Source organism: Syzygium oleosum, unplaced genomic scaffold (genome assembly GCF_021117445.2).
Source record: "Syzygium oleosum isolate NSW1041296 unplaced genomic scaffold, Sole_v2.1 Sole_v2.01, whole genome shotgun sequence".
NCBI classification, from domain to species: Eukaryota; Viridiplantae; Streptophyta; class Magnoliopsida; order Myrtales; family Myrtaceae; genus Syzygium; species Syzygium oleosum.
Window position 1 is genome coordinate 12,816,028 of NW_026607485.1, and position 144,179 is coordinate 12,960,206.

The following is a 144,179-nucleotide window of genomic DNA, read 5'->3' on the forward strand; positions in this document are numbered from 1 at the left end:
ACGTTATGGTTATTCTGATATTGCCTATGCATTGACTGTAGGTGGTGAGGTAGAGGTAGATGAGCCTTCATCCTACTCTGAAGCAATGGCTAGTACTGAGTCGTCGCAGTGGCTAGAGGCTATGAGTGAAGAGATAGAATCGCTCTATTAGAATCAGACATGAGAGCTGGTCAAAGTACCCAAAAGCCAGAAGATTGTCAAGTGCAAATGGGTCTGCAAGCGGAAGGAAGGCATTCCCGGTGTTGAGGTAGCAAGATACAAGGCGAGACTTGTTGCGAAGGGGTATACTCAGCGAGAAGGCATCGACTACAACGAGGTGTTCTCTCCTATTGTAAGACATGCTTTGATTCGTGTATTACTTGCCTTAGTTGCTACATAAGATCTCGAGCTGGAGTAGCTAGATGTGAAAATAACGTTTCTTCATGGTGAGTTGGAAAAACGAATTTACATGAGGCAGCCAGAGGGATTTGCTATTCCAAGTAAGGAAGACCATGTTTGCTTATTAAAGAAATCTTTGTATGGGCTAAAACAATCTCCTAGACAGCGGTACAAGCGTTTTGATACTTTCATGGCTAGTCAAGACTATTCGAAAGTCAATTTGATAGTTGTGTTTATTTTAGAAGACCAGAGAATGGGTCTTTGATTTGCCTATTTTTATATATTGATAACATGTTAATCGCAACTAAACATATGTCTGATATTGATGTGCTAAAGCGGCAGTTGAGTGCTGAGTTTGAGATGAAAGATTTAGGTGCTGCTAAGAAAATATTGGGTATGAAGATTTTGCATGCCAGGACTGCAGGAACGTTGCGTTTATCTCAAAAGAAATATATTGAGAAGATTGTGGCACGCTTTAACATGCAGTCAGCAAAATCTGTAAGTACTCCTTTAGCCGCACACTTTAAACTTTATGACAAGTTATCACCACAGACTAAGTAGGGGGAGGAGCATATGTCCTGTGTTCCTTATTCTAGTGCAGTGGGTACTATCATGTATGCCATGGTATGCACTAGGCCTGACATTTCACAAGCTGTAAGTGTTGTCCGCCGATACATGACGCACCCAGGTAAGGCACATTGGGAAGCTAAGAAATGGATCCTCGGATATTTAAAGGGACATCAGACGTTGATATTGTGTACCTAAGGGACGGCAATGGCAGTGAGATCATAGGGTATGTGGATTCCGATCATGCTGATAACTTGGATTACCGCAGATCATTAGAGGGGTATGTATTTATACTAGCAGGTGGTGCAGTAAGTTGGAAAGCATCCTTACAGGACAATGTTGCCTTATCTTCAACAGAGGTAGAGTACATGGCACTAGTCATGGCCACGGTTCAGGAACCGCCGGTGTTGCTTTTAGTGGCCATGTATGAACCGGAATCGGAACCGGAACCACAAGGGGCGGTTCCGGTTCATAATTTAAAAATTAATAAAATAAATTATAAAATAAAAATTGCAGACCTGGTCGCTGTTCCTCCGTCGGTCGTCGCTCGAGCTTTGCGGCCTTGGCCACAGTGGCGGAGGCGGGGTTCAAGGCGGCGAGGAGATGAAGCGGGAGACTAGGGCGGCGGCGAGGGGGAGAAGGAGGGGGCCGGGAGGGGGACGGGGATGGGGACGGGGTCGTGGGGAGGGGAGGAGGAGGGGGAATCGGCGTCGGCAGCTGCGGCCATGGGCGGCGGCGGCGGTCAGATCTGGGGAGACGGGGGGAGGGCGGAGGAGAAAAGGGAAGGAGGCGCAGGGTAGCGAGGGGGGAGGAGGAGGGGGCATTGGCGTCGGCGGTTGCGGCCATGGGCGGGGGCGACGGCGGCGGGGGTCAGATCTGGGAAGACCGGGGGGGGGGGGGGCGGGCGGAGGAGAAAAGGGGAAGACCGGAGGCGCAGGGGAGAGGGAGGGGGGAAGGAGGGATTTGGAGGAGGAGGACTGGAGGTGGGGCCTGGGGGTGGGAACGTGGGGGTGGGGCTGCTGTGCTGTGCAGCAGAAGGTTTTTTTTTTTTTTTTTGGAACCGGGCCCGGAACCGGCGGTTCCGGGCCAGTTCCAAAATTATTGGAACCTAAACCGGGCCCGTAGGCCACGGGCCAGTTCCGGGCCAAAACCGGCCTGTGGCCATGACTACATGGCACTAACCTTTGTAGCGAAAGAAGTGATATGGCTAAGAGGTTTGCTCTCGGACCTTGGACTGGAGCAGAAAAGTGTCACTATACATTGTGACAATCAAGGTGCGATATATCTGGCTTATAATCCGATATATCACGAGCGAATGAAGTATATTGACATCATGTACCATTTTATTTGAGATATCATAGCGAAGGGCAAGATTGTTGTGAATAAAATAGCAACAGCTGAGAACCCGGCAGACATGATGACGAAACCCGTTCCTTTGGCGAAGCTCGAGCTCTGTTTGAGCTCGATACGTGTCTGCAGAGAGTAAGCGCCCGTCGGGGCGTCGGGAGAGCCTGCATGGATAATAAGCACTATAATTTGGCTACAAACATTAAGTCAAGGTAGAGAATTGTCAAATTATATCTCGAGTTTAAGCCAATACACAATACCCGATTAGCATGTGCATCATTTATCAGTACACTGAAATGAGGAAGCACGTCCGCGGAGCATTTAATGAGAAACGGCGCATGTTCTGACGAAAGAATTATCCCCGCTCTTTCCATGGCCAACGTGCAGCATTTAATGAAGGACTCACAAGCTATTTTCTTCTTTGACCATATATGAAAGCTCCTTCAAAGTAGTCGCAAGAAGAATAGGCCAAAGTAATAAATTGTGGGCTTCATTTGTCTTCATTCGTAACTCTGTAATTCTCCGAATTATTAATGAATTATTTACTGATTCTCTCCGTGAAAGTAAATTTCGACATTCGGACAGAACTACGTAAATTTCTTGTGTTCTTTTATTGTTTCTCGTTTTATTTCTCTATTATTTTTACGGCTCTCGATTTAATTACAAAGCTTATGATCCGCTTCCGCCGCGTCATCCGATTATACAACAACATATGAAATTATTGCTCAATGATATATTCCGCCGCGTCACCCGACATATTGAAAAGCCTCGCCACCGAAATGGCGAAACCTGGAGGCTCCTTCGCTTCTCAGAAGATCCAGTTGCTCTGCAGTGCCAAGGACGAGCTCCAAAGCCTTGAGGGCACCGTCCAGACCATCCAAGCTGTGCTTTTGGATGCTGAGAAACAGCAATGGCACAACAACGAGCTCAAGCTCCGGCTCAAGAGGCTCAACGACGTGCTGTGCGAGTTACAGGACTTGCTCGACGATGTCGCAACTGAAGATCTGAGGTGGAAGGTCACTTCCGGCAACAAGATGTCAAAAGCCGTATGCGTTTTCTTCTCTAAATCAAATCAGCTTGCATACCGTTTTAAAGTGGCTAATAAGATTCAAGAACTTAGGAAGAAACTGGATCAGATTAAAAATGATCAGGAGTTAAACTTAGAGCGGCATCTGAGCGAGGAAACTCTTTCTATCGTGAGGAGGACAACTCACTCTTTTGCGTGCGAGGAAGAAATCATTGGTAGAGAAGAGGATAAGAAGGAGATCATCGCACATTTGCTTCATTCCTCCTCCAGAGAGAGTGTGTCGGTTGTTTCCATCGTCAGTATAGGAGGACTGGGAAAAACCACGCTTGCTGATCTGGTACACAACGATGAAAACGTGAAAGAATGTTTCAAGCTTAAGATGCGGGTGTGTCATGGGGATCCTAAAATCTTTGATGTGGATTTGATCATCAAAGAAATACTGAAATCTGCCAAATATCAATGTCAAGAGGATCCTGAGATGAATAGAAATCTGGAAGGCATTGAGAATATATCTAAGGACCAGTTGCGGAGGCTCCTTCGTAAGGTATTAGACAGGAAGAAATACTTGCTTGTTTTGGATGACCTGTGGAATGATGATCGCCAGAGATGGTTGGAACTCCGACCTTTGCTAATGGGCGGTTCAAGGGGAAGCAAGATACTCATAACCACGCGCAATCAGTCGGTTGTGCAAGCTACGGATGCGAATTCAGTTATCCATGATCTACATGGCTTATATGAAGATAAGTCATGGGAATTATTCAAGAAATTGGCTTTTGGAGATGGGGAAGAATCATTAGACTCGAAATTGGAGGAGATAGGTCGAGATATAGTTAAAAAATGCGCTGGTGTTCCCCTTGCCATCAAAACAATGGGTAGCCTTCTATACGCCAAAAATGAAAAAGAGTGGCTCAAATTCAAAGAGCATGAACTTTCAAAAATAGATAAGTCGGAACACGAAATTATGGAAGTCCTCAAGCTTAGTTACGATCATCTTCCGTTGCATTTAAAACATGGTTTTGCATATTGCGCGTTGTTTCCAAAAGATTATGTTTTTGATAAACAGACAATGATACAACTCTGGATGGCACAAGGCTTCATTGAGTCATTGGAGGGGAACGAGGACCTAGAAGAGACTGGGGATAGTTATGTCTCGGATCTACTGGATAGGTCCTTCCTCGAATTTGAAACGGTCGATGATTACACTGGTGAGGTGAAAATGTTCAAGATGCATGATCCCATTCACGATCTTGCCTTGAGAGTTGCAGGAGATGAGTGCAAGATGGTTAATCTCAATGAAGGTGGCATCTGTGAAGGAATTCGACATGCATCATTTGTTTCACAATCATCCTCACCACAAGATGTGACCTCTATTCTTGAACCGAACAATCTACGAACATTTCTAGCTTTGAAAGAGAGCAAAACATTTGTACAGAATGGGATTCTCTCCAAGTTTAGGCATTGTCGAGTGTTGGTCTTGGGCTATGCGCATTTTGGTATCCCTACTTCCTTGGGAAGTCGGTCAAAGCACTTAAGATTTCTTGATATTTCTGAAAACCAATCTATGGAGAGTATGCCAAATTCAATCATAGATTTGGTGAACTTACATACCCTTAAACTCTCCAATTGCAAGAATCTGAAAACACTTCCGAGAGATTTGAAGAAATTGGTCAACCTGAGACACCTCTTAATTAATGGATGTGACTCACTAAGCCACCTACCATCCCTAAGTGAATTCCCTTCCCTAAGGACGTTGAATCTCATGGGCTTGGATGCGTTGGAGTTCCTTCAAGAAATAAGTTACCCAGAGCATTCGAATACTAGGCGGCCCCTTCTTCCCATCTCTGGAGAGACTATCCCTCCTCGACTGTCCCAACCTAAAAGGATGGTGGGGAAGACGGCAAATGGTGGGAGCAGATCAGGATCGTGCACGGTACAATCCACAATCATCCTTCCCAAAACTTTTGTCTGCAGCAATATTGGGTTGTCCACACCTAAATTCAGTGCCACTGTTCCCCTTGATAGAATACTTGAACATTGCCAGCGCGGAGTTGTTGGAACAAGTGATGGCCGTTCTAGATTGTCCATCAAAAGCACCAGTGGAATCCACCTTCATCCCTCTCTCTAAATTAAAGGGTCTACATTTTGCTGGTGGTGATTTGGAGCACTCAATGCTCGAGACTTTACTTCCGGTGAATACAGTATGTATCTATAGCATCGAAACAAAAAAAATGAATTATCCAATGGCATTGATTGCACGATAATAAAGTATGCGCCCAATTTTTGCTTTCACACCCACTATATGTTTAAAGAATTTCATAACCGTGGAGTTTCTCACCTTAAACTGCATCCTTCATCATTTTTCTGACACCCTTCGCACCAATAGCCAGATCCAATAGCTTCTGTCACTTTCTTTTTACATGTTTTGCATGCACGATACCACATCGTTTGATCAGGCTTAATGAAACTCATAGGCTCTGACGCTGAAGAATACAGGCTGTGACAGATGAAGATGTAAGTGGTAAACATGTAGCATTTAGTTGACTCGAAGCTAACCCACCCTGTTTCTCTGGTTTTAACTTGATCGATTTGTTTGGCACAGCCTGCATTCTTCAGCGTCAGAGCCTATGTGAGTTTCATTAAGCCTGATCAAGCGATGTGGTATCGTGCATGCAAAACATGTAAAAAGAAAGTGACAGAAGCTATTGGATCTGGCTATTGGTGCGAAGGGTGTCAGAAAAATGATGAAGGATGCAGTTTAAGGTGAGAAACTCCACGGTTATGAAATTCTTTAAACATATAGTGGGTGTGAAAGCAAAAATTGGGCGCATACTGTATTCTCGTGCAATCAATGCCATTGGATAATTCATTTTTTTTGTTTCGATGCTATAGATACATAATGTAGACCCAGTGGCGATCTCTCGTGAAACTCCGCGTTTTTAGATTCAGACAACTTCCGAAACTAGTGACATTACCGGAGGGGATTCAACATGTCACTACTTTGCAATTTCTTCGGATTGAATGCTGTGAGAATCTAATGAGTTTGCCCGGGTGGATTGGTAATTTCTCTTCGCTCGAATTGCTTGAAATTATTGGCTGCAAGAGTTTAAGGAGTTTTCCTGAAGGGATTGTCTACGTCACCAACTACTGGGAGAAAGTTAGAGTCATCGGAAATGTCCAGCTAATGGTAAGTCTAGACACCATCCTCTCAATTTCAAGTAGTTTTGTGCAAAATTAAAATATTAAAGCCCGTCACCACCAGGCGGAAGCATTTGGGGTCATGTGAAAGTAGCGGATTTTCTGCCATAGAATTGGACCCTCTACCCCCCTCCCGATCTTTGGAGTCTACTTTGTGTTGATGCTTTGCTGGTGTACTCGCAAGCTACGACTTGAGATATGAATGAATATCGTTATTCTGAAAAAAAAAAAAAAAGTAGTGGATTTTTTATTTGAATTGCGCGTGCTCACAGAGAAGAAGAGAACTAAAATAAGGATCTTGCGCCTTGGAAGAAAAGAAACTCCTACGACGTTAGTTACTTGTATCTTTCTGTTTTGGTTTTGGAACTTTTATTTGCAGGAGAACATATTTTAAAGCAACCGTATATTCCTCCTCACAAATTTCACTTTTGGTAGTTTTGCACCTTTTCGGAGTTGGCTTTGTAAAATATATTGTCTTGCGCACGTTTTCTGAACTTAAGAAAAAATACTCGTTAGTTTGGAGTAAAACGAATTATACGTGTATAAAACACATATTGTATTCCTTACAAAAAAAACACATATTGTATTGTATTTAGGTAAATATAATTAATTTTTTACTCATTTTATATGTTTTTGTTAGCCAAATAAATATGCGACATGTCAATTATAATATGTAATTGCGGACGTTGCAATTATAATTACATCTTCTCGTATTCATATAAACAATTTTAATATTGTTTTAGTATTACATTAGATAGCACGAGGTAAAAATAAAATCAATTGTCATACGCGATATTTTTATAAAAAAATTACAAACAAGATAGGTATGTTTTTATATGCAAGTTTTACTGACTGGTTTGTAATGCAATTAATGTTAGACTCGTATAACATTATTTTCAGGCTTAATTTCAATAGTACCGATAAAAAAATTTATGTTTTATACCCGTCCGTATAGCGCAATGTTTAACTTCTGCCCCTTGAAAATGGCAGCGGTGGCTCGTCTTCTGTCATGTAATTGAGCTGCGGAAGAGCGTTGGCTGAGGAGGCTGAAGAGTGTCGTACGAAGTAGAGGACTTGCTCGATGATATCCCTGTAACTTTTTTGTGTTTCGATATATTTTGGTGCATTCGTATATTCCTTATCTTAAATTTCATCTTTTATTGTTTTTGCTCATTTTTTGGAGTTGGTTTTGTACAATATATTGTGATCGCAGTTCATTGTGCCTTTATTCAATCAGTCCCGTGAAAATTTATTCATGCCTCCAGTGAAATTTCCATTTGAGAGCTGGGCAAAGAACCACGACCGGTGACAACACGGCAATGAATCACGACTCGTGCAGAGCTTTAAAGTGGGCAATAAGATTGTCATGACCCTCTCAAGTGAATCCCGAGAGAGTTTAACGGATTGCTAGGCGAGCGCATATAACCCTCTTGCGAGGTAGCGCTTACGCTTCACATGGACTCTCTTAAGCACTATTGACCACAACTTGATCTCTCATTCATGATTCATCAAATTTGAATTAGAGACGCCACTGAATCTAAGCTAGCTAGGAGCCGAGTACGGCGTGGAGCCCGTGGAGCCTACATTACTTTTGCGAACAAGAGATTTCGGGTGCGACGATTTGGTTACGCTAGTTTTGCCTAATGCCCGTTACGGTACCTTTTCTCTTAAAATAAAACATTATTGCATGCAATCTTTTCGGATTTTTATTCCTAAGCACGGAAATCTATATGGCCATGAATACGCAGGCAAGCAATAAAATGAAACAATTAGTAATAAAGATAAATAAAGGTATGAAAAGAAAACAACCCGAGCCGTATCAAGCAAAGTTGATACAAGACCTTGTGAACATGCCCTGGGACAGGACCACCGCGAGTTGTGCATGAATATGCCCAAGATCTAGTAAGTAATAATGAGTGATGCATTTATTTTCCAACAAAATCTCATGAATAAAACAGGATCGGTTCGGCTCTCGGAGTTTGCGGAATGGCTCGACTTACACCTCTCGTATCAAATTTTTTTTTTTGGATTTTTCTACTCGTGATTTTGAGTAAATGGGTATGCCCTAGTCAAAATTCGTGTATGCTGAATGTTCACAAAAATGGTAATAAGCATATAAGAAAATCAATTAATAAAAAGACAGCCCGAGCCGTACCGTGCAATATAAAGATAAGGAAATCAACCCGAGCTGTCTTGGACAATAAGTAAACATAGCCTCGTCGTTATGCTCCAGGACAGGACGCGTGATCAAAAAATAGAAAGTCTATGCTTGTTCCCTAAGTAGTCAAATGTATAAAAAGGACATAATTATCACATGCTATACAAGAACAACGTCCAAAATAAATAAATTTCCTAAAACGTGTCACTAAACATGGAAATAAAATTTTTAACCAAGTAATTTAACTTACACTACATGAAATGTAATCCTAAGTCTAGTATGTGATATATATTTTTGATAACTCATGCAAAATATTTTCCTAAGGCGATCTGTGCGGAAGAGGAAAGTAAATCTAATCTAAACGATGCACCCTAAATACAAATGCAATCCTAGAGATATTTCTACGTGAATTTTATTGAATAAATCTAAAGTTACTAACACGAGAGGTGTTTATCTTTTTACTTTCCATTCCAATGACATTCAAATTACGGAAGTAAAAATGCAAATAGGACAGTCAAATAATAATGCAATCCAAACAACTTAAATATGTAGGAGAACACTTGTTCACGAAAAAATCTTAGTCCCCTATAATGTCAATTATTATGATGCAAAAGCAATGTGAAATCCTATTCGAATAAAACACTATATGCAAATATGCCTTTTTCTAAGTGTTAGATATTCAAGATGCAACTTCCTAAGTGAAAAATACCTAATAAATCTAACCATGGAATTTTATTCAACAGCCCCCTAACTATGCAAATCTAAAATGTAAACATAGCATGTTAATCTAACATAGAAAAGTAGTTGTTGACATCTAAATTCCGGCTACCATATTTCATGTTGCATAAGAAAATTAGGAACCGATCCTAACCCTAAACAAAAATACCACTAACATAATTTGCTCATAAATTGCATTTAAGTCGGTCCGGTTATAAAAATGATGCATGGGGTTCAAGGATAGAGACCCTGGTCTTTATTGACTGAGCTCACATGAGCTAAGTCCCAATGAAATTGGCTAACCCATTTATCTCTCTTGCTTGGTCAAATTTCACATGTGCAAGGCACATGTGATTCCAAAATTAAGAGAATAACTTAAGGAGCAAGGATTCACAAAATATATATCAAGGGAGAAATTATCGGTCAAAGAAAGGGAACAACTTAACAAGGGAAAAGAGACATTATGGGCTGAATAAAGGAATATCTCCGTAGTAGTAGGATGTATGGCAAGGTGAAACCATATATTTGGACATGCAAGGCATATCTCCTAATTCTTTAAAAAACGGCAATAGGAATGTATACACTTGGAAGGAAGAGATTTGCCTATTGAAAGAAAAAGGAAGAGTTTAGGACAAAATTACCCTTGTTCTAGTCGCCAAAAAATGTTCGCCGGCGAATATTTGGCTGGCCGGCGAGTTGTTTGAGACTGATTTGGCTACTTCAAGCCCATATTTGAAGCAAAATTCACTTTAGGCATTTTTTTGACATCGCTTCAACCGTTTATTTGGAATTTTCCCAAAAATATATAACACAAATTAGAAAGACAATAAGAGTGAGTTTTTAGGTTGAATTTTCTACCATGGTAACCGAGTTAGGTGTCATACCTTTCGTGCGTGTGTCCACCCTCATTAATCAAATTACCCACGCCACCCCTACTTCGGCTTGCACGTGAGAGAATGTGTTGAAATATCATTCGTCGCTTAACAACGGGTCTTATGGGCTCTTTATATACATACCTATAAGCTTAAATTTCTAGAGTCGGACTTCTTAACAAAGAGAAATGAAAAGGAACAAATGAAGCAACCTGGAGTTTGTAGGACGTCTCCTCTTCAATCTCACACCCAAAACCAAAGCATCTCTTAAAGCAGAAGTTGTAGATCTTCTTTGCTTCCTCTTCACTGGAGCCATTTACAAACAAAGCAGCGTGGACAATCAACAAAATCTTCCAAATAAAAAACCACATAGGGAAAACCCTTGAACATTCATTTGGATACTATTAGCACAACGACAAGTACCCAAAGAAAAAACGTTTCATATCGTTCACATAAAAAAGTCAAAGCAAGCATCCACCGTACAGAGATTAGAACAACATTTCATTATGTTGAAGTAAAAGATTTATCCCAACATTAATCCCGTTGCTGATTTTATCGGCCATTTTTAAGAGCCAACAGTCCTGTAATCTTACTTTTTTTCCCTCCTTTTTTGGCCAGAATCCTGTAATCTAGTGTGCAAAGTTGAATAAATATACAACTTGACGTGGTCCACTGTTACCGCCACGAATAATTGGGCCGAGCGTCGGCACAGCATCATCCTCGTCATGTGGCTCGGCGTCTTCACTCTCAACTTACCACCATGCCCAGATGTTGTTCGATGCAACTCCCCAGCCGTAGCCGCATCCACCGCGTCAGATCTCGCATCTCCATATCTAGCTTTTCGTCTCCAAACTCATCCGAGTTATCACAGTGGGGCGGGATGGGAGCTTGAGGTGGCGAGGCGCGGCGGACGAGGACAGAGGCACACACACGAGCGGCGGCGGGGAGAGAATTGTGCTCAACTGCGAGTTTCCTGTAATTCCAAGTGGTGTAGTACTCGGGATTGATCTCCAGGAGCTTCGCGCTCGTGTCAAGAGCCTCCTACATGTATCTGAGAGCAACATTGCATCACTAAAACACCTGATCAAAAGAAGTCGTTCAGTTTATACGACGATTTTGATCTTTTCACAGAGAGAGAGAGAGAGAGAGAGAGAGAGAGAGAGAGAGAGAGAGAGAGAGAGAGAGAGAGAGAGAGAGCGCATTTGGTTGTGGTGATTAGGGAGAAACCGGGATTGAAGAGCTGTTTGCTTCTGGGCTTTGGCGGCTGATGCAGCTGCATCTTCTGGCTTCGGAGCCGTCTGAGGCAGGCCATGCATTTTTTCCGGTGGAGAGAGAGAGAGAGAGACGAAATGTGAACTTGGAACCAAGAGAGGCTTAAGGATTAAGGAAGCCGTGGAGCTTGAATCTGAGTTTTCTGATCAGACAAAACTGAGAGAGAAACGGGGGACCCATGATTTTGGTAGTTCTGTCATTCTAATCATCAAAGGTGGGGATGATGGCAATAGAGGGGTGGATTCAGTGCTTCAAAATTATTCAATTTAATATGTACTTTGGGCTTTTCACAAAGGAACAAGTTATTCACGCTATTCTTTTCTCTATTGCAAGTTATGCTATTTCATCTGGTGGAGTAACTGAACATGAAGTAACATCGAGATGCCGTTGGTCTTGCTATATATTCGTGCCTGAAGTTGATCAAGAGGCACCGCCAAACCATTGTCTCCAAACAAAAACATCAGCTCTGCAACCTCCTCTCAAACACTCCTCAACCCCAGCTTTTGCCTTTGGAAATGGTGGAAGCAGTTCTCTTCAGCCTTGCCACTGACATACTGAAAAGCCTAGCTGCCGAAATGGCGAAACCTGGAGGCTTGTGACATCCTCAATCCGACCCCTGTTTGAGACGTGGGAAATGGTTTAAAGTACTGAAGCATTGATAGCAGGGATAGACCGTGAGTCGAACAAGCTTAAATGTGGATCGATTTCGGATCAACCACGAGTCGCCCTTAATCCCTGAAAGTCTCCCATTTGTACAAGCAACGTCAGAGGCTCTTCCAAGTGAATTTAACCATAGAACTCGGTCTAGTTACGAGTATCGGTTTATAGATAATTAAGAGACAACCTTTTTTGACGACTTAATTAAGCATTATTGGACCGTTAATCTTCAGACAAGTGAACACGAGCCAAGCATTGGAAGCCCAACGAAGGCCCACGCCCAAAACAAGTCTAGTGGACTTGTTCGGCCTTGTTAAGCGCCCGTCAAGAGAGAAAAGCCCATCTTGCCCACATTTGACCATTTGGTGATTTTTGGAAGATTGTACATTAATGTGCCATGTGCATTAATAGTGTTTAATGAATAGTAACCTACAGTTTAGCCTTTAATGCACCTTCTAGAAGCTTTGATTGGGAAGAGACCAAAGTTGGTCTTGCTTTGAGGACGAAAACAACCTAGCTAGCTTCTTGTTTGGTTCTCTTGGTTAGTTCCCAACTAAATGCATGTGCCTATATTGGTAGCCATGCAAGCCTAGTGTGAGACTTGATGGAGAAGAATTCAAGATGGCCTCTTGGCCTTGTATTTGCTTGGATGGGAGCAAATTAAGGAAGACTTAGGCTAGGGTAGATAGTAGAGTTCATAAATGCAATTGCATTATTGCTCTCTCTCAAACTCAAGGAAGCCTTCCCTTTTTCTCTATGATTTCTCTAATTTCTCTCATTCTCTCTCTCTCACTCACCCTCCCTCTCGGTTGCTCGCCGTCCATGCCATCGCCACTCGCCGTTCGTCCGCCGTTTGTTGTCGTCCGTAGATCTCACCCCGGTTTTGTGAGTAGATCCCCTAACCCTTGGATAGGGCGTTATGTTGCGTAATTTGGATGTAGGGTAAGTTCCGGTTCTGTGATTTTCATGATTGATCTCGCTTGTTTAGGAAGAGGAAGCTCGTGTATGAATTTTGTATGGTTTACTCATGATTTGCTTGGGTTTCGAAGTTCGAGAATTAGTATATCCTTGTAGCATGTATGACTAGTTATAAGAAAAGTCTAATATGGCCACATGATTGTCAGATTTGGAGAGACTGTTGTTATTTGATTATGTTTTACCATGTGCATGTCTATTTTTGCAAGATATCGTTATGGTTGAGTTATGTGTCTGTAGAATGTTGCTTGGAACCAATTGATGAGTGATTTTAGTAATTGTCTTGCAAATATTAATTTATAATGAAGTGTTGTTGGTTATATGTGATTGTGGATGCTTGAAATCATACTCCGAGTTGTTCGGCATTTCTCTATCGACTCGGTTCCGGTAAGTCATAATATACACTTATTGCACGCCTTTGAGGCTCTTGCATGTGCTTGAAGCAGAGATAAGAACCAGTATGAGTGATTGTTTGTGCGTATGATCACATAAGAGAACCCATCACCGATGGATTTTGGATGCCGTTCGCGGATGAATTTCAGAACGAAGCCCTTGATTGGATCTCGTTGTCGAGTGAGTTCGAGACGTTGCTGTGCTCGACTGGGCGGGACGATGCCTAGTTACACCGAAAGACCACTGACGAGGGTTTGGTCTTGGTCGATTGCGATCGGACCGCTTGCGATCATAATAACTGGAACACACGTGAGATGTTGTGAATGCGATTGTGCACGACTTATGTGACATGAATTGGACTTTTGGTTATTATGTGCATTGTAGGTGCTCGAGGTCCTCTTTCATGTTTATAGATAAGGCAAAGCAAGGGCTTTGCTATTGATCTGCCATCGACATTTTGATCTCCAAGTTTTTCGTGTTTTCGATGCGAGGCATCCTCTGATACGAGGATTAGGCGATTTACTTATTAAGTTTTACTCATTTATTATTGTTCACTTCTTTTCAAGCTTGTAGGTATGTATAGCTGTATCGTCCGTTTTGGGTACTCCGTAACCAAGGAAGTGGACGTTACTGAAGTCGTGGTAGCGGGGAGTGATATTACCTATCATAAGTACACCACCACAATATGGGTCGATGAGGGCCTAGGGCACTTGGTTTCTTCTCGTTTTGTGGCCTGGTTCGTATGGTTCAATAGGGATCTCTTCGGTCCTTTTCGTGGGTTCGACGGACCCCCGGGTGACATTGGCGGAGCCCTAATGGATCCCATGGTGGGGAACCCTCTCAATGGCGTCGTGAGCGACCTGGACTATGATCCCGAGCCTGAACTATAGAGAATCGGCCTCCCGTGGGGAACCACTTTTTAGAAGTCGCCCTCATAGATAGAGGAGTTAGGACTAATCTTGACCCTTTGTGGGCTTGTAATTAGCTAACTTCCGATTGTTAATGATGCTTATATATGAAATGTGTTTTGTCTACGTGTTTTTCTTACTATCCATTTGTTGTCGTTGATTGGGTGATGTTCAAGTATGCTTCTGCATGTGCTTAATCGAAAGATAAAAGAAACGGGTCGGCGACGCCTTTTGGGACGTCGCATTTCAATGACCTCGCGGATGTCGCGCGCCCGAGGCTCGGGGAGATAGGGTACGGGGTGTGACAAGGCTCATTCGCTTCTCAGAAGATCCAGTTGCTCTGCGGTACCAAGGACGAGCTCCAAAGTCTTGAGGACACCATCCAGACCATCCAAGCTGTGCTTTTGGATGCCGAGAAGCAGCAATGGCACAGCAACCAGGTCAAGTTCTGGCTAAACAGGCTCAAGGACATGCTGTACGACATACAGGACTTGCTCGACGATGTCGCAACCGAAGATCTGAGGCGAAAGGTCACTTTCGGTAACAAGAAGTCGAAAGCGGTACGCGTTTTCTTCTCTAAATCAAATCAGCTTGCACACCGTCTCAAAGTGGCTAATAAGATTCAGGAACTTAGGAAGAAACTGGATTGGATTAAAAATGATAGGGGTTCCATTTAGAGCAGCATCAGAGTGAGGAAATAATGGCCATCGGGAGAGGAAAGAAACCTGAAGTTTCTGCACCCGACAGAGCAATAATTGGTAGGGAAGTGTGACATTCCGAAATTTCCGCCAATTGGATATTATGAAATAACTGAGTTTTATGAAATGTGCTCGCAGTAAATTCTCGTCCGGAACTGATCATTCCTGGGAATGCTAACCATTAGGGAAAGGCTAATAGGGGAATTAAATTAGCGCGACTAAAGAAAATTCGACCGTGAATGGACTTCGACCATTAAATCGCGTAAGTGATATTTTGAGCCACTGTTGGCCGATCCAACGATAGTTAGGGGTCAGTTCGCCACTATCCTAGTAGTGGATCGCGGGTGATTCCATAGGACCACGAAACGACGTGACGAATGATTCCGAAATTATACCGAACGATCGTACCCCTCGGATCAAGTGATTGATCTTCACGATTTTAATGACAACCGAGGTCGTCACGCACCGAACGGACTTGCACTTGACTCGATTCAGTATCAGTCATGAGTCGATTCTGCGAATTTCCCCAGCAAGTGTAACAGCCCGAATTTCGATGTAATTCCGGGATCAATAAAATTGACAATATTTCGCATTTCATTTTGGTAAGTCTCGCCCGGAGCTGATCACTCTTGGGATACTAACCAACGGGGTATGGCTAACTAGGAAACGGTACGTGGACCAGGGACTCGATAGTGAACGGGACACCGATCTCGAGATATGATGAGGGAATATTTTGGGCCAACGTGGGCCGATATTAGGAAAGGTGATGGATTTGGTTTGGCCATGGCCAACAATGTACAATCGGATCGCAGGTGATTCTGCAAGACCGAAAGTGCACGTGACCAACCAGCCCTGAACCTGAACCGAAAGATCGCGACCTCTGGAACTAGTGATGATTTCTCATTCTCTCAATGATCGGGACCATTGTAAGTCGAATAACCCTAGGTCGATACGCGTAGATCCTAAACAGCCGCCCGTTAGTGAGAGACCCTGAAATTGAAAGTTTAGCGAGTTTTGTTCACGGAATTGGGCTCGGATTTCGATGCCGATTTTCAAAGGCTTAAGAGACTATTTTTGGGAATCTGACGTCGTATTACGCTGGCGACACACGTTTGGAGTTAGTACGAGTAAAAATTGGAATTTCGGTCCGGGGGTGAAAAATTACGATTTTGCCCCTCGGGACGCCAGCGTTGCTTTTCGAGGCCAAATGAGGTTATTTTTCGAGGCCGACACCATTTTTGGGTGGCCACGCATACCAGGAGTCGTTATGGCCAAAAATTGGAATTTCGACAAAAAATTAGAAAATAATATTATTTTATTCCCGAAACTTCGCAGTAGATTTTCGAGGGCTTAGAAAGTGAATTTCGTGAATCTGACGCCATATTATGTTGGCCACGCACATATGGAACACGTATGTGCGAAAATTGAAATTTCGCCCCGGGACCGGAAAAATGACGGTTTTGCCCCTGGGCCGTTTTCAGGTCCGAATTTTTGGGAAATTTTTGGGATAAGTAACTATGGTTATCAGCTGCATTATTGGCACCAAAGACCCAATTGCCCATCAATTATTTAAGCCTATCTCTTTAGAACCGTTAGATTAGGGGCGTTTTGGTCATTTTTCACGGATTGGCGACACGTGGCGCCCCTTGGCTGCCATGTTTGACCAGATAAGACTCTCTCTCTCTCCTCTCACCCTCACTCACGGCAGAACCACCCCCAGCAGCCCCCACCAGCTCTTTCTCTCCCATTTTCTCTCTTTTCCCTCATGGTTTTGTCTTGCCGGAGCTCGCCGCCGGCCACCGGAGCGCCGCCGCCGGCTGCCGTGCCTCGCCGTCGACCACCTCAGCCCCCAGCCTGAGCCTCGCCTCCGTCTGACCCCTTTCCCTCTCTCTTTCCCTCTCTTTTTCTCTCTTTTTCTCTCCCGGTTTAGCACCGCCGCCGCGTCGGAGCCTCGCCGGAGCTTCACCGGAGCTCGGATCGCCGTTCCGTCGCCACCCAGCCGTCCAGCCTCACCGTACGACGCCGACCGTCACCGTCCGTATGGTCGGTACTGTAGCGTCCGTACGGCCCGCCGTGCCGTCACTGCCACTTCGCCGGCCACCGTTTCCGACCGCCGTACAAGTCCGTACCGCGTGAACAGTACGCTGTGAACAGTACCGTGAACAGTGCCGCGTGAACAGTACGCGCCGCCGGGAATTCCGCCGCCGATTTCACTGTTCATCAGTGATCGGTCGCCGTTCCTCGTCGTCGTGATCTTGGATTAAGTGAGTAAAATTCCTAAACCCGGATTAGGACTGTTAGTGCGTTTTTCTGGACTGGTTTAGTTATTATCGGTACAATTTGGACTGGCTTGGATAGTATCAGTGGGTATTTCAGACTGGGTTGAGGACGGATTGGTAGAAATTATCATTGGGAAATTTAGTGGATTAATGAGAATTATTTGGGGAGATTAATTGGATTAAATGACCAATTTAGGAGCCCGTTGGAAAATTACCGGGTATGTCCGGGTTGACTGATTGTACGTCAATTGTGCCTAATTGTGGTTGATTTCGTACTGCTATGTCGTATGTGGTGTGGCTGAGTTTATGGAGTGCGATTGGCCATTGTTTGGTTTACAATGAATTATTGATTTGTGAATCGCACGTTAGGCCACACGGTATTAATTGGGCCAATTAAGCACGTGTTGTGACATTGAGTGTCTGAATTATATTGGTGCTCGTGGTGCATTGCATTGCATAACATGGACACGCATTGCGTATGCCAAGAGTGATGAAATTGTGTGAGAATGCGTGTCTGCCATGAGCATGTGATCACCTAAAATACCCTGAAGCGTTATACGCTGGGTTCAGATAATAATGAGTGGTGTGATCACCTAAGGACCTTCGGGTCGATACCGTCCTCATGCACTTTGAAGCAGGACGATGCCCGGTACGTCCGGAAGGCGACCATCCTCATGCACTTTGAAGCAGGTTCTGGTTTGCAAGGAGAACAGTGTTGCGCCTCATGCACTTTGAAGCAGGCTAGAGACACTGAGCCAGATCGGTTGCTGCGCCTCATGCACTTTGAAGCAGGCTAGACGCACCGGGCCGTGAAAAATTGATGACTCGAGTCGTAATAAATAATAAATTGGGCGATTGCCAGTGTGCCAGTGTGGGCCAGTGGGCCGGGAAATACACGTGACATGTCGACGACATTTGCATGCATGAACATGCATGGACTAGCATGCGAGTGTGTGAGCCTCGGTGCATGAGCATGTGATTGGCGTACATGTGATAATATGTGTCATGTACGTGCCGTGATTATTATATATTGAACTGCCAACCTGTAGGGTCGGAGGATTATTTGATTGTTGTTGCACTATGGTTTCACATATTTATTTCCGGTCAGGAGATTGCATGCTAGCCTAGCCTAGGTTTAGGGGTTGAACTCATTGAGATTCGTCTCACGGTTGTGTAAACCGAAACATTTCAGACCCCCAACCGTAGAATGTCGAAGGCATCACCTCTTTTTGGGATACCGCACAATATTCAGCGGTCGTCAAGCGTGCACCCCTGTGGTGATAGAGCAGCCTATGTGAGATATTATGCTGTTTTGTTTGTAAATGTGGGAGAGGCGCACTACCACACCCAAGAATATGTGGCTTGGTGCTATCGAGGAGCCGACGGAGCAATCGGACCCCCGCTCAGGACCTTTGATGTCCCGGTAGATGTGAATAATGTCATGATCCCACATATGGTAAGTGGTGAGATTTCCGATCCTCCAACTACGCCTGATTGGAGCAACCAGGGCGAAACCGTGGACGGACCTGCTGCTATGGTCGAGGAGGCTGAGGAACCTGAAGTGTTGTATGCTGATCTGGAACCCTTGGACCACCAGAATGAAGAAGAGCCGGTAGCTATGGAAGTAGATCACGAACATGATGGAGAGGTTGAGGAACTGGGATCCGATTAAGAAATAGGAGCCGAGGACGAGCTAGGATTATACTTAGACCCTGAGTTAGAACCGGATTCGGTGGACGAGAGTGATGCAGCAGAAGACATGGATTCCGAGGAGTCTGAGTCCCAGGAGAGCTCGATAGAGGAGTTCTCAGGGTCCGACCGGGACTGGGGTCCCTAGGTTAGCAATACTCCTAAGTAAAGCGAGTACACCTTTTTGACTGAAGCCTGTCTTAGTCCCATCCAGTACCCCTAGCTACTTACCCTTTTGACCTAGAGGCTGCTATTATGAGTGTTGACTGCCGTTGTTGTATAAACGAATATTGTAAAAAGGTTTTTATAGCAATGTAAGTATGTACCTATTTTCTACTGCGATCGTGTTTATTGCTTGGCTATCCTTGGCTCGTATTTTATAATTGTCAGGGTTGTTTATTTAATCGCTTCCGCTTGTGCTTGTTCTCTGTTGGGCGTTGGGTCGGCGATGCTTCCTGGGACGTCGCACTGCAATCGACCAAGGTAGGGATGTTAGCGCTTCGTAGGGTACGGGGCGTGACAGCAAGCCGCCCGTTAGCTCGAGAAACGCTCGAGTTCCGTTTAATAGAATTTAATTATGGAATTTTTGCCCAAATTGGACACCGGAAAATCAGGAAGTCACGCCGGAAGGTTAGGACGACGTTGCACGTGACACGTGTGAATTTTTGGTGTGCTCAATTCCTTCGGAAAAATTCGATTTGGACAAGAAACGGAGAAAGTGACCAAAATACCCCTAAGATTTATTAAAGGGTATATTTTAAGGGTAAAGGGCATTTTGGTCATTTCCGCATTTAGTCAAAATTTACTATTTAGGTCAAGAATGTCATCTTTCTCACCTCAATTTTCTATTCCTTTGCCGTGAAACACCTCCCCCAAAATTGCCGTGAGCTCTCCCTCTCTCTCCCGTGAATTTCCTTGGCCATTCTTCTTCACGCCAGCGCCACCGCCGCTCACCGCCGCTTGCCACACCGCCGGACCGCCACCTTACCGTCGCCGTGCCGCCCTCCAACCTCATCGTCTCTCTCTCTTTCCCCTCTCTTTCTCTCTCTTCCCGTGTCCCGTTTCTGGCCGTGCAAGACCACGCCGCCGCCGGACCGCCGCCGTGCAAGCCGGAAACCACCGTGAGTTGTTCGCCTTCGCCGTAGAGCGCCACCGCTTTCCGTTCTAGCCGTTTTAGCCTAGAACGCGGTAAGTCATACTCTAATCCCGATTTAGGATTTTGGGTATCGCCGAACAATTTGATTTTGGGTGAAATTGGACTTGTGCGGGTGCGAAATGTTGGGGCTTTAGACTGGGAATGTATGGCGGGCCTTAAGGAATTAATTTGGAATTTTTGGAGGACGATTTGAGGGAATTTTAAGCTAAGAATCACTGTTCACGAGCTGTGATTCACTGTTCACGAGGCTGTGATGCTCGGTTCGGGACGCAAGTTGGATTTTTAGAATCGGTATTTAATGGCGAGGAAGTCCCATGAAGGACCGGAATCAATTTGGTGTCGTTTGGTGGGAGAAAAATAGAAATTTATGTGTTTTACGTGTGTTTTAATTATAATTGAGTTGTGGTGGTAGAATTGTGTGTGCATCTGTGCAATGGGCTGGTGTAAATATGTTTGATTCGTGCACGTTTGGGTTCAATTGAAATGATTGTTCAATTGACCATGAGATATGCTGAGTTAGCCAACGCGGGTATGTCGCGCCTAAACCTAATTTAGGACTTTGGGTATCGACGGGTAATTCCGGACAAAATCAGTATGAAATTAGGTGCGGAATTACATGGATAGGGAGTGAAAATTTTATGGCGGGCCTTAGGAATTAATTCGGGTAATATTTATTGGAAATTCAGAAAATGGGGGCTGCGAATTACTGTTCATATGCTGCGAAACACTGTTCACTGACTGTGGATTACTGTTCACGGGTTGTGATGGTCCGATTGGGATGCAAGTTGAATTTTTGGAACCTAGAAATTATGGCGAGAAAGTCCCGTGAAGGATCGGAATTAATCCGACGCCATTTGGTTGGAGAAAATTGGCAATTTACGTGCTCTGGGCATGTTTGAATTATTCTGGATGGGGTTGATTTAATTGAGTATTTGTTTGTGTGTTATATGAGGTAACTCGAGGATGAAATGAGGATGTTTCGAGGCTGGAGTGAGACTGAATAGAGTGTCAGATGTTGTGGGATGGAATTGGCAAACTTAGGGCTCAATTTAAGGCTAGGTAGTGTCGGTTTGGTGTGTGGTAGTATGGTTAGATTGTGATGTTTAATAGGCATAGAAATGTCGAAATTATGCCTATGAACGTGGCTGTGATTGTGGGCCCATGAGCGACCTTGTGTGTTTATTGAACCGTGGTTTGATGGATTGAAATGTGCTTGATTATGTGCACGCGTGGGCCAGATTGAATTAATTGTTGAAATTGGCCATGTCGAATGCTGAGTGAGCATGTTTTACGTGTTAATTGATGCGTGTACGGGCCGCGTGTGATGGGCCAGTTGATTGTGGTAAATGCTTGATGAGCATGTGTATGGGTAAGAAAGAAAAGTGGTGTGGCTTGTGATTGTGGAAGTTATGTGAAGGTGTGTAAGTGCGAGAATGGGATCGGGCCGAGTATCATAAGCTCGGGCAGCGATCACGTAGGTCTGTTGCATTTGGCACAGGCTGAGGCTTGAAAAAGCAAGAATGAGAATCGGTCCGAGGCACGATTAGCTCGGGTGAGACCGGGATTGGACCGAGGCATCCTAAGCTCGGGTTCCAATCACGTAGGCCTGTCGCATTTGGCGCGGGCTGAGTTGGGATCGGGCCTGGGGCGTGTAATGCTCAGGTCGCGATTGGGGCCTGAGGCGTGAACGGGTATGCGGGCCGAATGTGGTGAATGATCGCAGTGTACCTGAGGCGTGTACGTTTACGCGGGTCACTGGCGAGTGATGTGGGAAGTGATGAGTGGTCGCAGTGTACCTGAGGCGTGTACATTTACGCGGGTCACTGGCGAGTGATGTGGGAAAGAGGAATTGAGAACGGAAAGAATGTGTGCGAAATGAGAATTGTACATGCGTGTGTTTGCATCTGATGTAATTGTTATCGAGTGCGGGTGTGCGCATGATTAAGCCTGACCATATTAATTGATGTACCTGTGTTGTGATGATTTGATGTGCGTGAATGTGTGTGTTTGTGCTATTGTCTGGAGGTACGTAATAGCCTAGGTTGGGTTTAGGGGTGTACTTACTGAGAAGTGTCTCACGGTTGTTTTCAACCAAATATTTTAGAACCCAAACCTGAGCCGTGAATAATCCGCCACCACCTCCAGTACGTTTTGGAGTTCCAGTGCATACAGAGTATGAGACAGCTGAGTTTCAAATGGGAGACGGGATGATGTGGAGTTAGATTCTGAGTGGACGCCAAGCAAGGGGTGTTAAAGGTTGTTACGGGTTGGATGGCAGGTCATCGGTTTTTGTTCTTACTCTTGAAGGGTTAGTAATGTGTGCACTGGTAAACTAAGGTTTGTATTTTGAATTATGGTGGTACAAGTTTGACCGAGTAATGGATATGTATATATTCTCCCAATGTTTCCCCAGTTAAATTTTTAATTCGGGTGTTTTATGGATTCCGTGTGCGCAATTAAATCTCTGATGTTTAGATGAGGTCGGCGACAATCTGGGACGTCGCAACTGATCGACCGGAGGCGGGATGTCGCGGGCTCGACGGGAGCTCGGGGCGTGACAGGAAGAGGACAAAAAAAGATCATCCAACTTTTGTTTGATTCCTCCTCTAGCCAGAGTGTGTCAGTTGTTGCCATCGTTGGTAAAGGAGGCCTTGGAAAAACCGCAATTAATTGCACAACTAGTGTACAACGATGGAGAGGTAAAAGAATATTTTGGGCTTAAGACGTGGGTGTGTGTAACTGATTCCTTTGATGTGAATTTGATTATCAAAGACATTCTTAAATCAGTGAAAGACGACTGTCAAGGGGATGATCATGAGATGAAAAGAGTGGAAGACGACTGTCAAGGGCATGATCATGAGATGAAAAAAGCGAAAGCCAACATGAAAATGTTATTACAAGATCTTGAGAATAAGCCTTTAAACCAATTGCCGAGTCTTCTCCATGAGATTCTATGTAGGAAGAAATACTTGCTTGTTTTGGATGACTTGTGGAATGAAGATCGGCATAAATGGTTAAAGCCTGGAGATTGGCTATAGGGTGGTGTACGAGGAAGCAAGATACTTGTAACTACTCGCAGCAACATTGTTGCAAAGGTCACAGATGCAAAACCAGCTATCTTTGATCTAGAAAGCCTACCTAGAGACGAGTCCTGGGATCTATTTAGGAAAGTGGCTTTTGGAGATGGGCAAGACTCGATAGATCAAAGATTAGAGGAGATAGGAAGAGATATAGTTAGAAAATGCACCAGGGTTCCCCTCGCCATTCAAACTATAGGAAGCCTTTTGTATGGCAAAAAAGGAAGATGAGTGGCATCGTTTCATAGTGCATGAACATCCACAAATACCAGAAATTGATGCGGTTGATAATGGAATTATGCAAGTCCTCAAGTTCAGTTACGATCATCTCTTGTCATGCTTGAAACATTGTTTTGCATATTGTTCATTGTTTCCCAAAGATTATGTCTAACATAAAGAGATGGTGATACGTCTTTGGGTGGCACAAGGCTTTATTGAGACTCCCACCGGAAAGGATAACCTTGAAGTGGTTGCGGACAATTACAAGTCAGAACTACTATGTAGGTCATTCCTCGATGCTGCAGCCAAAGGCGACCATGGCGAGGTCCTAACTTTCAAGATGCATGATCTCATGCACGATCTTGCCCAAAAAGCTGCTGGAGGTGAATGTAAGACTGTTAATTTTAATGAAGGAGGAATTGATGGAGGAATTTGACATGCTTCATTTATTTAAGAGATCTTCTCTCAAGAGAAAAATGGTGTCCTTGCTCGACACATCCAAACTACGGACATTGCTCTTTTTGGGAGGTGATGGACTCGAAAAAGAATCCTCTAAATTTGACTGTCACGAAGTTTTCTCCGGGTGTAGGCATTTTTGAGTGTTGGGTTTAAGCAATATAGATATTCCTCTCCCTCCTTTTTCCTATGGAAAGTTGAAGCACTTACGATTTCTTGATGTTTCTAAAAACAAATCCATCCAGAGTTTGCCGGATTCAATCACAGATTTAGTGAACTTGCATACTCGTAAACTATCTGGATGTGAGAAGCTTGCAACACTTCCAAGAGATTTGAAGAAATTGGTCAACCTTAGACACCTCTTAATTTATGGGTGCGACTCACTGAGCCACATGCCATGTGGGTTGAACCACTTGTCTTTGCTTCTAACTTTATCCCAATTCATCGTCCAAAAGATGGACCATAAAGAACCTAGTGGTGTGGGGAGCTTAGATGAACTGGGTGTGTTAAACAGATTGGCTGGATCCATTACTCTTACAAACTTGGGGTTCCTTCAACTGGCACCGAACAAAGGTCACTTGAGGGAAAAGCAACGTCTCCGTTGCTTGGTGTTAAAGTGGTCAAGGGAGCAGCAAGATGACAAAAGCGAGAGCGATGAATCGATCTTGTGGGAGAACCTTAGGTCGCATCCAAATCTGACCACGTTAACCATATACTCTTGTATGAGTAGGAATCTACCAAGCTGGCTCCCTTCCATCAGGAATCTTGTTGAGCTCAAACTCAATAGATGTGGAGAATGGAAATACCTGTCCTGGGTGAACTCCCTTCCCTAAAGAAATTAACTCTTAAGTATTTGGGTGCACTGGAGTTTGTTCAAGGGATAAGTGACCCGAGGCAATCTAATACTATTCGCCCCTTCTTCCTATCTCTAGAGCAACTGATGCTCTTAAATTGTAGGAACTTGAAAGGATGGTGGGGAAGAAGGCAATTGGTGGGAGCAGTTCAGGATCATTGGCGGTACGATTCACATTCACCATTCCCAAAACTGTTGTGCGTGTGGATAATGTATTGTCCCCACCTGAATTCAGTGCCATTTTTCCCTCAAATCGAAGCCTTGTGCTTAGTTGGAGTTAGCATAAAGTGGTTGGAATAACAAGTGATGGCCATCCAAAATTATTTATCAGAAGCTACGTTCATCCCTCTCTCTAAATTAGAGCGTCTAGAGTTTGGTGATGTAGTGGATTTGGAGCACTCGATGCTCGAGATTCTACTTCCATTACTCGGAAATCTCAAGTCCATGAGCCTTAGGCATTGTGGCAAACTAAGGAGTCTCCCTCATGGTATGCAGTACTTGTCCTCGCTCTTGTTCCTCAAAATTCGTGCTTGTGAAGAACTTGATTTGTCGAGTGATGACAACGAGCAAAGCACCTAGTGGCATTCCCTCGCGAACCTCAGTGATCTTAATATCATGTGTCTTCAGAAACTGGTGGCGTTACCCAAGGCAATTCAACATGTCACCACTCTGAAATCTCTCATTGTTAGTAATTGTGAGAATCTAATGAGTTTGCCGGAATGCATTGACAATTTCTCTTCGCTCCAAGAGCTTAATGTTAGTGGCTGCTCACGTTTAATGTGTTTGCCTGATGGGATAAGCCGCCTCACCTCCTTGAAGGAATTGAGAATCGTTGACTGTCCCGCTCTGGAAGAGAGGTGCCTAAAAGAAAGCGGTTCAAATTGGGAAAAGATTGAGCACCTTTCATGCTCACGGGACGGTCATATTGTGTACTAAAGGAAACCAGCCAGTCCCCAAGCCTCTAGCCCAGTGGCAAGGGAATACCAAAAAAAGAAAACAAGAAATGGATGTCATCGGATGACATTGGCCATCAAAATCCACGGAGTTTTTCACTTTTTTTTTCCTTTTATTTTGGTAGTGGAGCATCGTGATTGATCTTTACTTTTGTCAAATGCTTAGCGAAATTATATAAAATATTGAGTCTTTTGACATAGCAGGTGAGAGGGCGAATAATTCCTTTTGACTGTCTTAAAAGCAATAAACATAAGCAACAGCCATGAGGGTATACACGAGTATGTAAAGCATAAGTAAGAAAAAGGTGGTTAAAACAGAAAGAAACAAGCTTCGGTACGAAGGTTCGAAATAAATGATGAAGAATCAAAATTACTAGATTAATGCATAGAGGTCCCAAAATCGTAACTTTTGGTCCGGATAATAAACAAAAGGATTGTGGTTAAAACAGAGAGAATGTGAGCTCTTAATATCCAACTTTGATATAAGTAAATAGAAATTGAGATAATGATAGGGTACAGAGTTTCGAAAGCTCGTAATTCTCAGTTTAATTACATGTTCCTCCTGTTCTAAGCCATAACCACCTTGAGCTCCAAAATGACCTCGTTGTCCCTCGAAGGGATGGTACAAACACGACCCTCCATCTCGGCCTCGGACTTGGTCAACCCAGGCCAAAAGATTGTTCGAGACGTCTTTGCTACGTACATGTGATGTCCCACTACAAGTTTGAGAGCCGTGACGAGAGGAAGAGGAGGCTCGAGGCCAAGTACAAGCCCAAGAGTCGTCTAGGGCTGGCGAGGTTGACATCGACTAGGACTTGAAAGTGGAGAGAAAGAGAAGAGCTTCGTGATGAAAGCTCACCCTCCTGCACATGCCAGGAGACCTAGGCTCAGTTCTATCAAACTCGAACTGCTATTGGCTAAAAAAATTGTTCAGATTAAGGAAGAGCCTTGAATGATACGATCCTCACGTGGAAAATTAGTACATATCCATCCCGTTATTTTACAAAGGGTTAATACCGCGAAAAACTCCAAACTGGTATGCCGGTGACAATTTTACCATAAACTAATTTTTTGACTTCCAAAAACCCAAAACTGATACACCTGTGACAAATTTACCCTCAATTTATTTTCGTTAAATTTTACTGTTAAATTGCTTTATTAAATGACACGTAACAATTGAAGGATGTAAAAATTTTATATTTTACCCTCCATTTGTCACAGGAGTACCTGCTTATGATTTTTTGTGGTACTAATTCAATTTAATGGAAACTAATGAAGGGTAAATTTATCACAAATATATCAGTTCAGGGTGTTTGGTGGTCAAAAAATTAGTTTGGGATAAATTTATCACAGGTGTATCAGTTTGGGGTTTTTCGTGATCAAAAAATTAGTTTGGGGAAAAATTGTCACAGGTGTACCAGTTTTGGGTTTTTCATGGTATTAACCCTTTTACCAAATGTACTGTCCAATGTCAGCCAACGGCTTGTCCAGTTTCAAATTCTCACAGGTTTAGTAAATCCACGATAGTTCATACAGCTAATATACATATTCACCAAAATTCAAGAAACCAAAGAAAGAAAAAAGAAAAACCTCCATCCCATTCTAAATCTCACCCGAAACCTCGCTAGTAGACGGCGTTGACGATTTTGACAATTTTATTTTATATTTTTGAATTATTTTCCTTTTTTTCTTTTTATCACCCATTTCCTTCCACCAATCCCCAGCCACTGGTGAGGGCTACAATGCCCTCGTCAACCTTGGTGAGGGTACGGAGGCCCTTGCCTCTGATCGGCGATCCGACTGGGCCGAAATCCAATGAAGGAAAAATGATAAAGAAAAGCAAAAGAGAAAAAAAAAGTTAAAAAAAGAAATTTAAAAAGTTGCAAAAAACGTCCATGTCAGCATGGTCATGTCAGTTAAAACCGTCAGCGTTTACATCAACATTTTGGTTGGAAGAACTATATTGACAAATTATCAAAAGGTTTAGGACTAAATTTGTAAAATTATAAAGTTTATGACTGAATTGGCCGTCGTATAATAAGTTTATGACTCTCTCTTTTTTTTGATAATTTTCTCCAAAATTCTCTCTTTCGTACAACCAACTGCATCTTTTATTATTGTTCAAATGTAGAGGCTATTGAACTAACAAATTAAAAAGGAAAAAATTAGAATGATTGCAGTGCATTATCTTCTACAAAACAGCATGAAGATAGCATATCAAGCAGAGTATCAATGAGTTGATCATTTTGAGATCTTTTCTGATTTGTCTTTTATTCAATTTCCTTATAAATCAACTTGTATATTTAATCTTTAACTTATACCATAATTATAGGTGATGATATCTCTATTTATACTGCACAACATATCAATGAAAAGTAACACTTCATCAACTCATTTCTTTATTTTCTTTATGGTATTAGAGCCACACAAGGGCACACTGCTCTTTTCTTGTTAAATTTTTTTTTGATACAATCATGTCAAAACCGATATTTCCATTTCCTTAAAACATCAATGTGGCAAATTTTGTTACATTGAAGCTCAACGAAAACAACTTTTTTACTTTAGGAGACACAGATATTATCTTTGATTGAAAGTTAGGACCTACTTGGTTTTCTTACCGGAGAGATAGTTGCACCACTGCGGACTCGGACATCGGAAAATGAAACAGAGGTCAATAAACCAAAATATACATCATGGGTGCATAGTGACCACCTCGTAAAGTCTTGGATTGTGCGCATACTCTCAAAAGAGGTTCTTGGATATGCCGTTAGACTTCAAATAGGAGCAAAAGTATGGAAGGCTCTCACTGATCATTTCAAGCAAAGCTCGATGACTCGTGAACTTGACCTCCTTGGACAACTTCAACACATCAGGAAAGAAATAAGCCTTTATCTATTCATCTTTAAATCTATTTGCGATCAATTGCATTCCATTGGTAAACCTATGTCGAATGCTAATAAATTCTTCAAATTACTTAAAGGACTTGATGATAGTTATGAGTCATTCAAAACGACTATGTTTAGGCCTCCTCTTCTATCTCATGTTGAAGTGGTAGAACAACTTCAAAGTTATGAGTAACGAAACAAGCGCACTTCAACCATGCTCCCAAACGGTTCAATGCCATTTATCTCAGAGCAACGTAATGGTGGCTACAAAAATAACCCAGAGGAAGGGGTAGAGGACCCACATTTAATTCTAGGGGTTGTGGCTTTTCTCAAACAAACCACAATGGTCGGCAATTTTCAAGAAACTACTGTACTACTCAGCAAACCAAAATCGTTGGTGCGCCAAATTCAAACTTAGGAGTGCCATCTCTCATCTGTTAGATCTATAAGAAGACGGGGCATGATGCATTGAATTGTTGGTATCGTTTCGACAACGGTTATCAGAGTATTAATTTAACCCATGGCCTGGCTACTCTTCATATCTCAAACTCACAGGATGAAGAATGGCATCGGGACATTGGTGCTAATACTCATATGACTGATAATCCAGGTAATCTTGTGAACGTAGTTCCTTACCATGGCCATGATAATGTGATAGCTGGGAATGGCACATCAATACTGATTAATCATGTTGGGACTCATCAATTTGGCAAAGAGACTAGTCAGTTTTCACTTAATAATGTTCTGGCTGTTCCACAAATTAAGAAAAATCTATTATCCATCTCTTAATTGACGAGAGATTATCTTTGCTATTTTGAGTTTGATGCCTCTAGTTTTTCTATCAAGGACTCCAGGACACACCGAGTATTGCTAATGGGAACTAATCATTAAGGATTATATACCAATAAAGACCCGTATTCCATGGCATTCTTTTCCCAAAGAAACAAGGTTGCTGATGAACTTATGTGGCATCGCCAATTAGGCTATCCAAATAGTTGTATTTTACAGCTTTTGCAGTCTGATGTTTTGATTTCAGTAAATAAATCCAGTGGCACTTTCTGCACAAGTGGTCAGATTAGTAAAAGTTCAAGATTGCCATTTTCTTTATCTGATTCTCAATGTTCCCATCCATTGGAGAAAATACACTGTGATCTTTGGGGACCGAGCCCAAATCCTTCTGTGCAAAAATTTCGATATTATGTGGTATATATTGATGATTTTTCCCAATCTTGTTGGTTGTATACATTGAAGCGAAAGTCAAACTTCTTTGAGATTTTCCTATCTTTTGAGAAATTAGTTGAAAATCAGCTTGATAGGAAAATTAAAATTTTTCAATCTAATGGAGGAGGTGAATTCACGAGCAATAATTTTCTCACGCATCTTCGTGAATGCGGCATACAACAACAACTCTCTTGTCTAGGTACACTAGAACAAAACGGTGTTGCTGACAAGAAACATAGACACATCGTTGAACTCGGGCTTGCTACATTATTTGAGGCATCTATTCCACTCCACTATTGGGTGGAAGTGTTTACAACGACAAATTATTTGATAAATCGGCTTCCTTCAATTGCTTTAGGCAATCAAAGTCCATACTTTGTCTTATTCAAAATGGACCTTGATTACTCATTAATCCGAGTGTTTGGCTCTCAGTGTTGTCCATATTTACGCAACTACACAATGAACAAATTTGACAAGCACTCTTTGCCATGCGTATTTTTGAGATATAGTGAAAAGCACAAAGGATATCATTGTCTTCATCAATCTACGGGTCGTGTTTATATATCTCGACAAGTTTTTTATGAGCATTATTTTTCTTTTGCCTCTTCTTCTCAGGTTACTGTCATGACTGAGGGGGAGCTATTGCAATGGAATTCAACTTTAAGTTCATCACAAACAAAAGATTCCGGTGATCATTTGACTATGCCCCAACCTAGTCCAGAAGTTGGTCAAAATGGTTGTTCACCAATAGATCTTGACTCTGCAAGCATGCACGTTTGTTTGTTGAGATAGAACCAGACTCGAATGCTTCATCTGCGACTCTCTAAAATTATTTAGCATAACCAGCAGAGAGTGAATCTTTAGTTCATGTCTTAATTCGAAGCTTCCACATCCTCAGTACATCCCATGGTTACATGTTCAAAGGTCGGGATCTCGAAGCCAAACACTAGGTATGTCAATATAGCAGTATCATCTATCCCTCCTGAACCACGCACTATCCATTCAGCCTTAAACCACCCTGGTTGGACAACCGCTCTGCTTGAGGAGTTGGATGCTCTTGCAATCAACAAAACATGGGAACTAGTTCGCCATCATCCCTCAATGGATGTAGTTGGATGTAAATGGTTGTACAAGACAAATTGCATGCTGATGGTTTACTTGACCGATTGGAAGCCCGACTTGTTGCAAAAGGCTTTCATCAAGAGGAGGGCGTGGACTTACTAGAAACTTTTAGTCCGATAGTCAAACAAGCCACAATTTGCATTGTCCTATCTGTTGCTACCTTTTAGAATTGGGAAATTCGCTAATTAGATATCAAGAATGCCTTCCTACACGGCGATCTCGATGTTACTGTCTATATGCAACAACCACCAGGTTTCCGCGATTCATTTCATCCTTACCATGGTTGCTTACTTCGGCATGCGCTATATGGCCTCAAACAAGCTCCCAGGGCATGGTTCGACAAGTTCAATGATTTTCTTTTCGAATACGGATTCTTTTGCAGCACTGCTAATCCATCATTATTTGTTTATTGTCTACATGGATGATAGTCATCATTGGTGATTCCCTGAAATTACTAAACCATCTTGTGCAGACACTTGGTCAAGTGTTTTCCATGAAAGATCTTATGCTGTTCATTATTTCTTGGGCATTAAAGTCAATCGCTCCATTGATCGACTCTTTCTCTCATGACAAAGATATGCCTTGGATCTTTTGAGTCAAGCATCAATTGTGCATTGTAAGCCAATTGCTACTCCAATAGCTACCAAGAAACCACCACTCAAACATGGTGATAAGCCCTACACTGATCTATCCTATTTTCGAAATATTGTAGGCGCTCGTCAATACCTTACCCCCACTCGTCCGGATCTCATGCTCGCGATCAACATAATATGCCAACATATGCATGCCCCCACTGTTGCTCACTTTTAGAGGGAAAAACATATTCTCTTATATGTTCGCGGTACTTTACACCTTAGGCTTCACATTTTGTCTTGTAGTTCTCTTCATTTATTTGGCTTTGCCAATGCAGACTAAGCTAGGTGCAAACTCACCGGACATTCTACCACTGGTTATTGTACTTTTCTCAGCTCAAATTGTATTTCATGGCGTGCCAAGAAACAACTTACTTAGGCGCGCTCCACAGCTGAAGCCGAATATCAAGCTCTTGCTTCCGCGACTACTGAACTCACTTGGATTTCATACATACTGCATGACATTGGGATCTACCAACATCAACCTTCATTACTTTTCTCGGAAAATATGTCAGCATTACATCTCATAACAAAGCCAGTTTTTCATGCTCGAACAAAGCACATTGAGATCGATTATCATTTTGTTAAGTAAAAAGTTGCTCTTAGTTCTATTATAATTTGCTATGTTTTGTCTTTCTCACAAATTGCTGATATTTTTACCAAACCATTGACTCGAGATAGGTTTGTCGGGCTTACGAATCAAACTCGGTCTCTAGTCCTCCCCATTGATCGGTTTGAAGGGGGAGTATTGAAGTAACAAATCAAAAAGTAAAAAATCAGAATGGTTACAATGCAGCATCTTCTATAAATCAGCATGAAGATAGCATATCAAGCAGAGTATCGACGAGTTGATCATTTGGAGATCTTTTTTGATGTGTCTTTTATTCAATTTCCTTATAAATCAATTGTATCTTTTATCTTTAATTTATACCATAATTATATGTGATGATATCTCTCTTTATACAGTACAGCGTATCAATGAAAAGTAACGCTTCATCGACTCATTTCTTTATTTTCTTTAGAGGCAACAAACAAACTCAACACACACACTCACTCTCACTTTGTATTATGACTTCACTTGAATCTCACCATCGAAAGCCTTCGAGCTTCTTGAGGAAGCATAAGATCCCGCACAACACACCCACATCGGCCATCTTCAGCCTCTTGAGAAGTAACCCAAGCAGCTCGAGCCACCACAATTTGGTGGCGATGTTAACAACAGCGTTGTTTTGGATGTTTCGATGTTGAGATCTTCCGCAGTGAAGAAGCCACCCGAGCCGCTAAGGTGAGCCATAGCTGTTTGCCTCTCCTCCAGCTCGGCTTGCCATGGGGTCCCATCCTCCACTGTAAATTATGGCATTTTAGTCCTTATATGGAGAGTAACATTCACTATTTGAAAATATCAAATAGTTTTGATACAGTGATTTGCCAAGTTTACCATGATAAATCATTTCTAATTAGATAATAAATGTTCGGAAATGAGAGGAGCTGAACAAGTTTAGCAATGGGTCTTAGTAATAAGATATGTATGTTTGGAAGCCATCAGGTAAATTGTATTTCAAAAAAGTTAACAATTTAATTTAAAATGCAGATGCATGTTCTCCCTCCCTCCTCTTAAGGTTACGACCGTTTACAATTGCTTATGACATGGTTGTAACATGGTGCAAAACGCTCCCTGTCAATGTCCTAATTCTTTTAATGTTTTGGAGAAGTTACGACCATAATTTTGAGGATTTCATTTTTGGTCCTTATAATTCGCTTGGTTACTTTTCTAGCCCTCGTGCTATTCTTCGGCGACAATGTTAATTCCTTCTGTCAAAATTTCCGTCCAAAATTAGTCGCAAATTGTTGAGTCGGCACCGGCTATTGACATGTGGCACCAACATATTTAAGCTTCTAAAAAAAATTATACTTTTTGTCTCCTTATTATTTGTTTAAGGTGCTGACTCAAAAATTTGCGGCATTGAACAGGAATTTGACAAAATTACCTAAATTGTTGCCGAAGTGTAGTACGGGGATTAAAATTATAACTCAAATAAGTATAAGTACCAAAAACAAAATCCCCCCACAATACAGGGACAAAGAAATGGAATTTCCCTTGATATATTATATCGTCAATATTTAAGTATTATGTTCTATCTTATGACATTTTGCAGAAAGACTACAATGTTAGGTCCTATCCCAATATAAAACATCGTAAATATTTTTATATCTTAGGTGCTGATAATTTAAGTCCTCCAATTATAACACAGTGCAAAATATATTGAATAGTAACTATTCTCATTTTCAATGTAATTAAGGTTCCAGATTTGTTTATCATATCATAGTGCAAAAATTTGGTCAAGTATCCTATTTTAATCTTTTACAATGTTTGCAAATGTTTATGATGTGTCCCCAAATCTGCAAACAATTGTATAGCTTTTATTTAAAAAAGTAGTCTTTTTTTAATCTTCAACTATATAGTGTGCTTACAACTTGTTTTCTTATTTTTTTTAGGTAAAACCTTTGGATTATTTGTTGAAATGACATATTTATTTTGGAAGGAACATACTTGCTAAAAAAATTAAATTTTGGCATAATTTCCATTAAAGAAAAAGGCAAGAGAGCAATGGCAACGGGACTAGCCCGCTGGCCTCGAGGCCCAAGAGGCTCAAAGGGTAATTGCGAAGGATTTTGGCAATGGCCTTACAATAAATGGTCGAAACGCCCAATTTAGATGTTTCCACAGATTATATTGATCACTTGGTTCAACCGGCCATGGCACAACTTATTCTCAAGTTAGGATTTTAAACGGCGCTATAGCAATAATGCAGTGGCTGAAACACCGATATTGTCACTCACTGTCAACTACTGTAGCAAGTTCAAAATTCATGTAAGACTAAATCGGAGATCGAGCTTGACTCTCCGATCCTCTCTAATCTATATAGAGTTATCCCGGAGATTTTCACCTCCCTTCCGCCGGAGCTCGTCCAGTTTTTCCCCTGCATCTTCCATTCTTGTTTTCCTGATACCTTTTCTTTCACCTTCCTCACGCATATCACCATCCACCCTTTTTCTATTGCAACTACCACTCGTTTTCCTTCCCTCACATTTAACCTTTCTCTGCAAACTATGGCTAGCCCTGACTCAGATCTTAGTCTCATCATAGCCTCGTCGCAAAACCTAAGTATTGAGGATCAGGTGGTCGATTTGGATGAGTCTTTGGATGAATCGGATTCAGCCTCTTCTAAACCAATTCTAGTGGGCAAAATCATCTCCTGTAAACCCATCCATCGAGTAGTGGTGAAAAGTGTCCTGAGTAAAAGTCTGGTTCTCCTCTAACGGATTTGTCATCACAGGAATATCGTCCTGGCATTCTTGTGTTCAGTCTTGACATCGAAGAGAGTCTTAAAGTTGTTGAGTCCCAAGGCCCCATGACCATTGATGGGGGCTCAGCTCGCTCTCAAACGTTGGGATCAAAACGTTCCCATCGAAGAGATTGACTTCAGCACCACTTGGTTTTTGGTCCAGATCTATGGTGTTCCCCTTAATCGGATGATGCGTAACAATGTCGCTATCATAGTGGGGCAGAGCAGGGAACGCACTGTTGGTGGATGAAAGCAAACTCCCGGAATGTCAGTGGCATAGATGGGGGAAGTGAAAGCCGCAGATTCCATGATCACCGGCTTCAAACTGAAAAGATCAGACGATAGAGTGTCTTGGGTCCGATTTAAATATGAACGATCACCAATAATTCTACGATGCTTGTGGTAGAATTGGTCACGACCAAAGAAATTGTCCTCACTTCGAAAATGCAGAGGAAGTTGCAAAGTTGAGAGAGTTTGGCCCGGGTCTTCGTGCCGAGAGACGGATGTTTTTCACTTACTGAATCTGCTCAAGGGGATCAAGAGTTTTTGCTATTAGTCGAGGGTCACAGGCCATGGAGGGAGTTGATAAGGATATCCAAAGCACCTTCGCTGCGGTGGCTATGGCGAGCTTTGCCCAACATGCCCAGGGAGGAAGAAGATGGACACATGGCAGTAGAGAAAACACCTAGTACTCCTACGGCGAATCCAACGGGAACCAGGAACAAACTCAGCAGATTCATCCCGTTTTTTAGCGATCTAAACTTTTCGGGTGAAACTTCAGCTGTGTGATGTTTTCTTTTTTTCTTTTTTTCTTTCTTTTGTTCAAATAGGTTATCTAGAAATTTTAAGTATGTAGCCGGTTTTAATAGAAGCTCGAGTCATTAGGGTTGTAGATAAATGCTACATGTTTTATATCTTAATTTAAAATGATTGGTCTATTTATGAAATCAAATGTCACCGAGAGCTACATGATAGAACACGTAAAATACTTCCGCGGACTTCATTGCTTCACAAATGTTTATCTGTACGAATCTTCCTTGTTCTCATTGCATCAAAAGTTGAATCTAATGCATGCAAAATGCCCCACAATTCCAAATAATTAATATTCCCCCTAGACCCATTTTTCATGGGCATTGAAATAAATTATATTGTGAAGCAAGTTCAAATGTTTAGAGAGAGAGAGAGAGAGAGAGAGACAGAGAGAGAAGTGAGGGTAAGCTGGTGCGCATGGAAAAATGTTTAAAGCACGATACTGACTTTTGTTTTCTTTCCCCACAATCCGGGTGGTTTTCGTTTTCGACTTACATTTACAATCACTCCCAGTCCAGTTAGAACTTTTCACAATTTTTCAACAGTTAGTATACTTTTCTAGTGAGTTTCATTAAAGAGTGTACCTAAAAGTACATGTAAGGCAACTTAACAAAATTTCCAATGCATTGACGGTGTTGCTAACACGTTGATTGCTCTCCTGATATGTCATTGCTTTGAAAATAGAACCATTTTGCTTGTTTAGTTTAGGGATATGCTCACTGGAAGTCTTAAAATTTATTACGAAAGTGCATTTAAGTCCTAAAACTCGAAAAAAATATAATCAAGTTCTAAAACTTGTCAAATTGATTCAATCGTGTCATGAAGTTAACAACGTCAAATTTGGCTAACAAAAACCGCTAATGTGGCTTTTTTTTTTATATATCTTTTTATCATAAGTGGCGATGACATGATTTATTATTATTATTTTAATACTAATTTTATTTAAATTAAATTAAAAAATAAGCTAAATATATATATTTTTTTTTTTAAAAAGCAGCCCTGGTCGCTGCTACCGCTGCCCCATTATTGCTAGGACAGGCCAGCAAGGGTGGGGGAGGGTCGGCCAGGGGCCGACGACCCTCACTGAAGGCAAGGCCCTGCCCTGGCCGGGCCCTCCTGGCGATGGTGGGGGTAGCGATGGCAAGGGCTTGCAGCCCTTGTCGCCTGACTTCTCCTCCTCCTTTTTTTAGCTTATTTTTTAAATTTAATTTAAATAAAAGTAGTAGTAAAAATTAAATTTAGGCCAAAATGATGTTTTAATCTTATGTTTCATAATTTAGCTACGTCATCGCCACGTAGGAGAGAGAAAATATTAAAATAAGCCACGTCAACGTTTTCCGTTAATAAGTTAGACGGTATTAACTTTAGGACTCAATCAAATCAATTTATCAAGTTTTAGGAATTGATTGCACTTTTTGTAAGTTTTAAGACTCAATTGCACTTTCGTGACATGATTTAGGGCTTCTAATGAACATATCCCTTTAGTTTATAGAACATTTCCCCTTGAGGAAAATCTTATTCACATCAATGCTTCGTTGAAAGGAAAAGTTGAAAAATAGGCTTTTGCAGGGGTATGGGCATCCGAAGGATCATTCTTGGACACCCGTCTGACTTCCTCTGCACGAACTTAGCTCGAAGCCAATCGCTCAAGCACAAGAGTGCTGGGCCAGTGGCTATTCTGGCTAGTAGCCACCGGCGTGCAACACTGACCCGTACCGTCTCGACACAAAACTCGTTGGTTCAAGTTTTTATCTAGCTCTTAGAGGCTTTTCACATATTACTCCCATGAACTATCCAAATCAAAGGAGTGCTTAAAGAGTGTGTAATTCTCCTGTAGATTATAGCAAAATCTTTGTTGTTGCATTGTTTTCTCTATGAACGTATGTCACGTGAAAGTGCTGAAAAATTAATGCGAAAAATATCGGATCTTGCAATTAAATCAAAGTAGAATCACCAGAAAAATAAACAAGGAACAATAAGGAACACAATAAATTTATGTGGCTCGGTCCCAGTGTCAGTACCTATTCTACGGGGAGAGCTAGTAGCAAAATAATCGACTAATAATCAGAGAATCAGACTTACAATCGCTCACATGCTTGAATATTTCTCACACCTAGGTTAAGCTGAAAATCACAATGTTCACATGTAAACAATTCAATTTAGATATCAAACTCACTCTGCATAAATCACCGTGTGCGACTGAAGAAACTCCACTATGCGGCTCAGTAAAAGGACTTCTGTGTGCGTTTTAGGAAGAGCTCCAATTCTTGGCTTCTGAAGGCGTCCTTGGAGAATCCCACTAACGTATACTTTAATATAAAGAAAGTAGCCAATTCGCTGAAGGCAAGACTCCTCTCGTAATATATTTTGAAGATGCTGGCCGATTGCTATTTCCTCATTCAGGACAACGGTGACTTCCTTGTTACAGCAACAATCGGGAGTTTCCAAATCAACATCGAATCGGGTTTTGTCCAACGGCTCAAGCTCAAGACCAATTTAACCGAATGAATCACGTAAATCTAAGTGTGTTCTATGTTTCATTTTTCCCTTTTATTGCCTGTGTTTATACTGTCTGTTAACTACTACCGTTATAATAGCCTATTCTGCGATGATGATGCAGTCATTACCATCGCTTGATCGTGGTCGGAGTCAACATGTCGTCAACCTAATCATATCTCATAAAAGAATTATTTCCCACGATAGCGAACTGGTTTACTCAAAGGAAGGAATTAATATATATATACACATTTGGCCAATAAAAGCATTTTTTGAGCACGATATTGACTTCTGTTTTCTTCTCCACGCCTTGACTTTGCTTCGTCAGTCTCAATCTGGGTGGTTTTCATTTTCGGAGCGATGCGAACGCAGAGACTTGGAAGAAATAACGTAGTGAAGGGTTCAAGGAGATCGTGCAAAGTGTTGAGGCGGATGTCAAGGCATTGTGTCCCTCAGCTCGTCGCTGGGTGGTCAGTTTGGCTCGTCTCCGCATTCTTGCGAGTCTTCTACGTCGACCTTGCAATGGGTCGCCCTTCTACAGAGTTTGGCAAACTCGGAATCTGGACGACATCTCATTGAAGGGGGAGGAGCAGGTGTTGTGATATTGCTATGATCCTGCATTCAAAGTTTTCAAGAAAAGATGAAATCGAGTGGTTTTAATTAATTGGAGAACACTATATTCTATAGATGATTATATCTATGAAACTAAACAATTGTTTCATGACTTTTTAGATAGATTTGCCACTTCCTTTTCATTATCTAAGGTATCATAGGTCAATAGACATCCCAAGTTTTTTGCAATAAAAGAAGAATCTGACAGTCATTCTTTCTTATATAATCATAAAAATGAAGCATGGACATACATAAACCATCGACTTAGATTAACAATTAGAATGCAATAGGTACAGAGTGATAAGCAAGAACAAGCTATATAAAAGGTAAACCCTTAACAACATAATGCAACAGCCACAGAATAGTCCTGAAAGAGACTCCTTAAACTGTTTGCGGGATCATTAACCAAATCCTCAGTACTTTCAATTCAAATACGGAAGAAGTCATCCACGGTTTCTTATAGTGAACTTTGTTAAGTCTTCAGCTGATTCCGCGGATGGCTCTACCTTCTATTTAGGATTCCATGTCTGTCACGAACCACACTTGTTACTATCTGTTGTTTTGAGTAATTGTAATAACTAGTTGTAAAGCTTGTACAGCAGAATATACTATCACATGGACTCACTTCCGGTTCTGTTGCACTATGGAGACAATCTTTGCCTTTCTTGAGCCTCCACCGATCCATTGTTTTTGAAGCCCTGACTGGGTTGACTCTATCCATACGGAACCATTTCCCTCACAAATCATTTTGCCTCCATCTTTGTCTTTCTATCGAGTCCTCAACTACCATTTGTCCCAAACTTTTTCTAGCTTCCCTGCACTCTCTAGTGCTTTCACAATTTCATCGTCAAGTACCGAAGCCGAGGTCGAATACTATTTCAGAATCAGTCCATAACTACTGTGCAATTTGACGGAGGCGACTGTGGTTGTAATGGGATGGCACTTCTTAAGAATAGGACTTAAGGTTCCGCTCTCTTTTAAGGCCAAGTTTTCAGTCTCTTTCGCCGGCCGAATGAGTTGTTTGCTCTCATCTTGTCTCTTGTCCATTTCGCGTTCTTGACATATACTTTCAGCTATCTAATGCAAGCAATAACGAGGAACAAAAATTAATTACTCCATGATGGTACGGCAAAATGAATGGAGAAATGAATCATACACACCTTCGACAATGCATTCTTCACTGATCGTATGTAGCCATCTACGTGATCTCCAGTCAGGTCCATGCTACATCACCATTCGCTTGTTCTGTTGCCATGGAAAGCATTGCATCATCGCATAAAATGTTTGCTGTCGTTACTGCCAATGGCAGCAAATTCTCCATCAGGTTCATCCTCCCATTCTTGAAGTAGTCATGATAGTTACCCAATCTCTTCTCCAATCGTATTGAGGTTAACCTTAATGAGCAAAGCGTCTCAGTCCTGCCTCTTGGCTTCATTCGCTACTTCTGTCGACAGAGCATGCGAAACGAAAAGGAAGTCCGGTTCCAACTGCATCGTGCCGACGTATTGTTGGAAAAACACCCATGTTAGGCTCAGATTGTTTATCAGCCGATTGGTTCTGAGTATAGACTTTGTCTTCTTCATGAGCTCAAGAAGCTCGTCAACCTCATCGAGGACTAAAGTCTCGTCCCTGATGTCAAATATCGATTTCAGCAGTCACATACAGGTGAATGTTCAGAGGGAATCTATCGGCCCAGTGGCAAACATCAGTAAGAGTCCCATTGGCGCTTCGCCATGATAACAGCAACACGGAATTGCCGAGGCTTCGCATGGTGTTTGAGTTTTTCCCTATGTCTATGGTCTTTGTCTTGCCGGCTTGGATAATCTCTCAGACATGGACGTCGAACGCATTGGAATTCTCCAAAGGGATCGACGGGTGAAGAAGCAACCTTGCTTCTAGGATCTTGAACCATCTTTTTTGCCAGGCATGATATTTCTTTGAGTCGTTGAATTCCGATGGTTTTAGGTGGCGGAGAAGCTCAAGCGAGAGGATTATTGTCTCCGCCCGCTTGACCATCTACAAATATCAAAAATGGCATGAAGGAGCCAATATATATACACAAGATTCACATTTGAAAATTTTGTATATACTGATTAAATTATGTAGGACCAAATCAAGCACCGCATTAACTTGGATGAGGAATTGCATTCTCCAGAAACACATTGAACCTACTTTTTTTCATTCCCGAGAAATGACTACACAGGTTTGTTCATCAATTAGTACCTCCGACTATTTTTTTTTGGCGGCGAACGTCACGTGCTCTATCATCGGATTTTGACCGGTCTTTGTCTTTGACTCCCTGATGTTGTGGCTCCAGTCTCTTCTGTCTCTCTGGTGGTCTTTGAACAATCTCTCCATTCACAATCAACTCACCTGCAAAATAAATCAAATTACTATCGTGATATGTAACAAATCTAGTAACCCATGAGTAGTAATAAACATGAAAGGGAAATAGACGAACAAAAAGGAAATCTCTCTATCCATTTCTTCCATGGTAATGCACACATGCATCATGGTTATTCCACCATAGAATTCCTCCACTTTACAAGTAAATCTGTGGCATGTCAAAAAAAAATAATAAGAAGAAGAAAATCCTAGGAGCACGGAAAGGAGCTCTGTTCAAAGCAAATTTTGCTTTAAACAACCACCCCGATGACATGTAAGAATATCTGATTACTTGGGAAAGCTCGCAAACTCAAATAAAATGACCGACAATGTAGTTCTGTATGTTTTCATCTCCAATTCTGCAACATCATTCACGAAGAAGTGCAGAACAGGTAATGAATAAATTCTAATGTGAGTCCGCTAGCATTCAAAGCTAGACATGGCCGATCTGAGACTATTAGTTTTGCCAAGATGGACTGCAGACAGCTGGGGAAACGCTCACTAGCGATCATCCATCAATTTTCCAGATTTCTTCGCATTGGATACGACTTGAAATAGAAATGAGGAAGCATGAAGTAGCCCGGGCCTCAGAACACTTTCTTTTACATCATAATTAACTTTTTACAACAAGTGGATAAAACACTATCATAATTAACTTTTTACAACAAGTGGATTTACAACCTCAAGGGAGGGGGAGTTTTAAAAAGTCTATTCCTCCAATGGGAATGAAATCCAAAAAGGAACGACAAGTTCAAGAAACAAAAAGCAAAATACAAAAACGGTTCCGTCGCGGGGGAGTTGGTGAGAAATGAAACCTCCTACATCAAGGGCTTTATGATCGAGCTTTGAGCTTGTTCAACATGGACATTCACACTACCCTCATGGCCGGGCGAACGATTCAGTTGCTCGCTGGGAGACAAGCTCTGAAGAGTAAGCGCTCCTCTACCTAATAGGTTTTGGACCTTGTGCTTGAGGGGGAGGCAATCATCAGTCGAATGGCCAACTTCACCCATACGATACTCGCAACTTTTCAGGAGATTGTATCACGGGTGGAATTCGAGATTTTGGTGTGGCGGCTCCTTGGCGACCAGACCTCGTTTCTGCAGGGTGATCAAAAGCCTTGACAACAGTATCGGTAATGGCGTGAATTGACAACGTGGCCTTCGCTCCTAAGGCCCAGGGACATGCTAGCAACTTTGCCAAGGATGTGGAACATAGATATTACTTGGCCCTGCTAAGTTCCTTACGTGTTTAGTGGTGGGCACTGGCCTAAACCGTTTATGTTTCCATTCTTTTGTGCGTGGGCCCAATCTCTCACATAAAGCCTTTCGTTTCGCCAACTTGAGATCGTCAGGAGGACAGAGGGGTAATGGAACCTCGGTTTCTGGATTGATGGGGGTTGGTTCTTCTTGGGTCTTAGTCTCCATGGCAGAATTGGGAGGCAACATCACTAACCTTCGGTCTAGAATAGGTTGTGTAACATCGACCTTGTCAGCAGGTTCTTCATCTTTCACAGTGGGAAACTTCTTAGCAATAGTCCTGCTCAGTGGTCCCTTCGTCACATAAGGCTGCCTCGATATTTTCACCCATAAGGACGAGTTGATCAAAAGATTCAGCAGTCGAGTCGAACATTTGGCCCTGATAGTCGCATGGAAAGGCTTTCATGAACAAACCCATCAATTCCTTTTCTGTTGGCTCCGGTTTCATCCGGGCAGCCAAGCCCCTCCATCTCGTGGCATATGCCTCAAAGGACTCACCCTCCTTCATCACTGTATGGATCAGATCATCACGGGACAGAGTGATGTCGACGTCATCCTCCTGTAGTTTGTGGAAAGCGTTCGCCAATTCTTCCCAAGTCTTGAGAAGACTAATCTTCTTCACAATGTACCACCGTAAGGCGGGCCCAGTCAAACTCGCTCGGTATGATTTAATCATCATTTGGACCAGGTAGGCCTACAAACGGATCTTTGGACAAGAAGCGTTGGCATACTTTTTGCATTCGGGCATTTTGAGATCTTCCAAGATTTTAATAGTGGCATGGCTGGACAGATCAATGGGGCCTTGATCTTGTGAACCTTGCAACTGGCTAAGCTTCTCTATTAGGCTTGGTTTGAAGAGACTCCATTTGCTTCAAGAGTTGCTGAAGGACAGTGAAGACTTGCTTTATGTCATTCTCAATATTAGCAAGACGATTTAGCACCTCAGTTTGATCAGTCACTTTTGCTTAAGGCCACGTACGGACAGCTGGCGGTCAACGATTCATGATTGCCTATTTCGAGTATAATTTGTAACTACCTATCAAGAAGTGGCAATGAATAAGTATAAGACCTCATAAGGGATCAGTCCATGACTTAGTCTAAACTGTATTTTCATACTCCATTTAGTCAAGTACTTTCCCCTTCTTGCAAAAATGAGAGATGCAAAAAATTTTTTTTTTTTTTTTTTACAACAACAACCTTGTTGTCGTCTTCGGGGATTGAACCTCGGTCGTTCCTGGACCGATTCATTCCCCATAACACCAGGCCAAGGCGTTGGTAGTGTCCATGGGGCGCGTTTTTTTTTTTCATTCATTTACCAATTTTCTCTTCTTCGAAAACGACGGGAAATCGCAGAGGAAAACAGTGATTTATAACGTGCTTATAAAAATAAAGGTATGAATTGGAAGTAAATATTCTGAAAAAGTTTTAATGACTATTTCTTCCAAAATGATCATGGTATTAAATCCACAACTAACCTAGACTAATCATGGACCAATCGGAACATACGAAAATAAGTAAATTGCTAAGTGCGGGAATAGAAAACTTAGTTTACCGAGAACCATGGCAATCATAGAAACATACACATGGAACGTGAAGTTCGATTTTTGTCTAGATGGCTTTAGCAAAGTGAAGCTAAAATGATGTCTGACCGTCGCAATCTCGCGTTGGTGTTAGATCCTTTTAGCCTCGGCTCAGTCGAAAGGAATACCTTATAGTCACGCAGATAGAGACTAAAGACAGACACTTTACGACACCTAGAAAGAAATTTCGGGAAAAAGAAAGGCAGCCTCTAAAATGCAATCTCGCATTTGAGATTGTATCTTTCTCAACACCATTCTAAAATGCCCTATCGCAGCCCAGGTCCGATGGATGGTTGTGTGTGCAACAGTGTAGTGCTAAATTATTAAAGCATGCACAATAATTCGTAAACAATCACCGCTTCAAACGTTCAAGAAATAAACATTTATTCCCAAACTCCGGACCTGCAAAACAAGGAGTTAACAATCACTCCACCCCTTATCACTCCAAATCTGCAAAAACATTTAACACCTTAATGTTAAGGTCATACTTGGAATTCTCGTTGCCAAACAAAAATATTTTTTGAACAGGATAAAATTTCTGGCCTAAGTCCACTTAATCGAGAGCATGATAATATGAGATCCCCGGTGGAGTCGCCAGTCTGTCGCAACCTCCCTGCAGGCGACCCTCGACAGGCTGACAAGGGTGGTTAAGAGGCTAATGGATTGCCAAGTCTAAACCTAGGGACTTAACTCGGGCTCTCCCAAGCCCACCAACTCGCGACTTGTGGTTTAGGTTTCTTTAACCTGAAGGTGATTTTTATCTAGGAGTTGCCATTAATCAATTTATGGTGAGTCGATTAGATACCCTAGTGAGGTAGTGGAAGAATTGCTTTACTTTTACGAACTAGAGATTAAATGAGTTCGGGAACTTGTTTACACTAGTTGATTGACTAGTGCCCTTTCGATACCTTTCATCTTGTTCATTTAAGAAAAAAACATTTATCAGGCGGTTTGATCAAACGTGTGCGCAATCATTAAATTACCGATAAGTAGTCAAGATAAATATGCAGCCTAGGGTTCTAATCCTAACTAGAGTGATGACATTCAACACATGACAATTTATGCAATCATATACTAATTAGAAATAACATGCACAATAATAATACAGTATTAATAAGAAAACATCCAAAATCCTAATGTATAGCCCTATAGGCTTATTTGATTTAGACATAATCAAATAATTCACATAATTTAGAAAATTATTAAAAAAATACTAATTTCTAAACTATTTCCTAATTTTTGAAAATATATATGAAAAAACTTACTTTTTTATTTTGAAAATAATATTATAATATTATAATATTTAAAATATTCGGATCTAGGTTGGGTCATTGAATTCGGGTCCTATCAAAACTGACTCGGGTCTGCGAACCTACCCTGAATTGACTTACCTGGCCGGATTTTCGGATCCAGACTGGGTCGAGGCTAATTTGGGCCAATGACTTAGCTTTCAAATTGGATCGGGCCCGATTAGGTCCCGGCCTATTAGAAATAGAAAAAAAAAAAAGACTGGCCCAACCGGGTTGAACCTGTTCGACCGACACTGTGGACCCAGTTCGACCGGGCTGATCGCACTTCATGCATAGGGGATCCGCTGGCCGAATGAAATTCCAGTGATATACTGGTTATTTCTTTCAGCCAAGGGCTTCATCCTCTTCATCACCTCAAGTTGAAGAGGTCCTTGCATGGCCTATCACCTGATGGGGGGCCAAGGTGGTCGCCGACTGAGCTTCGATCGAGGCTCGTTGAACCAAAACGTCAGTCGAAGCTTGGCCGGCTAACCAAGGCCAACCTATGATCTTTCTTAGCCCCTAGTGACCACCACGAAACCAACCCAAGTTAGTTGATTCACCGTCCGACCACCTACTCATCGGCGAAGATCAAAACCAAACCGGTCTCACTGAGACATTTTAACAAATAGTTGGTATGCATGAACAAAATGGGGGAACTCTGACCTATTTCAGAGCCCCAGCCAGCTTCGGTGGCCACGACTCACCTTCGACGATGAGTCTGGACTAGGAGTAGAATCGGTATGGGTCAAGATTCACGCGAAATAGCTAGCACGAGTCTCGGCCAACCTGCACAGAAAAACAGGGGAAAAGAGAACACAACAGAGACCAAGAAGACTTACTGTTTAGGGACTTCTGCTCGGTGGGCTGTCAACGGCGTGGTCTCAACAGGAAAGCTCCTCTGGCTTCGTCCTTCCAATTGCAAGCGAAAGTCTCGATTTTTCTCACTCAATCTCTTTTTTTTTTCTTCTTTCTCTCTCTGCTCTGTTTTCCTTCTCTCACTTTGGCCGACCACTTCTCTCCTCTTCTCTGGTCTTTTCATAGTCGACGACCACTTGCTCCTACTACATTAACTCTTCATTGAATGGCTTGCACCGGCCTACTCTATGTCATTGACTTTTGTGGCCGTTTTAGGCAGGTGCATGGAGGGGTGCTCTACTCCTCTGCATCTCGGTGTCCATGGCAACGAGGAGGGGAAGAGAAGAGAGGGAGAGGGGCCAAGCTGAGTGGGGAAAGAGGAAGGAAATGGTTGGGTTGTGCACGAGCGAGGGGAAGAGAATGGCCGTGGCTGTCGGTCGCGCAAGGAAGAGGGATAGCATAGGTTGCGCACAGGCAAGGGGAAAAGAAGAGGGATAGGGGATTTTTTTAAAATTTTTAATTAATTTAAAATTTTTATTTTGTAAAAAAAAGAAAATATATTCTAGTAATGCAAAATGCACCTAATGTCTACAAACATGCAATTAAATAGAAAATATTTTTGTTTTTTAGAAATTAAGGACATTAACCCCTAAATATTTGCATAATTAATTCTAGGCAAATTAAAAAAATAGGTGTCAACATAGGGTTTTAACGTAACAGTTGATCATCTGCTGCTTCGTAGATCCATCTCCACCAGACTTATCCATGACAATGAACAGAGGCACCATCTCCGGAGGAAATCATTGGGCGAGAGGTCGGGCCGGAGTTCGACCTATGGCATGGGCTCGAATAATTTATTTGGGTTATTGATATTTCAATATAAACTAAATTTCATGGAAAAGAACTACGGAGACAAATGAACGTCTAGGAAGAAAAAGTGAATTAAAAAGAACAGGAAAAGATATGCGGAAGGGACTATGGCCGCTAACATGATTGACAAATTCAATCCTCGTCGCAAAACCATTTGTGCATGGACAAATATGCAGGTTTCTGAAAAGAGAATGATACAGTTAGGAATGTAAACTCGCATGCCATCACCAAACTCTTAAGTTGTAATTTCCTTGAATCTTTCGCCGAAATGCATCACCGCCTATTTCCCTTGAACAGAATGTCTAATTGGAATACTTGTTTATTGATTTTTCTAATCTATTTAGCATCACATCAAGAAAGGGCTGAAAATTAAAATGAAAAAAGGACTGAAAGTTTTAAGGAAAAAAGCGGGACGAGAGAGAGAGAAGGTTGGCGACTTCAAGGGGTGATGAGTTCCAAAGTAGATCGATCTTTTCGGCCTAGAACCGAAAAATCAACTTGGGACCCTCAGTTTTGGTCTAGTTCCCGATTTTCCTCAAGAACCGCCCACTTTATGTTTTGGGTAAAAAAACAAAATTGTTATGATAAAAAAATAAAAGTTACACCATTTCATTATAGAATATTTGTTGATCAAGTGGTTATAGTGTTATTTGTTCTAATTGAATACCTCCCTAAAACCGGCCTTGAACTAATCGATTCAAGCCAATTCGGTCCGCTTCCTGATTTTCCTCGAGAACCGTCCATTTTATGTTTTGGGTAAAAAACAAAATTATTATGATAAAAAATAATAATCACACCATTTCACTATAAAATATTTGTTAGCAAGTTGTTTGTTGTAATTGAATAACTCCTTAAAACCGGCCCTTGAACTGATCAATTTAGGCCGATTCGGTCTGCTTCCCGAATTTTAACTAGACTTGGTTGTCCTAGTGATATCTGCAACTGGCTGAGGATTGCCAGCCACTACCAGTGAATGAGTGGGGCGGGAGCGGTGCCCCCATGTCTCGAGAAAATGTTGTGTACCCCTAGTGATTCCACCGTGGAATCGTCACAACTCTGAAATGGCGACACGTGTGCGAGGGACCCACCGTGTGTCAAGAAGGCTCCACGTTGGATGAGAGATGAAAATTTTTCAATAAAATCAAGCGCCTTCTCTATCTCCACTCTCTCTCTCTCTTTGGCGCTCCCCGTCCAGATCCCTGTGCTCCGTCTCCCTCAGGCCGCGCCGACGCCGACGCCGACGCCGACGCCGACGCGGCCGCCGACGACCAACGCCCTAACCTCCGCCTCCGCCCTAGCCTCCGACGCCGACGACGCCTCCGTCGAGCCAGGTCCGCCGCTGCCCATGAGCGACGTCCGTCGCCTCCCACGAGCGAGGTCCGGTGACGATTCCACGGTGGAATCACTAGGGGTACACAATATTTTCTGCTCGGTCTCAATTTTTTTTGAATCCGTGATTTCGCTCTCAAATTTCGTTCGGTGTTCCTAGTTGCTCCGGCGCACGCTCCGTTGCCATGTTGCTGCTTCGGCTTTCCTTGCTCCCCGCCGTCACCTAGGAAGCACACCGCCCCGCTCCGACGAAGCAAAGCCCTCATCCTCGACTCTCTCCCACCGGCGCTCGCTCGCTCGTTCCGTCTCTGCTCCGACGCAGCTTTCCTTCGCTGGGGTGGCCGAGATCCGGGGATCCCATTTTGACTTAATTCAGGTAGGGATGATGAAACCTGCATTACTCTTTTTTTTTTTCTTGAATCTACATCTCTGCCATGCCCAATCAAACACTGAGATATGTTTGGAGCCAAAACTCGTACTCTGCTCCGGCGCACGTTCCGGCGCTTGATCGGTCGCCCGCCTCTGTTCTTCTCCATAAAGCCGCACGAAGCCCACTCTTTCTCTTCGTCGCTCTTCCTCCAAAGTCGTTCTTTTATTTTCCTTTATCTGCATCGACCAATTCACTACGCCATACATGCTTTGATCCACGAACATTGGTCTTTTATTTCTCTTTTCTCTTTGGTGGTGGTGGGTTCGGTATAAAATGGGGGTTGGGGGCAGAGGGAGTCCCCTTATGATTTTTTGCCACCATTATTACTGCAAATGAAAACAAACCCAAGCATGATGCTCTATTCTAAAAGGGCTGCTAATTAATTTGCTTTGTGTTTGTGTTCTTGTTTGAAGGTTTGAAGGGATGATTAGTCCGAGCCAAGGGCAAGCGGCATTGCTGACATTCTGCTCCTTCATTAGCCTTGCTAGCGTTGGCTTTGTTCTTACAATAACTGTTCCGGGTAACAACTGGCTTTGGATCATTGCATTGAGCTTTCCTTGAAGAGTCCGAGTTCTAGTGTTCCTCATTTCTGAAGAACGGAAATCACGTGTGAATATGCTGAACCCTTGATATGATATTTTGCAGTGGATCTATTGGAAGAGGGCATCAAGGATGGAGCAAATTAAGGTAAAGATGTGGCAGAAGACGGGACGCTATCAGAGATTGTTGTTCAAGGGGATGATCAGCAAGTAGAGCAGATGAGGAAGGAGCTTCAGCTCAGTGAGAAGGGAATGGTTTATGTAAAAGGCATATTCGAGAGATGACCAACACTCGCAGCAATACTTACTGCAGGGCCATGCTATTACTATGAAGGTTAATTCTGATGGTAAGGTGGATACCATGCAGACTTTGCCCAACCTAAATGAAGGTATCGAATTTTCTTGTTTGTTGGATGCTGGATTCCGAAAAAAGGTGTTTTCATATAGCTCATATATGTAATGCCATGACTATCTAGATGAGCTGCCCCAATTTGAACAAGCCTAGAAGAAAAATGCTAGAATTTGCCCAGTTGGAGCGAGCATTTTGATGGCCATGTTGGACGGGGTGAGTATTGCTGCGGGATTGTTTTCCTCGGCTGCGTCTTTTGTGTTAATGACAAGCAAAGAATCAATCTTTCAATTTCTTACTATTGTTAGAAATAGGCTGAATTCTGTGGTGAATTTGTTCTGCTGTTAAAGGCCTTAGTGAAACAATCTCAACACTTTGGTCAAACGATTCATCACTTGTCATGTGAGAGTGGTGTTTTTGTTTCTAATATGTGCCTTTTGTTGGTGCCAGCCGCGGTCAAGCATTGCCTTTGTTGGACAAGGGTCGTGAAGAGAGGGACGGCAAACAGATGTGAATTGTGTCTGAGCTATTATGGTCCACTGTCATGATAATTTATGAGTAGGTGCAGAATGGCGAGTGGTCTGGAGCTTACGTGACCAAGAATTCGGCCCTGCAATCTTTGTGGTTGGTCCAGGGTGAATGTGTTGTCTGCTGATGTATTAAAATAGGAAGCAAGGGAATAAATTTTATAAGATAAAATGTAATTCATTGCTTGTCGACTTTGGTTTCGGCCTTAGGAAAAAATGATGTATTGTTCTTGTTTGTTGTTTATCATTGTTAAGTTTAAATGAGAATGACGTGCTTCGATGTGCATAGCTCCTGTGTGACGCTTGGGTAACGCTTGGGTAACGATATTGAAGAACTTTTCTTTACGTCTATGTACCACTTATTATTCATAAACTCATAAAAGCACTGTAAAAAAAGCAAGGAATATCGAGTAAGAATAGCCAAATTTTTCTGTAGTTAGAACTTGGAAGTGTTAGGAATGGAGTGGGGGTAGGATTTTCACAGCATCTGGCAGCGCATTCAGGCGTTGTTATATTCATTCAAGTGGAAAAATATCATCAGTCAATGCTAGTCTCGCTTGATGACATCTTCCTCTGTTTCCAGTGACCAAAATAAGACCAAATCACAATGCATAGGAACGAGAACATTCCATGCCACATTTAAACTTCTAACTAGTTGAAAATGTCCGAATTTACTCTCTAAAAAGTGATTTAGCCACTCCTATTCAATTGAATTAGATGGACAAGAGAGAGGAGAACCGCCTAGGAAGAAAAAAGAGTACTATTGAGATTGATTAATCCACCTCTTTCCAAAAGTAGGACCCCTTTAACCAAAAAATAAATGTCATCAATGTCATCACAGAAAAATGGATCCTCATGGGAACAATAAGTCTAGTATCAATATGGACAAAAATCCCCCTACTTCTCATCTAAATCCCCCAAAAAAGGATGGACGTGCAAAAAGTGGCAACCCATGTTTGTCAATTCGTAAAGACCTAAACTTAGCCAACGTGGTGGTAGTCTTGTGTACATTATGTTTTGGGTTACATCTCTGATGAAAACATCGAAACATGTTTGAGCAAATTCCTTTCATCAGACTTGTCTGTCCAGTTACCATTTTGTCCCTGTGGGAACAAACGGATGGTGGAGGGATCGTGTAGACCTCGCTCCTCCTTGCTCAAGGCCACAAGCAGCCAAGACAGTATGAGCAGAACACCTCGCTATTTCCTTAAACTCACCATGACCTGCATCGATGATTATATCGATAAGTTCACCACATGCAATGCACCTTGCCCATCTAGGAAAAAGCAAATGCAATAAGCACTTGAAAGAAAGCGTCATAAAGAGAACAAGCATGGGATTCTAGAGCATAAAATGCATAATAATAGGACTAAAAATCTAGAAGAACATATACATAACTCGCATACCTAAACCAATTTCTCTCGAAAGGCGTTTCAAATGGCTTTTGACCATTGATTGCAAATCCTCTTTTGCTCTATGAAAATGGCTATCTTCTCTTCCTACATAAGGAGATGCAGCCCCATCAGAACCGAGGCTAGATCGACTGCTGGACTGATGATGCTGGTTAGGAACTATAGTTGAGCTCATCCCCGTTCGTCCCGAAATGCCTGGCCAGAACTACTGGGAGTTGGAGGGGTACATGTAAGCTTATGGTCGTTGACTGCTTGCCTTCTCAAGTGACCTGCTCCCAAATCAAAGCTATCCCTACTTCGAACCAAAGGTGACTGATTTTCCTGTACTTTCCCCTCGAATAGATTAGCATAAGACTCTCATTTCTTGGGCAGTATGATGAGATCCCATTTGCCTACCCTGATCAATGGAATAATTTAGTGGTTCAAACCAAATACTAGCAGAAGTTGTTCTGTCTGCTCTTCCAGCCACAGGACTTGGTCTATTTCCAGAGCGCATCTGCTGAATCTGACGAAATAACCATCTCCTTCCCGATAATGCAACATCAACAAAAGTGAGGCAACTTGTACCTGACTCAAAATGTTTCCATGGGATCTATTATGGTACTCCAACATCTATCACATCTATCAACAAGAAACCATTATCAATAAGCATTAAAATAGTTTACTAAAAATGAAACAACATTGGGATCTAATATGTCGGGAGCAACCTATAAGCACAAAGATGCGTATGTTGAAAAGTTTAGTTCATTTGATCATCAAGAAAGACGAAAAAGCCTGGTTGAGTGTGTTTAACACGACAAAAATAATTCCAAACTGCTATTATTTTTTCTAAGTGACGTAACTTCTGGGAAATGGAAATGTTTAGTTTGTGGATGTGTGCATGCAGGATGACATCTAATTAACTTGATGAAAACGGTAGCACCATTTTGATATAATTGAGAAGAAGTGAAGACATTAACTCTAGCACCATTTTCACTTTTCAGCATAATGCAGGGAACTGACCTATCTCTCAAAGCCACTGGGAAAAGCAATATTTCAGCAAATCTGTGACAACCATTAACATTAACCGTAAGGCTCTAACCTGAAAGCCCTTGTACTTTATAATTTCTTTCGCTCGATCGAGTATATGTAAAAATCAATCATGATTCAAATGAACAATATCTCCGGTATGTAGCAGGAAAATCAGGTGAAAATAGTTCTTTAACTGAAAAGCCAACAAATATAGCACAATTATGGAATCCCCAGAAGCCAGAAAGAAGTAAAGAAACACTAGAAGAGTACTCTAAGCATGGAGGTCATATGCAACCTATGAAACCAATTTATGCAGTTAATAAACAGACACAGTACTGCAGTTGGAAAGTAATTCAAGCACATCAGTATGCACGTGGTTCTTCTCCAGAAGTTAAAACAAATCTAGCAAAACAAATTTCTCACTACCTGCTTGAAAGTCCAATGAGAAATTCAAACAAAAAAACAGAAAATTTTACCTTTCGGATTTGAAAGTCCTCGTAACAAAAGCTCGCCACTACTGCCTGGAGGCAAGAAGGATCCAGTCTTGCAACCCAACACCTTGGCTTGCATATTTGGAGCCAAAAGTCCAATGGAAGAAATTTTTCGACACTTCTCAGTATTCAAGCCTCGGGTTCCAACTGCAGTTGACTCGGTCATGCCATAACCCTGCCAACCAGCATAATCAATGGCAGAACATGCCTAAAGAGCAGAAATCCTTGTGGTCACCCGACATACAAACATGGCTCATCAAGTGATGCCATAACAAGTTCAAATTCAATCAACTCAAAATTAAAATTTTCCATCTTAAAAGTATTATAAAAAGGGTAAAAGAAATCAAGACTTCAAACATATCTCAGTGTTTGATTGGGCATGGCAGAGATGTAGATTCAAGAAAAAAAAAAAAGAGTAATGCAAGTTTCATCATCCCTACCTGAATTAAGTCAAAATGGGATCCCCGGATCTCGGCCACCCCAGCGAAGGAAAGCTGCGCCGGAGCAGAGACGGAGCGAGCGAGCGAGCGCCGGTGGGAGAGAGTCGAGGACGAGGGCTTTGCTTCGTCGGAGCGGGGCGGTGTGCTTCCTCGGCGACGGCGGGGAGCAAGGAAAGCCGAAGCAGCAACATGGCAACTAGGAACACCGAACGAAATTTGAGAGCGAAATCACGGATTCAAAAAAAATTGAGACCGAGCAGAAAATATTGTGTACCCCTAGTGATTCCACCGTGGAATCGTCACCGGACCTCGCTCGTGGGAGGCGACGGACGTCGCTCATGGGCAGCGGCGGACCTGGCTCGACGGAGGCGTCGTCGGCGTCGGAGGCTAGGGCGGAGGCGGAGGTTAGGGCGTTGCTCGTCGGCGTCGGCGTCGGCGTCGGCGCGGCCTGAGGGAGACGGAGCACGGGGATCTGGACGGGGAGCGCCAAAGAGAGAGAGAGAGTGGAGATAGAGAAGGCGCTTGATTTTATTCAAAAATTTTCATCTCTCATCCAACGTGGAGCCTTCCTGACACACGATGGGTCCCTCGCACACGTGTCGCCATTTCAAAGTTGTGACGATTCCACGGTGGAATCACTACGGGTACACAATATTTTCTCCCATGTCTCCTCCCCTCCTCTCCCCGGAGTCACATATCTCTCTCTCTCTGTTATTTTGAATCTTTTCTGACTTGGCAATCACTTGGTGCCACATCAACATTGTATGTCTGCAAAAAACAAGAAACATTAATTAAATATGCCAACAATGATTTTTGTCCACTAGAAATTGACAAAGCTAATGGAATCCCTCACATGCTTTTTTAGGCAAGTTTTAATTGAAAAATGAACGAAATAAAAGTCTAAGACTCAAATATATAAATGACACCAAGACTTCTGTTGTCACTGTCCTGGCAATTGTAAATTTCACATACAAAACCAGTTTTTTTGTTGGTCGGTAGACACAAAACTAGTTGAGATGTATAATAGGAAGCAATGTGATTAGGTTATACTACACGATCTATTTGATATTCTAAAAGGAAACGAGCCAAACTACTGGAGATTTCTTCTTAGGTTACTTGTTGGTTCTTCCGTCCCCAAAGGCACGAGGCAAAGAAGGCTTGCTTCTCCTTATTTAAAAGGAAAAGATCAATTACTTATGCCATGTTAAGTACTCATTCTTTAAAAAAAGGGTTAATATCACGAAAAACCTTAAACTAGTATACCTATGACAAATTTACTCCAAACTAGTTTTTCGATTACCAAAAACCCAAAACTGGTACACCGGTGATAAATTTACCATTCGTGAGTTTCCATTAAATTATACTGTCAAATTGCTAAGTTGGATAACATATGACAGTTGACTGGTAAGTTCACGTGGAAATCCAAATGGTTAATACCACGAAAAACCTAAAAGTGGTATATCTATGACAAATATACCCAAACCAACTTTTGGGTTATCAAAAATCCCAAACTAGTACATATGTGATGCATTTGTCCTCCGTTAGTTTTCGTTAGTTAACATGGCAAGTCCATGTGTAAATCCATAACACCATTCTCTCTCTCTCTCTCTCTCTCTCTCTCTCTCTCTCTCTCTCTCTCTCTCTCTCTCTCTCTCTCTCTCTCTCTCACGGAACACAAAAAACCCTAGATCATCTTCCTCTTCATCGAATCCTTCATCGTCGTCTTTGTCTAAGGTCATAGAAATTGAAAACACAATTTAGCGAGAACTCTTTAATGACACTTTCTTATTAAATCTAGGTCAATGAACGAAGCAATCGGGCTGAGTTGTGATGTGCAATCAAGTTCCTTTTCCAGATTTCTCTAACTTCACAACTATATCATCAATACCTTAACTTTTTTTCATTCTACTTCACTACAAAATTTTACCAAGAAAGAAAAGGCTTTGCTGTTAAAGAAAAATCAGTGCGACCATTCATCATGGGCAACATCCTGAGGTAAAGAACAACTAAGATCCTTGCGGTTGTGGAAACTAGAGTGTGTAAAGAACAACAGATCGAGATTTCCGGTTGTGGAAACTAGAGTGTGTAAAGAACAACAGAGATTCTTTACCTCAGGATGTTGCCCATGATTAATGCACTGATTTTACTTTAATACCAAGGCCTTTTTCTTCTTGATAAAATTTTGTAGTGAATTAGAAAGAAAAAAGTTAAGGTATTGATGATATAGAGGCAATGTTAGAGAAATTTAAAAAAGAAACTTTATTGCACATCACAACTCGGCTGAATTGCTTCGTTCATCAACCTAGATTTATCGAGAAAAGTCTCGCTAAAGAGTTCTCGCCAAATGATGTTCGCAATTTCCACGACCTTAGACAAAGACGACGATGAAGAATTGATGAAAAGAAAAACGATCTAGGGTTTTTTGTGTTTTGAGAGAGAGAGAGAACAATGTTATGGATTTCCACAAAAAAAGTGTTATGGATTTCCAAGTAGACTTGCCACATTAACTAACGGAAATTAACGGAGAGTAAATGTGTCACGTTTATACCAGTTTGGGATTTTTGGTGACTTAAAAATTAATTTTGAATAAATTTATTACGAATATACCAATTTGGGATAAATTTGTCATAAGTGTACCAGTTTGGATTTTTTCATGATATTAACCATTTTGATTTCTACGTAGATTTGTTATGTCAACTGCCACGTGTCATTTAACTCAGCAATTTGACAGTAAAATTTAACAGAAACTAACATATGGTAAATTTATCACAAATATATTAGTTTGGAGTAAATTTATTACATATATACCAGTTTAGAGTTTTTCATGATATTCTTATTTTCTTTTCTCAAAGAAAAAAAAATAGCTGCATAACATGTCAACATGTGTTATCACAACGAAGGCAGGAGTGATTATTCCCATTTCCTTTTCTCAAATCAGTGTCGTTTTTAGTCAAAAAGTGGTACGCTCTACTCTAATCTAAAAAATCAGATGCCCACAGTTTCTCCATCTTCTTCTCTCTCTCTTTCTTTCTATTAGTCTCATCAACTTTGTGATTGCCATGTGCATCGAGGCCACTGCTGTGGGGGTTGATTGGAGTGAAGTCCCAACAACGCATTGCATGATTTCCCCCACTTAATAGCCTGGCCGATTTATGTTCTTGCAAAATAAAGTGGCTCTCAGCTTTAAAATTCATTTTCTCTCGTAGGAGGTGCTAAAATATATCTTGAGTTTAAACTCGATAGTCAAAATTCTATTCGAGATTAATTATTAAATATTCTGAATTAGATATTTTGTGGATGTCCGAAATCGAGTAAAAGGAAATATACGGACACATCAAGTTTGCTATTCTCACGTTGGAGTCCGAATCGTGCAATAAAAGGACAGAAAAAGGAAGTCCTTTGTTGGACCTTTTGACCGTGGAAAGTGGATTTCAGTGGGTTTATTAATTGGGTCAATTATAGGAAATAAACAAACAAGGAAATCAAGGAAATTCCGTTCTTGAGTCGGCAAAGTTTCAGAGAAAGAAGGAAATAAAACAGCGAACTTGGAAAGTTCAAACGTGAAATTTGGAAACCAATATTCGGTCAATTGAGGTTCTTTTATATATATAAGCCGTTTTAAGTGAGTGCCGTGGAAGTGCGAGTGACGTCACGTTGGTGCTGGGTGCTTGACATTGGGTTCGTGATTTTGTTCGTGGACTTACACCAGTAATTCAAGTATTTGTAGCGATTAAATCTTGTGGTAATATTTGTATACAATTTTTTCGTAAGATTAAGAGATTATTTCGTGAGGAATTGTGGCGCTAAATACTGCGTGCATTATTAGGTGTAATTGGGGCTTGGAAAACATTTAGACTGTTTGAATGATTTGAGTGTGGTTGTTATCTCCGTTGTATCGTTTGATCTATAGTGGAATTCCGTGCTGCTCTCCTCGTGGACGTAGGTCACTACGACCAAATCATGTAAATTTGATATTCGATTTATTTTCTTGTTCTTTCAAATTTATTATTCGATCGCTTGGCTTTCGTAACAGGGGGTATGAGTACTTCGTGATTGGCCAATAATTTCTTCAACCACACATCCATGCAAAGATTGCCATAACCCCAATCACTTCCGTTCAAAAGTAATGAAGACTCATTAATATGCAAATTTGATTCGGTACATCATAGCCGAAAATCCCATTTACTAAGTGTATGACCTAACCTAAAAATGCGCACTTTCGATGCCCTTTCATTGAGCTTACATCAATAACGTAGGCAATCAAATATTTTAAATATTTGACTCCCAAACTTTTTTGGGAGTTCAATATCTGATCATAGTTGATGAGGGTCTATTTATCAAGTAAGTCTTCGTACCAAGAGTATACACCAGGAATCTCCTAACTATATCGACTTTATTGGGTATATCTGGTAACGTTCAGCTGGTCAATTATACAATTGCTTAAACAATTTTGAAAAATGCTTATGTTGGGAAACCGTGCTGATTATTCGACCAAACCCATTTTCATGTACCAATTTCATGTTCAGGTAATGAAAAATTTTCTCTAACCAAACAGGGCGAGGTGCTTTGCTTTTGCCGCATCCTTTTCTGATCCATAGGCCTCTGGGACTTTCCACTTTTCCTCTGGACCCACGGGCCTTTCTCAGCACCCAACATTTGCACATGCTTTGCAATATGAAAACTTTTATCCCCTTTATCTTCTTATTGGTCAATTCCATTCCCACTTTGCCATGATTTGATTTTGCCATCTCTAAAAGCAGTTCGCACCTCAAAAAGAATCAACCTCCTAGGGTAGGAACGCTTATTAAGAACACAAACCAGAAGAAGGTAGGCTATATTGAAATTGACTACAACTGGAGAACCAGATGTTTATGTAACGTTTCCATCTCTCTCTCTCTCTGTCTCTGACAACTGCCGAGAGCGGGTACAACCGGAGAACCAGATGTTTGTGGAAGTCTGCTTAGATTAAAACCCAAAAAGTTGTTGGTTCAGAGGATTTGAGTTCGATTCTTTCTGTTGCTGGCTTTTCCGGTCATTCTCAAAAGCCACCGATCTCGTAATCTTACTTTCTTTCTTTTCTAATTTGCTAGAACCCTGCAAGCTGCAACCTTACTTTTTATCTTACAGCAATCTTACTTTTTCGGTAAATGAAATGCTTAAGTGTCACTATTTTTTGAGAGGAGCAAATGGATGCTTGAATTGTTGAAAGAATTTTAATTGTTAATTTCTCATTACTATTTTATGCAAGGTAGTTTTGGAAGGAATATATAGAAGGGAGGGCCGGGAGAATGTAGAATTTATGCATGTGAGCTTTAGTATAACTACTCCCAGTCGTTTTTTTTTTAATTCTTTCATAAATATTTTTAAATAATTATATGATGCATCAAAATTTGACTTTTTCTTTCTTTATTTTTCATCACTTTGTTTTTCTTATCTCCATTTTTATTGAGTTAATTTTAACAAATAAGTAAGTTCTAATATATAAGAGCATAATTCCACGTAAATGCAATTGATTTGTATATGATTTTTACAGTTTAGTGACATTTTTGTCATCAATTAGATTTTAATTTTCTTTAATATCCTATATGAAAGTATAATAAATACCACGTGTGATCGTAATGCTTACTCCAATTTTGCCAATTTAATTTAAATGAAAGTGTGAATTCTTATTATACATATGAAATTATTGCTCAATCATAAATTATGAAATCATGATGTTGCGCATTTAGGACCGACAATTTTTCGACATATCAAGTGTCCAAGACAGATCAATGCACAAGCAGTGCTCAGACTTTGATAAACAATCAATAAACGGGAGTTTGATAACTATTTGTGTAAAATGTATTTAATAGCAGTGATGTATCTCGTAAAATTTCAAAAATATATATTGTCTATCTACAAAACAAGAATGTGTTGACTGTTATGGAGGTACAAGGATACTAATGCTGTTCGGATACTATATATATGGAAAAAAAAGGCTAATAACACCAAAAACTCCAAATTAATACACCCGTGCCACATTTACACCAAACTAATTTTTATGTTACAAAAACTTTGCAACTAGTACACATATGCCACATTTACTCCAAATTAGTTTTCATGTCATAAAAAATATCAAATTGCTACATCTGTGCTACATTTATTCCAAACGGGTATGCCCATGCCACATTTACTCCAAATTGTGATTGTCGCGACCTCCCCGAACCGGCCTCGCCGCCTAAGGGGTTAGGCTAATAGATTACTAAGTTAAACCTAGCTCGAGCTCTCCCAAGCCCATATCAATTCGCGACTTAAGTTTAAGTTGTTAACATGCAAATCAATTTCATCTAGGAGTCACCACTAATCGATTTTTGGTGGGTCGATTAGACACCCAAGTAAAGCACAGGAGAAATGCTTTACTTCTACGAACCAGAGATTCAATGGGTACGGGGACTTGATTACACTAATTGACCAATTAGTGCCCTTTCGGTATCTAACCTTGTTCAATTACTGCCTAACGTGTTCACACTAATCGGGAGTCTCAAAATTCGATCCCTAACCAGGCTAAGGGAGTCCACAATCAATACATGAACCTAATGTGCATATTCAACCACACGCGAGATTAAATTAAACACACAATTCAAAGTGTGTGAACCAAGCAATGTGCAATTAAACATGACACTAATCACACAAAAGGGCAAGAAAAGCTAATTCTAAAACCCAACTTCCAATTTTTTGATTTTCGTAAATTTTTAAATTTTAATCAATTTTTTAATGTTTTCTAATGCTTTTCAGACTTTTTAATATTTTTTTTTGGAATTTTTGAACATTTTCGAATTTTTTGGATTTTTTTATATTTTTTTATATTTTAATATTTTTTTGAATTTTTGAATTTTAATATTTTTAATAAAATAAAGATTCCGGACCGGGTCCCTGACCTGATCCGCCCGACACCTGACTCGGCTCTCTGACCCGCCGGGACCCCTCATTTCCTATTTCTTTTCCGATTTTTTTTATTTTCCCATTTTCCCTCTCTTTATTTCTTCTTTTTTCTTTTTGTTTCTTTTTGTTTCTTTTTCTATTTTTCTTTTCTGGTCTTCTTCCCCTCTTTGCGTGCACTTCTGGACGTCTCTCCCCAGAACGCTTTCTTCTTCGCTTCTTCATCGAGAACGTCTTCATGCCGTCACTGGGATTACGCCGGGAACGCCCACCGCCGTCCGTCGGCTCGGGCCGCCAGCGTCGACGACGGACGCTGGCCTTACGCCATCACCGCCGGCCAACTTTCCAGCGACCACACCAGCCCCTTAGAGAAACAGTCACAACTCCCCACCGGCGACAAACGCACTTTCTATCAATCCAACATTCGGTCCCAACAATAGACGCTAAGCCTGAACACACAAGCATACATACACAAAATCAGGCATAGAACACTGTCACGGTGGGACTTCGCCCCAAGGCCTCACCGGAAAATGAATGTTGACTCCGACTCGTGTGCACGTCCATGGCCGACATCGGGGAACAACGGAATATGCCATACAAACACATGAAAAAAAACAAGGAAAGCTTGGGGTCAGTAACTACATTAGAACCATTCAAGCATATAACAAAACTTTGGGGCGTCGGTTTTGCAAAAACGGACTCGGAGTTTCAGTCGGACATTTTGGCTTGAACATGGAGTGTGAGGATCTAAGGAACCGTATCTCGTCAAAAAATCGTCTCGGCTTGCGATAGAACGCTAAAAAAAAAAACGCGACCAGGTCCGACATTTAAAACTTAAATAGCTTCAGGCGGCAAAAAAAATGGATCCACGCTCAGAAAAGGTTCATGGAGTGTCGAACGAATGTTAGCCTCTGTCGACGGGGCCGAGCAATCACCGAACGGACTCGGTGTGCCCGGCACCCGAGAGGCAGGGGAGGGGAGCAGCCAAAACAGGGGAAAGCTATGGAGACCCACCTGGTTCGTGACCGACCGGGATGAAGCGCGGCGACTGGAAGCTCGTCGGCACCGACGGCGACTCGGGCGGCCCTCCGGCGAGCGGGTGAGGCTCTCTCTTCCTTTCTCACCCTCAAGATCTCTCTTTTTCACCTCATCCTCCCTTTCTCTCCGGTTCTCTCTCGCCCGCTCCCCCGATTTCTCTCCCTTTAGCTCTCTCGAGCTCTCAATGTTCTCTCACTCTCTCCGCTTTAAGGCCGGCCGGCCAGCCAGCAGGCGCGCATGGATGCCACCGCCAGCCTGCCGCGGTAGGCCGATCCGCCGACCCGCGGATCACGCTGCCCCTCCTGCCGTCTGCTTCTCTGGCTTCATTCTGCCTTTGTTCCTCCCCCGTACGCTCAGAAGCGTTGAACGCTTGGGGGAGAAAGTGAACAGCCCGTGGGCTAGGCCGAAGGGAAAAGGGCCGGCCCGAGCGCGAAAGGAGGAACAAGATGGGCCGCGCGAAAAGTAAAAAGGGAAAGAAAAGGAACGGGCTGACCGACTTGGCCCGGAAATCTCCTTTTTTTTTTTTTTATAAATATTTTGTGTCCTAATAGGCCCTATTAATGCAAATGTGCCTAATGTCTATATGCCATGCAATTTAATGAAAATATTTTTTGTTTAGGGGTTAAAAATTAAATCCTAATTTTTTATGCGATAAAACCCTAAATGATTGGGCAAAAATTTAGGTGTCAACAGTGATAAATCTAGGAACATTTTAGGGCAAATGTGACACGAGTGCACTAGTTTGAAGTAAATGTGGCACAACTGTATCAATTTAGGATTTTTTGTAATACAAAAATTAGTGTGAGGTTATGGCACAAGTGTTCTAGTTCGGGAGTTTTTGTGATACAAAAACTAATTTGAAGCAAATGTGGCATGGACGTACTAAATTGAGATTTTTGGTGATATTAATCATAAAAAAGAAGAAGATAGATTCATCATGCGTAGTCCTACTTGAAATCACAGTAACCCACTGCCCAGTATATGCTAGATCGACACGTGTCCATGAAATTGTCACCACAAAAGTGTCATGATTTCTAATCAAACTGGCCAATTTGCTTTGCTTTTGCCGCATCCTTTTTCTAGCAAACTTTTTCGGAAATTCGACAGCCAATTTCAATGGATGAAAATCTATTTATCAGATAGTTTGATGTATTAAATACATTTATAGTGCTAGAAATTATTTTATCGATCGTCCTTTGTGACATTTTGTTCGTCAACTCTACAACTGGCTAAACAATTTTGGAGACCACTTTCGCATGCTATTTTCATGTTCAAATGAAAATGAAAACCAAAAACTGAAAATTTTTAACTAAACAAACAGGGCAACCTACTTTGCTTTTACCGCATAGTCAAGCCAGGATGTTAGACTAGTCGATTTCGTGCATGTCAAGCTCGGAATTTGTCCATTGGGACCCTTCCAAAGGTTTTCCACTACATTAGCTGCATTCCACATTTTACGATGATTCCAAAAGCATATCTCACAAAGGCTTTCATAATTTCAGCATTTTATGTCGAATCTCGCAAAGGCTATGTTCCCCTTTTCTTCTTATTGATCAATTCCATTCCCACTAGCCAAAATTTAATTTATTCTTTTAAACATGAGAACGAACGAGATTTGAGGATTCGACTTTCGTGCGTGTGGAACGCTGTGGGCCATTACTCTGATTTTTTCATGATATTATGTATTTTCTCATTGGTTTTAAGACTATTCGAGTTTTCACGAAGTGACATGGAGATGCCATTGGCCTTGCTATATATTCGTGCATGAAGTTGATCATGAGGCAGCACCAGACCATTGTCTCCCAACAAAAGCATCAGCTCTGCAACCTCCTCTCAAACACTCCTCAACCCCTGCCTTTCCCATCGAAAATGGCGGAAGCAGTGCTCTTCAGCCTTGCCACTGACATACTAAAAAGCCTCACCACTGAAATGGCAAAACCTGGAGGCTTCTTCGCTTCTCAGAATATCCAGTTGCTCTGCTGTGCCAAGGACGAGCTCCAAAGCCTTGAAGGCACTGTCCAGACCATCCAAGCTGTGCTTTTGGATGCTGAGAGACAGCAATGGCACAACAATGAGCTCAAGCTCCGGCTCAAGAGGCTCAAGGATATGCTGTACGAGTTACAGGATTTGCTCGACGATGTCGCAACCGAAGATCTGAGGTGGAAGGTCACTTCTGGCAACAAGATGTTGAAAGCAGTACGCATTTTCTTCTCTAAATCAAATCAGCTTGCACACCGTCTCAAAGTGGCTAATAAGATTCAGGAACTTAGGAAGAAACTGGTTCGGATTAAAAATGATAGGGAGTTCAATTTGGAGCGGCATCTGAGTGAGGCAACTCTTTCTATTGTGAGGAGGACAACTCACTCTTTTGCGCGAGAGGAAGAAATAATTGGTAGAGAAGAGGATAAGGAGGAGATCATCGCACAATTGCTTGATTCCTCCTCCAGAGAGAGTGTGTCGGTTGTTTCCATCGTCGGTATAGGAGGACTGGGAAAAACCACGCTTGCTGATCTGGTATACAATGATGAAAAGGTGAAAGAATGTTTCAAGCTTAAGATGTGGGTGTGTCATGGGGATCCTAAAATATTTGATGTGGATTTGATCATCAAAGAAATACTGAAATCAGCCAAAGATGGGTGTCAAGGGGATCTTGAGATGACAAATCTGCAAGGCATTGAAAATAAGAATGAGGAACAGTTGCGAAGGCTCCTTGGTAAGGTACTAGGTGGGAAGAAGTACTTGCTTGTTTTGGATGACTTGTGGAATGACGATCGCCTGAGATGGCTGGAACTCCAACCTTTGCTAATGGGCGGTTCAAGGGGGAGCAAGATACTCATAACCACACGCAATCGGTCAGTTGTGCAGGCTACGGATGCGAATTCAGTTATCCATGATCTACGTGGCTTATCTGAAGATAAGTCATGGGACTTATTCAAGAAAATGGCTTTTGGAAATGGGGAAGAATCATTAGACTTGAGATTGGAGGAGATAGGTCGAGATATACTTAAAAAATGCGCTGGCGTTCCCCTTGCCATCAAAACAATAGGTAGTCTTCTATACGCCAAAAATGAAAAAGAGTGGCTCAATTTCAAGGAGCGTGAACTTTCAAAAATAGATAAGCTGGACCGTGGAATTATGGAAATCCTTAAGCTCAGCTACGATCATCTTCCATCACATTTAAAACATTGCTTTGCATATTTTGCATTGTTTCCAAAAGATTATGTCTTTGATAAACAGACAATGATACAACTCTGGATGGCACAAGGCTTCATTGAGTCATTGGAGGGGAACGAGGACCTAGAAGAGACTGGGGATAGTTATGTCTCGGACCTACTAAGTAGGTCCTTCCTCGAATTTGAAATGGTCGATGATTACACTGGTGAGGTGAAAATGTTCAAGATGCACGATCTCATGCATGATCTTGCCTTGAAAGTCGCAGGAGATGAGTGCAAGATGGTTAATCTTAATGAAGGCAGCATCAATGGAGGAATTCGACACGCATCGTTTGCTTCACAATCATCCTCACCACAAGAAGTGACCTCTATTCTTGAACCGAACAATCTACGAACATTTCTCTCTTTGAAAGAGAGCAGAGCATTTGTACAGAATGGGATTCTGTCCAAGTTTAGGCATTGTCGAGTGTTGGGCTTGGGCTATGCGCATTTTGGTATCCCTACTTCCTTGGGAAGTCGGTCCAAGCACTTAAGATTTCTTGAAATTTCTGAAAACCTATCCATGGAGAGTATGCCAGATTCAATCACAGATTTGTTGAACTTACAAACCCTTAAACTCTTCGGTTGCAAGAATCTTAAAACACTTCCGAGAGATTTGAGGAAATTGGTCAACCTGAGACACCTCTCAGTTAATGGATGTGACTCACTAAGCCACCTACCATTCCTAAGTGAACTCCCTTTCCTAAGGACGTTGAATCTCATGGGCTTGGATGCATTGGAGTTCCTTCAAGAAATTAGTTACCCAGAGCATTCTAATATTGGGCGGCCCTTCTTCCCATCTCTGAAGAGACTATCGCTCCTCAATTGTCGCAACCTAAAAGGATGGTGGGGAAGACGGCAAATGGTGGCAGCAGATCAGGATCGTGCACAGTATGATCAACAATCATCCTTCCCAAAACTTTCGTCCGCAGCAATATTGGGTTGTCCACACCTGAATTCAGTGCCACTGTTCCCCTTGATAGAATACTTGAACATAGCTAGCGCGGAGTTGTTGGAACAAAAGATGGCCGTTCTAGATTTTCCATCAAAAGCACCAGTGGAATCCACGTTCATCCCTCTCTCTAAATTGAAGGGTCTACATTTTGCTGGTGGTGATTTGGAGCACTCGATGCTCGAGACTTTACTTCCGGTGCTTAACAACCTCAAGTCCATGAGCCTTGATGATTGCGCCAAACTAAGGAGTCTCTCTTGTGGAATGCAATATATGTCCTCACTCGAGCACCTCGTCATTGGTGCTTGTGAAGAACTTGATTTGTCGAGCCACGATGACGAGCATGGCACCCAATGGCGATCTCTTGTTAAACTCCGCATTCTTAGAATCAAACAACTTCCGAAACTGGTGACATTACCGGAGGGGATTCAATATGTCCCCACTTTGCAATTTCTCCAGATTGAACGCTGTGAGAATCTGACGAATTTGCCCGAATGGATTGGTAATTTCTCCTCGCTCAAAGTGCTTGAAATTATTGGCTGCAGGAGGTTGCGTTGTTGTGAAGGGATTGTCCACCTCGCCGACCGACAGGATAAAGTTAGAGTCATCGGAAATCCCAGGCTAGCGATAAGTCTAGGCGCCCATTCTCTTCGCTCGAAAAACTTACATTTTTTGGCTGCAACAGTTTTCCGGACGGGATTGTCCACCTTACCAACCTAGAGGATAAAGTTAGAGTCATCGGAAATGCCCAGCTAATGGTAAGTCTAGACACCATTATCTCAATTTCAAGTAGTTTTGTGCGAAATTAAAATATTAAAGACCGTCACCACCAGGCGGAAGCATTTGGGGTCATGTGAAAGTAGCGGATTTTTGTTTTGAATTGCGCGTGCTCACAGAGAAGAAGAGAACTAAAATAAGGATCTTACGCCTTGGAAGAAAAGAAACTCCTATGACGCTAGTTGCTTCTGTCTTTCTTGTTTTGGTTTTGGAACTTTTATTTGCAGGAGAATATATTTTAATGCAACCGTATATTCCTCCTCATAAATTTCACTTTTGGTAGTTTTGCACCTTTTCCGACTTGGCTTTGTAAAATATATTGTCTTGCGCACGTTTTCTGAACTAACAAAATACTCGTTAGTATGGAGTAAAACGAATTATACATGTATAAAACACAATTCGTATTGTATTTAGGTAAATATGATTCATTTTTTACTTATTTTAAAATTTTTGTGAGTCAAATAAATATGCAGCATGTCAATTATAACATGTAATTGCTGACTTCACACTTGTAATTACATCTTCTGGTGTTCAGATAAACACATATAATATTGTTTGAGCATGACATTAGATAGCACGAGGTAAAAATAAAATTAATTGTCATACTCGTTATTTTTATAAAAGAATACAAACAAGATAGGTATGTTTTTATATGCAAGTTTTGCTGGTTTGTAATGCGATTAATGTTAGGCTTGTCATAATTTTATTTTCAGGCTTAATTTCAATAGTACCAATAAAAAAAGTTTATGTTTTATACCCGTCTGTATGGTGCAATGTTTAACTTCTGCCCCCATGAAAATGGCAGGCGCACATATGGATAAGAAGAGTTTTGTGGGCCCCCCACTACAAACCGAAGCTGTTAGATGAAGGTGTGGATTAATATTTAATTACTTTAACACTCCCCTTCACGTTTAGTCTGATTTTTTTTTTGCCTAGTACTAAGCGTTGACATATTTAATTAGGGAGACAAATGGGGCCTGGAAAGATTTGAACTCAGCACATTCAGCTTTGATACTATATGAAATTTGATGCCCATTATCAACTGTTCTAAAAGCTTAAGTTGTTAGTTAAAGACGTGGAATAATATTTAATTACTTTAACATGGCTCAAGAGGCTGGAGAGTGTCGTGCGAAGTAGAGGACTTTTGCTCGATGACATCCCCTGCGGCGGTGCTACATATTTGTACAATTAAGGATGCCGCGCCTTGGAGAAAAAAGGAACTCTTATCACGTTACTTGTCACTTTTTTTGGTTATATTCCTCACCATAAATTTCATCTTTTATAGTTTCTGCTCGTTTCTTGGAGTTGTTTTTGTACAATATATAGTGATCACAGTTCTTGTTTGTTTATGAATGTACGTCGTGCCTTTATTCAATAGTTCTCGGTGAAAATTTTTTCTGGCCTCTAATGAAATCTCCATTTGAGAGCTGAGGTGAAGAGTCGCGACCAATGACAACACGGTAATGAAACTACCTCGTGTAGAACTTTAAAGTGGGTAATAAGATAGCCACGGCCCTCTCAAAGTGAACCTCAAGAGAGTTTAATGGATTGCTAGGAGGGCGCATATAACCCTCTTGCAAGGTAGTGCTTATGCTTCGCATCAACTCTTTTAAGCCTTACTATTGATACCTAAATTTTTGCCCAAAAATCATTTTCGAAAATTGGAGCTTGTTTTCCGCAAAAAAATATATTTCATTAGATGTCGAGTTCTTGAATTACTCATGCATTTAGTACAACTTTCTAATTGATATTTATTCCCTTAGAGTTTGTTTAAAAAAATGACATAAAAAAGATAAAAAGTATATACATAATAAAAAGAACAAAAAAATAAAAAAAATTAAGTAAAAAAAATTAAAAGAGAGATGGCATGGGCGGACGTTGATTGAGGCGGTGGAGAACTGGGACTGAGAAGAGCTCATCAGCTCACGTCGGTCACCAACCACACACGCACACACTCACCTTCAGCAAGTTGGAAGATGGATTGTCAGAATTCATTCAAAGCCACAAAACCAACAGTAAGAGGATGTCATTCCTGCTTTCAAGAAAATGGACCAAGACAAAAAGAATAAATGAAGAAGAACAGGGCATGGGCTGAAATCAAACGTTGAGTGAAGCAGAGGAATAGCAGCGGATAGGAGCATTGATCGGCGCATGAAATTGAGGAAAGAAGGCCGAGGACAAGTAGAACATTCAGCGCAAGACATGGAGAGAAGATAGAAGATAGACTGAAGATAGAGTGAAGCAATGAGTAAGCAGGGCGTGGGCACAGAACAGTGGAAGCAACAGGGAGAATGCTTGAGAGAAGTTGAATGTATAAGAAAGGATGGACGACGAACTTCAGAGGAGGACGGGGAAAAACCCATACCGACCGATATTGACTTTCGTTTTCTTCTCCACGCTTTTCGTTTGCTTCCTCAGTCTATCCGGCTGCTTTTCATTCTCAGGGCAATGCGAATGCAGAGACTTGGACGAGATAACGTAGTGAAGGGTTCAAGGAGACACAGATTGTGTATCGTGCTGAGGTATTGTTGGAAAAACACCCATGTTAGGCACAGATTGTGTATCGGCCGATTGATACCAAGTATCGACTATGTCTTTTTCATGAGCTCGTCAACCTGGTCGAGGACCAAAGTCTCGTCCCTGTTGTCAAATATCGACTTCAGCAGTCATATACAGGTGAATGTACAGAGGGAAACCGTCGGCCCTGTGACAAACATCAGTAGGAGTCCCGTTGGCACTTTGCCATGATAACGACACCACGGAATTTCTAACGCTTCGCATGGTGTCTGAGTTTTCCCCAATGTCCATGGTCATTTTCTCGCCGGCTTGGATAATTTCTCTGAGACAGACCTTGAACATGTTCGATTTCTTTAACGGGATTGGCAGGTGAAGAAGCAACCCTGCTTCTAGGATCTTGAACTGTCTCTTTCTGCCGGCCATGATATTCCTTGGAGTCGTTGAATTCGGATGGTTTTAAGTGGCGGAGAAGCTCGAGCGAAAGGTTAATGGTCTCCGCCCGCATACCCATTTACTGACATTAACAATGGCATGAATGAACCAATATATACACTAGATGCACATTTGAAAAATTTGTATCTACTTATTAACTCAAAAAAACTTGAGCGGCGCAGTTAACTTGGATAAGGAATTGCATTCTCCAGGAACCCATAAGAACCTAATCTTTCTATCCCGAGAAATGAGTACACTGGCTTGTTCATCAATTAGTACCTCCGACCATTTTCTCCAATCGGTGAAAGAACGTCGCGTGCTCTGTCGTTGGATTTTGGCTGGTCTTTGTCTTTGACTCCCTGAGGTTGTGGCTCCAGTCTCTTCTGTCTCTCCGGTGGTCTTTGAACAATCTCCCCATCCTATTCTGTGAAAGGTAACGTCCTATTCTTTGTTGCAGCAAATCAAGTAACCCATTAGTAGTACAAAACGTGAACGGGAAGTAAACGCACAAAACAGAGTCGATATGCCTAAAGTGTCACTCTTTTACTATTTTTCTCATGTATAAGTCACAGCCCCAACTCTACAAGAACTAGACAATGACAGTCGTTCTTTTATCCAAATAATGCAGCCTCCATCGTAACCATAATTCAACTTGATATTGAAATATATACATCTATATATGTTTGATAAAAAGTCATTTGGTTAGAGGATCAAAGTTTCCATAATTCAAATATATACATCTCCATTTAACAACTAAATTCAAAAGTTCATCTCAAATATAATCAACTCAAACCCAAAAATCTCACTATTCAAAATGTCCTCCTGATAACGTAAACGCTCTCGTCTTAGTTGCGGTTAACGGAATAACTTGAAAAGCAAGTAAGATGAATGAAATGAGTAATCACAATCTAATGAGTAATACATCTCTTCTAAGCAGATCGGACACTCACTATGCATGTCTATAAATCTTATCATATCAATCCCAAATCCAGTATAAGATTTACGTAAAATATAAAAAATGGAAGATATCTTTCCAACAAAACTTTTTATTTATAAGATTAATCAACCATATCAACTCACAATACCAAATTGACCATAATGATCTATTCCATTGATCAATTTATAATCAAGTCAAACGTTAATGATCCATTCCATCGACTAATCTAATGCTCAATATCTAACTATAGTCATAATTAACCCCCATGACAAAGGCGACCAAGTTTAACTTTGGCTAGTCTCCACCTATATCAGCTGGTGGTTTGGCCCAAAAGGACGTCCAGATAACAATATGCATACTTACCCCCTAATGAATTCTAATCATAGGGACATGAGCATAATTCACTAATATTGTTCTCCAATAACCCACAAATCCAAATTCACAATCCAATTTCAAAACTCAAGTTTACCGACCAAATTATATAACTTTTCACGATTTAATATATATTAAAGTACCTTTCATAAACCATATTCATAAATCACGAACTTTTCATAATTCTTTCATAAAAGGTTTGGCAAACTATTTACAGGCAATCAACTCAAATTGTAATCAATGGATATTTTTCCATTTCAAATAGATATAATGGTGATAAATGCTCGATCTTGATTTTATGCAATAAGAATGTTATTTTAAAACTCAAAGTATATCTCATCCATATTGCTTCTGAAATATGAGTTTATAAATTTCAAAGAAGAGATAGCCACCACTCACCTGATATAGCCTAATCCAAACCTTGAAAGTTATCTCAAGCTCACGAACTCACAATCTTATCAAATGAGCGAGAAATGATATCAAAATTAAGCAAAGCACTATCTCAACTACGAATCAACTAAGCCAAGCTTATTCACCGATAAAACAACTGTTACGCATTAACGAAACTCTCGTCTGAAGCAAATATTTGAATCTATCCGTATCGCCGAGCTTGAGCGTAAAAGTTCAAAAATTCGTTCCAATCAAAACATACTTCATTGGGGATTTTCGTCAAACCCCACAGCTCAACAACATTCTAAACTATCATTTCCATATAATTCCATAGCTTATCAATTCCCAAATCGGACTTCACAGTTCAAAACTCACATAACACCGAATATATGACTTAACACCGAAAAGTACTCCGATTATACGAACGAATGGCTTGAATACTTACCGGGCCTTGCAATTCGGAGTTGATTCGGCTTGTCGAGATGTCCAAAACTATACGCTAAAAATTTCTCTCTCCTCTCATTTCTCCTTTTCCTTTCTCCACGGACGAGCTTCTTCTTTTCCTTGTTTTTGTCACGGATCGTGCTTCTTCTCTTTTTGCGCTCATATGCACATCTGGTGAAGGAAATTGAAAATGGGCTTAATATTTGGGCTTGGGCTGGGCCGTTATTACATATAATTAGATATCTAATTAACGTATAATTTTTTATACCTATCTATGAAGGAATTGTCGTTTCCTCCTTCCAAGTGGAAGGGAAGGAAAGGGAAATTTTATGTATTTTCTCATTCACATGATTATTTTTTTTTCACACACCACATAAAGGAAGTGGAATATACATTCCGTTTCATTTATATCCGAATCGCCCTTTCCATTTCTAGTGCCAAACCATATGTTCTCTCTTCATGAAGAAAAAATAAGGGAAATTCACAAAACCTTTTAGCCATACGACTATCGGAATGTATATCATCTTCGTGACTACCGAAGTGTACGTTGTTGATGTGTTTGTGCGTGCACTTATCTAGTTGTACGATAAACTTTCTTGGGATTAGGATTTTTTTTTATTTCTTAAAAAAATGATTTAGTCCAAGTAAACAAAGCGTTCTTAACTTGTGCGCTCAAGAATTAATTCTGGGCACGTGGAGCGAATCTAGGTGTTTTGTATTGCGAAAGAAGATTTGTGTCCATGAGTGAACCTTCACCTCATCCATGAAAGCAGAACAAACACCAAAAGCTACAAGCTTTAACTCCATAATCCTTGTGTTTGGGATCAACATACGAGTCAGAAATCACTAACAAAACACCAGGCAACCCTGTTGGCAGAAATTATTTATAGCTTTTAGGAGATAAAAAATATATTACACAAATTAGAATAGACATTGAGAGTGAGTTTTTAGGTTGGACTTTCTAACGTGGTTTCAAAGTCAGGTGCTATCCCTTTTGTGCGTGTATCCACCCCCGTTAATTAAATTCTACACATCACTCCAAATCTGGCTTGCACGTGAGAGAGGGAATTGAAATTTCCTCCACCGCTTAACGATGGGTCTTATAGGCTCTCTATATACATATCTATAAGCTTAAGTTTTTGGGGTCAGACTTTTTAACAAAGAGAAATAAAAAGGAACAAATGAAGCAACCTTGGAGCTTGTAGGGCGTGGTCTCCTCTTCAATCTCACACCCAAAACCAGAGCATCTCTTAAAGCAGCCATTGTAGATCTTCTTCTTTGCTTCCCCTTCACTGTAGCCAATTTACAAACAAAGCAGCGTGGATAGTCAGCAACATCTTCCAAATGAAAGAACCACATAAAGAGAACCCTCGAACATTTGATCATCATCATTGACAATCACCATGACCAAAGCTAACTGCTGTAAGCTTCAAAAACATTCATTTGGATAAAATATTAGCACAGCGACAAGTACCCAAAGGAAAAACTTTTCATATCGCTCACATAAAAAGGTAAAAGCAAGCATCCACCATTCAGAGATTAGAACAACATTCACCAGCGTCTTAATTTTCATTTCACTAAATTCATATTAATTTTCAATTTGGTCCTTTGTTCCTTCTCCTTTTGTTTTACTTTATATTTCAAGCTATATTATGTAATTCCTTTCTTTCATAAAAAAATTGCATGATCATAAGGATCTTTCATCAAATATTTGCATGATCAAAAGGATGAGGTCATGCAAGTTAGAGTGCAGCTGCGAACTTTGACGTTAATAATTTATACGTGCCCAAATTTATATGTAAGTCCCTTCATAAAATAAGTTCACACTTTGACATACAACTTTGAAATTTGAGCAATAATAATTGCATGTGAATATATGTCTATGTGATCGTAAATTCACTATTTATAAAAGAGACACATAATTTCTTAATTATCTTTTTTTACTAATCGAGTCATCAAAACATTTAGAGTCTCTAGGGATATCATTAAAAAAGTATCTCTTTGCTTTTATTGTCACAAAACATGGATGGTCCCGGAATTGATCAATTTAATAAGTCCCCCAACTCTAAATTTTACACATATTTTTACATATAAGGGCAATTACAGAGTTATCATCGGTTGATAGAAGGGTCCTCAAGTATCTTGATATATGTGTATAAAATTGTCTCAACTTTACTTCGAGAATGTATTTATATAAATTATGATTTATAGAGTACTACAAATGTTGAAAAATTAATAAGACGAATAAGCAGGCTACAATGCAAACATTTAGGGTAATGAAAAAAAATCATAGGGTTGTATTTGTTAAAATTTTTTTATCGCACATCCAACGCACTGAGTTAATATTCTAGTATAGAATATGAAGGGGGATTTTAAAGACATGGCATGTTGACTAGACTCTTGTCAATTTTGTAAGGGGATCTACTGAAATAGTATTCTCTTATTTTCTTATTCTTTGGATAAGAGTTAACATTTTTCACACAAGAAAGCTAATTTTGTTTAATTATGGCTCATTTATGTTAAACAATTCTGAATTTACTTATTTATCCCAAGGCTCATTTTGCTACACAATTCTCAATAAATTTAGTTATTTTGAGGAAATTTCATAAATTTGCTTAACCATTTCTAACAAAATTTGTTGTAGTTGTGATTGTTGTTGTCGGCGTTTACACCTTCAAGTATCAATCCAATTGTTCGCTAAGTTTTTATGAATCTCAACATTGATTAAACTATCTTTTTCTATTTAAGGATTCTTTTTGGAGTAGAATTTAGTTAATTTATTTTCTTCGCCAAACTTCAATGCTCAAGTATTGACAAAAGAGGCCCCCATGCTTTTCTTCTCAGTAAAACTGACGAGAAATGTTAATCACTATGAAGGTGTGATATATGAAATAATCATAAAACAAGTACTTCAAGGTCATACACCAAAAGAAATAATACATTTAATTGAACAAGAAAGATAGTAAAGGATGCTAATGAAGTCATGACTCATATAGGAAAAAAAAACATTTGCGTGTTATATAACATGATATCACTTGACTAGAGCAGTGGCTCTTCTCAACATCATTGTAAGAGCATAAATTTTGAAACGGACAGGATGAAATAAGGATAACAATACAATTATAGAATATTTATCTTAAAAAATTGTGAAAAATGTATTGGGCTACGAACCACGGGTCTTCAACTAGTTAGTTAAGATTATCATTTGATTAAAGGGTAATCTCCACCGATTAGAAAGGTTCAATCTGATCTTAATCTACAGGAATGAGCTCTTTATTTATTTTTATTCTTTTTGCTGGTCAAGAATTTCCAATTAAGTGTTGATTAGCTGGTAAGAAGTGCGACTAAAGGTGAATTGAAAATCGAATCTAATGACAAAATTCGAGTTTTGAGCTAAACTACCTTTTCTTCGGGGTAAATCTTTTGGGCAAGGATAAAACCATATTAGGAATTGGACCTGGACCAATTCTGTCCGGAGACTATTTGTGATCGATTGCCAACCAATGCCGAACAAACCATTACTATAATCTGCTTATAAGAAAATAGATAGCGTGACCGATTGAATATGAGAACAAGGCTTTGAACAGTGAAAAAGGTAATTTCGGTAATGAAAACAATCCGTAAGTGTGAAAATAAACAGGAAAATGTTTTTTCTCTTTTTCAAAAAAAGAACACACCTCAACTATTTTCAACTTTCATTTAAAATCAGCTAAAAACTTTTCACAATATTTGTAACCATTAAATATTATTATATAAAATTTTCAATGTATTGACGGTTCATTCAACACATCGATTGCTGTTCTGATACGCCATTACTTTGAAATTAAATTGTTTTCCATGTGAAGTGTATCGGAAATTTTATTCAAATCAAAGCTTCACTGAAAGGAAAAGTTGAAAAATAGGCTTTTGCAAGGGTTCGGGCATCCGAAGGATCATTTTCGGACGCCGGTCTAACTTTCTTTGCATGGACACAGCCCGAAGCCTCGCGCTTTGGCAAGTGGCCAATAGCCACCGGCATGCGATAGTAAATACGTGCGGTTTTGGCATGAAACTCGTAGTTTCGAGTTTTTATCTAGCTTTTAGAGACTCTTCACACATTACTCCGAAGAACTATGCAAATCGAAGGAGTATTTTAGAAGTTCTCTCTATAATTTCTCTTGATGAGATTTTCTACTAGAGAATGTGAGGTAAACACGGTGTGATCGCTCAACGTAATCACAGATAGGGCATCACCTCTTGAGATATCAGAGTGTGTAATTCTCCATTTGATCATAGCAAAATTTTATTGTTGCGTTATTTTCTCTATGGATTTAGGTCACATAGAACGAACCATGTAAATCCTGGTATATTCTATCTTTTATTTCTCTCTTCTAGTCATTTGTCTAGAACATAAACTTTGTGTTAACTACTGCTGATAGAAATACCTTTTTTTTTTTTATTATGATGCAGTCATTATCATTAGGGATGAGCATGGTCCGGAAGAGCGGTTCTCACAGTAGAACCGGGAACCGCCCACTAAGGATCGGTTCCTAGGTGCATCCATGGAACTGGTTCCACCAAGCTTCACGCAAATGGAGGTGACCGAGAGCGAGAGAAGGTGGTGATGAACAGCCGGAGGCGCGGCTGTGAGTTGAGAGTCGAGACCATGAGTGAAAGATAGAGAGACGACTCAGACAAGGTGAAAGTGAGACAAGACGAGCACTCGGTTGATAGGCATTGAGCTTCAGATTAGGGATTTTAAGGTTTTTACTTTTCTTAAAATTATTATTATTATTTTTTGGTTGGAAATTTTTTTTAAAAATTATATATATATTACCGGTCCGATCCGGGTAGGCAAGTGGGCGGTTCCATGCCTGGAACCAGGAACCGGATCGGTATTCACTGGTTTTAGTAAATTGGAACCCGAAACCGGACCGGTCCCCACAGGAACCACCGGTTCTGGACCTTCGGTTCGGTTCAGGGCGGTTTTCGGTTCTTTTACACATCCCTAATTATCATTGCGTGCTCATGGTTGGAGTCAATATGTAACAGTCTGAATTTCGATTCTTTTCCCGGGATTTAGGAAATGAATTTGATCAATGCACTTATAGTGAGATCTCACCCGGAAATGCGCATTCTCGGGATGCTAACCTTAGGGGTAAGGCTATTACGGGATTGAGTTCGCACGACCAAAGAACTCGACCTGGGTTCGATCTTCGACCATATGGATTGACGAGGGAATGTTTTGAGCCAACCGAGACCGATCTACTTGATTGATCGTGTCCAAAGGGCACTAGCGACAGACCCTCGCAATTATATGACAACCGAGGTCGTCCCGGGTGGAGTAAACCTAAACGTGATTTGACTTAGTGTCGGTCACGGGTCGAGAGCGCGTAATTCCAATGAGCCACCCGTTAGCCAGAGATAAGCTAAAGTCGCGATTGTTCGATTTTAGTCATTTCTTGGAATTCGGGCCCGGGAATCGAGAATTTTGAAAGTGACAATTTTGGACAGCCGATGACGTTTTTGGCTTGGCCAACCTTGGGGCCACCCATTTCTGTAAAAAAATGGATTTCGGTCCGGGACCCGGAAAATGACCATTTTGCCCCTCTGGTCACCGATGGCGATTCTGAGGTCGTTTGAGGTTATTTTTCGAGGCCGACGCCATTTTTGAGTGGCCACGCATACCAGGAGTGGTTTTGGCCAAAAATTGGAATTTCGACAAAAATTGGAAAAATAATATTATTTTATTCCCGAGACTTTGACGTGGATTTTCGAGCGCTTGCGCGATGAATTTCGCGATTCCGACGCCATATTATGTTGGCCACGCACATATGGAACACGTATGTGCAAAAATTGGAATTTCGGTTCGGGATCGGAAAATTACCAAAATGCCCTTGGACCCATTTTTGGTAATTCCGAAATTTTGGATTTAATTTGGGATTAACCAAGGTGAGTTAGGCTTAACTCAGGTCTGGTCAACCATGGTTAAGAGCAAATGACCATTCTACCCCTAAATTATTGGATTGGATCAAATTTGGGCCCTTGGATTAGGGGCAAAATTGTCCAATGGGCCTAGATTGTGACACTTGGACTCCACTAAGCTATCTTTGACCCATTTGACCAGATAGTCTTCTCTCTCTCTCTCGTGCAGACCCATTCAGCCATATTTTCCCCAGAATTTTCCTCTTCTTCTTCACGTTTCTGGTTCTGCAGTCCCGTTTCTGCCATTTTCGGTACTGTTCACGCCGGAACAGTACCAGCCGGTGCTGCCCCCACCAAGCCAACATCACCAGCAACCATTTCCACCTCTGTGCAGCCACCACAGCCCCAGTTTTTGTCCAAAACAGCCTTGTTTCTCTGTTTTTCTCTTTCCCGGTCTGCAAACAGTACCGCCGGAGCTTCGCCGGAGCTCCGATCGTCGTTCCGTCGACACCCAGCCGTCCAGCCTCGCCGTACGTCGCCGTCCAGCGTAGTCCGTACAGTGTCCGTACGGGTACTGTTCACCCGTCCGTACGGATCACTGTTCACGCCGGACCGTCGGACGCCGCGGCTGTCACCGGCACCTCGCCGGCCACCGTCCCAGCCCTGTCCGTACGGTGTCCGTACGAAAAGCACTGTTCACGCCGTCGTACGGGGGTGCACTGTTCACGCCGTCCGTACATCGCCGGCGACGCTGCTGCCGCTGTCCCGGCCCGTTCAAGCCCCGTTCTGTCTCGCCTTTTTGGGTAAGTGTTTTCCCCAAATGTCATTTAGGACCTCGGGTATTTCTAGACTCGTTTAGTATTCGGTTTAAGTGATTTTAGGGACTGTTAGTGGTTATTTCGTGGCTGTCTTCGGGACTAAATTAGGGGCTGAATGTTTGGAGGTTGTGGGCTGATTGGGTGACGAAATTCGTGGTTTAGGAATGCTGAGTTAGGGCGGTGATGTCGAGGATCGATCGGGAATTAAATGGGTGATTAATTGGAAATGTATTGGCTTGATTGGGTTTATCGGATTAATTGTGTAGTTTGCTGTCATTGGCTTGTTCTAGTTTGTGATTGGGCCGAATGTGATGTGGTGCTATGCCGTGTGTGTGGCCGTGAGGTGTGGTGGCGTGGACATGTGAATGTGCATTGAGTTTGTGTGCCGAGTGTGGGTGATCATGTGGTGTCCGTGTGATGAGAATGCGTGTTTGTGAAGTGTACGTGAGATGTGAATTTGGTGTGTGGCTATAAATGTGTGAGGCGTGTATGTTTGGCCATGCGTGTGCTGGTTGTGTGTAAGTGTGGTTTGAGTGGAACGAGGATATGGAAATGTGAGATTGGTTGGAAAGGATCCGTCCTGAGGCGTGTACGTTTACGCGGGACGATGCCGTCCCTGACGAGGTGACGATGCCCGGCCCGACGGGGTGTCGATGCCTGACGTGGTCAGAAGACCGTTGGCCTGATGCGTTTACGCGGGCGCGGTAGAAGGAAAGTGTGTGTAGGATTCCGTCCTGAGGCGTGTACGTTTACGCGGGACGATGCCGTCCCTGACGAGGTGACGATGCCCGGCCCGACGGGGTGGCGATGCCTGACGAGGTCAGAAGACCGTTTGGCCTGATGCGTTTTACGCGGGCGCGGTAGTGGTGGAAAGGTTGAGAATGAACAAGAATTGGCGGGACGAGTGAAATTAAGAAAGTGACGCGTGGTGTGAGTTGGTGTGCGAGTGTGTTTGTATCGCGTGGTGTGATGCTCGATTATGGGGTAAAAACTGCTAGGCATGGTATGGGACGTGCCCAAGTGGGTTTTGCTCTATAATCGGGGCACGCGCGCTGCTGTGATGTATTTCTGTGGCATACTGGATGTGTGGTTGACTAACGTGCAGGGACGTGCGTGAGGAATTCCAGGTAGGGTCGCATGTGATTGTTAGTTGGCTGATCGTTGTGTGTTATGTGTGTTTTCGTCTGGCGGTACGTGAGTGCCTACGTGGGGTTTGGGGTTGTACACTTATTGAGATTCGTCTCACGGTTGTATAACCGTCACTTTCGAACCCCGGCCCTAAACCCGGGAAGTGCGCCTTTTCTTTTTGGAAGTCCGGGGAGCTCTTGTTGGTACCCGGTGGAGGCGCGGGTGAGTTCCGAGTTTCAAGCCAGAAATCGAAGCGGGGCGGACGAGGGCGATCCTTAGGTTTTTCCCTAGGGTTTTAGGGGTTGTGTAAATCGGGTTGACCCATAGGGAAGTTAAGTTAACCAGACCTTGATCTTTTGTTTAAACGGTGACTGAGGATGTTAGTCTGTATTTATGTCTGGAATATGATGTTTGTATATTTGATGTTGTATGAATATGTGGTTGCTGGATTGTTCTGTTGTTCTACCCCGTTGTCGTCATTATTTGTCCGGGGTTTTGTTATTCGCTTCCGCATGTGGCTCTGATGTTTGGGTTGGGTCGGCGACGTTCCTGGGACGTCGCATCATTTCGACCGGAGCAGGGGATGCCGCGAGCTCGTTGAGGTTCGGGGCGTGACACAATATGTCGTCCACCTGATCATTTCATAAAAGAATTGAATTAAAAAGAAAATAGCAAACTGGTTTTTTCAAAGGAAGGAATTAATATACATAGGCAGAGACTGTTCTAAGAAGTCTCCTTCTCTTTCTAGAACTAGCAAAATGTCCGTGTGTTGCATGGGTCAAGACTACATATGTTATATTACTCTAAATGTTAATGTTGATATGAATTTTCACAGAAGAAATTTAATGCAGAAAATTTTAACAAAATAATATCCACGTCAATTAATTCCCGCTAGAGTTTATATAGAATTTCTTTTAAAGTAAATCCAAACCTCGTCATTTAAGTTTAATGAGACATAAAATTGCAATATTTAATGAATCATAATATAAGTATATGGAGTATTCGAGCCTGTAAAATAATATGAATCAATGAGAAACATGAAAGTACAAAGTGAAAATATAATTCTCTTCTCTTGATAGCTTTCCTTCATTTGTTGGAATGTTTACCTTTGTACCCCCAACTTGGTATCGAAAAGAGAAGCAACTTATTTATGTAGAGTAAAATGCTTTTTTCTCTCTTCTGCATCTTTTCTTCTCTAATTTAGAGAGGTAGAAGTGTTTTCTTCAGATCAAATTCCAATTTTCAATTTCTTTTTTTTATGGAAATTCTTCCTAATTTTATAGTTTCCATTATTTGATATCCATCTTTTGTGTCGGCAAAAGTGTCACGCCCCGAACCCCATCGAGCTCGCGGCATCCCCTGCTCCGGTCGAAATGATGCGACATCCCAGGAACGTCGCCGACCCAACCTGAACATCAGAGCCACATGCGGAAGCGAATAATAAAACCCCGGACAAATAATGACGACAACGGGGTAGAACAACAGAACAATCCAGCAACCACATATTCATACAACACCAAATATACATACATCATATTACAGGCATAATTAACAAACTAGCATCCGAAATCACCGTCAACAAAATATCAGGGTCTGGTTAACTTAACTTCCCTATGGGTCAACCCGATTTACACAACCCCCAAAACCTTAAGGAAAAACCTAAGGATCGCCCTTCTTCAGTCTGCTTCTGAATCTCTGGCTTGAATTTCTGGAACTCACCTGCAGCTCCACTGGGCACCAACAGTAGCTCCCCGGACTTCCAAAAAGAAAAGGCGCACTTCCCGGGTTTAGGGCCGGGGGTCTGAAAGTGGCGGTTATACAACCGTGAGACGAATCTCAATAAGTGTACAACCCCAAACCCCACGTAGGCACTCAAGTACCGCCAGACGAAAACACACATAACACACAACGATCGGCCAAATTAACAATCACATACGACCCTACCTGGAATTCATCACGCACGTTCCTGCACGTTAGATAATAACACAGCCAACACATCACAGCAAGGAATCACAGACGCGCTCGTGCCTCAATTATAAGACAAAAACCACTTGGGCACGTCCCATACCGTGCCTAGCAGTTTCTACCCCATAATTAAGCATCACATCGCGCGATACAAACACACTCGCACGCTACTCACACCATGCGTCACTTTCCACAATCCTCTCGCTTGTCTTGCCAAATCCCACTCATTTTCAACCTTTCCACCACTACCGCGCCCACGTAAAACGCATCAGGCCAACGGTCTTCTGACCTCGTCAGGCATCGTCACCCCGTCGGGCCGGGCATCGTCACCTCGTCAGGGACGGCATCATCCCGCGTAAACGTACACGCCTCAGGACGGAATCCTACACACACTTTCCTTCTACCGCGCCCGCGTAAAACGCATCAGGCCAACGGTCTTCTGACCACGTCAGGCATCGACACCCCGTCGGGCCGGGCATCGTCACCTCGTCAGGGACGGCATCGTCCCGCGTAAACGTACACGCCTCAGGACGGACCTTTCCAACCAAACCACATTTCCATATCCTCGTTCCACTCAAACCACACTTACGCACGACCAGTACTCGCACGGCCAAACACAATTCCACCTTGCATGCACATTTCACAATTCATATACACTTTGCAAATATACATTCTCACCACGCCAGCACACCACACAATCATACACATATAACACGAGATCCCGAAGCACTATCACACATTCTTGGCACGCGAACATATTGCGCAATCGCGCTGCCACACCATCACACCTCACGGCCACACACGTGACATATACGACCACACGTACACAACCCGAAACACAATCCCAAATCAGCCAACTACCACAAATCGCACAATCACGCACAAATTTCCATTCAAGGCACAATCCCAATAATTAATCGCACAAATTAATTCCGATCAAACCTCAACATCACAGCCCTAATCCAAGCTCCCTAAACCTCAAAATTCTTCGCCTAATCAGTCCGCAACCACCAAATAATCAGTCACTCAAATCAGTCCCGAACAGCCCCTAAAACAGTCACAAAATCGCCTAAACCGGGTCCTAAACGAGCCTAGAAATACCCGAACTCCTAGGTAGTTTTTGGGGGAGACACTTACCCAAAAAGGCGAGACAGAACGGGGCTGGAACGGGCCGGCACAGCAGCAGCAACGGGAGTGGCGTCGCCGGCGATGTACGGACGGCGTGAACAGTGACCCCCGTACGGCGCGGGGAACAGTACTTTCGTACGGACCTGTACGGACAGGGCTGGGACGGTGGCCGGCGAGGTGCCGGTGACAGCCGCGGCGCCCGTACGGTCCCGGCGTGGAATGTGATCCGTACGGACGGTGAAGCGACCCCCCGGTACGGACACGCGTACGAACGATGCCGGACGGCGACGCACGGCGAGGCCGGACGGCCGGGTGTCGACCGAACAGCGATCGGAGCTCCGCGAAGCTCCGCGTGATCTTGTTTGCAGATCGGGAAAGAGAAAAAGAGAGAAACAAGGCTGTTTTGGACAAAAACCCGGCCTGTGATGGCTGCATGCAGGTGGAAATGGTTGATGGTGGTCTTGGCTTGGTGGGGGCAGCCCGGCTGGTATGTTCTTCGGCGTGAATGCGACCGGAAATGGCGTAAACGGACCTGCAGAACAGAAACGTGAAGAAGAAGAGGAAAATTCTGGGGAAAAAATGGCTGAATGCTTCTGTACGTGAGAGAGAGAGAGAGAGAGAAGACTATCTGGTCAAATGGGTCAAAGATGGTGTGAGTGGAATCCATGTGTCTCAATCTAGGCTAATTGGACAATTTTGCCCCTAATCCAAGGGCCCAAATTTGATCCAATCCAATAATTTAGGGGCCCTTTTGTCATTTGTCCTTAACCCAAGCTGACCAGACCTGGTTTAGCCCTAATCAACCTTGGTTAGTCCCCAAATTTTGGTCAAAATTCGGAATAAAGGAAAATAGGCCTAGGGGCATTTTCGTAATTTTCCGATCCCGAACCGAAATTTCAATTTTCGCACATACGTGTTCCATATGTGCGTGGCCAACATAATATGGCGTCGGAATCGCGAAATTCATCGCGCAAGCCCTCGAAAATCCACGTCAAAGTCTCGGGAATAAAATAATATTATTTTTCCAATTTTTGTCGAAATTCCAATTTTTGGCCAAAACGACTCCTGGTATGCGTGGCCACCCCAAAATGACACTAGCCTCGAAAAATAACCTCAAACGACTTCAGAATCGCCATCGGTGACCAGAGGGGCAAAATCGTCATTTTCCGGGTCTCGGACCGAAATCCATTTTTTTGCAGAAATGGGTGGCCCCAAGGTTGGCCAAGCCAAAAATGTCATCGGCCGTCCAAAATTGTCACTTTCAAAATTCTCGATTCCCGGGCCCGAATTCTAAGAAATGACTAAAATTGAACAATCGCGACTTTAGCTTATCTCTGGCTAACGGGTGGCTCTCTGGAATTACGCGCTCTCAACCCGTGACCGACACTAAGTCAAATCACGTTTAAGTTTACTCCACCCGAGACGACCTCGATTGTCATATAATTGCGAGGGTCTGTCACTAGTTCCTTTCGGACACGATCAATCAAGTAGACCGGTCTCGGTTGGCTCAAAACATTCCCTCGTCAATCCATATGGTCGAAGATCAAACTCAGGTCGAGTTCTTTGGTCGTGCGAAGTCAATCCCGTAATAGCCCTACCCCTAAGGTTAGCATCCCGAGAATGCGCGGGTCCCGGGTGAGATCTCACTATAAGTGCATTGGCCAAAACATTCATTTCTTAAATCCCGGAAAAAGGATCGAAAATTCAGACTGTTACAAAAAGTCATTAGGTATCTTACACTACAAAAAAACAAGAGTTTTCCAACGAAATTTCCAACGAAAAATTCGGCAAAATTCGTTGGAAAACGAATTTCCAACGAAATTTGCGACGAAAAAAAATTCGTTGGTAATTAGTCGTCGCAAATTTTTCCGACAAAAAATTTAAATTTTCGTTGGTAATTTGCAACGAAATTTTTTCGTTGGAAAAATTTCGTTGGAAAAATTCGTTGGAAACATTCGTTGGAAAGTTCGTTGGTAATAATTCGTTGCAAAAAACGTGGCAAAATTCGTTGGTAATTTCCAACGAAATTAGCGACGAAAAAAAATTTGAATTTTCGTTGATAATTTCCGACGAAAATTAATTCGTGGCAAAATTCGTCGCTAAAAATCGTTGGAAAAATTCGTTGCAAAATATTCGTTGCAAAAATCGTCGGAAATCCGCGAAATTTTCCAACAAAAAAATACAATTCTCGTTGGTAATTTCCGACGAAAAACAAGTTCGTTGGAAATCCCGAATTTTTCCGACAAACAATTTTCCTTTTTAATTTCCAATGAAAAAAAACTTCGTTGGAAATCGCGAATTTTTCCGACAAATAATTTTCGGTGATAATTTCCAATGAAAAAAAAAAAATTCGTTGGAAATCCCGCATTTTTCCGACAAACAATTTTCGTTGGTAATTTCCGACGAAAAAAAAATTCATTGGAAATCCCTCATATTTCCGACAAACAATTTTCGTTGTTAATTTCCAACCAAAAAAAAAATTCGTTGGAAATCCCCAATTTTTCCGACAAAAAAATTTCGTTGGTAATTTCCGACAAAAAAAAAATTCGTTGGAAATCCCTCATTTTTCTGACAAGAAATTACAATTTTCGTTTTAAATTTCCAACGAAAAAAAAAATTCGTTGGAAATCCCGAATTTTTCCGACAAACAATTTTCATTGGTAATTTCCGACGAAAAAAAAATTCGTTGGAATTCCCGAATATTTCCGACAAACAATTTTCGTTGTTAATTTCCCACGAAAAAAAAATTCGTTGGAAATCCCCAATTTTTCCGACAAAAAATTTTCGTTGGTAATTTCCGACGAAAAAAAAATTCGTTGGTAATCCCTCATATTTCCGACAAGAAATTACAATTTTCGTTTTTAATTTCCAACGACAAAAAAATTCGTTGGAAATCCCGAATATTTTCGACAAGAAATTACAATTTTCGTTTTTAATTTCCAACGAAAAAAAAAATTCGTTGGAAATCCCGCATTTTTCCGACAAACAATTTTCATTGGTAATTTCCGAGGAAAAAAAAATTCGTTGGAAATCCCGAATATTTCCGATAAGAAATTACAATTTTCGTTTTTAATTTCCAACGAAAAAAAAATTCGTTGGAAATGGCGAATTTTTCCGACAAACAATTTTCGTTGATAATTTCCAACGAAAAATAAAATTCGTTGGAAATCACGAATTTTTCCGACAAACAATTTTCGTTGGTAATTTCCGACGAAAAAAAAATTCGTTGGACATCCCTCATATTTCCGACAAGAAATTCAATTTTCGTTTTTAATTTCCAACGAAAAAATAATTCGTTGGAAATCGGGAATTTTTCCAACAAACAATTTTTGTTGTTAATTTCCCACGAAAAAAACATTCGTTGGTAATTTCCGACGAAAAAACAATTAGTTGGAAATCCCGAATATTTCCGATAAGAAATTACAATTTTCGTTTTTAATTTCCAACGAAAAAAAATTCGTTGGAAATCCCGAATTTTTCCGACAAACAATCTTCGTTGGTAGTTTCCGACAAAAAAAAAATTCGTTGGAAATTCCGAATATTTCCCACACGAAATTACAATTTTCGTTTTGAATTTCCAACGAAAAAAAAATTCGTTGGAAATTGCGAACTTTTCCAACAAACAATTCTCGTTGGTAATTTCTGACGAAAAAAAAATTTGTTGGAAATCGGGAATTTTTCCCACAAACAATTTTCGTGTTAATTTCCAACGAAAATAAAATTCGTTGGAAATCTCGAATTTTTCCGACAAACAATTTTCGTTGGTAATTTCCGACAAAAACAAAATTCGTTGGAAATCCCGAATATTTCCCACAATAAATTAAAATTTTCGTTGTTAATTTCCGACGAAAAAAAAATTCGTTGGAAATGTGGGATTTTTCCGACAAAAATTTTTCGTTGTTAATTTCCAACGAAAAAAAAATTCGTTGGAAATCGCAAATTTTGCCGACAAAAAAATAGCAAGTCTCGTTGGTAATTTCCGACGAAAATTTAATTCGTTGGAAAAATAGTATATAAATTCATCCTTATTCGTTGCAAAAAATCGTGGGAAATCCGCGAAATTTTCATCCAAAAAATTACAATTTTCGTTGGTAATTTCCAACAAAAACAACATTTGTGGAAAAATACGTTGCAAAATTTGACGCTAATTATTCGCTGCAAAAATCGTTGGAAATTCGATTTTTTTCCATCAAAAAAATTCAATTTTCGTTGGTAATTTGCAACGAAAGCTATTCGTGACAAAATTCGTCGCTAAGTTTGCGACGAATTTTGTTTAGCGACAATTTCGATTTTAAATCTAATTATTATCAATATTATTTTTTTTTTGGTAAGAAAGCAATATTAATTTCTACAATGCATAAGTTGCAAAGTCTCATATGATGATATTCGATTTTCAATCTCATAATACGAAGAGCCAGCTAAGCACTAATGAACATAAGGTAATACATTCAAAACATTGAAAGAATGCGGGACAACCATAAAATATTGATAGCTTTGGTACTCGAGAATGAACTAGAAAGGACTAACAATAAAATTATCAGCATCGTCATCATCACCATCACCATTCGCCGCATCATTTTGTGGCTCAGCATTATGCCCATCATCAATTGGATTAATATGAGGTAGAGGAGGAACCTCATTGCGATCGATGTCGAGATGTCGCATGACAAATTGCATTTGTTGTTGCATCACCCTTATTTGTTCGTCCTTCTGTCCAAGTAAATACTTCATTTCTTCGTCCTTCTGTACAAGCAACTGCTTCAGTTGGCTCAATTCTTGGGTTATATGCTCCTCATGTCGTGTCCTCCTTGAAACAGCTGCATTGGAGGATGAAGTTGCACCAACCTTCGATTTGTACATCCTTGACAAGGATCCCATCCCAAATATTTTTCCTCCTTTCATCCCACCCGCTGCCTCCACCCATAATGCCATACTATCAACCGATGGCTCAGACACGGCACGACCATCACCACCATCACCACCACCATCACCACCATCACCACTAGCAGTGCTCATTAAAAGTTCATCATATTTTTCCTATATTAACATTATAGATGGAAATAAAATAAATTCATATATATTACCATAAATATTAAAAACATTCATGATTTTCATTCTAGTTTCCTTTAAGTCCGAACTATAACCTTACATACCTTAATAGCTTTTGCTCGAGCGCCAGTCCATGTCTTATCTTTTTTTTGGAATGTGCGTTCAAATGTAGCTGTAAAAGTGGGTTCCGTCCCCAATTCATCTACCTACAAAATATAAACATAAATGACTAATCATTACATTAAATGCACTGACATGTATAAACAGACTTACCATTCTTCTTTTATGTTCCCCGATGCTGATAGAGCCCCCAGCATATGTGGCAGACGCAGACCCGTCACTAGAACTAGAAGCTCGATTCTTCTTGTTCTGTTCACACCTTAGCTTATACTTCTCAGTTTCCCAAGTTCTTGTAATTTCCGTCCAATTGTCAGTTGTAAAAAAGGTCGGCTTTTCATTTCTTCTCTTCGCTCTATTTATCACATATCGCATGTGATCACCGATTTTCTTCTTGAAAATTCTTTTAACCTCATCCTCTTCCATTTCATCCCACGTGAACTTACGCTACAATCAATAGAAAAACAACTGAAAATTATCCACTAGGGTCACATGTCACATATCCATTACAATGTACCAGATAATTCGTGACAAAATTCATTATTGACCATCAGTATGCTACACCGAACTTAGTTTGTGAAGAAAGACAACACTAACCTTAAACTCATTCCACCACAAAGTCTTTACTTCTGCGGGAGCGCTGCTAAAAGTAATAAACTGGCCCATCCAACAGTTATTGACTATTTTATTCAGTTCCCTCACAACATGCGTAGAATCCGTGAATCTGAAAATATGTTATAACAATACGGACAATGAGACAATGAAGCATACGGATAATTCGCAACATGAACAATTTTATTTACATCGATAATTTATATATACGCAAAAAAATGAAGTACTTACGAATCTCCACATGGGCATATAATGAATCGGGTATCTTCTTCATCATTCGAGTGTTGCACTGAAGAAGAAAGTGGAACCGAAGGAGATCGAATCGGAGATGGAACTGAAGTAAATTCAGTTCGCATGTCCCGAGGTTCTACCCTAATATGTTGTTGAGGGTCGAAGGATGGGCCAATGTGTTCGTGTTGTCCATGAACATGTTGTGGTTGAGGGTTACATAAAAGGGCAGGGGAAGAGGACAGGGTCGGGGACGAGGACGAGCCAGCGGAAAGGGCTAATCTTCTTTGCGAACCCGAACCACGCAGGAGACCTCCACGTTTAAACTGACAAGTAGGAATGTTAGACAAATATATTTAAAAATATGAACATATATTAGGGACTGAAAATGACATTAGCCATTTTGCTTACCATTTTGTTTAATAGAGCAATAAATAAACTCGACAAAATGAAACAAACCGACTATCGCCTCTGATAAATAGCAATCTTTGGTCCACGTTGAAACAACCTATTAAAATTTGGACCACATCAGATTCCACGAAAAATAAAATGAAGCATATTAAATGTGCAGAACGAATTACAACAAGTATCAACTCTGATGCCACATTTATGCAAATTTATGCCCCAAATATGTTATTTCGCACAGTTCTAGTACAGACCTAAAAAAAAGATCACAAATTACGTTCAATAAGTAAATTTGCCACAAATGCAACACATTAATTTGTTCCCTCTATAAGCATCGTTTTACCAAATTTTATATGTTAACACAAAAATCATTAAAAAAAATGACAACCGTGTCGGAATCATGGCCGCGAACCCCCCCTCCGGCGAGGTCGCCCGCCACCCCCCTCCGGCGACCCCCCCCTCTGGCGAGCTGGCCGGCGACCCCCCCTCCGGCGGCCGCCCCCGCACGGCCACGGTCGGCGCGATTTCTCCGGCGAGCTGGTCGGCGACCCCCCCCACGGCTAGCTGGCGGCTGACCCCCGCCACACGGCCGGCCTGGCCGGCGAACCCCTCACGGCCGGCGAACCCCCATCACGGCCACCGGTGGCGACCCCCACGGCCACCGTGGCGGTGAACCCCCTCACGGCCAAATTGGCCGGGCGACCCCCCATTGCCCCCTGGCCGGCGAACCCTCCTCACGGTCGGCTCACGGCGACCCCCCATGGCTACCGGCCGCCGAACCCCCTCACGGTCGGCTCATTGGCGACCCCGGCCCGCGGTCGGCTCGCCGCGACCCCCCCACAAGCGGTCGCTGCGAGCCCCCCACACGGCCAGCTCGCCGGCGACAACCCCTCCGGCCCCCTTCGGCTGCGATCCACGGCCTTCGGCCATCTCGGCCGCCACCCCCACCAGCCAACTCCGCCGCGACCCCTCCCCGGCCAAGTTCGCCGCGACCCCCGCCACCCCCTCACGGCCGCGTCACCATTTTATTCAAACAATATATAGTTTAGAGTTACCTACCGGGCTGGGCGAAGTCGACGGCGACGTGGACGACGAAGGCGGCGACGGCGAGGAGGACGGTGACGACGACGGCTCTGAGGAGATTCGTGGCGATATTGTTCTTGCAACAAAAGTGGAGTCTCGGCGAAAATAGGCTAAGTGCAAAATTTCCAACGAATTTTAAATTCGTTGGAAAATTCGTGGGAAATTTCCCACGAATGTTTTCAATTCGTTGCAAATTTTCACGAATTTTTGGAAATTTCCCACTAATTTGAATTTCGTGGGAAATTTTGGTTGGAAATTTCCAACGAATTTAGAATTCGTTGGAAAGATTTCCCACGAATTTACAATTCGTTGGAAATTTCCAACGAAATTCAAATTCGTGGGAAATTTCCCACCAAAATTTCCCATGAAATTCAAATTAGTGGGAAATTTCCAAAAATTGTACCCGTTCGCGGGAAAATTGGTGGAAAATTTCCAACGAATTTGTTGGAAATTCGTTGGAAATTCATACGATTTTAAATTATTTCGATGTAATTCGAGGCAAATTTCCAACGAATTTTAATTCGTTGGAAATGTCACACGAAATTTCCAACGAAATTGAAGTTAGTGGGAAATTTCCGAAAATTTGAAATTCGTGGGAAATTTCCCACGAATTTCAATTTTTTGGGAAATTTCCAACGACTTTGGACGTCGTTGGAAATTTCCTACGGTTTCTCCCACAAATTTCATATTCGTGGCAAAATATTTGCTTATACATTTTTTTGTGGGAAAATTATTTGGAGATTTCCAACGAATTTATAATTCGTTGGAACGTTTTCCCACGAATTTATAATTCGTTGGAAATTTTTCCAACAAAATGGAAATTGGTTGGAAATCTTTCCAACGAAATCCAAATTCGTTGGAAATGTTTCCAACGAAATGCGATATCGTTGGAAATGTTTCCAACGAATTTGGATTTCGTTGGACATTTTTCCAACGAAATTCAATTTCGTTGGAAATGTTTCCAACGAAATGCAATGTCGTTTGGAAATGTTTCCAACGACATTGCATTTTGTTGGAAATTTTTCCAACGAAATGCAAATTTGTTGGAAATTTTTCCAACGAAATGCAAATTCGTTGCAAAATTCTAATATTTTTCCCTACTATTTTAATTCTGTGGCGAAATCTAAGGCTAATTAGTCATGAATTCTAATTATAACAACAACGACGACAACAACAATAACAAAAATTTATGAGAAAAAAAAACACATGTCGCAATAATAATAATAATAATTGCACATAAATAGTGAAATGTATCAAAAATCATATTCTTCATCTTCATCTTCATCTTCATCTTCATCTTCATCTGCAGCTTCGTCTTCGTCTTCATCTTCGTCTTCATCTACTTCATGCGCATCATCTTCATCATCTGTCTCATAATCAAGTTCTGTACCAACTTCAAAATTTGATTCGCGAATTTCAGTTGGATTCACATCGATCATCGCTCCACATGGATCTCGTAAAGTTGGAATGGTATATTCATCAGTTTCAATCGTGTGACGAACTTTCTCTTGTTGATATGCTGTGTCCTTCCAGTGTTCCTCGATTTTTTTCCGTGCTTTGATTTTACATACAGCCCACCAATTGACTTTGTCACGTTTCAAACTAGGATATGATGCATAATATACTTGAATTGCTTGTTGTGCTAAGACAAATGGTTCATATTTCATATATCTTTTCTTGTGATTTATTTCAACCAAATTAAACTTCGTATGCACATTCATTCCTTTGACGGGGTCGAACCATATGCACTTAAATAACACAACCCGCAAAATTAATGGTCCATGGTACTCTATCTCTACGATTTCATCCAACAACCCATAAAAATCATCTTTCGAACTGCCACCATTGGATGACTGAACATACACACCACTATTCATTGTGGCTTTTCCCATTCCATATGTTCGAGTGTGAAAATTGTACCCGTTTATGAAATATGCTGGCCAAGTTCGTACTCTGGACTTTGGACCCCACGCCAGATGATATAGCAATCCTTGCTCTGTCGCATGATCATGATTACTGTGAACCTAATGTCACATACGTAATGTCAATAATATATATTTTAATATATGATGTATAAAAAATTCGAATAACTTGCATTTCGTCCACATACAACTTACATATGTTGTGAACCATGTTGCAAATTGTTCCTGGCACAAACGGTCAAACTCATTCGGTGGTAGTCTAAACATTGAATTTTGGAAAATCCTATTAACAAATACCATTTATATATTAGCAAATGTTTGACACACAATACATATACTTACAAATGTACACTTACTTGAAGTATGGCTCAACTTCTGGACAGTTCAGTAAAATATATATATGGGCTGCCTGCTTTTCTTCACCTGTTAAGTGCCGAAACTTACTTGCGCCGCTTGGTCGACCCAAATAATTGAAAATAGAGAATGATTTGCAATTGGGATCAATGGGGCCCTCATCATTTCTTCCTGCTCTCCGCCTCTTGCACTGCACGTGCGGCTCAAAATAGTATGATGCAAATGTTGTCACTTCTTCCACAATATATGCATTACAAATTGAAGCTTCGACACATGCCTTATTCTTCACTTTTTTCTTCAAATGATATAAGAACCTAGTTGCAATATAAAAAAATTTATCGGAATATAATATATAATGAAGTAATTTCAAATATATTTAACAAAAAACTTACCTCTCAAATGGATACATCCATCGAAATTGGACGGGACCTGCAACTTTGGCCTCATAAGGCAAGTGAACTAAGAGATGCTCCATTGAATCAAAGAACGATGGAGGAAATATCCTTTCTAAGTTGCAAAGAATAATTGGAATATCTCTCTCTAGTTTCTCCATGTGTGATGCTTTCAACGCTGTTGAGCAAATATCGTGAAGGAAATTACTTAACTCTGTAATGGCGCCCCAAACAAAGTTTGGTAAAAGTTCCTTGAAGGCTATTGGAATTAGTCTTTCCATAAATACGTGACAATCATGATTCTTCAGACCTATCAACTTGCATTCATTCAAATCAACGCATCTCCCTAGATTCGAAGCATATCCATCAGGAAATCGCACCGATTTCAACCATTGACAAACGACCCGTCTCTGCTCCTTGTCCAATGTATAAACTGCTTTTGGGTTTGGTCCCCTGCTGCTTGCATCCACATCTAGTGTTGGTCGATCGCAAATATCCCTCATATCTTTTCTTGCGTTCAAGTTGTCTTTTGTTTTTCCAGTGACATCCATCACAGTATTTATGACATTATCGAAAACGTTCTTCTCTATGTGCATGACGTCAAGATTATGATGAATAAGATGGGCCTTCCAATATGGTAGATCCCAAAATATACTGCGCTTAGTCCATTTATGTGTACTTCCGTACCCAATAGTTGTGCCGTGAGGGTTTTCAACAACCGCTGGAAACTCCTGCACTCGCTCTCAAATTTGATCACCGGTCAACCTCAATAGTGGATGTGTTCTTTCGATCTAATTCTTGATAAACTCTTTTTTATTCCTTCTGAATGTATGCTTTAGCGGCAAAAATTGCCTATGACAGTCAAAATAGCTGGCCTTCTTACCGTGCTTTAATCTGAATGACTTCGATATCTCCATACATATCGGACATCCTAAGATCCCAGCTGTACTCCATCCAGATAACATTCCATAAGCTGGAAAGTCATTTATCGTCCAAAGAAGAGCAGCCTTCATTACAAATGTTTGATCGGTAGAAACGTCATACGTAGGGACACCTTCATCCCATAGCCGTTGTAACTCTTCAATCAATAGTTGCATATAAACATCTATCAACTTTTTCGGATTTTGCGGGCCAGTCACGATCAATGTCAAAAACATATAAGGTGTCTTCATGCACATACCGGGTGGAAGATTGTACGGAGTTAAGATAACTGGCCAACATGAATAACTTTTTCCTGATTTTCCAAATGGGGCAAAACCATCAGCACACAGACCTAACCTGATGTTTCGAGGCTCTATCGCAAACTCGGGATATGTTCTATCAAAATGTTTCCATGCCTCTGCATCTGAAGGATGACACATTAGATCCTCTTCTGTTTCATGATTTGCATGCCAAGTCATGTGTTCAGCAGTGGCTTGAGACGCATAAAGCCTTTGCAACCTAGGGATTAAGGGCAAGTAGAACATTTGTTTACATGGTCTACGCTTCTGATTACGACCTTGCCGCCTGTTAATCTTGTACCTAGGTTGGCTGCAGAATTTGCAAGATTCTGCATTTTCATCATCTCTCCAATATAACATACAACCCATACTACATACATCAATCCTTACAACTGGAAGACCTAAATTATCCACTAGCTTTTTCATATCGTAAAAGTCACTTGGCATGATGTTATCACGAGGCATTGTTTCCCGCATTACTTCAACAAAAGAGTTGAAGCAATCCACAGACACATTATGCTCTGCCTTGATATTTAACAGTCTTGCTGTCACTGATACCTTCGTGTGGTTGTCACAACCTGCCCATAAAGGTTCATCTGCTGTTTTCAACTCTTCCCATAACCGATTAGATTGAAAAGTTCCATCACACACATTCTCATCAAAACCTGTAACTCCTGCCTCTTCCAATTGTGATGCATGACTAGTTCCCACTTGTTCAAGTGTAGGAGTTAAACTAGTACTTGCATGATTCGATTCTGGAAAAAAATTATGGCCTGCTTCATCAAACACCATCCCCTGATATGGGTTCAATTGGTCATAATAGCTACATTCTTCCCTAACAAACAATTGGTCGCTTCTTCGATATCCGTCATCAGATATAAATGGTTCACCATGGTAAGTCCAATTATAATAGTTCGGAGTAAACCCAAATCTACAAAGATGTTCTCTAACTATGTCAATGTCTTGAAATTTTCCATTACTGCACTTTCTACATGGACACCTTAACTTATTTCCATCCATGAACTCATATTTATTACTAGCAAAGTCCAAAAATAGTTCCACCCCGATTCGAAACTCATTGGTCAATCCTTGACGTCCAGGTAAGTTCTTATTATACATCCAACCCCTGTCTCTTTGCATTGTGTCTGTATAAAAATAAAAAAATTCTCGTACAATATTAAAAATATCATATCTATTGTTTAATATTGTTAATTAAAACCATAAAATTCTAACAATTACAATTTTCTTTTTTACGAAATAATTACTTTCAACTTGAAAAAAATGAAAAAATTACCATGTCAAGAAAACTTACCAAGTATTTGACTGAAATCTTTGTAGTAGAAAGTGGTCTATTTGATGAGAATTGCAACGTTCACTTGGATTGCGAGACCTTCAAATGGACACGTACCTAAAATAAAAACAAATGACTTAAAATTAATTTTTTAATTATCTTTTATTTTTTTATCTTTTTTTTTTGTCCTTTCTTCTTGGCCGGTCGCCGGTCCGGCGACCGGCGAGCTCGCCTGCGCAAGTTCTGGGCGACCTCGAGCTCGCTGGTGGCGAGGCTGGCCCTGGCCGGAACCGGCGAGGGCCGAGCTCGCCATGGCCAGCAAGCTCGCCCAGAACTCGCCCAGATCTAGGCGAGCTCGATCTCGCCGGCCATGGCGAGCTCGGCCCTCGCCAGTGCCGGCGAGGGCCAGCCAAGCCGCGGGCGAGCTCCAGCTCGCCGACCATGGCGAGCTTGGCCCTCGCCAGTGCCGGCGAGGGCCAGCCAAGCCGCGGGCGAGCTCCAGCTCGCCGACCATGGCGAGCTTGGCCCTCGCCAGTGCCGGCGAGGGCCAGCCAAGCCGCCGGCGAGCTCGAGGTCGCCCAGATCTCGCCGAGGTCCGGGCGAGCCGGAGCTCGCCAACCATGGCGAGCTCGGCCCTCGCCGGTCCGGCGAGGGCCAGCCAAGCCGCCGGCGAGCTCGAGGTCGCCCGGATCTTGCCGAGGTGCGGGCGAGCCGGGAGCTCGCCGGCCATGGCGAGCTCGGCCCTCGCCGCCGGCGAGCTCGAGCTCGCCCGGATCTCGCCCGGATCCGGGCGAGCTCTAGCTCGCCGGCCATGACGAGCTCGGCCCTCGCCGGTGCCGGCGAGGGCTAGCCAAGTCGCCCGCGAGCTCGGTCCTCGCCGGTCCGGCGAGGGCCAGCCAAGCCGCCGGCGAGCTCGCCATGGCCGGCGAGGCCCGGATCTCGCCCACATCCGGGCGAGCTCGAGCTCGCCGACCATGGCGAGATCGGCCCTCGCCGGCACCGGCGAGGCCCGGCCTCGCCGCTGGCCGGGGCTGAGCTCGCCATGGCCGGCGAGCTTGGCCGGCGAGGCTAGCCCGCCTGTGTGTCGGCGAGGTCGACCGACGGCCATGGCCAGGCCACCGGACCTCGCCCCATGGCCGGCGATCGGCCAAACCAGTGAGGAAAGGAATTTTTTTTTTAATAACACCAACAAATACAAATCCAGCGATGAATAATTTTGCGACGAACCGTTTTCGTCGCCAATTATTCATGAAATTAGCCACGACACTTACCGGCGAAAAAGCTTTACCGAGATTGATTTGCGCGTGCACCGATAAGTAATTCGAGAGAAATTAAAGAGAGAGACGGAGAGAGAACAGCGAGGGGATAAGAGGAATCAGTCGACAGAGAGAAATTAGGGGTCGGGACAGATATCAAAAACATCATTTTTCGTATTGCAAATATGCCACGAATAAAATTCGTCGGAAATTTGCGACGAAAAAATTTTCGTTGGAAATTTGCAACGAAATGTCCCACGAAAAATAAAATCGTCGGAAATTTCCGACGAAAAGTATTTCGTTGGAAAATTTCGTCGGAGATTTTCGACGAAAAGTATTTCGTCGGAAAATTTCGTCGGAAATTTCCGACGAAAAGTGCTTCGTCGGAAAATTTCGTCGGAAATTTCCGACGAAGAATTTTTCGTCGCAAATTTCCGACGAAATTATTTTTCGTTGGAAATTTTCGTCGGAAAAACCCAGTTTTTTTGTAGTGTTACCATCCCTGACAATGTATAATAAAGAGAAATCGAAACTAGCGAAAATATGTAATATTTAATTTGTATTTTTAAATAAATTCGCAATACTTCTTTCACTAGGAATTCATATGTAGAATATCGTTTATTATTTTTATAATAAAAATATTCAAATTTTCCTTACTTTTCTTGTGAAAATTTAGTTGCCAACGTTTTTTTTTATTAATATACTTCGGATTTGATGATGTTTGAAGCTAATTAGTTTTCCTAACTTTGTAAATTTTAATTTGGTTATATCATGATTATTTGTTGATATCTTTTACTTAATGTTACTATATTCAATATGTTACATGGACATTCAGGTCGCAGTGGTGAAATACTAGCGGTCCCATACTTTAACGTCTGTATGACAAACAAATTGATATCAAAATTAAAAGGAGCATGAGATATTATTTAGAAGATACAATGATGTTTTAATAAGATACATCTTCAAGTGTGATGCAGAACACTATTTGAACTTAATGCAACTGAAAAATATATGCTTTGAAATAGCATTACTATAGCTCAACAAGGAAAAAACAAAAATGTGCTTCGTCAGTCTCGATCCATGGGGTTCTCATGTTCGGGGCAATGTGAATGCAGAGACTTGGAAGAGAATAACGTAGTGAGGAGTTCAAGGAGATCTGCAAAAAGTTGAGGCCAATGTAAAGGCGCTGCATCCCGTGGCTAGTCGATGGGTCGGGATGATCAGCTTCGCTCGTCCCGCATTCACGCGAGTCTTCTACACCGACCTTGCAAGGGGTCGCTCTTCTACGGAGAGTTTGGCAAACTCGGAATCTCGACGACATCTCGTCAAATGGGGAAGAGCAGGCGTGTTAATTTCGCTTTGATCCTGCCTTGAAAATTTCCAAGAAATGATATGATCAAGTCGTGTTAATCAAGAACGCCACATTATATTCTTAAAGATGATAATTCCTATGAAACTAAGGAATGTTTCAAGAGACATCCAACGTTTCTGCAATAAAAGAAGAATCTGAGAGTCATTTTTTCTCACTTAATCCTAATACTGAAGCGTAAACATACATCAACCCTTGACTTAGATGAACAACAAGAATGCAATAGGTACAGTGTGATAACCGAGAACAAGCTACATGAAAGGTAAACACTTAAACCACGTGATGCAACAAATGCAGAATAGCTGAAAGAGACTCCATAAACTGTCAGCAAGATCTTTGGCGAACTTGATTACGTCTTCAGCTGATTCCGCATATGGATCTGCCATGATTGCTTGGGTCGAGACTTGTTTGAGGTAGTTGACAGGATGTGTCACGCCCAGAACCCCCATCGAGCTCGCGACATCCCTCTCTCAGGTCGTATTAGTGCGACATCCCAGGAAACGTCGCCGACCTCACGATTCCATCAGAGTTCGATCACGGTGGAAACCAATGAAATAAACCCGGACAATAAAATTTGAGAACACCAGGAAGAAATAAATTACCAAGCCACCAAACATAAAACTATACCTCGATATATAAATATACAACATCCAAATCTTTACAACCAAACACTTCCAACACCCATCAGATTCACATCAACAGATAGTACACACCCGAATGGATTTCCTGATTACACCAACTATTCACATCAATCACTCCCTAATTTAATATCAAATTTATAATACACGCACACCAACTGGCTTCTACGGATCACGTCCTCGACCTCAAAAGGGATCAGCAACCAAGGTATATTCCACTCCTGAATGCTCGGTGTGCATCGGGATCTCAAAACGCTGCGGCGGTGGCTGCGGAAGGTTCAAGGCTCGGGCGGGTGCTCTGAAATAGTTTTGGTTGAAACAACTATGAGACACTTCTCAATAAGTCACAACCTAAACCCTACCTAGGCTACCACGTATTCCAGCCAAGTCCAGACACCGAATCAAGCAACACACAAACAACATCCACACAATCGTACTAACAATCACATGCGATCCTACCTGGGATCCATCATGCACATCCCTGCAGGTCAAACAATAATATAGCCAATTCATTTATATCCATACTCATCCAACACCATATCACGTGAGGCAAACCACACTCACACACTAACTCACGCCATGCGTCGACTTTCACAAACCTCATGCGTCAAACCAAATCCAGCTCACTCTCAACTTTTCCACCACTACCGCGCCCGCGTAAAACGCATCAGGCCAACGGTCTTCTGACCTCGTCAGGCATCGTCACCCCGTTGGGCCTGGCATCGTCACCTCGTCAGGGACGGCATCGTCCCGCGTAAACGAACACGCCTCAGGACGGAACTTACCCCGCGTAAACGAACACGCCTCAGGGTATCACTTTTCCAACCAATCCTACATTCCCGTACCTTCGTTCCACTCATTTCACACGTATCACACGGCCACACGTACACACAGCCACACACAATCTCACGCCTCACACACATTCGCATTTAATTCCGTGCACACAATTGCACCCAATAAATCACAACCACACAGTCATATCACAAAACACACGATCAACACACCAACTGGCATTTTTCCACACCCAAACGTTATCAAATCAGTTCAGGCCGTTCACAGCATTTTCACAAAATCTCGAGCCGAACCTAACAGTACCAACCACACAACAAACAACACCCCACATCACATAGAACCACACATCACAGCCATCAATCAGCCTTTTTCGCCCTCAAAATCACCATATCTCACTCCCGGCTCTTCACGATACTTTCACGAAATTCCGAGCCGGACCTAACAGTACAAACCATACGCCCATCAGCACATCACAACACATAGAACCACACATCACAGCCATTAATCTGCCATTTTCACACTCAAAATCGCAATATTCCATTCCCGGCTCTTCACGGCACTTTTATAAAATTCCGAGCCGGACCTAACAGTACCAACCACATACCCAACAGCACACCACAGCACCTCGAACAGCCCTTCACAGCCAACACTCGGCCTCTAAAATTCCTCCAAAAATTCCCGAATTCAATCCTACGGCCCGCTAATCAATCCAGCCCTTAATTTCTACCAACTCGTGTCTAAACGGGTCCGAAAATACCCGATAAACTAGGCGAGGTTTAGGTTGAACTTACCCGACTCTAGACTCACGCAGCTAGAGTGAAAAGCGGTGGCGATCGACGGCGATGTTGCGGCGGCGACGGTGTACGGCTCCCGGCGGCGGTGATCGGCTCACGGTGGGGCGGCTTGGCTCACGGCCAAGGGAAAAGAAACTGAGAGGGAGAGAGAGAGAATGGCGGTGAGGTGGCGTGAGGGTGGGGCGACGGATCGGCGGCGGCGCGGCGGTGGGCGATGCGGCGGCGACGGCGGGAGGGAGAGAGAGAGAATTCGGGAGGGAGAGAGATGGAGGGGAGGCTCACGATGGGGGGGGGTGACCGAATGGGGGAGAGAGAGAGAGAGGAGAGAGAATGGTCTAACTTAACTTCCAAGTTTTGACCAATTTTGCCAATTGACCGAAATACCCCTCTCTCACATTTTGATCCAACGGTCCAGATTCGATCTAATCTTGGAATCGACGGCCCAGATCGAATCTCATCCAAAATATCTAAGGGCAATCTTGGAATTTCTCAAAAAGTCCAAGGGCAAAAGTGTCTTTTCCAAATTTTGGGGCAAAATTACCAAAATGCCCTTGCTCCATAAAACTAGCCCTTTAGAAATTCCCAAGGGTAAAATGGTCACTTTCCCATTTTCTTGCCGAAATTGAATTTTTCTGAAGGATTCGGGCACATCCAAAATTGCACGTTCCAACCACAACGTCGTCCTAACGTTCTGCCGTGACTTCCTAATTTTCCGATGTCCAATTTGGGCTTTAATTAATAATCGAATTTCATAAATCCCAAATGGGCAAAATTTCAAGATGTCACGGGATGAACCTCAATCCGAGGTTGTGAGGGCTCGGCGGCAGCCTCCATTTCCAATCACGGGGAGGTGTCAGTGAAGAGGAGAGAGAGAGAGAGAGAGAGAGAGAGAGAGAGAGAGAGAGAGAGGTGCGCGCTACCGCCTTCGCCGCCCCTGGCTCCGCTCTGGCCGTTTCAATTAGCTCGATCCCGGCTTCAAGAGTCGAGACCTTCTCCGAATCTTTAATGCTCGTCGTGACCCATCATTGGCATCATCACCCCGTCCACAACTTGGCGGGGTACACTGCTACCCTCACTAATAATTGGGCCGAGCATCGGCCGGCATCATCCTCGTCATGTGGCTCGGCTTCTTCACTCTCAACTTACCACCATGCCCAGATGTTGTGCGATGAAACTCCCCAGCCGCAGCCGCATCCACTGCATCATATCTCGCATCTCCATATCTAGCTTTTCGTCTTCAAACTCATCCGAGTGATCACAGCGGCGTGGGATGGCAGCTTGAGGCGGCGAGGGGTGGCGGACAAGGACAGAGGCGCACACACGAGCGGCGGCGGGGAGAGAGTTGTGCCCAACCGCGAGCTTCCTGTAATTTCAAGCGGTGTAGTACTCGGGATTGATCTCCAGGAGCTTCGCGCGCATGTCGAGAGCCTCCTTCGTGTATCTGAGAGCAAAATCGCATCACTAAAACACCCGATCAAAATCGTTCCGGTGATACGACGCTTTTGATCTTTTCAGCGAGAGAGATTGTGCATGTGATGTGGTTGCGGTGCTTAGAGAGAAACCGGGATTGAAGAGCTGTTAGCTTCTGGACTTTGGCTGTTGATGCTGCTGCATCTTCCAGCTTCGGAGCCGTCCGAGGCCAGCCATGAATATTTTCCGGCACAGAGAGAGAGAGAGAGAGAGAGAGAGAGAGAGAGAGAGAGAGACGAAGTGTGAACTTGGAATCAAGAGAGGCTTTAGGATTAAGGAAGAAGCTGTTGAACTTGAATCCGAGTCTTCTGATCAGACAAAACTCAGAGAGAAACGTGGGACCCATGATTTTGGCATTTCTGTCATTCTAACCTTAAAGTTATTCCATGTATATGTACTTTGGGCTTACCACAAAGAAACAACCGATCCACGCTATTCTTTTTTTTTTTTTTTGGTAAGTACCACGCTATTCTTTTTCTTTGTTGCAAGTTATGCTATTTCATCTGGTGGATAAACTGAGCACGAAGTAACATGGAGATGCCGTTGGCCTTGCTATATATTCATCCCTGAAGTTGATCATGAGGCACCACCAAACCATTGTCTCCCAACAAAAGCATCTGCTCTGCAGCCTCCTCTCAAACACATCTCAGCCCCCGCTTTTGCCTTTGGAAATGGCGGAAGCAGTTCTCTTCAGCCTTGCCACTGACATACTGAAAAGCATCGCCGCCGAAATGGCGAAACCTGGAGGTTCCTTCGCTTCTCAGAAGATCCAGTTGCTCTGCGGTGCCAAGGACGAGCTCGAAAGCCTTAAGGAAACCGTCCAAACCATCCAAGCTGTGCTTTTGGATGCCGAGAAGCAGGAATGGCACAACAACCAGGTCAAGCTCTGGCTCAAGAGGCTCAAGCACGTGCTGTACGATGTACAAGACTTGCTTGATGATGGCGCAACCGAAGATCTGAGGCGGAAGGTCACTTCCGGCAACAAGATGTTAAAAGAGGTACGCGTTTTCTTCTCCAAATCGAATCAGCTTGCTTACCACCTCAAAGTGGCTAATAAGATTCAGGAACTTAAGAAGAAACTAGATCGGATTAAAGAAGATAGGAAGTTCCATTTAGAGGAGTATCAGAGTGAGGAAACAATGGCCGTGAGGAGAGGAAAGAAGACAGTACTTTTCGCACCTGATAGCGAAATAATTGGTAGGGAAGGAGACAAAGAAATGATCAAACGACTTCTGTTTGATTCCTCCTCTAGCCAGAGTCTGTCAGTTGTTTCCATCGTTGGTATAGGAGGCCTTGGAAAAACCGCACTTGCACGACTAGTATTCAACGATGTGGAAGTAACAAAACATTTCGGGCTTAAGATGTGGGTGTCTCTATCTGAAATCTCTGATATGGATTTGATTTTCAAAGAAGTTCTTAAATCTGCGAAAGATGACCGTCAAGGGCATGATGATGAGATGGAACAGTTATTACATGATCTTGAGAATAAGCCTATAGGCCAATTGCCGAGTCTTATTCAAGAGACTTTACGTAGGAGGAAATGTTTGCTTGTTTTGGATGACTTGGGGAATGAAAACCGGCTTGAATGGTCAAACTTTAGAGATTGGCTAAAGAGTGGTGTACCGGGAAGCAAGATACTTGTAACCACTCGCAACCACTCAAAAGCAATGGTTATAGATGCGAAATCAGTTGTCCATAATCTAAAAGGCTTATCTGAAGATAAGGCATGGGACTTGTTCAAGAAAATGGCTTTTGGAGATGGGGAAGAATCATTAGACTCTAAATTGGAGGAGATAGGTCGAGATATTGTTAAAAAATGTGCTGGTGTTCCCCTTGCCATCAAAACAATGGGTAGCCTTCTATACGCCAAAAAGGAAAAAGAGTGGCCCAAATTCAAAGAGCATGAACTTTCAAAAATAGATAAGTCGGAACACGGAATTATGGAAGTCCTCAAGCTTAGTTACGATCATCTTCCGTCGCATTTAAAACATTGTTTTGCATATTGCGCGTTGTTTCCAAAACATTATGTCTTTGATAAACAGACAATGATACAACTCTGGATGGCACAAGGCTTCATTGAGTCATTGGAGGGGAATGAGGACCTAGAAGAGACTGGGGATAGTTATGTCTCGGACCTACTAAGTAGGTCCTTCCTCGAATTTGAAACGGTTGATGATTACACTGGTGAGGTGAAAATGTTCAAGATGCACGATCTCATGCACGATCTTGCCTTGAGAGTTGCAGGAGATGAGTGCAAGATTGTTAATCTAAATGAAGGCAGCATCAATGGGGGAATTCGACATGCATCATTTGCTTCACAATCATCCTCACCACAAGAAGTGACCTCTATTTTTGAACCGAACAATCTACGAACATTTCTCTCCCTGAAAGAGAGCAGAACATTTGTACAGAATGGGATTCTCTCCAAGTTTAGGCATTGTCGAGTGTTGGGCTTGGGCTATGCGCATTTTGGTATCCCTACTTCCTTGGGAAGTCGGTCGAAGCACTTAAGATTTCTTGATATTTCCGAAAACCTATCCATGGAGAGTATGCCAGATTCAATCACAGATTTGGTGAACTTACAGACCCTTAAACTCTGCCGTTGCAAGAGTCTTAAAACACTTCCAAGAGATTTGAGGAAATTGATCAACCTGAGACACCTCTTAATTGATGGATGTGACTCACTAAGCCACCTGCCATCCCTAAGTGAAGTCCCTTCCCTAAAGACGTTGAATCTCATGGGCTTGGATGCGTTGGAGTTCCTTCAAGAAATAAGTTACCCAGAGCATTCTAATACTACGCGGCCCTTCTTCCCATCTCTGGAGAGACTATCCCTCCTCGACTGTCGCAACCTAAAAGGATGGTGGGGAAGACGGCTGGAGAGACTATCCCTCCTCAATTGTCGCAACCTAAAAGGATGGTGGGGAAGACGGCAAATGGTGGGAGCAGATCAGGATCGTGCACGGTACAATCCACAATCATCCTTCCCAAAACTTTTGTCTGCAGCAATATTGGGCTGTCCACACCTGAATTCAGTGCCACTGTTCCCCTTGATAGAATACTTGAACATTGCTAGCGCGGAGTTGTTGGAACAAGTGATGGCCGTTCTAGATTGTCCATCAAAAGCACCAGTGGAATCCACGTTCATCCCTCTCTCTAAATTAAAGGGTCTACATTTTGCTGGTGGTGATTTGGAGCACTCAATGCTCGAGACTTTACTTCCGGTGCTTAATAATCTCCAGTCCATGAGCCTCAATGATTGCACCAAACTAAAGAGTCTCTCTCGTGGCATGCAGTACCTGTCCTCACTCCAGCACCTCGTTATTGGTGCTTGTGAAGAACTCGATTTGTCGAGCCACGATGACGAGCATGGCACCCAGTGGCGATCTCTCGTGAAACTCCGCGTTCTTAGATTCATACAACTTCCGAAACTGGTGACATTACCGGAGGGGATTCAACATGTCACTACTTTGCAATTTCTCGAGATTGAATTCTGTGACAATCTGACGAGTTTGCCCGAATGGATTGGTAATTTCTCTTCGCTCGAAATGCTTAAAATTGTTGGCTGCAAGAGTTTAAGGCGTTGTCCTGAAGGGATTGTCCACCTCACCAACCCAGAGGAGAAAGTTAGAGTCATCGGAAATGTCCCGCTAGCGGTAAGTCTAGACACCATTCTCTCAATTTCAAGTAGTTTTGTGCGAAATTAAAATATTAAAGCCCGTCACCACCAGGCGGAAGCATTTGGGGTCATGTGAAAGTAGCGGATTTTTGTTTTGAATTGCGCGTGCTCACAGAGAAGAAGAGAGAACTAAAATAAGGATCTTGCGCCTTGGAAGAAAAGAAACTCCTATGACGTTAGTTACTTGTATCTTTCTGTTTTGGTTTTGGAACTTTTATTTGCGGAAGAATATATTTTAAAGCAACCGTATATTCCTCCTCACAAATTTCACTTTTGGTAGTTTTGCACCTTTTGGGAGTTGGCTTTGCAAAATATATTGTCTTGCGCACGTTTTCTGAATTTAAGACAAAATACCCGCTAGTTTGGAGTAAAACGAATTATACATGTATAAAACACATTTTGTATTGTATTTAGGTAAATATAATTCATGTTTTACTCGTTTTATACGTTTTTGTTAATCAAATAAATATGCGACATGTCAATTATAACATGTAATCGCGGACTTTGCACTTATAATTACATCTTCTCGTAGTCATATAAGCAAATATAATATTGTTTTAGCATGACATTAGGTAGCACGAGGTAAAAATAAAATCAATTGTCATACGCGATATTTTTATAAAAAATTACGAACAAGATAGGTATGTTTTTATATGCAAGTTTTACTGACCGGTTTGTAATGCAATTAATGTTGGATTTGTGATAACATTATTTTCAGGCTTAATTTCAATAGTACCGATATAAAAGAAAATTTATGTTTTATACCCGTCCGTATAGCGCAATGTTTAACTTCTACCCCATGAAAATGGCAGGACAACTTCTTCTTGCAACTACTTACTTCTGTCTTCAGACTCGACTTGCTCGATGATATCCCCTGTGGCGATGCTGCATATTGTTAAAATATGGGGGCAACTGCCCCCACTCAAAAGTGGAAGTCCCTACTTATACGAGATTTGGCAAGTGACTTGACTCGGCGCTTTTACTACTCAGCTCGAAGCTACAGTTCAAGGGAAGTGACGAGAGGATCGTAACGCTTTTGCTTGTCAGTTCTGTGGCGACGAACTATTTCATGGTAAGTCTCGGCTCACCATGCGGAAGCATTTGGTGTCATGTGAAAAGTAGCGCACTTTCGTTTTGAACCGTGCGGGTCTACAGAGGAGAAGAAAAGAACTAAAATTAAGGATGTCGTGCCTTGGAGAAAAAGGAAGCCCTATCACGTTACTTGTGACTTTTTATTTTCCTCGTGTCGATATATTTCGGTGCATTCGTATATTCCTCATTGTAAATTTCATCTTCTATTGTTTTTGCCCATTTTTCAGAGTGGTTTTGTACAGTATGTTGCGCTCGCAGTTCATGTTTGTTTAAGAATGTGCGTTGTGCATATTCAATCGGTCCCGGTGAAAATTTATTCAGGCCTACGGTGAAATCACCATTTGAGAGCTGAGGCGAAGAGTCGCGATCAGTGACAACACCGCAATGAAACTGACTTGTGCGGAGCTTTAAAGTGGGTAATAAGATTATCACGATCCTCTCAAAGTGAACCCCGAGAGAGTTTAATGGATTGCTAAGCGGGCATATATAACGCTTTGGCGAGTCAGTGCTTACGCTTTGCATAGACTCTCTTAAGCACTACTTACCACAACTTCATCTCAATGATTCATCGAATTTAAATTAGAGTTGCCACTAACCAACTTTGAGCTGGTTAGGAGCTGAGTACGGCATGGAGCTTGCCTTACTTCTGTGAACAAGAAATTTCGGGTACGAGGACTCGGTTACGCTAGTTTTGCCTAGTGCCTGTTATGGTACCTTTTCTCTTTAAATAATACATTATTTCATGCAATCTTTTCTGATTTTTTTTTTCCTAAACATGGAAACCTATATGGCCATGCATACCCGGGCAAGCGATAAAATGAAACAATCAGTAATAAAAACAAATAAAGGTATAAAAAATAAACAACCCGAGCCGTATCAAGCAAAGTTAATACAAGACCTTGTGAACATGTCCTGGGAGAGGACCACCGTGAGTTATGCATGAATATGCCCTAGATCTAGTGGTAACGAGTGATGCATTTATTTTCCAACAAAATCTCATGAACAAAACAGGATCGGGTTCGGATAACTACTCCTCGGGATTTGAGGAAAGGCTCGACTTATACCTCTTTAATCAAATTTTTTTTTTCTGGATCTTTCAACTTGTGATTTTGAGTAAATGGGTGTGCCCTATTCAAAATTCGTGTATGCTAAATATTAAACGATAATAAGCATATAAGAAAATCAACTAATAAAAAGACAGCTCGAGCCGTATCGTGAAATATAAAGATAAGGAAATCAACCCGAGCCATCTTGGACAATAAGTAAACATGGCCTCGTTATTATGCTCCAGGATAGGACCCGTGAGCGAAAAAATATAAAGTATATGCTTGTTCCCTAAGTAGTCAAATGTATACAAAGGATAGTGGATATGCAATTATCACATGCTAGCTATACCAGAACAATGTCCTAAATAAATAACTTTCCTAAAATGTGTCACCAAATATGGAAATAAAATTTTTCACCTAGTAATTTAACTTACACTGCATGAAATGTAATCCCCAAGTCTAGAATGTGAAATATATTTTGATAACTCATGCAAAATATTTTCCTAAGGCGAACTGTGCAGAAGAGGAAATTAAATCTAATCTAATCGATGCGCATTAAATGCAAATGCAATCCGAGAGATATTTCTAAGTGAATTTTAATGAATATGCAATCTAAAGTTACTAACATGAAAGATGTATTTTGTTGACACCTATTTTTAATTTGCCCAAAATTAATTGCACAAAATTTAGGAGTTAATTTTCTTAAATTCCTAAAACAAAAAAATATTTCTATTTAAATGCATTACATATAGAAATTAGGCACTTTTATATTAATAGGGTCTATTAGATTGTTTTAAAAAAAATTTCAAAATTTTTTTTTTCAAAAAAAAAAAAATCAAGTCGGGCCAAGTTGGTGCCGGGCCGACCTAGCCCTTTTCTTTTTCCTTTTTTCTTTCCCCGCACGCGGCCCTTCCCTTTTCTTTTTCCTTTTTTCTTTCCCCGCACGCTGCCCAGCCCTTTTCTTTTCTCTTTTCTTTTCCCCGCGCGGCTGGGCCTAGCCCGGCCCAGTTCCCCTTCTCCTTCTTCCTCCCCCGCCGAGCGTCGCTGTGGCCTCCCCTGTTTGCCCCTATTCTGGCCGCAGGGTGACGCACGGCGGCGCCGCTCTGCGCCGTCCCTATCCGGCCAGAGCAGGGCCGGGAGAGCACGCCACAAGGTCGTGGATTTGGGTGTATATTGATGTGACACATTAGGATGTAGCATATGAGTCGCGACAGCTGAGGTCGTACGAGAGGATTTATCTGATGCACGACGGAGAATTGATTGCGATGTTCGGTGTCGCCAGAGAATGACTAGATGAATATTAGATGTGCTAAGTCGTGAGTCGATTGGGGTGTATAGGGTGATCAAGGAATGAACCTTGTTGGGAAGACTCAGGGACTCGGAAGTTAAATTTGAGGTGAATCGGATGTAGAATCTGTTGACCGCCTCGAGGATTAGTTGGAAATCTAGGCCCAGAACAAGGAATGGCATTATGTGGATCACGAGATACGAAGAGTCATTGAGGTGGATGCCGATAAGAGGAAGTTGGATTTCCATATATTCGGGGATAAAAATTTTGAGGTTCTAGGAATCATTGTGTGTACCCGATGAGGTGAAACTCGAGGAGGAAAAATTTGAATGGAAATTTCCGCAATAAGTATAGTGTCCACCCGAGCAGCACTAAGATGTGTTAGGACTTGCGGCAACATTACTGGTGGAATAGAATGAGGGTAAATATGGCCAAGTATATGGCCAAGTGTTTGAAGTGCCTATAAGTGAAGACACAGCACGGTAAGCCTAGAAGGCTATTATGACCGTTGAATGGAAATGTGATATGATCCCAAGGATGTTGTAACAAGATCAAAGTGAAGTCGGAGAAAACCCGATTCCATCGGAATAGCAGTTGATAGACTGATTAAGTCAGTGTACTTCCTGACATTGTGAACGGACTTTGAGTCGAACAGATAAGTAGAGTCATCAGAAAGGTCACACGATCGGAGACGACGACTTTTAGAGCTTGAGATTGGGAACTAAGTGGCAGCCCAAGTGTTCCTCAATGGAAAGATTATCCTAATTTGACAGAAAAGGGAAGTTGACCCGAGGCATGTCAGATTGTTCGATATTCGGGAAAAGATCGGAGATATGATCTAGCAAATTGCCTCGTCGCCTAATCTGTCCTAAGTATATGATGCATCCCATTTGACGACGTCGAAGAAGTATGAACCAAATATGACCCACGTTAAGGGGAAACGGACGTGGACGATAAAGTGTCGTACGTGAAAGGGCCGATGAGGCTTGAGGACAGAAAGGATCATGGGCCACATAATAAGCCAGTCCCAGTGACCAAAGTGAATGGGAGCACCGAAGGACAGAAGGTGCCGTTTGGGAAAGCGAAGAGGCCCTATGACGTCAAACCCCCAGTTGTTTGAGGAGATAAGCTTGAATTGCAAATTTCGAGGACGAAATTTTTATAAGGGGGGAAGAGTTGTAACATCCTGAATTTCGACCCATTTCCGGGATCCGACAAAGTGGATATTATTTCTCAGTTGATTTTAGTACGTCTCGCCCGGAGCTGGCCCCTCGCGGGATACTGACCAATGGGAAAGGCTAACTAGGAAAACGGTACGTGGACCGGAGACCCGATTGCGAATCGGGCGCCGATTACGAGAAAGGGCAGGGAAGTATTTTGGGCCAGTGTGGACCGATTCTAGGAAGGTGACGGATCTGGTTTGGTCAACGACGTACGATCGGATCGCGGGTGATTCCGCTCGACCGAGAGTGCGTGTGGCAAATAAATCACGAACCTGAACCGAACGATCGTGACTCCTGGAATAACCAATAATTCCTTGCGTTCTCCCGGTAATCGAGATCGTCACGACTCGAGTGACCCTAGGTCGATACACGTAACCCCTAAAAAGCCACCCGTCAGTGAGAGGCTCTAAAATTCTATATTGAGCAATTTTGATCGCCAAATTAGACCCGAACTTCGATGTCGAAATTCTATGGGTGTTTGCGACTATTTTGCAAGGTCGACGTCATTTTTGAGTGGCCACACACATTTTGGGTTGGTACGGTCGAAAAATGGAATTTCGACCCGGGACCGGAAAATTACCGTTTTGCCCCTGGACCCTGTACTGGGTATTCCGAATTTTGGATAATTTTGGGCAATAATTGAGGATTAAAATAAGTGAATAAGGAATTGGAATTATTGAATTACCCATTTGCCCCTCAATTATTGGATTGGGCTAATTATGGACCGTTAGATCAAGGGCAAAATGGTCCGAGGGCTAGGATCGCGACACGTGACACACCTTTTTGACCCATAAGACCCCTTTGACCACTCTCTCTCCTCCCATTTTCCTCCCCCATCAGCCGTGCACTCCCTCTCCCACACCACTTCTCCTTCATTTTCCTTTCCTTATTCTCCTTCATTTTCTTCTTTGTTTGGCCGTGAGAGGCCCTCGCTGGAGGAGCTCCGCCGTGCCGCCGTGCAGTCGCCGCCGCACCACCTCGCCACCACCAGCAGTCTCATCTCTCTTTCTTCCCTTTCCTCAGCCGCGTGAGCAGCCCCCACTGTGGATCGCCGTCTGCAACCACCGCCGCTTGCGCCGCCGTGGAATCGGCTCAGCCCACCCATTTTCCCCACTTGTTCAGCCTTGTAAGGAGCTTAGGAATCCAAGTGAGTGGAAACCCTAACCCTTAATTAGGCTTGTGTGCACTTTGGACAAGTTTAAGGGTTATTAGGGTATTTTTAGGGGTTAATTAGTATGGGCTGATTTGGGGCTGAAATTGTGATGACTTTAATGGCCTAAGGTGATGATTTAGGGATGGTTTAAAGGCTGTGGATAATTGGATTAGTGGTTTGTTGAGCTTGGTTTGCTTGGTGATGCATATTTGTTGATTTTCGGTACGGTTACTGTTGCGTCGCCGGATTTTGTTATTTTTGGTGTGACCTGTGTGGGCAGAATTTGAAGAAGTGTTCTTCATGAAAGTTGTTCCCAACATCTTTAAGTATAACATATTTTAATTTGGGAATTTTGGAAATCATTTGATTCCATTCGGAAGTCCATCTTTGGACCGAAATAAAACTGCCCGATTTACTGTTCACCCGACCTGCGGGTCTGTTCGAATTTCTATAAATTTTTCCAGGCCTATTTTCAAAATACTTCCTTCACAAAAATTGTTGGTAATCTTTGTGGCTATAACATATAAAAATTTCAAGACTTTCCAAAATGATTTGGGTACTGAATAAGTTATATTTTGATGGCCTAAGGGGCTGTCCGAGCGAATCGGATTTTGTCCGACTTTGAGTGTCAAAACGAGGTGTTTACGGTTAGAACTGGGTTTCTAGTTCTTCACGGAAGATGTTCATCGAGATGTTTTGTACAACATATCCAAATTTCATAATTTTTAGAATTTATTTACCATTTATTTCAAATGGATTTCTGTCACTGTGCAACTGCCCAGTTTGGACCCGATTTTGTATATTTCCGGTTTTTCTCTCTCTCGGACTGATTAGTGGCTGTCCTCTTTGGATCCGAATTTGATTAAAATGGACCAAGTTGAGGTTAATCGGATTCTTGCCATGAATGGTCCGAATTAAGCGATTCAGTGGCAATTTGGTACTTGATTGGGCTCTATTGTGTGGTGACACGTGTGTATATTTGTTGGCCAATATTGATATGATATTAGTAGGCTTTGATTGCGCAAGTTTTTGTGTGCACCAATGTTGTGAATTGGGTGCCGCGCTGAATTATGTTTAATTGAAATTGGGCATGCCAATGAAATGCTGGTTGATTATGTTATGGCACAATTGAATATGTTGGTATTATGGAAGTGCATGCCCGTATTTGAAATTGGTGCTCATTATGTATCGTGTGATTACCCGAGTGCGGGAATTTGCATGGCTACGCATTTTGTGTGCAGAGAATGAGCATGTGTGATCACCCTAAATGCCCAAATGCGTTTATGCGGGGCTCAGATAAAATTGGCAGTGATCACTTAAGGCCTTCGGGTCGTGGCCTTCGGGTCGTGCCGTCCTGATGTGTTTACGCGGGACGATGCCCGGTTCATCCGGATGATTAAGGAGATCGGTGTTGCGCCTGAGGCGTTTTACGCGGGCTAGAGACACTGGGCCATATGTGCTTCGGCGCGGGCCGCGGAGTGTTGTGGGCCTTCGGGTCGGAATATTTATTGGCCTTCGGGTCGTGGCCTTCGGGTCGATTTATAAAATTGCTAAAATGACCCGCATGCCAGAATGCATTGTTTGAGGCAGTTCATGAGCATGAGCATGTGTATGGCGTACGTGTGACCAGTGTGTCGCGTATGTGCCGTGTTTTATACAAAATACCTAACCTGCAGGGTCAACAAAGTAAGCGATCCGGGCTCAAGGGCCTAGGTCATTTGATTGACATTATTGTCCGTTGTTGTGTTGATTTGCTTGTCCGGAGGTGCATGTTAGCCTAGTTTCGGTTTAGGGGGCCTACTCACTGAGATTCGTCTCATAGTTGTTTAAACCCCGTTTTTTAGACCCCTGTTAGAGGATACCTGGTGTACCCGATCAGTATGAGGATCCGGAGCCCATAGAGCAAGATTCCAAACAAGATGGCAAGGTCGAACAGATGGATTCGGAGGATGAAATAATCGAGGCTAAGTCCGAGTCATCAGAATCTGATCCGGATTGATGTTCCTAGGATCAGTCTTAGTCGTGGAGTGGTAGGGCCAGTAACCTTTTGACCTTAGTGGCCGCTGATCTGTTTTTGGTAGGCTGTTTGTATATGATGTGTAAAAATGAATTTTGTAAGTGTTTTAATTGCAGTTAATAGTGCTGTTGGATTATCCGTTGAGTGATGTCTCTGTCACCCTTGGTCATGTATTGTTTTGTACGGGTGTTTTAATTATTGCTTTCGCATGTGCCTTATGCTCTGTGTTGGGAGTTGCGTCGATGACGCGTCCTGGGACGTCGTAGCAAATTCGACCGGTACGTGGGATGATGCCGCTTCGAGGGGTTCGGGGCGTGACACCTGTAGCTACGCCGTCGCCCGCAAAGCAGCCGGAAAGCCTCCAGTCACGTCGCCGAACGGTGAGCCTTCCCTGGTACTCTATTCATCCCTGTTTTTGTGTCCGGTGTGGCCGGGACTCGCGCCGGCCGTGTCACGCGATTCCCGGCCCATACCGTCTTCAGTTCCGGTCCCTAATTTCTGTTGAAGGTGAGCCACAACCGTCGGAGCCGATCGGTTTGTCAGAACAGGCCAAAACGTCTCTATTTTGGTCACGCAAGCCAGGTGTTTGACGAAATGCCTCAAAGAGGCCGGTTTTTAATTCGGTCGCCAGCCGGCGAGCGGCGGTCGGACGACGACCCACGTAGGTGGCAAGGCTTGGTGGTGGTCCGAGAGGCCGGATCTGGAGTCGGCGCCGGCCTGGGTCGGCCGGCGGAAGGCCAATTTTGGCTCCGCCGACGTCCCCGCGTGTTTGTACACGCGGGGGTGACCCGACCCGGGTCAACGCCCTGGGTCGGATCTATTGACCCGGGTCGGTTCCGACCCGGATCAGCTAATCCGACCCGGGTCAACGCCCTAGGTCGGATCCGTTGACCTGAGTCGGTTCCGACCCGGCCCGGATCCGCAACCCGACCCGGTTTTGATATTATATTATTATTTTATTTTATGTTATTTAAAAAAAATAAAAATTTTTAAAAAATTTAAAAAAATTTTAAATTTTTTTTCTTTTCTTTTTCTTCCGTATTTACTTTTTTTAAAATAATAATAAAATCTTTTTTTTTAAAAAACTTATTTTTTTTAAAATTTACGTAGTATATCTGAATGTTTTAAATTGTTGTATTATTATGCGTGTTGTTATAATTGCATAAATTGCCATGTTTAATTAGATAAGCCTATATAATTATGCAGTAATATTTTGCATGTTATTTTTATTGCTGTTGTGTTATTATTATGCATGTTTTTTTTTAATTAAAAAATAATTGCATGAACTGTTGTGTTTTGAATGTTATTTGACTTAATTAGGATTAGAACCTAAGGCTGCATATCTATTTTGACTGCTGATCGTTTATGATTATGCACTCGTTTGATCACCTCACATGTTAGGAGAAAGGTATTAAAATCAATCCAAATTGTCTGACAAATGTTTTCAGAAATGAACAGGGTAAAAAGGTACCGAAAGGGCATTAGTTATCCAACTAGTGTAACCAAGTCTTCGGACTCATTTAATCTCTGGTTCGTAGGAATAGGGTGATCCTCCCATCACCCTATTTGGGTTTCTAATCGACCCACCCCAAATCGATTAGTGGCGACTCCTTGGTATAAACCATTTGCATGTTAAATACTTAAATCCTAAGTCGCGATATGGTATGGGCTTGGGAGAGCCCGAGTTAAGTCCCGAACCTAGACTTAGCATGTACCAGGCGAAACCCCCTTCTTTTTGCACACATGTTGACGATAAAAAAGAAGAAGAAGCAGGGAGGTCGGTTGCAACATATTTCTTTTTACTTTCCATTCCAATGACATTCAAATTACGGAAGTAAAAATGCAAATAGGACAGTCAAATAATAATGCAATCCAGACAACTTAAATATGTACGAGAACACTTAGTTCACGAAAGAATCTTAGTCCCCTATAATGGCAATTATTATGATGCAAAAGCAATGCGAAATCCTATTCGAATAAACCACTATATGCAAATATGCCTTTTTCTAAGTGTTAGATATTCAAGATGCAACTTCCTAATGCATGATCTCATGCACGATCTTGCTCAAAAAGTTGCTGGAGGTGAATGCAAGATTGTTATTTTTAATAAAGGAGGAATTGATGAAGGAATTCGACATGTGTCATTTATGTCAGAAATTTTCTCCAAAGAGAAAATGGTGTCCCTACTCGAAACTTCCAAATTACGGACGTTTCTCTATTTGGAAGGTGATGCCCTAAAACAAGAACCATCTATCGTTGACTGTCACAAAGTTCTCTCTAGATTAAGGCATTGTCGAGTATTGGGTTTGGGCAATACAAATATTCCTCTCCCTCTTTCCTCCTTTGGAAAGTTGAAGCACTTAAGATTCTTGATGTTTCTAAAAACAAATCTATCCGGAGTTTGCCAGATTCAATAACGGACTTGGTGAACTTGGAGACACTTAATCTCTCTGGTTGCTGGAATCTTACAACACTTTCAAGAGATTTGAGGAAATCGGTCAACCTTAGATTTCTTGATGTTTCTGAAAGCGATATCCAGAGTTCGCTGGATTCAATCATGGATTTGGTAAACTTGCACACCCTGAAACTCACTTATTGCCGGAAACTTACAACACTTCCAAGAGATTTGAGGAAATTGGTCAACCTTAGACACCTCTTAATTGATGAGTGTGACTCACTGAGCCACATGCCATGCGAGTTGAACCACACGTCTTCGCTTCTGACTTTATCCCAATTCATCGTCCAAAAGATGGACCATAAAGTACCCAATGGTGTGGGCAACTTAGATGAACTGGGTGGCTTAAACAGATTGGCTGGATCCATTACTCTTGGAACTTGGGGTTCCTTCAACCGGCACCAAACAAGGGTCACTTGAGGGAAAAGCAACGTCTTCGTTGCTTGGTGTTAAAGTGGTCGGAGGAGCAGCAAGATGGCAACAGTGAGAGCGATGAATTGAGGGAGAATCTCATACCGTACCCAAATCTGACCGAGTTGACCATATATAATTGTATGAGTAGGAGTCCACCAAGCTAGCTCTCTTCCATCACTAATCTTGTTGAGCTCAAACTCATTGGATGTCAAAAATGGAAATACCTGTCACCCCTGGGTGAACTCCCTTCCCTAAGGAGATTGAGTCTCATTAGCTTGAGTGCCCTAGAGTTCACTCAAGAGATTAGTGACCCAGAGCAATCTAATACTGCACGCCCCTTCTTCCCATCTTTGGAGGATCTGTGGCTCAATTTTTGTTTCAACCTAAAAGGATTGTGGGGAAGAAGGCAACTGGTGGGAGCAAATCAGGATCATTGGCGGTACGATTCACATTCATCATTCCCAAAACTTTTGCACGTGAAAATATTTTCGTGTGAATGCCTGAATTCAGTGCCACTTTTCCTCTGCATAGAAACCTTGAGCTTAAGTGGTTATTCCATAAAGTGGTTGGAACAATGGATGGCCGCTCCAAATTATTTATCAGAAGCGGCAGTATCCACATCCATCCCCCTCTCTAAATTAAAGCACCTAGAGTTTTATAATGCTAATGCGATGGATTCGGAACACTCAATGCTTGAGACTCTACTTCCATTGCTCAGAAATCTAGAGTCCATGAGCCTTTTGTATAGCGGCAAACTAAGGAGTCTCCCTCATGGTATGCAGTACTTGTCCTCGCTCTTGTTCCTCAAAATTAATGATTGTCCAGAACTCGATTTGTCGAGCCACAATGATGAGCATGGCACCCAATGGCGTTCCCTTGGAAAACTCCATGATCTTTGTATCATGCGTCTTGATAAACCGGAGGCATTATCTGCCGAGGGAATTCAACATGTCGCCACTCTGCAATCTCTCCATGTTATTGACCGTAGGAATTTGAAAAGTTTGCCGGAATGGATTGGCAATTTCTCTTCGCTCCAAGAGCTTGATGTTGGTGGCTGCTCAGGTTTAATGTGTTTGCCTGACGGGATGCGCCACCTCAGAAATTGATAATCGATTATTGTCCTGTTCTGAAAGAGAGGTGCCAAAGAAAAAGCGGTGCAGATTGGGAAAAGATTGAGCACCTTCCATGCTCACGGGAAGGTCATGTTGTGTACTAAAGGAAACCAGCCAGTCCCCAGGCCTCTAGTCCAGTGGCAAGGGAATACCAATAAAAGAAAACAAAAAATGGATGTCATCGGATGACATTGGCCATCAAAATACTCAGAGTTTTTCACTTTTTTTTCTTTTTATTTTGGTAGTGGAGTTTCGTGATTGATCTTTACTTTTGTCAAATGCTCAGTGAAATTATATAATACATCGAGTCTTTTGACATAGCAGGTGAGAGGGCGAACCTTTTGACTGTCTTAAAAGTAGACCTGTTAAACGGGTGGATCAGGTCGGGTTTGGATCGGGTCATAAATGGTCCGACCCAAATTGATCCATTAACCCGTTTTTGACCCAATTATTTGTAGTGTAAATATCCCGACCCATACTTGACCCGACCCATACCCAACCCATACCCGACCCATATTGCTAAAACACTTTTATATTTAACCTTATCTAGGAATACTTGTTTCTTGTGATTTTTTTAAAAAATTATACTGCTAAAACATTTTATGCAACACAAAGCTAGTGAAATTTATATATATTTAAATTGAGGTTCTATTTGTTTCGCGAAAAATGCGACATTTTTAGAAAATATTTTTCACAAAGTCATTATCCAAGAAAATAAAAAAATTTCTGATGTTTGGCTGAAACCTGAAAATAAACTAGAAAATATTTTTCAATATTTGGTATATAAAATCTGATTTGATTTTACTTTGTGCATTCATTTTAATAATATTAATATTTTTATTATTTTTTAAATCGAATTTTTAATTTTTTTTAATTTTTTTCTTTTTCCTTTATTTTTGGCCGATCGCCGGCTGCCGTGGTTGGCGATCGACCACAGGCGAGGACGAGCTTGCCGGAGGCCGGCGAAGCTTGTTCTCGCCGATCTGGCGAGGCCTCGGCCTTGCTGGCCTCAGGCGAGGCTCCAGCTTGCCCGATTCCGGTGAGCTGAGCCTTGCCAGCCTCGGGCGAGGCTCCACCTCGCCAGATTCGGCGAGGTCGAGCTCGCCCGAGGCCGGCAAGCTCGCCCAAGGCCGGCGAGCTCACCCGAGGCCGGCTAGCTCGAGTCTCGCCAGATCGGTGAGGCCTCGGCCTCGTCGGAATCGGGCGAGCTCGAGGCTTGCCAAATCGGCGAGGCTAGAGCCTCTCCCTAGGCCAGCGAGGTCGTCCCGCCCCGGTGGTCAGTCGCCGTGGCCGACCCCGGCCGAAAAAAAAAATAAAAGGAAAAAAAAAATAAAAAGAGAAAAAAAAATAAAAATAATTAAATTTCATTTTTTTAAAACATATTTATAAAGAGGGAGAGAGTGTGTGGATGGGTCTAGTGGGTGGGTTGAAAATGGGTTCCAAACTCAACCCATTTAGACCTATTTATCTTTAAGTTTAAAAGTTTAAAACCCATTTAAGATTGATTCTTTAAAATTAAAGTGACCCATAATAGACCCGTTTATTTTTTAATTGGGTCATATATGGGTTTAAGACCCATTTTGACACCTCTACTTAAAAGCAATAAACATAAGCAACAGCCATGTGGGTGTATTATGTAAAGCATAAGTAAGAAAAAGATGGTTAAAACAGAAAGAAACAAGCTTCGGTACGAAGGTTCGAGATAAGTAATGAAGAATCAAAATTAATAGATTAATGCATAGAGGTCCCAAAATCGTAACTTTTGGTTCGGTCAATTGATAATAAGCAAAAGGAAGGTGGTTAAATCAGAGAGAATGTGAGCTCTTACATTCAATTTTGATATAAGTAATTAGAAATCGAGATAATGATAAGGGTATAGCGGTTTGAAAGCTTGTAATTCTTGGTTTAATTCGTTGGTGATAATCATCAATCTTTATAATAAGAAAGGAAAGGGTTTTATTCGTTTTCCTGAGATTAAGGCTCTGTCCGTTTCACGGAAAATAATTGATTTGGAAAATATTTTCTTAAAAATCATCATTTGTATCGCTTACAAAACTGAATGAACGAAATTTTTTTTATCATTTATAAAAATGTTAGTACATAAATTATTGTAGATAATGATAACAATTTTCATTGACTAATTATTTCAAGCGATACGAGTGATCATTTTTAGGAAAATATTTTCCAAATTAGTCATTTTCCATGAAAGCAAATTGAGCCTGTGTTCTTTTTTTTTTGGATTGATACAGCAAATTTCAAACCGCTATACAGTAGTTTTGGTTTGAACTATATAATCGCCAGAACCATGACAGCTGAATGGCTCTTTTGGAGCTCATCATCGCATTCCTCCTGTTCAAAGCCCTAACCGCCTTGAGCTCCAAAGTGACCTCACTGTCCCTCGAAGGGATGGTACAAACACGACCCTCAATCTCGGCCTCTGACTCGATCGACTCGGGCAAAAGATCGTTTGAGGCGTCTCAGCTACTTGCACGTGAAGTCCCACCACAAGTTTGAGAGACAAGACGAGAGTAAGAGGAGGCTCGAGGCCAAGCACAAGCCCAAGAATCGTCTAGGGCTGGCAAGGTCGACACTGACCAGGACTTGAAAGTGAAGAAGGAAAGTTTGAAAAGCTTCGCAAGGAAAGCTCACCCTCATTGACTCAATTCTTTAAAACTTTGACTAAAATAGATTTTTCGATTAAGGAAGAGCCTTGAACGATATTGATTTTCTTGTGAGGTTTGCGGCCAATGCATGATGTGGATGTATGTATGCAGACTAATGCAGTCAAATTTGGCTATCTTGCTGAATATTGCACCTTGCGCGCATAATATACCTAATTACATACGAAGTGCACAAGGAAGTGAAAACTTATGGCCTTTTAGTCCTTATTTGGAGAGTAACATTCACTAATTGAAAATATCAAATACCTTTGATACATTGATTTGCCAAGTTTGCCATGCTAAATCATTCATTTTCAAATAATAAATGCTCGCAAATGAGAGAAGAGCTAAACAAGTTTAGCAATGGGTCTTAGTAATAAGATATGTATGATTGGAGGCTACAAAAGAAATCATATCTCAAAATATTAACATGCGGCCGGTTGAAGCATATAGGCTTCACCTTCGCTGATCTAGAGCTCCATTGGAAGAAGAAAGCATAGAACACTTAAGAGAGACATTTGATCTAAGTCCATTAGCATTCGAAGCTCGATATTGCCATTTGACTATTTAGCTTTGCCGAGATGGACTAGTACGGAAGTTCAGATACTTGTGGGCCTAATCCTTTCTCCATCGCAAAGAGAAATGTAATAACATCATTTGTTTAGCAAAAACATAATAATAATAATAATAATAATAATAATACCAACAACATAATTCATGCTCGTGTCCACACAAATTCCTGATAATTAAAAATGAAGCAACCTTCGAGCTTGTTGGACGTCTCCTCTTCAATCTATTGTACATCTTCTTCTTTGCTTCCTCTTCACTGTAGCCATTTGCAAACAAAACGGCGTGGACAGTTAACAAAATCTTCTAGATAAAAACCAAATCATGAAAAACCTCGAGTATTTGACATCATCACGAAAAATCACCAAGACAAAAGCTTACAACTCCTGTAAGAATCAGAAACGTTCATTTGGATAAAATTAGCACAACTACAAGGACCCAAAGGAAAAAAAATACCATATCGCTTCCATAAAAAAGTCAAAACAATCTTCCACCATACAGAGATCAGAAACTCCTACGAACCCTAGCCACCTCAGAAACCAAATCAAATCGATTCAATATGGCACCATTAAAGAATTAGAAAAGAACGCGGAACTCGTAGCCTGCCAACAACTTTAGCCGGGGTTTTAGTGTAACAGTCGATCATCTGCTGCTTCTTAGCTCCATCGCCACCAGACTTATCCATGACGATGAGCGAATGCATCACAGCCCAGAAACAGAGGTGCCATCTCCAGAGGAAATCGCTGGCGGGAGGTCGAGCTGGAGTTCGACCTATGGCATGGGGTTGATTACTTCATTTGGGCTATTGATATAAACTAAATTCATGGAAAAGAACTACGGAGAGAGATGAACGTCTAGGCAGAAAAAGGAGAAAAAGAACAGGAAAAGATATGCGGAAGAGACCATGGCCGCTAACATGATGGACAATTCAATCGTAGTCGCAAACCCATTTGCGCATTGTATATGCAGGTTTCTGAAAAGAGAATGATACAATTAGGAATGTAAACTCGCATGCCATCACCAAACTCTTCTCGATTCTTTCTCCGAAATGCATCACAGCTTCATTCAACCCCGGATTTAGTTAATTCTTTTTATTAACTAACCTTCATTGCATGTTATCGAAAAAAAAAAAACCTTCATTGCATGTTATATAACATGATATCACACTTATTAAGAGCAATGGCTCTTCTTAACACCATTATATAATTATAAAATTTGCAGCGTATAGGATGAGATAATAACAACAATATAATAAAAAAAATTATCTTAATAAAATTTCTCATAAAGTAATGTTTTTTGATACACGGGTCTTCGATCAGTTACTTGACATGATCGGAGTACGGAGACAACTTAAAGATCAGTCGATTGCCAACCAAAGCTGAACAAACAATTAATATAAAAATAAGTCTGCTTAGAAGAAAATAACTAGTGTGGTCAAATTGAATATGGGACCAACATGGCTTTGTGCAGGAAAGAGATAATTTCGTTAAAGAATACATGTGGAGAAGTATGCCAATTATATGTGTCGTAAGTGTGACAATTACAATAAGAGTCCCTAAACTTACCATGATATGGATTTGAATCCCAAAAATTTTATTTCGTTCATTTAAATCCTAAAGCTTGCACAAAACATACCATTAAAGAATCTGCTAATTCCACCAATTTCCCTTGAACAGAATGTTTAACTTGTTTATTGATTCGGTCCGCTTCCCAAGTTTAAAGTAGACCCGTACTAATAGTGACATCTAGAACTGGATGAGGGTTGCCAGCCTATATCGGTGAATTTTTGGGATATATAGATGGGAGGGCCCTGAGAATGTAGAATTAATGCGAGTAAGCTTTAGTTTTTTTTTTTAACTCCTCCCAGTTTTTTGTTATTTAATTCTTTTAAATAGATTCTTAAATAATTATATAATGCATTAAGTAAGTTCTAACATATAAGAACGTAATTCCACGTAAATGCGATCAATTTGTATTTTTTTTTGGGTTGAAAATACTGAGAATTTCATTAACTAAAGCAAAGTTTGTGAACATCAGAACATAAAAGGGAAAAGTGCTGAATAAGTCCTAAACCTTTTGGGGTGGTGCCAATTTAGTCATAAACCTATTTTTGGTGCCAATTTAATTCTAAACCTTTTGATATAGTGCCAATTCAGTCCTTTTGGCCGGATTTTGCTGACGCGGATGTCAGCCGGCCGACGACCGGTCACCGGAGCTGACGTGGACAAAATTTAATAATATTTTAATACTTTAATGTTTTTTTCTTTTTTTTACTTCTCCCTCTTCCTCCAGCTGGTCGCCAAAAAAAGAAGAAAAAAAGAAAAAAAATTCAAAAAATATTAAAACATTATTAAATTTTATCCACATCAGCTTCGGTGACCGGTCGCCTGTCGGGCCGACGTCCACGTCAGCAAAATCCGGCCAAAAGGACTAAATTGGCACTATATCAAAAGGTTTATGATTAAATTGGCACAAAAAATAGGTTTATGACTAAATTGGCACCACCCCAAAAGGTTTAGGACTTATTTAGCACTTTTCCCGAACATAAAAATATCTAACATGGGTTGCAGGGCTTAGACAGCCAAGTGGAAGGAAGTTCTTTTTCCCGGTGGGCCTTAGTCACCCAATCAGCTAGCTGGTTTGTCTCTCTGGGACAATGGGTAAAACGAACAAAGTTGAGATGGGCCAGCTTCTTCTTGCACTTTTCAATCCAGGCCCTAATATCCCAAGGGCTTTTGTCCGCGCCCAAGATACAATTGACTAAGGACCGGTTGTCACTTTGTACTTCGACAACAGCTTCAGAGTCTACTTACTGGCCAAAGACTTCTTCCGTGACTAAAATATATGGGTGTTGCGTGCCTTCCAGTTGAACCGCAGTATGCGCGTGATTTCCTCATTTGACGGTAGGTTTGTGTTTGATTCAAAGCTTTGCAACATCCATTTATCCTTCTGGTAATGGGCTGGTTTGGACTTCTACTCTGTAGCCTTGGATCCGACCATATGGTTGTGTCCAGTTACAGAGGAAGATGTGTTTTTGATTGTTTCTGGAGCTTGGTGACAAAGAGGGCACATTGGGTTGGGTAAGATGTTCCTTTTGAAGAGATTCTCTCTTGTAGGTAAAGCGTTTTCGCATAAACTCCATAAAAAGATTCGAACTTAGGGAGGGTGTTCAAATTCCATATTTTTGTCCATAAAGTTCTCGAGGTATGGTATGAAGAAGAGGCTTGGTCTGTTTGCTGATGCTAGTGTCCAGAATATAGCTTGTTATAGGCACTTTTCACCGTGTAGGTCCCGTGGATTTATTCCCTGTCCAAACCAGCCGATCATCCTCTGGATCCTGCTTAGTGGAATCACTAGCTACACTCTCATCAAATAATTCTGTAGCCAATCAATTTGTATTTGATGTTTACAGTTTAGAGACATTTCTGTCATCAATTAGATTTTAATTTTCTTTAAAATCCGATATGAAAGTATAATAAGTACCACGAGTGATCGTAATGCACTATACGCTTATAGTGCAGGCGAGTTGAATGAAATCATCCGATTATGCCAAATTTAATTTAAATGAAAGTTTAAATTTTTATTATATATATGTTAAATCACGTCTCGAATTTGAGTCAATACCCAATACCTAATTAGCACGTGCATCATTTATCGGTACGTTGAAATGAGGAAGCATGTCCGCGGAGCATTTAATGAGAAACGGCGCATGTTCTGACGAAAGAATTATCCCCTCTCTTTCCATGGCCAACGTGCAACATTTAATGAAGGACTCATAAGCTATTTTCTTCTTTGACCATATATGAAAGCTCCTTCAAAGTAGTCGCAAGAAGAATAGGCCAAAGTAATAAATTGTGGCCAAAGGAAAGAAGAGGAAAGCAAAGTCATGCTCATCTATTTTTTTCAACGCATGCATGCATGCCCATAAATTTATGGTAGGCGTCGGTGCTGATTGAGGGCATGCATGTGCTACCATTTAATGAGGCTATTTATTGTTTCCTTCCCTTTCTCCTATAAATGGAGAGGAAGTCTGAAGATGGATAGTGCTCGAGAGAGAAGTAGCTAAGAAGTCGAGAGAAGAGAGAGCTCCAGAGACGAAGTGGAGAATTGTGCGTAGAGTCGGATCCATTGAGTTGAGTTATTAAACATTATGGATATTGAATATATACTAAGGCTAGAAAATACTTGAGCGTGAGTGATTATAACTCTGTAATTCTCCGAATTATTAGTGAATTATTTACCGGTTCTCTCCGTGAACGTACGTTCCGACATTCAGACCGAACCATGTAAATTTCTCGTGTCCTTTTATTGTTCCTCGTTTTATTTCTCTATCGTTTCTACGGCTCTCGACTTAATTGCAAAGCTTATGATTCGCTTCCGCCGCATCACCCGATTATACAACAATCGGTATCAAAGTTAAGACTTTGCAATTATGTCTGGAGCAAGAGTAGAAGTTGAGAAATTTAACGAAAGGAACAACTTTGGGTTATGGAGCGTCAAGATTAAGGCGCTATTAACAACTCAAGATTTAGCCAAGGCATTGGAGGGTAAGGATAAGTTACCCGAAACAATGAGAGATGACAAAAAGGACGAGCTAATGGAGAAGGCAATGAGCATAATCCTGTTGAACCTATTGGATGAAGTGCTAATAGAGGTAGCCGAGGAGAAGGATGCCGCAGCATTGTGGGCAAAACTTTAGGCCTTCTATGTAACGAAGGATTTGAATAATTGCTTATACATGTTGAAGAGGATGTTTCAATTCCGATACACTGAAGGTACGTCAATCAGATCCCACCTAGATGAGTTTAATAAACTCATGATGGACTTAAAGAATGTCGGTAAGATTTTAGACAATGAAGAACAAGGCATGATGTTGTTGGCATCTCTACCAGAGTCATGGGAGCACTTTACTGACTCCTTGTTACAGGGGCGTACCACGATTACCTCAGAAGAGGTAAAATCCGCCTTGTTCTCAAAGGAGTGGCAAAGAAAGTTGCGAGATGATAGTCTAGCGCAAGATGTAGCGCAAGGACTGGTGGTTCGAGGTAGAGACCAACATCGGGGGCCTAACAGCAGCAGAGGCAAAAGCAGGTCAAAGTCGCGACATAGAAAATCCAAAGGTCGGGTGAAGTGCTTTGAATGTCACGAGGACGGGCACATACAGAGAAATTGTCTGAAGCTGAGAAATAAAGGCGGTGGGTAAAATGCCACAAACAATGTGGCGAATGTTGCCGAGAAGAGTGCCAGTGATGCCGAGGCCGTCCTATGCGTGTCTACCAGTTCGTCAGGAGACGAATGGGTGCTAGATTCCGGATGTTCCTATCACATGACTCCTCATAGGAACTGGTTCACTACCTACCAGACTGCAGATGGTGGTAGAGTTCTCATGGGGAATAATGCAGCCTGCAAAGTTGTGGGGATAGGGATAGTTCAGATCCAGATGCACGATGATATAGAGCGGACACTAACAGACGTGAGGCATGTACCGAATCTTAAGAAGAACCTTATTTCTCTAGGGACACTCGATGACATCGGGTGCAAGTACACCGGTGAAGGTGGAGTACTGAAAAATTCTCGAGGTGCTATGACAGTGATGAAAGGGAAGAAAGTGAATTCTCTCTATCATCTATTAGGAGAGACCGTAACCGGAGCTGCTGCAATTTCATTAGGTGAGTTAGACTCAAACTTGACTCAGTTATGGCATATGTGATTGGGGTACATGAGTGAGGCTGGAATGACGATACTGAGTGAAAGGGGGTTGCTGAAAGGTCAGAAGACAGGGAAGCTGGACCTATGTGAGCACTACATCTTCGGGAAGCAGCGCCATGTTAAATTCGGTACAGCTATACATTCGACCAAGCAATCGGTCGAATACATTCACTGAGATGTCTAGGGGCCATCTCCAGTTCCTTCGAAAGGAGGTGCCCGATATATGCTAACATTTATCGACGACTATTCGAGGAAGGTATGGGTATACTTCCTGAAGCACAAATCCGAAGTGTTTGATCGGTTCAAGAATTTAAAGGCATTAATTGAGAAGCAGTCAGGTAAACAAATCAAGTGCCTGAGAACTAATAATGGCATGGAATTCTGTGGCAAGGATTTTACTGAGTTCTGCCAAAAGGAAGGGATTATGAGACAACACACAGTTCCCGGGACACCATAGTAGAATGGTGTTACAGAACAGAAGAAAAGAATTCTACTTGAGCGAGCTTGGTGTATGCTTTCGCATGCAAAATTGGGAAAGGAATTTTGGGCCGAAGCAGTGAATACGGCTTGTTACCTGATTAATCGATCTCCATCATCTGCTATCGAGTAGAAGACTCCTGAGGAAGTATGGTTGGGGAAACCTATTGATTACTCCGGATTACGGATATTCGGATGTCCTGCGCATGCTCATGCGAGTGATGGTAAACTTGAGCCAAGGGCTAAGAAGTGCATATTTCTGGGTTATGCACAAGGCGTGAAAGGCTACTGGCTGTGGTGCACTGATCCCAAATCACCTGATTTTCTAATCAGCAAAGACGTAATCTTTGACGAGACTGTAATGCTTCAAAAGAGGAGCTTTGAGACTCAACCAGTAGAGCAAACGGATCATGGTGTCAGTAGTGAGGTGGAGCTTCAAGTGGAGCCTCCGGAGACCTCAGAGATAACAGAGGAAGAGACTGTGAATGAGGCCACAGTTCCTGAAAACGGTGATACTGAACAACCAGTAGAACCGCAGCACAATATAGCCACAGACAGACAAAGAAGGCAAATCAAACCACCGGTACGTTATGGTTATTCTGATATTGCCTATGTATTGACTGTAGGTAGGGAAGTAGAGGTAGATGAGCCTTCGTCCTACTCTGAAGCAATGGCTAGTACTGAGTCATCACAGTGGCTAGATGTTATGAGTGAAGAGATAGAATCGCTCTATTAGAATCAGACATGGGAGCTGGACAAAGTACCCAAAAGTCAGAAGATTGTCAGGTGCAAATGAGTCTACAAGTGAAAGGAAGGCATTCCCGGTGTCAAGATAGCAAGATACAAGGCGAGACTTGTTGCGAAGGGGTATACTCAGCGAGAGGGCATCGACTACAATGAGGTGTTCTCTCTTATTGTAAGACATACTTCGATTCGTGTATTACTTGCCTTAGTTGCTGCACAGGATCTCGAGCTGGAGCAGCTAGATGTGAAAACAACGTTTCTTCATGGTGAGTTGGAAAAACGAATTTACATGAGGCAGCCAGAGGGATTTGCTATTCCAAGTAAGAAAGACCATGTTTGCTTATTAAAGAAATCTTTGTATGGGCTAAAACAATCTCCTAGACAGTGGTACAAGCGTTTTGATACTTTCATGACTAGTCAAGACTATTCGAAAAGTCAGTTTGATAGCTGTGTTTATTTTAGAAGACCAGAGAATGGGTCTTTGATTTGCCTATTTTTATATGTTGATGACATGTTAATCGCAGCTAAACATATGTCTGATATTGATGTGCTGAAGCGGCAGTTGAGTGCTGAGTTTGAGATGAAAGATTTAAGTGCTGCTAAGAAAATATTGGGTATAAAGATTTTGCATGCCAGGACTGTAAGAACGTTGCGTTTATCTCAAAAGAAATATATTGAGAATATTGTAGCACGCTTTAACATGCAGTAAGCAAAATCTGTAAGTACTCCTTTAGCCGCACACTTTAAACTTTATGACAAGTTATCACCACAGACTAAGGAGGAGGAGGAGCATATGTCATGTGTTCCTTATTCTACTGCAGTGGGTAGTATCATGTACGCCATGGTATGCACTAGGCCTAACATTTCACAAGCTGTAAGTGTTGTCCGTGGACACATGACGCGCCCAGGTAAGGCACATTGGGAAGCTAAGAAATAGATCCTCGGATATTTAAAGGGGACATCAGACGTTGATATTGTGTACCGAAGGGACAGCAATGACAATGAGATCATAGGGTATGTAGATTCCGATCATGCTGGTAACTTGGATGACCGCAGATCATTAGCGGGGTATGTATCTATGCTAGCAGGTGGTGCAGTAAGTTGAAAGGCATCCTTATAGGACAATGTTGCCTTATCTTCAACAGAGGTAGAGTACATGGCACTAACCTTTATAGCGAAAGAAGTGATATGGCTAAGAGGTTTGCTCTCGGACCTTGGACTGGAGCAGAAAAGTATCACTATACATTGTGACAATCAAGGTGCGATATATCTAGCTTATAATCCGATATATCACGAGCGAACGAAGCATATTGATATCAGGTACCATTTTATTCGAGATATCATAGCGAAGGGCAAGATTGTTGTGAATAAAATAGCAATAGCTGAGAACCCGGCAGACATGATGATGAAACCCGTTCCTTTGGCGAAGCTCGAGCTCTGTTTGAGCTCGATAGGTGTCTGTAGAGAGTAAGCGCCCGTCGGGGCGTCGGGAGAGCCAGCATGGATAATAAGCACTATAATTTGGCTACAAACGTTAAGTCAAAGTAGAGAATTGTTAAATTATATCTCGAGTTTAAGTCAATACACAATACCCGATCAGCATGTGCATGATTTATCAGTACACTGAAATGAGGAAGCACGTCCGCGGAGCATTTAATGAGAAACGGCGCATGTTCTGACGAAAGAATTATCCCCGCTCTTTCCATGGCCAACGTGCAGCATTTAATGAAGGACTCACAAGCTATTTTCTTCTTTGACCATATATGAAAGCTCCTTCAAAGTAGTCGCAAGAAGAATAGGCCAAAGTAATAAATTGCAGGCTTCATTTGTCTTCATTCATAACTCTGTAATTCTCCTAATTATTAATGGATTATTTGCTGGTTCTTTCCTTGGACATAGATTTCGACATTCGGACAGAATTACGTAAATTTCTTGTGTTCTTTTATTGTTTCTCATTTTATTTCTCTATTATTTCTACGGCTCTCGATTTAATTGCAAAGCTTACAATCCGCTTCCGCCGCGTCACCTGATTATACAACAACATATGAAATTATTGCTCAATGATATATTATAAATCATGATGATGTGCATTTAGGATTGACAAATTTTCGAAATATCAAGCATACAGCACAGATCATAACACAAGCAAGGCTAAAACTTTGGTGAGTACACTTTTAATTTTGATAAACAAGTAATAAACGGGAGTTTTAATATGACAACTGTTAAAGTAAAATGTATTTAATAGTGGCCATGTACATCGTAAAAATCCAATAATATATAGTTTCTATCTGTGCAAACAAGAGCGTGTTGACTTGACTGTTACAGAGGTACAAGGATACTAATGGTGTCTGGAAACTGTAAATATGGAAAAAAAAAATGAAAGAAAGAAGGATAGATTCCATCGTGCATAGTCCGACTTGAAATCACAGTAACCTACCGCCCGACGTATGTTAGATCGACATGTATCCTTGAAATTGTCACCACAAAAGTGTCCTAATTTCTAACCAAACTGGGCAACTTGCTTTGCTTTTGCATCCTTTTTCAACCAAACTTTTTTAGGAGTTTGACATCCTATTACAATTACAACGGAAAAAATGTTGAAAAAGTTATAAACCTTTTGCATTGATGCCAATTTAGTCATAAATATTTTTTTGATGCCAATCGAGTCCAAATTTTTTTTGTCTTTGAGTCAATTCAGTCATTTCGGCTAATTTTGGCCGGATTTTGGTGACATGGACGCCGGCCGGCCTACATGGCGCCACCGGCGTTGACATGGATAAATTTTAATAATATTTTAAAATTATTTTCTGATTTTTTTTCTTTTTTCCTTCTTTTCTTTTTCTTTCATCTTCCTTCAACCTAGGGTCGGTGACCAGCCACCCTGGCCATGGCGGGGTTGGCAAGCCCCTCACCTGGGCGAGGCCGCCATCGCCCGCCACAGGCGAGGACGCCCTGGCGAGGGGAGCCCTTGCCCAAGCAAGGCCCAACGAAGGTTGGCCTCGCCCAGGCCAGATTTGACTAGGCCGGCCCTCGCTCAGGCCACGACGGCCTCGCCAAATTTGGCTTGGGCGAGGTCGACCCTCACTTGGCCTGGGCGAGGGCCGACCTTGCCAGATTTGGCCTAGGCGAGGCCAACCCTTGCCTAGCCAGGGCAAGGGCGTGCCCCGGCAAGGGCTCCCCTCCTTGGGGACTCCCTTGCCCAAGCGAGGGTCAGCTGAGGTGGCCGGCCACTGGTCACAGGTGGCCGCTCACCGGCCAAAGGTTGAAGAAAGAAGAAAGAAAAATAAAAAAAGGAAAAAAGAAAAAAAAATCATAAAAAAATAATTAAAAAATCGAAAAAATATTACTAAAAATTGTTCACATCAATGCCGGCGGCATCACGTAGGCCGGCCGGCATCCACGTCACCAAAATCCGACCAAAATTAGTTGGAAGTACTAAATTGCCATAAAGACAAAATATTTAGGACTCAATTGGCACAAAAAAAAAGTTTAGAACTAAATTGGCACCAATGCAAAATGTTTAAGACTTTTTCAACACTTTTCCCTAATTACAATCGATGAAAATATATTTATCAAGTAGGTTGCCGTACTAAGTACATCAAGCAGGAATTTTCTAATTATCATAGCACTAGAGATTATTTTATCAACCATCCTTTGTAACATTCCATTTGTCATCTGTACAACTGCTTAAACAATTTTCGAGACCGTCTTCGCATGTATTTTCATGTTCAAACGAAAATGAAAACAAAAAACTGGAAAATTTTCATTGAAGAAATGAGGCAACCTGCTTTGCTTTTACTGCATTGTCAAGCCATGATATTAGACTAGTCGATTTCGTGCATGTCAAGCTCGGAATTTGTCCATTGGGACCCTTCCAAAAGTTTTCCACTGGATTAGCTGCATTCCACATTTGACAATGATTCCAAAAGAATATCTCACAAAGGCTTTAATAATTTCAGCATTTCATGTCAATCTCACAAAGGCTATATTCCCTTTTTCTTCTTATTGATCAATTCCATTCCCACTTGCCAGAATTTTGCTTTTCTCATATAAACATGATAACAAATGAGGCTTCAGTATTCGACTTTCGTGCGTACGGACACTGTGGGCCATTCCTCTGATTTTTTCATGATATTATTTATTTTCTCATTAGTTGAAAGACTCATCGAGTTTTCATGCAGTGACATGGGGATGCCGCTGGCCTTGCTATATATTCGTGCATGAAGTTTATCATGAGGCAACACCAAACCATTGTCTCCCAACAAAAGCATCAGCTCTGCAAACTCCTCTCAAACACTCCTCAACCCCAGACTTTCCCATCAGAAGTGGCGGAAGCAGTACTCTTCAGCCTTGCCACCGACATATTGAAAAGCCTCGCCACCGAAATGGCGAAACCTGGAGGCTCCTTCGCTTCTCAGAAGATCCAGTTGCTCTGCAGTGCCAAGGACGAGCTCCAAAGCCTTGAGGGCACCGTCCAGACCATCCAAGCTATGCTTTTGGATGCTGAGAAACAGCAATGGCTCAACAACGAGCTCAAGCTCCGGCTCAGGAGGCTCAACGACGTGCTGTACGAGTTACAGGACTTGCTCGACGATGTCGCAACTGAAGATCTGAGGTGGAAGGTCACTTCCGGCAACAAGATGTCAAAAGCCGTATGCGTTTTCTTCTCTAAATCAAATCAGCTTGCATACCGTTTTAAAGTGGCTAATAAGATAAAAGAACTTAGGAAGAAACTGGATCAGATTAAAAATGATCGGGAGTTAAACTTAGAGCGGCATCTGAGCGAGGAAACTCTTTCTATCGTGAGGAGGACAACTCACTCTTTTGCGTGCGAGGAAGAAATCATTGGTAGAGAAGAGGATAAGAAGGAGATCATCGCACATTTGCCTGATTCCTCCTCCAGAGAGAGTGTGTCGGTTGTTTCCATCGTCAGTATAAGGGACTTAGTATTTGCGGAAGCGTGATTTGTTTTGTAAGTGAGTGAGTGATTTAGTGAGTACAAGTGTTGGTACGTGGACTTGAAGCAACAGTAGAACAAAACTTTAGATAGTGGAAGACAAGTAGGAAACAAAGAAGACAAAAAGTATTGTATTATGAAGGCTTTGTACAAGGGACTTAGTTTTTTTCTTCTGATAGGTGTGTTCTTCAAGTGGAGAGGGGTTGGCTATTTATAGCCCTCTTCCACCGCCACTAAGGAAAAATCTATAGCATGTTACATAGATATTTTTCTAGAATTTTCTACACATGTCTCATTATCCTTCTAGAAATATCAAAGATTTTTTCTAGAAACTTTTCTAGAAATATCTTAGATATTTCTCACAACTTTCTAGATTATTCATTTAAATATCTATTCTCCAAAAATCTTGAGCATACTAGAAACTTCTAGAAATTGGATCACTATTTCAACACTCCTCCTTGATCCAATTTCGAGAAACTCCAAGCATGCTTCTTAACATCTCGAACTTGACCAGCGGTAGTGCTTTAGTGAATATGTCCGCGACTTGATCTTCGGTCTTGCAATATTTGAGCTCGATCTCTCCATTATATTGCACTTCACGGATGAAGTGATATTTGATGTCTATGTGTTTGGTTCTTCCATGGAAGACAGGATTTTTTGATATGGCGATCGCAGACTTGTTGTCGCAAAATATTGGAGTTGATTCCGTTTGTGCTTCTCCAATGTCTTCTAGAATTCTTCGAAGCCATATTGCTTGACTAGTAGTCGTAGCAGCCGCGATATATTCAGCTTCTGCAGTAGATTGTGCCACTGAGTCTTGTTTTTTAGATGCCCAAGAGAATATTCCAGAGCCCAGTGTGAATGCATAGCCAGTGGTGCTCCTCCTATCGTCAGTTGATCCTGCCCAGTCACCTGTCTGTGTAGCCAACGAGCTTAGCAGTTGAACTTGGCCGATACCAAATGCCATAATCTGTCGTTCCTCGTATGTATCTTAAAATTCTCTTGGCAGCCCCAAAGTGAATTTGACTCGGACTCTGCATGAATCGTGATAGTAGACTTGTTGCGTATATGATGTCCGGTCGTGTAGCAGTGAGATATAATAAACTACCAATCAGACTTCTGTAGAGGGTGGCGTCGGCTTTTTCTGCTCCATCTTCCTTTAGTGGTTTCTCGTTTGTCACAAGCGGTGTTGCAACTGTTTTGCAATTATTCATCTTGAATTTCTTAAGGAGGTTCTCGGCATATTTCTTCTGTGAGATAAAAACTCCTTCATTTTGGTTGATCTCGATACCGAGGAAGTAGCGCATCAAGCCCAAGTCCGTCATCTCGAATGTCTTCATCATTTCTTCTTTGAATTCTTGAATCATCTTTTCATTGTTCCCTATATATATAAGATCATCCACATACAAGGAGACAATGAGAGTGTCGGACTTACCTTGGGTCTTGATGTAGAGCGTTGGCTCACTCATGCTCCTCCTGAATCCTTGCTTGGTAAAGTATTCGTCTATTCTGCTATACCATGCTCGTGGTGCTTGTTTTAACCCATAGAGGGCCTTCTTGAGCTTGAGGACTTTTTCTTCTTGGCCTTTGATGGTAAAGCCTTGTGGTTGTTCCACATATATTTCTTCTTGAAGATATCCATTAAGGAATGCAGACTTTACATCTAGTTGATAGATCTTCCATTCCTTTTGTGCTGCTAAGGCTATGAGTGCCCGAATAGTATCAAAGCGTGCAACAGGAGCGAAAGTTTCAGTATAGTCAATACCTGGTTGTTGCAAGTATCCTTTCGCCACGAGCCTTGCCTTATGCTTTTGAATTGATCCATCTACATTGAGCTTTGTCTTGTAAACCCACTTGACACCAATGATTTCTTTGTCGTCGGGGCGATCGACGAGCTCCCACGTTTCATTCTTCTCTATCATCTTGATTTCTTCCTCCATGGCCTTAATCCAAACTTCTTCTTTGGTAGCCTCTTCATAGTTCTCTGGTTCTAAAACTGCAAAGTTGCATGTTTCATAAACTTTTCTAAGAGATTTTACCCTTAAAATAGGAGATTCTGAAGTAGATTCTTCTTGTGTTGCGCCAGGAGAGGATGGTGGTGTTACGTCTTGAGTGGTTGAATCTGGCACTTCACCTTCATCTTGTGATGTTGAATCCTCTCGAGCAGGTTGTTTGTCTGGCAAGTTGACATACTTCTTCTCAATCTTTTCGTCCTCCCAATTCCAGGCGCCATTCTCGTCAAATTCGATGTCTCGACTGATCATGAGCTTCTTAGTTCTTAGGTTGTAGACCCGATAGCCTTTTGATTGGTCGCTGTAGCCGAGGAAGATTCCTTTTTCTGTCTTCTCATCTAGCTTGCTCCTCTTTTGAGCAGGAATGTGGACGTAACATATGCAGCCAAACACCTTGAGATGCTTCGCTGAAGGCTTCCGTCCACTCCATGCTTCAACCGGAGTTTTATTTTGGACTGCTTTAGTTGGACATCTGTTTAAGATGTATACCGCCGTATAGACTGCTTCTGCCCAAAACGTGTTGGGAAGGCCTTTCTCCTTTAGCATAGACCTTGCCATCTCCATGACGGTTCTATTCTTCCTTTCTGCTACTCCATTTTGCTCCGGGGCGTAGCCAACAGTTAGTTGATGATGAACTCCTTCATCTTCACAGAATTTATTGAACTCCCTTGAGTTGTATTCCGTGCCTCTGTCGCTCCTTAGAACTTTGATTCTGCGGCCACTTTGATTTTCGACGTGGTTCTTGAATTTTCTGAAAATAGAGAAGACCTCTGATCTTTCTCGAAGAAAGTAGACCCACGTCATTCTTGTGTAGTCATCGATGAATAGGATGAAATATTTATTTTGACTGGGTGTGAGGGTCCTCATTGGACCACACACATCCGTATGCACTAGCTCCAATGGCTTCTTAGCTCTCCACGCACCTCCAGATGGGAAGGATTGTCTTTGTTGTTTTCCAAGCAGACAGCCTTCACAAACATCTGAAATTTCTAAAATAGCTGGAAAATCTCTCATCATTTTTTTTTTTATGGAGAACTTTTAGCCCAGCAAAGTTGAAGTGGCCAAATCTTCGATGCCAAAGCCATGAATCATCAAGTTGAGCTTTCATGGCTACATCTCTGATATATTTCCATTGAATAGGAAAATTCCTATTCTCCATCTTAACAGAGGCAATGATATTTTTATATTTATCATAGATAATGCAGGCATCTTCTCTAAAGTATAGAGAATACCCACTTTGAATCATTTGGCCCACGCTCAATAAATTTTGAGCAAGACTGGGGACAAGATATACATTGTGAATATATTTTGGGCCTTTATTTGTTTCAATGGCTATAGTGCCTTTTCCTTTTACTTCGACCAATGTGCCATTGCCCAATTTCACTTGGGATTTCACCGACGTATCAATATCGGTAAATATAGATTCATCCCCCGTCATATGATTGCTACACCCACTATCAATGTACCACGTATCATTTTTCTTATCATTTGCCGCTTGGCCTGCGTAGAATGTGTTGTCTTCAGTTTCTTTTTCTTCAACATAGTTGGCTCGATTATTTGTTTTCGAGCGACAATTCTTTTCTACGTGGCCATATCTTTTACAAAAGCGGCATTGTGGTTTATTTTTAAACCAGCAATCTTTCTCTAGATGATTAGTGTTCTTGCAAATTCCACAATGTGGGTATTTTTCCTTTTGGATAGTTTCTCCTCCTTTTTTACTTTTCCATAAGCTCCTTCCACCATTTTTAGATTGATGAGACCGTATGTTTATTTTGGACTGAAAGGCACTTTCAACTGAATCTTCATCTTGTGCCATCAATCTTTTCTCATGTGCTTCTAGAGAGCCAATTAATTCACTTACTGACAGGGTCGTTAAATCTTTAGTTGCTTCTATAGTTGTCACAATAGGATTATACTTTCTAGTAAGTGACACTAGTATTTTTTCTACGACCCTTTGATCAGCGATTTCATCTCCATAGGCTCTCATTTGATTAACTAGTTCTTTTAATTTCCCACAGTATTCTTGAACGGTCTCATTTACTTTCATTTTAGAATTCTCAAATTCTCTTCTTAGAGTTTGAAGCCGAATAGTGCGTACCTTTTCTGATCCTTGGAATTCATCTCGTAGTGTTTCCCATGCCTTCTTTGCAGTCTTCGCTCCAATTATCCTCGGAAATACTGTTTCCGAGAGTGCTTGCTGAATAACACATAGTGCCCTTGCATCCTTTTGTAGTTGATCTTTTGGAACACTTGCACCTTCTTGTGGAGCCTCATAACCCTTTTCTACGATGTCCCATAAATCTTGGGCCATCAAGAAAGTAGTCATTTTAATGCTCCAATAGTCGTAATTATTCCCATCGAAAATAGGAATGGGAAATGAGGATGATGTAGAGTTGGCCATAGTTTAGTTGTTGGATAGTTGAATGGGTAGTTTTAGGAACGGGTGGTTCGGACAAACGCCTAATACCAACCAAAAACGTGGCTATGATATCACTGTTAGTATTTGCGGAAGCGTGATTTGTTTTGTAAGTGAGTGAGTGATTTAGTGAGTACAAGTGTTGGTACGTGGACTTGAAGCAACAGTAGAACAAAACTTTAGATAGTGGAAGACAAGTAGGAAACAAAGAAGACAAAAAGTATTGTATTATGAAGGCTTTGTACAAGGGACTTAGTTTTTTTCTTCTGATAGGTGTGTTCTTCAAGTGGAGAGGGGTTGGCTATTTATAGCCCTCTTCCACCGCCACTAAGGAAAAATCTATAGCATGTTACATAGATATTTTTCTAGAATTTTCTACACATGTCTCATTATCCTTCTAGAAATATCAAAGATTTTTTCTAGAAACTTTTCTAGAAATATCTTAGATATTTCTCACAACTTTCTAGATTATTCATTTAAATATCTATTCTCCAAAAATCTTGAGCATACTAGAAACTTCTAGAAATTGGATCACTATTTCAACAGGAGGACTGGGAAAAACCACGCTTGCTGATCTGGTACACAACGATGAAAACGTGAAAGAACGTTTCAAGCTTAAGATGTGGGTGTGTCATGGGGATCCTAAAATCTTTGATGTGGATTTGATCATCAAAGAAAAATACTGAAATCTGCCAAATATCAATGTCAAGAGGATCCTGAGATGAAGAGAAATCTGGAAGGCATTGAGAATATATCTAAGGACCAGTTGCAGAGGCTCCTTCGTAAGGTATTAGACAAGAAGAAATACTTGCTTGTTTTGGATGACCTGTGGAATGATGATCGCCAGAGATGGTTGGAACTCCGACCTTTGCTAATGGGCAGTTCAAGGGGAAGCAAGATACTCATAACCACGTGCAATCAGTCGGTTGTGCAAGCTACGGATGCGAATTCAGTTATCCATGATCTACATGGCTTATATGAAGATAAGTCATGGGAATTATTCAAGAAATTGGCTTTTGGAGATGGGGAAGAATCATTAGACTCGAAATTGGAGGAGATAGGTCGAGATATAGTTAAAAAATGCGCTGGTGTTCCCCTTGCCATCAAAAAAATGGGTAGCCTTCTATACGCCAAAAATGAAAAAGAGTGGCTCAAATTCAAAGAGCATGAACTTTAAAAAATAGATAAGTCGGAACACGGAATTATGGAAGTCCTCAAGCTTAGTTACGATCATCTTCCGTTGCATTTAAAACAGGGTTTTGCATATTGCGCGTTGTTTTCAAAAGATTATGTTTTTGATAAACAGACAATGATACAACTCTGGATGGCACAAGGCTTCATTGAGTCATTGGAGGGGAACGAGGACCTAGAAGAGACTTGGGATAGTTATGTCTCGGATCTACTGGATAGGTCCTTCCTCGAATTTGAAACGGTCGATGATTACACTGGTGAGGTGAAAATGTTCAAGATGCATGATCTCATGCACGATCTTGCCTTGAGAGTTGCAGGAGATGAGTGCAAGATGGTTAATCTCAATGAAGGTGGCATCTGTGAAGGAATTCGACATGCATCATTTGTTTCACAATGATCCTCACCACAAGATGTGACCTCTATTCTTGAACCGAACAATCGACGAACATTTCTCGCTTTGAAAGAGAGCAAAACATTTGTACAGAATGGGATTCTCTCCAAGTTTAGGCATTGTCGAGTGTTGGGCTTGGGCTATGCGCATTTTGGTATCCCTACTTCCTTGGGAAGTCGGTCAAAGCACTTAAGATTTCTCGATATTTCTGAAAACCTATCTATGGAGAGTATGCCAAATTCAATCACAGATTTGGTGAACTTACATACCCTTAAACTCTCCAATTGCAAGAATCTGAAAACACTTTCGAGAGATTTGAAGAAATTGGTCAACCTGAGACACCTCTTAATTAATGGATGTGACTCACTAAGCCACCTACCATCCCTAAGTGAATTCCGTTCCCTAAGGACGTTGAATCTCATGGGCTTGGATGCGTTGGAGTTCCTTCAAGAAATAAGTTACTCAGAGCATTCGAATACTAGGCGGCCCCTTCTTCCCATCTCTGGAGAGACTATCCCTCCTCGACTGTCACAACCTAAAAGGATGGTGGGGAAGACGGCAAATGGTGGGAGCAGATCAGGATCGTGCACGGTACAATCCACAATCATCCTTCCCAAAACTTTTGTCTGCAGCAATATTGGGTTGTCCACACCTAAATTCAGTGCCACTGTTCCCCTTGATAGAATACTTGAACATTGCCAGCGCGGAGTTGTTGGAACAAGTGATGGCCGTTCTAGATTGTCCATCAAAAGCACCAGTGGAATCCACGTTCATCCCTCTCTCTAAATTAAAGGGTCTACATTTTGCTGGTGGTGATTTGGAGCACTCAATGCTCGAGACTTTACTTCCGGTGAATACAGTATGTATCTATAGCATCGAAACAAAAAAATGAATTATCCAATGGCATTGATTGCACGAGAATAAAGTATGCGCCCAATTTTTGCTTTCACACCCACTATATGTTTAAAGAATTTCATAACCGTGGAGTTTCTCACCTTAAACTGCATCCTTCATCATTTTTCTGACACCCTTCGCACCAATAGCCAGATCCAATAGCTTCTGTCACTTTCTTTTTACATGTTTTGCATGCACGATACCACATCGTTTGATCAGCCTTAATGAAACTCACATAGGCTCTGACGCTGAAGAATGCAGGCTGTGACAGATGAAGATGTAAGTGGTAAACATGTAGCATTTAGTTGACTCGACGCTAACCCACCCTGTTTCTCTGGTTTTAACTTGATCGATTTGTTTGGCACAGAATTGGACCCTCTACCCCCCTCCCGATCTTTGGAGTCTACTTTGTGTTGATGCTTTGCCGGTGTACTTGCAAGCTAAGACTTGAGATATGAATGAATATCGTTATTCTGAACAAACAAAAAAAAAGTAGCGGATTTTTTATTTGAATTGCGCGTGCTCACACAGAAGAAGAGAACTAAAATAAGGATCTTGCGCCTTGGAAGAAAATAAACTTCTACGACGTTAGTTACTTGTATCTTTCTGTTTTGGTTTTGGAACTTTTATTTGGAGGAGAACATATTTTAAAGCAACCGTATATTCCTCCTCACAAATTTCACTTTTGGTAGTTTTGCACCTTTTGGGAGTTGGCTTTGTAAAATATATTGTCTTGCGCACGTTTTCTGAACTTAAGACAAAATACTCGTTAGTTTGGAGTAAAACGAATTATACGTGTATAAAACACATATTGTATTGTATTTAGGTAAATATAATTAATTTTTTACTCATTTTATATGTTTTTGTTAGCCAAATAAATATGCGACATGTCAATTATAATATGTAATTGCGGACGTTGCACTTATAATTACATCTTCTCGTATTCATATAAACAATTTTAATATTGTTTTAGTATTACATTAGATAGCACGAGGTAAAAATAAAATCAATTGTCATACGCGATATTTTTATAAAAAAATTACAAACAAGATAGGTATGTTTTTATATGCAAGTTTTACTGACTGGTTTGTAATGCAATTAATGTTAGACTCGTATAACATTATTTTCAGGCCTAATTTCAATAGTACCGATAAAAAAAAATTATGTTTTATACCCGTCCGTATAGCGCAATGTTTAACTTCTACCCCATGAAAATGGCAGCGGTGGCTCGTCTTCTGTCATGTAATTGAGCTGCGGAAGAGCGTTGGCTGAGGAGGCTGAAGAGTGTCGTACGAAGTAGAGGACTTGCTGGATGATATCCCTGTAACTTTTTTGTGTTTCGATATATTTTGGTGCATTCGTATATTCCTTATCTTAAATTTCATCTTTTATTGTTTTTGCTCATTTTTTGGAGTTGGTTTTGTACAATATATTGTGATCGCAGTTCATTGTGCCTTTATTCAATCAGTCCCGTGAAAATTTATTCATGCCTCCGGTGAAATTTCCATTTGAGAGCTGGGCAAAGAACCACGACCGGTGACAACACGGCAATGAATCATGACTCGTGCAGAGCTTTAAAGTGGGCAATAAGATTGTCATGACCCTCTCAAGTGAACCCCGAGAGAGTTTAACGGATTGCTAGGCGGGCGCATATAACCCTCTTGCGAGGTAGCGCTTACGCTTCACATGGACTCTCTTAAGCACTATTGACCACAACTTGATCTCTCATTCATGATTCATCAAATTTGAATTAGAGACGCCACTGAACAATTCTAAGCTAGCTAGGAGCCGAGTACGGCGTGGAGCCCGTGGAGCCTACATTACTTTTGCGAACAAGAGATTTCGGGTGCGACGATTCGGTTACGCTAGTTTTGCCTAATGCCCGTTACGGTATCTTTTCTCTTAAAATAAAACATTATTGCATGCAATCTTTTCGGATTTTTATTCCTAAGCACGGAAACCTATATGGCCATGAATACGCAGGCAAGCAATAAAATGAAACAATTAGTAATAAAGATAAATAAAGGTATGAAAAGAAAACAACCCGAGCCGTATCAAGCAAAGTTGATACAAGACTTGTGAACATGCCCTGGGACAGGACCACCGCGAGTTGTGCATGAATATGCCCAAGATCTAGTAAGTAATAATGAGTGATGCATTTATTTTCCAACAAAATCTCATGAATAAAACAGGATCGGTTCGGCTCCCGGAGTTTGCGGAATGGCTCGACTTACACCTCTCGTATCAAATTTTTTTTTTTTTGGATTTTTCTACTCGTGATTTTGAGTAAATGGGTATGCCCTAGTCAAAATTCGTGTATGCTGAATGTTCACAAAAATGGTAATAAGCATATAAGAAAATCAATTAATAAAAAGACAGCCCGAGCCGTATCGTGCAATATAAAGATAAGGAAATCAACCCGAGCTGTCTTGGACAATAAGTAAACATAGCCTCGTCGTTATGCTCCAGGACAGGACGCGTGAGCAAAAAATAGAAAGTCTATGCTTGTTTGTCAAATGCATAAAAAGGATACAATTGTCACATGCTATACAAGAACAACGTCCTAAATAAATAACTGTCCTAAAACGTGTCACTAAACATGGAAATAAAATTTTTCACCAAGTAATTTGACTTACACTACATGAAATGTAATTTTTAAGTCTAGTATGTGAAATATATTTTTGATAATTCATGCAAAATATTTTCCTAAGGCGATCTGTGCAGAAGAGGAAAGTAAATCTAACTTAAACGATGCATCCTAAATACAAATGCAATCCTAGAGATATTTCCACGTGAATTTTAATGAATAAATCTAAAGTTACTAACACGAAAGATGTGTATCTTTTCACTTTCCATTCCAATGACATGCAAATTACTGAAGTAAAAATGCAAATAGGACAGTCAAATAATAATGCAATCCAGACAACTTAAATATGTACGAGAACACTAGTTCACGAAAGAATCTTAGTCCCCTATAATGGCAAATATTATGATGCAAAAGCAATGCGAAATCCTATTAGAATAAACAACTATATGCAAACATGCCTTTTTCTAAGTGTTAGATATTCAAGATGCAACTTCCTAAGTGAAAAATACCTAATATATCTAACCATGGAATTTTATTAAACACCCCCTAATTATGCAAATCTAAAAATGTAAATTTAGCATGTTAATCTAACATAGGAGAGTAGTTGTTGACATCTAAATTCTGGCTACCACATTTCATGTTGCATAAGAAAATTAGGAACCGGTCCTGATCCTAAACAAAAATACCACTAACATAATTTGCACATAAATTGCATTTAAGTCGGTCCGGTTATAAAATGATGCATGGGGTTCAAGGGGAGAGACCCTAGTCTTAATTGACTCAGCCCACATGAGCTAAGCCCCAATGAAATTCGGCTAGCCCATTTATCTCTCTTGCTTGGTCAAATTTCACATGCGCAAGGCACGTGTGATTCCAAATTAGGAGAATAACTTAAGAAGCAAGGGTTCACAAAATATTTATCAAGGGAGAAATTACCAGTCAAATAAAGGGAACAACTTAACAAGGGAAAAGAGACATTATGGGCTGAATAAAGGAATATCTTCGTAGTCGTAGGGTTTATGGCAAGGTGAAATTATATATTTGGACATGCAAAGCATATCTCCTAATTCCTTCAAAAAAGACAATAGGAATGTATACACTTGGAAGGAAGAGATTTGCCTGTTGAAACAAAAAGGAAGAGTTTAGGATAAAATTGCCCTTGTTCTAGTCGCCGAAAAATGTTCGCTGGTGAATATTTGGCTGGCCGGCGAGTTCAAGCCCTTATATGAGACTAATTTCTGGCCACTTCAAACCCACATTTGAAACGAAGTTCACTTTAGGCATTTTTTTAGAAAGTGACATCACTTCAAGCCTTTATTTGAAATTTTCTCAGAAATATATAACACAAATTATAAAAATATAAAAGTTAGCTTTTAGGTTGAACTTTCTAATATGGTACCAAAGACAGTTGTTATCCCTTTTGTGTGTGAGTCCATCCCCATTAATCAAATTCCACACGCCACTTCTCATTCGGCTTGGACGTGAGAGGGTGTGTTGACATATCCCCATCGCTTAACATGGATCTTATAGACTCTTTATATACTTAAGCTTAAGTTTTTAGAGTTGGACTTCATTCTAAAAAAGGAGAAATGAAAAGGAACAAATGAAGCAACCTTGGAGCTTGTCGGACGTCTCCTCTTCAATCTCACATCCAAAACCAAAGCATCTCTTAATGCAGACATTGTAGATCTTCTTCTTTGCTTCCTCTTCACTGTAGCCATTTACAAACAAAGCAGCGTGGACAGTCAACAACATCTTCCAAATAGAAAAGCTACATAGGGAAAACCCTCGCACATATGACCATCATCATTGAAAATCACCCAGACAAAAGCTAACTGCTGTAACCTTCAAAAACATTCATTTGGATAATATTAGCACAACGACAAGTACCCAACGGAAAAACATTTCATGTCGCTCACATAAAAAAGTCAAAGCAAGCATATCCACCACACAGAGATTAGAACAACATTTCATTATGTTGAAGTAAAAGATTTATCCCAACATTCATCCTGCTCTTAATTTTATCGGCCATTTTGAAGAGCCAACAGTCCTGTAATCTTACTTTTTTTTCCTCCTTTTTTGGCTAGAATCCTGTAATCTAGTGTGCGAAGTTGAATAAATATATAACAAAAAAAAAAGAAACTTTTTTCAGGGAATGAAATGAGTGAAGTTTATAATTTTGAAGAGGAGCAAGTGGGTGCCTTTACTGTGGATAGAATTGAATTTGTTAGTATTTTCTTATTATCTTATGAAGGGTGCTTTTAATATCTACGAAATAAGATGGAAGTATGATTTTTCTGGATGTATAGGAGGAGGGTCGGGAGAGTGGAGATTGAATGGAAGTGGGCTTTGGTTTTTCTTTACCTACTCAGTTTTTTATTTTCTTTATTCCTTTCAAAAAGATTCTTAAATGATTATATGATGCATCTAA

At 41.6% G+C, this 144,179-nt stretch overlaps 6 protein-coding genes across 6 annotated transcripts; all 6 read left to right on the forward strand.

Annotated features, from left to right (window-relative positions):
* The first annotated feature begins 3,054 nt into the window (after positions 1-3,054).
* LOC130140223 (disease resistance protein RGA2-like) lies at positions 3,055-6,908 on the forward strand. The gene is made up of 5 exons (XM_056319071.1): positions 3,055-5,223; positions 5,342-5,517; positions 5,919-6,079; positions 6,260-6,503; positions 6,894-6,908. Exons 1-5 carry the CDS (start codon positions 3,072-3,074, stop codon positions 6,906-6,908), a joined length of 2,748 nt encoding a protein of 915 aa, XP_056175046.1. The 5' UTR covers positions 3,055-3,071.
* Positions 6,909-11,634: 4,726 nt separating this feature from the next.
* Positions 11,635-106,242, forward strand: LOC115683569 (putative disease resistance protein RGA1). Its single transcript, XM_056319223.1, has 3 exons — positions 11,635-11,720; positions 102,154-105,320; positions 106,156-106,242. Exons 2-3 carry the CDS (start codon positions 102,243-102,245, stop codon positions 106,240-106,242), a joined length of 3,165 nt encoding a protein of 1,054 aa, XP_056175198.1. The 5' UTR covers positions 11,635-11,720; positions 102,154-102,242.
* LOC115683596 (putative disease resistance protein RGA1) lies at positions 11,935-15,143 on the forward strand. The gene is made up of 2 exons (XM_030608140.2): positions 11,935-12,124; positions 14,776-15,143. Exons 1-2 carry the CDS (start codon positions 12,049-12,051, stop codon positions 15,141-15,143), a joined length of 444 nt encoding a protein of 147 aa, XP_030464000.1. The 5' UTR covers positions 11,935-12,048.
* LOC130138810 (uncharacterized) lies at positions 48,230-50,674 on the forward strand. The gene is made up of 3 exons (XM_056313977.1): positions 48,230-48,623; positions 48,702-48,917; positions 50,310-50,674. Exons 1-3 carry the CDS (start codon positions 48,327-48,329, stop codon positions 50,346-50,348), a joined length of 552 nt encoding a protein of 183 aa, XP_056169952.1. The 5' UTR covers positions 48,230-48,326; the 3' UTR covers positions 50,349-50,674.
* Positions 63,518-66,580, forward strand: LOC115664079 (putative disease resistance protein RGA1). Its single transcript, XM_056319174.1, has one exon. It carries the CDS (start codon positions 63,566-63,568, stop codon positions 66,578-66,580), a length of 3,015 nt encoding a protein of 1,004 aa, XP_056175149.1. The 5' UTR covers positions 63,518-63,565.
* Positions 106,243-131,520: 25,278 nt separating the features above from the next.
* On the forward strand, positions 131,521-132,264 carry LOC130140303 (putative disease resistance protein RGA3). Its single transcript, XM_056319370.1, has one exon. It carries the CDS (start codon positions 131,521-131,523, stop codon positions 132,262-132,264), a length of 744 nt encoding a protein of 247 aa, XP_056175345.1.
* The last annotated feature ends 11,915 nt before the right edge of the window (positions 132,265-144,179 follow it).

Coding starts and splice junctions, on each gene's coding strand:
- LOC115683596 (XM_030608140.2), top strand. CDS start 12,049: ATGGTGGAAGCAGTTCTCTTCAGCCTTGCCACTGACATACTGAAAAGC. Junction 12,125..14,775: donor CGAAATGGCGAAACCTGGAG/GCTTGTGACATC, acceptor GGGTGTGACAAG/GCTCATTCGCTTCTCAGAAG.
- LOC115664079 (XM_056319174.1), top strand. CDS start 63,566: ATGGCGGAAGCAGTGCTCTTCAGCCTTGCCACTGACATACTAAAAAGC.
- LOC130138810 (XM_056313977.1), top strand. CDS start 48,327: ATGAGAGATGAAAATTTTTCAATAAAATCAAGCGCCTTCTCTATCTCC. Junction 48,624..48,701: donor CCACGGTGGAATCACTAGGG/GTACACAATATT, acceptor CGGTGTTCCTAG/TTGCTCCGGCGCACGCTCCG. Junction 48,918..50,309: donor CCCATTTTGACTTAATTCAG/GTAGGGATGATG, acceptor TGTTGGTGCCAG/CCGCGGTCAAGCATTGCCTT.
- LOC130140223 (XM_056319071.1), top strand. CDS start 3,072: ATGGCGAAACCTGGAGGCTCCTTCGCTTCTCAGAAGATCCAGTTGCTC. Junction 5,224..5,341: donor GGTGGGGAAGACGGCAAATG/GTGGGAGCAGAT, acceptor TCCCCTTGATAG/AATACTTGAACATTGCCAGC. Junction 5,518..5,918: donor CTTTACTTCCGGTGAATACA/GTATGTATCTAT, acceptor TGTTTGGCACAG/CCTGCATTCTTCAGCGTCAG.
- LOC115683569 (XM_056319223.1), top strand. CDS start 102,243: ATGAGGCACCACCAAACCATTGTCTCCCAACAAAAGCATCTGCTCTGC. Junction 105,321..106,155: donor TCGGAAATGTCCCGCTAGCG/GTAAGTCTAGAC, acceptor TGAAAATGGCAG/GACAACTTCTTCTTGCAACT.
- LOC130140303 (XM_056319370.1), top strand. CDS start 131,521: ATGAAGTTTATCATGAGGCAACACCAAACCATTGTCTCCCAACAAAAG.